At 35.9% G+C, this 111,986-nt stretch overlaps 14 protein-coding genes and 1 long non-coding RNA gene across 23 annotated transcripts; 9 read left to right on the top strand and 6 right to left on the bottom strand.

Annotated features, from left to right (window-relative positions):
• Nucleotides 1–13,442: 13,442 nt before the first annotated feature.
• Nucleotides 13,443–15,551, top strand: LOC125185120. Its single transcript, XM_048081610.1, has 3 exons — nucleotides 13,443–14,185; nucleotides 14,273–14,443; nucleotides 14,864–15,551. Exons 1-3 carry the CDS (start codon nucleotides 13,443–13,445, stop codon nucleotides 15,549–15,551), a joined length of 1,602 nt encoding a protein of 533 aa, XP_047937567.1.
• A 5,311-nt stretch (nucleotides 15,552–20,862) lies between these two features.
• Nucleotides 20,863–23,050, top strand: LOC125223644. The gene is made up of 2 exons (XM_048126885.1): nucleotides 20,863–21,670; nucleotides 21,757–23,050. Exons 1-2 carry the CDS (start codon nucleotides 20,931–20,933, stop codon nucleotides 23,018–23,020), a joined length of 2,004 nt encoding a protein of 667 aa, XP_047982842.1. The 5' UTR covers nucleotides 20,863–20,930; the 3' UTR covers nucleotides 23,021–23,050.
• A 1,883-nt stretch (nucleotides 23,051–24,933) lies between these two features.
• Nucleotides 24,934–27,193, top strand: LOC125185112. Its single transcript, XM_048081596.1, has 3 exons — nucleotides 24,934–25,740; nucleotides 25,831–26,052; nucleotides 26,134–27,193. The coding sequence occupies exons 1-3, from the start codon at nucleotides 25,004–25,006 to the stop codon at nucleotides 27,185–27,187; spliced, it is 2,013 nt and encodes a 670-aa protein (XP_047937553.1). The 5' UTR covers nucleotides 24,934–25,003; the 3' UTR covers nucleotides 27,188–27,193.
• A 7,633-nt stretch (nucleotides 27,194–34,826) lies between these two features.
• LOC125223065 (protein RETICULATA-RELATED 1, chloroplastic-like) lies at nucleotides 34,827–38,629 on the top strand. The gene is made up of 8 exons (XM_048126026.1): nucleotides 34,827–35,349; nucleotides 36,186–36,350; nucleotides 36,463–36,555; nucleotides 36,622–36,737; nucleotides 37,169–37,267; nucleotides 37,342–37,647; nucleotides 37,753–37,917; nucleotides 38,038–38,629. The coding sequence occupies exons 1-8, from the start codon at nucleotides 34,990–34,992 to the stop codon at nucleotides 38,318–38,320; spliced, it is 1,587 nt and encodes a 528-aa protein (XP_047981983.1). The 5' UTR covers nucleotides 34,827–34,989; the 3' UTR covers nucleotides 38,321–38,629.
• Nucleotides 38,630–40,145: 1,516 nt separating this feature from the next.
• Nucleotides 40,146–41,421, top strand: LOC125224549 (cytochrome c oxidase subunit 6b-1-like; the record flags this gene model as incomplete). Its single annotated transcript, XM_048127966.1, has 4 exons — nucleotides 40,146–40,445; nucleotides 40,546–40,628; nucleotides 40,727–40,808; nucleotides 40,965–41,421. Coding segments are annotated over 4 exons (519 nt in total), but the record flags the coding sequence as incomplete, so codon positions are not given.
• A 3,058-nt stretch (nucleotides 41,422–44,479) lies between these two features.
• Nucleotides 44,480–45,165, top strand: LOC125223741 (classical arabinogalactan protein 5-like). The gene has a single exon (XM_048127024.1). It carries the CDS (start codon nucleotides 44,563–44,565, stop codon nucleotides 44,920–44,922), a length of 360 nt encoding a protein of 119 aa, XP_047982981.1. The 5' UTR covers nucleotides 44,480–44,562; the 3' UTR covers nucleotides 44,923–45,165.
• A 1,992-nt stretch (nucleotides 45,166–47,157) lies between these two features.
• On the bottom strand, nucleotides 47,158–48,953 carry LOC125219732 (blue copper protein-like). The gene is made up of 2 exons (XM_048121783.1): nucleotides 48,633–48,953; nucleotides 47,158–47,729 (listed from the first exon to the last, which is right to left on the bottom strand). Exons 1-2 carry the CDS (start codon nucleotides 48,793–48,795, stop codon nucleotides 47,317–47,319), a joined length of 576 nt encoding a protein of 191 aa, XP_047977740.1. The 5' UTR covers nucleotides 48,796–48,953; the 3' UTR covers nucleotides 47,158–47,316.
• Nucleotides 48,954–51,303: 2,350 nt separating this feature from the next.
• LOC125217904 (RNA-binding protein CP33, chloroplastic) lies at nucleotides 51,304–54,047 on the bottom strand. Its single transcript, XM_048119475.1, has 5 exons — nucleotides 53,625–54,047; nucleotides 53,429–53,527; nucleotides 52,509–52,793; nucleotides 52,297–52,431; nucleotides 51,304–51,471 (listed from the first exon to the last, which is right to left on the bottom strand). Exons 1-5 carry the CDS (start codon nucleotides 53,931–53,933, stop codon nucleotides 51,463–51,465), a joined length of 837 nt encoding a protein of 278 aa, XP_047975432.1. The 5' UTR covers nucleotides 53,934–54,047; the 3' UTR covers nucleotides 51,304–51,462.
• A 903-nt stretch (nucleotides 54,048–54,950) lies between these two features.
• Nucleotides 54,951–57,979, bottom strand: LOC125224135 (centlein-like). 2 transcript variants are annotated; one of them, XM_048127491.1, is made up of 6 exons: nucleotides 57,685–57,979; nucleotides 57,316–57,585; nucleotides 55,880–56,037; nucleotides 55,692–55,797; nucleotides 55,515–55,607; nucleotides 54,951–55,406 (listed from the first exon to the last, which is right to left on the bottom strand). In XM_048127491.1, the coding sequence occupies exons 1-6, from the start codon at nucleotides 57,874–57,876 to the stop codon at nucleotides 55,272–55,274; spliced, it is 954 nt and encodes a 317-aa protein (XP_047983448.1). In that variant the 5' UTR covers nucleotides 57,877–57,979; the 3' UTR covers nucleotides 54,951–55,271. The 2 variants fall into 2 exon arrangements, with proteins under 2 accessions (XP_047983448.1, XP_047983449.1); XM_048127492.1 differs by having other exon boundaries at nucleotides 54,951–55,403; nucleotides 57,685–57,974.
• Nucleotides 57,980–58,697: 718 nt separating this feature from the next.
• On the bottom strand, nucleotides 58,698–62,866 carry LOC125219146 (protein CLT2, chloroplastic-like). Its single transcript, XM_048121032.1, has 10 exons — nucleotides 62,457–62,866; nucleotides 62,032–62,177; nucleotides 61,585–61,622; nucleotides 60,812–60,927; nucleotides 60,333–60,432; nucleotides 60,190–60,225; nucleotides 59,894–59,944; nucleotides 59,652–59,775; nucleotides 59,071–59,196; nucleotides 58,698–58,904 (listed from the first exon to the last, which is right to left on the bottom strand). The coding sequence occupies exons 1-10, from the start codon at nucleotides 62,852–62,854 to the stop codon at nucleotides 58,762–58,764; spliced, it is 1,278 nt and encodes a 425-aa protein (XP_047976989.1). The 5' UTR covers nucleotides 62,855–62,866; the 3' UTR covers nucleotides 58,698–58,761.
• A 191-nt stretch (nucleotides 62,867–63,057) lies between these two features.
• LOC125219145 (rhamnogalacturonate lyase-like) lies at nucleotides 63,058–68,954 on the bottom strand. Its single transcript, XM_048121031.1, has 15 exons — nucleotides 68,884–68,954; nucleotides 68,500–68,621; nucleotides 68,347–68,406; nucleotides 68,108–68,227; nucleotides 67,894–68,013; nucleotides 67,662–67,803; nucleotides 66,810–66,980; nucleotides 66,518–66,688; nucleotides 65,436–65,542; nucleotides 65,074–65,164; nucleotides 64,520–64,661; nucleotides 64,184–64,340; nucleotides 63,897–64,013; nucleotides 63,449–63,572; nucleotides 63,058–63,359 (listed from the first exon to the last, which is right to left on the bottom strand). The coding sequence occupies exons 1-15, from the start codon at nucleotides 68,923–68,925 to the stop codon at nucleotides 63,126–63,128; spliced, it is 1,920 nt and encodes a 639-aa protein (XP_047976988.1). The 5' UTR covers nucleotides 68,926–68,954; the 3' UTR covers nucleotides 63,058–63,125.
• A 2,820-nt stretch (nucleotides 68,955–71,774) lies between these two features.
• Nucleotides 71,775–84,577, top strand: LOC125222291 (MADS-box transcription factor 23-like). 3 transcript variants are annotated; one of them, XR_007176516.1, is made up of 10 exons: nucleotides 71,775–71,910; nucleotides 72,051–72,253; nucleotides 78,871–78,949; nucleotides 81,175–81,236; nucleotides 81,852–81,951; nucleotides 82,040–82,081; nucleotides 82,170–82,253; nucleotides 82,335–82,477; nucleotides 83,629–83,747; nucleotides 84,055–84,577. XR_007176516.1 is itself a non-coding variant. In XM_048124812.1 (9 exons), the coding sequence occupies exons 2-9, from the start codon at nucleotides 72,069–72,071 to the stop codon at nucleotides 83,630–83,632; spliced, it is 699 nt and encodes a 232-aa protein (XP_047980769.1). In that variant the 5' UTR covers nucleotides 71,775–71,910; nucleotides 72,051–72,068; the 3' UTR covers nucleotides 83,633–84,001. The 3 variants fall into 3 exon arrangements, 2 of the variants coding, with proteins under 2 accessions (XP_047980769.1, XP_047980768.1); XM_048124812.1 differs by lacking the exon at nucleotides 84,055–84,577 and having other exon boundaries at nucleotides 83,629–84,001; XM_048124811.1 differs by lacking the exons at nucleotides 83,629–83,747; nucleotides 84,055–84,577 and adding an exon at nucleotides 83,200–83,443.
• LOC125222292 lies at nucleotides 74,125–86,872 on the bottom strand. 6 transcript variants are annotated; one of them, XR_007176519.1, is made up of 6 exons: nucleotides 86,584–86,867; nucleotides 86,342–86,391; nucleotides 83,627–83,713; nucleotides 78,920–79,086; nucleotides 75,585–75,745; nucleotides 74,125–74,478 (listed from the first exon to the last, which is right to left on the bottom strand). It is a non-coding gene; the product is annotated as an uncharacterized LOC125222292 (long non-coding RNA). The 6 variants fall into 6 exon arrangements; XR_007176521.1 differs by lacking the exon at nucleotides 75,585–75,745 and having other exon boundaries at nucleotides 86,584–86,857; XR_007176522.1 differs by lacking the exons at nucleotides 74,125–74,478; nucleotides 75,585–75,745 and adding an exon at nucleotides 78,235–78,361 and having other exon boundaries at nucleotides 86,584–86,857.
• Nucleotides 86,873–91,435: 4,563 nt separating this feature from the next.
• LOC125217979 lies at nucleotides 91,436–95,500 on the top strand. Its single transcript, XM_048119564.1, has 8 exons — nucleotides 91,436–91,730; nucleotides 92,776–93,207; nucleotides 93,302–93,476; nucleotides 93,730–94,027; nucleotides 94,233–94,305; nucleotides 94,495–94,585; nucleotides 94,803–94,882; nucleotides 94,972–95,500. The coding sequence occupies exons 1-8, from the start codon at nucleotides 91,659–91,661 to the stop codon at nucleotides 95,242–95,244; spliced, it is 1,494 nt and encodes a 497-aa protein (XP_047975521.1). The 5' UTR covers nucleotides 91,436–91,658; the 3' UTR covers nucleotides 95,245–95,500.
• Nucleotides 95,501–102,056: 6,556 nt separating this feature from the next.
• LOC125219354 (wall-associated receptor kinase-like 1) lies at nucleotides 102,057–106,621 on the top strand. The gene is made up of 6 exons (XM_048121316.1): nucleotides 102,057–102,581; nucleotides 102,863–103,249; nucleotides 103,858–104,361; nucleotides 104,549–104,899; nucleotides 105,010–105,186; nucleotides 105,295–106,621. The coding sequence occupies exons 1-6, from the start codon at nucleotides 102,077–102,079 to the stop codon at nucleotides 106,494–106,496; spliced, it is 3,126 nt and encodes a 1,041-aa protein (XP_047977273.1). The 5' UTR covers nucleotides 102,057–102,076; the 3' UTR covers nucleotides 106,497–106,621.
• Nucleotides 106,622–111,986: the final 5,365 nt, after the last annotated feature.

Raw genomic sequence — 111,986 nt, 5'->3', positions numbered from 1 at the left:
CTCTGCCCCTTGGACCCCGCCAGGGGCTGCCGCCCCTTGGACCCCGCTACCCGGGGGCGCTGCCCCCGGATCCTCGTTCATCTATTAAGGAGCTTCGCTCCTAACATCATAATGAATTCAAATAAGCGTGCACTCCGCACCTCCATACTTAAATGATGTATCATTATAACAATAACCGATCAATCAAGTTAATCCAATTACACTAAAATATCCAACAATCCTCCCCTATTTTAGTGCAATCCTTGATTAACTAAAACAAGTCATCTCAAACATTCAAACTTTTGCATAAATGAAATATCGTAACGATTGAATTCCATATTAGTACATTACACATTCCAAATATTCGAATACCCCGGGTGTCTCTAAGGATTGAACCCTGGGAACTCACATTGAATACACGAAGATAATGTACACAAAAGTTTACATACGAATATGTTCTATCTTGACACTATATTTTACTAGCCTATGTCCTTATCCTTCATAAACATGTCGAAACCAAGTCCCAGCTTCTTGAAGCGGCTAAACTTCATGCTTATATAGGTAGCTCCTTTATTCTTGCACCTACATTTGCAATTTTTCAAAAGAACTATTAAGAATATATATATTCAACCTCCTTAACTTGTAGGTCCGAACACATACCTTGGGACGATTTTCAAATGTGTTCCAATCTCCAAAGATTAAGTTTTCCACATTGAATTCTGCATCTAGTGTCATACTAAATGGGAATTGGGTATCTTAATATCAGAGATTTGTAGTGGACTTTAATCCCATCCCTATAGCCGATTTGTGCACAAGATCTCTACTTAACCCTTTGGTTAAATGATCGGCTAAGTTATCATGAGTTCTTACAAACTCCACAGATATCACACCATCCATAATAAGTTCACGAATCATGCTATGTCTAACACCTAAGTGTCTTGACTTTCCATTATACACTTGACTATATGCCTTAGCCAAGGTAGCTGCACTATCACATCTGATAGATATAGGTGATATCGGTTTAGGCCACAATGGAATTTCATATATTAGATTTCTTAGCCATTCAGCCTCTTTACCAGCTGCTGCTAATGCCACAAACTCCGATTCCATTGTTGAATTCGTGATACAAGTTTGTTTCTTTGATGCCCAACATATAGCACCACCTCCAAGACGGAATACCCAACCACTTGTGGAAGAATGATCTTCCATATTGGTGATCCAACTTGCATCCGAATATCCTTCAAGAACAGAAGGAAATCCAGAATAAGTCAACCTATAATCCATGGTTCCTTTTAAGTATTTAAATACTCGATTCATTGCTTGCCAATGGATTAAACTTGGATTATGAGTATATCGACTCAATTTTCCAACTGCAAAGGCTATATCGGGTCTAGTACTAATCATAGCATACATTAGTGATCCAATAGCCTTTGAATATTCAAGCTGATTCACAACAACTCCTTTATTAGGCACGAGTTTTGCACTAGGATCAAAAGGAGTCTTAACTGAAGAACAATCTTTGAAGTTGAACTTTTCCAACACTTTCTCAATATAATGTGATTGAGAAATGGAAATTCCTTGTTCTCCATGTGTGATCTTAATTCCAAGAATCACATCAGCCTTCCCCATGTCTTTCATTTCAAACTTAGATGACAAAAATTCCTTTGTTTTATCAACTTGATCTTGGTCAGTACCAAAGATCAACATGTCATCCACATATAGGCAAATGATAACCCCTTTACCGGTAGCATCAAATTTGCTATATACACACTTGTCTGCTTGGTTTAATACAAAACCATTCGACAACACCACGTCATCAAACTTTTGATGCCATTGCTTGGGGGCTTGCTTTAGTCCATAAAGAGATTTTACCAACTTACAAACCTTATGTTCATTACCAGGCATGACAAAGCCTTCTGGTTGTTTGATATAAATCTCTTCATTTAATTCACCATTCAAGAAGGCAGTCTTAACATCCATTTGGTGAATTACAAGATTATGTATAGCAGCAAGTGCTAACAATAATCTAATTGTGGAAATCCTAGCAACAGGAGCATAGGTATCAAAGTAGTCAATGCCTTCCTTTTGTCTAAAGCCTTGGATAACCAATCTGGCTTTATATTTGTCTATGCTTCCATCCACCTTCATCTTCGTTTTGAAGATCCATTTGCTATTTAAAGCTTCACAACCAGGTGGTAAATCAGTCAGTATCCAAGTACCATTTTGGATTATAGAATCCATCTCCTCTTGGATTGCCTCTTTCCAAAATGCAGAATCTCTTGAAGCCATAGCTTCTTTGTAGGTCCTTGGATCATCACCAATAGTAAAGCAATATTGATATTGAAAATTAATTTCATTTCTTGATCCTTCAAGTAAGTACAATTGGAAATCATTTCCAAAAGACTTAGCTTTTCTTGCTCTACTACTTCTCCTAGCCTCAGGAGGTGTATCCATCACTTTTCCAGTTACATCATCAGAGTTACTAGACCTTGCAATCATGCCTCCAGGTTTAGGTATAGACGTGAATCTATCCTCATTGCCAAATTCAGCATCCCTTGACTCAATAATAGAGTGCACAGATACATAGTCATTGGGTTCTAAGACATAGAACCTATAACAAACAGAATTTTCTGAATACCCCAGAAACACACAATCTATACCTCTTTGACCTATGGTTTTCATTTTAGGGTCAGTTAGTCTTACCACTGCTCGACAACCCCAAACTCTGAGATAACTCAATTTTGGTGGTTTCTTATGCCAAAGTTCATAAGGGGTTATCTTGTTCCTTTTATTAGGAACTCTATTCAACAAATAACAGGCTGTTAACATAGCCTCACCCCAAAATCCTTCACTTAGGCCAGAATAACACAACATTGAATTAATCATTTCTTTCAACGTTCTATTCTTTCTTTCAGCTACACCATTTTGTTGTGGTGTATATGGAGCAGTCGTTTGATGTACTATACCAGTCGATTCAAAATACGCTGGATCATAATACTCACCTCCCCTATCAGTGCGAAGAGTTTTAATCTTCACACCATGATAAAGCTCTACACTTTCTTTAAAGATTTTAAATTTATCAAGAGCTTCATCTTTTGAATGACAGAGATAGACATGGCAAAATCTAGTAGCATCATCAATAAAAGTAACTACATACTTTTTATTACCAAGTGATGGAGTCGAATGAAAATCACACAAATCACTATGTATAAGTTCTAAAACCTTAGTAACTTTATTGACATTCTTATTGAAAGGTTGTCTAGTTATTTTAGTTAACATGCAAGTTTTACACTTTTCATTGTTCAACTCAAATGCTGGTATTAAACTCATTTTCGACATATCTTTCAATCTCTTATAATGTACATGTCCAAGTCTAGCATGCCACAATTCTGATTTACTAACATGATTACTAATACTTGTAGAAGTCATGCAAACAGAATTATTAACAAAAGAGACATCTAGATTCAACCTAAACATGCCACATAGATAACCGAAACCAATAAAATTACCATGCCTTGACAGAATGTATTTGTCACTTTCTAACACTTGTTTATAACCACAATTATTCAATACAATGCCAGAAACTAGATTCTTACGAATACCAGGTACATATACAACATTTTCTAATACTAAGGAATTTCCAGAAGTAAATACTAGGCTAACAGTTCCTATTCCCTTGATTGGTTCAGTTGCAACGTTGCCCATCTTCAACGAAGATCCATCTTCAATTGGTTTAAAATCCTTGAACCATTGACGATCCTTGCATACATGACATGTTGCACCCGAATCAATCCACCATGACAGATCATCATCCTGCACATAAAATGCTTCAGAGATTATTGATGCATAATAATTCTCAACAGAATGATTATTAGGTAAAGAAAACGAACCTGATTGCTTTTCAGGATCCTTGGATCCACTTGAACCAGCCTCGTTTTTCCCTTTTCCTCCACCCTTTCCAGACTTACAATCCTTCTTGAAGTGCCCGGATTTGCCACACTTCCAGCAAGTCAGTTTAGGCTTCTTATTTCCATCCTTACTGTTATACCCTTGAAACTTCCGTTTCCCTTGAAACTTACGTTTCTCTTTACCAGCCTTTGAGGATTCACCCTCTTGGGGTTTGTATACTAAAAGATGCTTCGAGCGTACATGCCTTTGTACAGTCAGCTTGTGCATGTATACGAGAAACGCCACGTCCACTTGTTTACCTAATTATGAGAATAAATAATATAATATAATGGTTTATTATTGAAATATGATAAACAAGTCTAAGGCTTTTTACTAAGAAGGTCAAGTAGGGAAATTCGATGAATCTCCTCATGAGTTTTCCAGTAGGGGACTTGGCCAGATCTAGTAAGAAGAAAAACGTATTCACAACCTAGATAGGCTTTGGCTACCTATTGGTACGGTTGCGGTGTTTGTGATAATTCTCTCTTACCTAAGAAGAGATTAGTAACACCGGTGTGGTAAAGCACTGAAAGGATCTAATCCGAAATGTATTCTTTATTGCTATCTACTGAAAGAATATATTTCAGAAAGTTTAGTATTTTCTAGTCTATGATATTAATATCAATATTGTTTATTCAATCAAATGCCACTTTGACTTATCAATATGTGAGAGTTTGTACGTAACTCAAGTTCATAATATCTTGGGTGGTAGTAATTGAATAACATGAAGGTATTGGAATATTATTTCATAGAATTCGCGTGCCCAGTGTGGTATGATTAAATCCCTAAGGGGCGATCCCCAAGAGGTGTTTGAAAAAGGAATTTATTATTCAGAAAACTGCGCAGTTGGAATTTATTCCACGAATAATAAATAAAGTTTCAAACTAGAAAAACTCTTTGGAGAATTAATTTAATTCTAGTCACATAGCAGACAAAAGAATTAAATTGACGGATCAAGATAATCTTAAACGCGGGAAATATTATAAAATAAAATGGACCCAAGTTATTTGTAATTTGGTGATTTAAGTGGGAGTGCAATATTATTCTTTAGTGGAATAAAATAATATTCCATTGATAATATATTTAATTAGTAATTTATCTAATGGGTGAGCCCAACACTTAAGTCATTCCATGGATCCCCAACCTAGCCCAACAAGTCCATTATAAATAGTGATGAGATGTGGAAACCCTAGCACACCATTCAACACAACACTCCTCCCCCTAAACCCTAGTAGCCGTCGCCGGCTCTCTCTCTCTCTCCTTGCCTCGGTTTTCATGCCTTGGCACGTGGGAGAATTAGGGTTTTGTTTCGTTCTTGTTCTATCCTAATTCATAGGATTAGATCAAGACAATATCGAGTTTGTGATTGGGTTTCTCTAGATCTCTTCAAGACTATTATTGATTATTCAAGATCCGCCCACACGGATGGATGATCAAGGACTAGGGAATAGGTTGGAAGATTCACGGTCGATAAACCAAGGATCTCCGGGTGGTGCAGCTAGCAACTACGATCCTATGATGGATCAAAATGAGGTAACAATCGAATCTACATCGAATATGCATGATTATGTGTTTATTTGATGTTATATCTATAGATCTATGTAAATTGCATGAAATTGGAGTCGAATGCATAATCACCTAAATAGATCCGGTCTAGGACCTGTTTGGTTTCCGTGTCTTCCGCTGCGGTAGTCCCAACAGATTCACCCTCTTCCACCATGTTCACAGAAGAACCAACCATGTTTTTAGTATTACCAACAGAACTCTTTTCCATATCTCGTATGGACTGTTCAATCTGGAAATCACTTCCAAGTTCGACCAAGTTCAATTCCTCCTTCTTGTGTTTCAGATTATTTTTAAAATCCTTCCAAGAAGGTGGCAGTTTATCAATAATACTAGAGACAGAAATGGATTCATCCATTTTCATATCATATTGGGAAAACTGTCCCAATATCCTCAACAATTCATTGTATTGTTCCATGACAGGCCTCGAATCAACCATTTTATAGTTAATAAAGTTACCAACAAGAAATTTCTTGCTAGAGGCATCTTCTGCCATATATTTGGCTTCGAGGGAATCCCACAATTCCTTAGCAGACTCAACATTTTGATACACATCAAATAGGGAATCAGACATACCGTTTAAGATGTGACCACGACATATGTAGTCATCGTTCTCCCACTTCATCCGCCTCCTCGTCTGTTCCAGAGTTTCATTTTCAACAGCCTCGGGCATGGGAGTACTCAGAACGTACACCACCTTGAGATTTGTCAGCATGAAATGCATCTTCTTTTGCCAGCGTCTAAAGTCCTGGCCAGCAAACTTATCCAACTTCGCGAAACCTTTCGCTCTTTCCTTCATCGTTTCTTTGTTCGACATTATTGATTTGATCTTTGTTAGGGAGTTAGAACAGAAAAACGGATATCTGAAAGTCGTGATAATCACTTTCAGATCAAATCAATTTCGGTGGTTCTACCAAACTTATTTGATCGGATAAAATTCAGAGAATTCAGAAAATTCATATGTGTATTCGAGATTATGAACCAGAAGAATTGATCAGATTTTGAAGAAGACGAACCGGTGCAGCTGCTGACGAAACAGTGCATCCGTTGGGAATATTAACCGAAAATAACTAATTTTCAAAAGGTTTCCGAAATTGCAAATTAGTCCTTTGACTTTCAGAAATTATATTTCCGGATGAAATTCTAATACAACTCGACCCCAGCCAGGGGCTCTGCCCCTTGGACCCTGCTACCCGGGGGCGCTGCCCCCGGACCCCCGTTCATCTATTAAGGAGCTTCGCTCCTAACATCATAATGAATTCAAATAAGCGTGCACTCCGCACCTCCATACTTAAATGATGTATCATTATAACAATAACCGATCAATCAAGTTAATCCAATTACACTAAAATATCCAACAAAATGCCATGAGAGATTATGCTATCTCTCCATCCTTCACACCCTCTCACGTTGCATGGCCCAGAATATAGTCGGGGATCAAGATGTGCAGTTTGTGAAGAGACTGTGTTCACGTTACTCTACCGATGTAGCCAAGGGGGCTGTGATGGATTGGTGGTACACTTTGGATGCGCGGGGGGGGCCTAAATATAACGATGAAACGCAGATACTTATGTACCACCCAAGCCACCCTCAACACCAGTTGCGGTTTTTGAAGAAAACGAGGTGGTGCCCATTCCCCTGCGATGCATGTGGTGCCACTGAGAAAGGGGAGTCCTACATCTGCACCCAATGCGACTACTGGATACATGAGAGCTGCGCACTCCTCCCTGCGTCTAAGGTCTTCCCTATTTATCATCACCACTCTCTTTCCCTCACCTCTTATCCTCCCCTTGAGTACATCCGGTATAACTTTTATTGTGCTATATGCAACACAACTTTGCCATTTGGGATCTGGGTCTATCATTGCCATCTTTGCAGCTATGTCGTCCATCTCAACTGCGCCACCTCCACGTAATACTTTTTTTACCATTTTTTTTAACTGAGGTGTCAAAACATTCATGTTTAATTTTTTTAACTGCTATGGTTGGATTTTCTTTCAGGGTTGGTGTTGAAAATGAAAGTGCAATTGACGATGAGAAAGAGGTTACCAAGTTTCCATTAGCAACCGGTGACATTTATGAGGAGATGATCAGACCCTTTGTCAAGCGGCAAAGAGGACATATTGTTGATGATCATGACGGTCACTACATCATAGGCGACAAGTACAAGTTCTCTTATCACCCTCATCTACTAACTTTTACTGCATATTCTTTGTGTTCTTCTGCTTCTTCATCATCATCATCTCATCATCACTACAAAAATGATGATGAAGAAAGAAGAAGGAGATGGCGAAGATGATTTTGTTAGTGTTCCAAGAACAGAATTAATATGTGATGGGTGCACACTGCCTATACGTGAAAAGAAGCATACAAATGATGATGAGGAGGAGTATGAGAACGGTTGCATGAGTTGTGATGGATGTAAATACTTTCTCCACTTGTCTTGCTTCAACTTACCACTTGAGATCCCCTCTCTTCCAATTCATCCTCTCAAAGATCATAGCCTAATGCTTCAAAATGTTGATGGCAAGCTAACAAATTTGATAAACTGTATTATGTGTGATGCTTTTACGAATGGGCTTTATTACGCTTGTACCGGGTGCTGGTTCAGCATAGACATCATGTGGCTTCTCTACTCAACACCATAAAACACGCAGCTCACCCACGACATAATTCTCTCAAGCTAGTCACAAAGGATTATCTCAGGTATCAAAGTTATTGTGTAAACTGTTATTTTTCTGTAATTCAAGTTGTAGAAATCGGTAGAAGGGATGTTTCTTATTCAATGTATGAACAATGTAGAGTTTACAGATTCATATAGCCTAGGATATTCTATACATGGTAAACCTAGATTACAATAATATTCTCCTATTATAAACAAAACATTCTCCCATATCAATTCTTGATTTTGTGCAATATATTCTAACACTCCCCCTCAAGCTATATAACGGGGTTGCCGATACTTAGCTTGCCAAGTACTTCCCGAAACGACTTCGAGTTCACTGCCTTTGTTAAGATGTCTTCCAGTTGATCTTCGGACTTGACATAGGGCATTTCCACCACCTTAGCTTCCAAGTTTTCCTTTATGAAATGTCGGTCTACTTCCACATGCTTGGTTCTGTCATGTTGCACTGGATTTTCAGAAATACTAATGGCTGCCTTGTTGGCACAGAATAATCTACAAGGTAAAGTAGAGTGGAGGTTCAACTCCGTCATCAACCTCCGTAGCCATAATATCTCCGTCAGTCCACTTTTAATCCCTCTGAACTCGGCTTCTGCACTTGAGAGAGCTACTACTTTCTGCTTCTTGCTCCTCCACGTCACAAGATTCCCTCCAACAAAGGCAAAGTATCCTGCGGTTGATTTCCTGTCATTCAGCATCAATGAAACCATGTATCTCCATGTGTCCGTGTTTCTCAAACATGAGCCCATGCTTGGCCGTTCCCTTCAAGTATCAGATCATTCTTAGCACTACCTCCCAGTGTTCTCCTTGTGGTGCGTGCATGAACTGACTCACCACTCCTACTGCATATGCAATGTCTGGTCTTGTATGAGAGAGGTAGATCAGCTTCCCAACAAGTCTTTGGTATCTCCCCCTGTCTATCTGTTCTCCATCTTCCTTAATCTGTAGTCCGTGATTTTCCACCATAGGGGTATTTGCGGGTTTACAATCTAGCATCCCAATCTCTGCCAATAGATCAAGTATGTGCATCCTCTGGTTTATGAAGATCCCCTTTTTCGACCTAAGTACTTCAATTCCTAAGAAATACTTGAGGAGACCTAGATCCTTCATCTCAAACTCCCGGAATAAATTCTTTCTGAGTTCTGCCATTTCTTCCTCATCATCTCCTGTAATGATCATGTCGTCTACATAGATAATCAGGCACGTAATATTGCCTCCCTTCTTCTTGAGGAATAGGGTGTGATCTGAATTACTCTGTTCATACCCATACTTCTTCATAACCTCTGTGAACCTCCCAAACCATGCCATCGGGGATTGTTTTAACCCATACAATGTCTTCTTGAGTTGACAAACTTCTCCTGCTTGAAACTCTTCGGTAAACCCAGGTGGTGTTTCCATAAACACAGGTGTTGGTAATTCCCCATGTAGGAACGCATTAGTTACATCGAACTGATGAAGCGGCCAGTCTTTGTTTGCTGCGATCGAAAACAACACTCTTACAGTGTTAATCTTGGCAACTAGGGAAAAAGTTTCGGCATAGTCTACCCCATAAGTCTGAGTGTACCCCTTTGCCACAAGTCGTGCCTTATACCTCTCAATTGTACCGTCTGGACTTCTCTTTATTGTAAACACCCATCTACACCCAATTGTCTTTACTCCATCAGGTAATTTCCCTTTCACCCATGTATTGTTCTTCACAAGTGCCTTCATCTCAGTCAGCATGGTTTCCCTCCATTTCTTATGTTTCATAGCTTCTTCGGCTGATTGTGGGATTTCTTCTTCTTCGTAGAGTGCAGCCTCAAAAGATCGTGCCATCTTGGTAAGATTTCCTTGTACGAAGTTCGCTAAGAGACTTGCTCGGTGGCAGTGACAACTGGTTCGGGTGGTTCCTCGAGTTGGGAAGTTGGCAGTGGCACAAATAACGTCAATAAAAAATGTCAACACAATGCCAACATTGTCAACCCATTGAAAATTATGATCTAGACCGTTCAAGATTTATTGTCAACGGATGACAAATAACATCAAATGAAAATGTTAATACAACGCTAACATTGTCAACCCATTGACGTTGTGTTGACATTAATTTTCCGTTGACTTATTTGTCATTTGTTGACATCAAATCTTAAAATCTTACCGTCGAGATCATAGTTTAAAGTTTGTAGGAAAAATGCAGTTTGCATTTTATCACTACTCATAAACGAAAATTCTAATTAATTCTCTCTCACATTGTTTTCTTTTGAATTGAAAGAATCTTGAAGACCAACACATCGGTTTTGATCAAAGTAATCAATATACATAATGCTATAAGCCTTTAAATATTGTTTCGATAAAAAAATTTGGAAATTTTGTCATACCTCATCAAGATTAGAATCCAATAGTTCATATAAGTATAACTTACCTTTGTCTATTCTTTGCTCGTGCTCCAAGTTTATAAGTATTTTTTTTTTCTCATCTAATTTGTGGTTTATTTACTTTATTTTCGTTTCTTTCTCTTGTCTTTTCTTTATTTCTTTTACTTTTCTTTCTTTCTTGCTGAAATGTGAGAAAAGTAAAGGTGGTGTGTCTAATACTAAAAATTGCTGCGATAACAAAGCAATATCTCATTATATTTTTTAGCTTTTTCTTTTTCTAGAAAAAAGAATTTCAATATCTTCTTTCTTCATCATTTTACACTCCAATGAAGGTAATATATAGCGATAATAATATTCGTGAAAAGAATGAAAAAGAAGAAATGGTGAATGTTGTCTTGTAGTATTGGCCTACATTGATTTAATTTGGTAATGCAATCATCAGTTAAATTATCAAAACGTTAATTTAAAACCAAAATAAGAATATATAGTGAGATATACTCATAAATCATAATTTACCTTTTAACTATACTTTACTTTCGTTGCCGTGCGTATGATTCTCTGTATTAGTATTCCTTACTCAAAGTTTTGCATCATTTAAAAACATATTCAGATGTGAGTGGTGATAAGAAAAGTGAAAAAAGAAAAAAAAAATTGTTAGAGAAGGATATAAAATGGAGGAGGAACACATATATTAAGAAAAGAATGTTTGATTCAATTTAACAGATGTATATAGATATTTTATTAATTTATATACGTTGCCCTCCAAGTTTGCATGATTCTATTGTTACTCAAATTTATGGTTTTAGTACCATTTTACATCAATTTCCCTTTTCTTTCCCTTCTATATTATGTGTTGCATTTTCTTTTTTTTCTTTGCATTCATTTTGTTCGGAATCTTTAAATGTATAACCTTTGAAAAGCTAGAAACGTAAATGTGGTGTGTCATAAAATTGATTTGATAATTTGCTTTAATTCGAGACTTGCAAAAAAATTTATATGATACAAACAATTTGTATAGTGCATTAATAATTTCTCACAATATTTTTATTTTTAAATTAAAAAGGAACCTTACGCTACATTTACGTTTATATTATACATGCTCGGATGCTCCTATCAATATGCCTGCATAGGGCTGGGTCGATACGATATACCGTATCAAAAATTTGGTTTCGTTATCATACCGAAAATATCGATATGAAAGAATTTTATATCTTTCATATCGTTATTGTTTCAAAAGTTTCGGTATACCGAAATTTCGGTATGGAAAAAAACTATACCGTTACGATTTCAAAATTTCGGTATATCGTACCGAATTTTGGTATACCGTTCTGAACGGTATATCGATATTTCGTACGATATACCGAAATTTTATACCATTTCTAATACCTTTATACCAAAAAAATAATTTCAAAACTGAAAAATAAAACCAAAATTAATATAATTTTAACATAAACATTGTCCACATCTTCATAATCAAAATATATATAATTAAGTTGTATTGATATATTTATGATTTAAACTTTTAATCTTAAAAAAAAAAAATTATTATTATTATTATTATTATCATCATCATCAGTATAAACGGTATATATGATATGTATCGATAATTCGATACGTATTGATTTTCGATATATTTCGATATACCGATAATATCGATATATTTCGATATACCGATAATATCGATATATACCATATATTCGATATAAAACGGTATATCGCGGTATAAGAAAATTCATATCGTTATCATACCGAAAACTTTCGATACGGTATTGTATCGTACCGAAAGTTTCGGTATACCGAAAATTCGATATTTTTCAATATTTTTCAATACGATACGATCGATATACCGTTTTTTGGATATATTTACCCAGCCCTATGTCTGCATTTCTTTTTCTAGTTTTGTTCCAACTAAATTATCCTTTTAGCATACTTAGTACTAATATAAATTTGTTTATTTTTTCTCCTCATCAAAAAATTCAAATACTATAGTTTTTCTCCATTTTAATACATTTAACCATTTCTTCTAAAATTGTGTGTCATTTCAAAATGTGGTTATCTTAAATTAAAATTATATGAAACATTCAAAAAGATAGGAGTACATTTTAGCATTATATGTCGTGAGTAGTGATAAAATGCAAACTCATATATTGTATAAATTCCAAACTTTTCAACACAGTGTCATCACAGTATAAAATTTCAAGATTTTGATGTCAATACAATATTCACACGATGTCAACACGGTGTCAACCATTGGCAATGTATTGATATTTTCTGTTGTTATTATTTTATAATCTATTGACATTTTTTAACGATCCAAATCATAATTTGAAATTTGTACAATATTTCAAGTTTTTATTTGATTACGTTCCTATATATCATTCGTCACTTTACAACCAAGTGATAAAAGTGCAAGAATAACACTAAATACAAACTTTCGGCCTATTTCACTTTTATACTATGAAAAATAAAATAAGGGCTATGAGTTGTAGGCCAATACAGTATGTTATAATTTAACTGAGGCCAAAAGTAAGTCCATAGTAGTATATCTTGATAGGATTATCTGTCACATATTCAGATATTCACATCTAATTTTAAGAACGGAAATTCTGATTAGTTAATTATATTGATAATTAATTACCAACATTTAATTTAATTTGATTTGATTTACCCCATTTATAGTGTATTTTCTCACATTGTTTTCTTTTGAATTGAAAGAATCTTGAAGACCAACCTTAATGTCACACGTTAGTTTTGATCAAATTAAAGTAATATCAATATATATATAAAGGTCAAACTAGTGTATAGATAAAAATATTTGGTACTTTTATAATACTACATCAAGATTAGAATCGAATAGTTCATAAAATATAAAGTACTCTCTCCGTCCCATAAAAGTTGAGTCGTATTCCTTTTTAAGAAATGGAGGATGAGAGTTTTACTCATATGTGTCATGAACACCCGCTGAGTCTGATCCCCGACTCGGACCGGAAAGAGAGTTACCGTTACCGGTCATGGTGTTATGGTTGTGGGAGATACTTTTTACCCGGAGATGCAACCTATGGATGCAGCCTCAAGTGTGGATTTGACTTGTTGTTACACAAAGAATGCATGGAAATGCCGAGAGAGATTATGCATCCTATCCATCCCGCACACTCACTTGCATTGCGTGCTACTTACGGATTCAAAGAATGTGCAATTTGTAAATGGGATGGGAAATGGCACTTAAACTACAGATGTAGCCAAGGGAGTTGTGATGGATTCCTGATCCATTTGGGATGCGCAGGTGGCCTTAACGATAAGGATTCAGCGCAGCCAGTATTGAACCACCCAAGCCATCCCCAACATGAGCTACGATTTTCCAAGAAAACGAGGTGGTGCCCATTCCCATGTGATGCCTGCGGTGCCACTGAGAAAGGGGACTCCTACACCTGCACAATTTGCGACTACTCCATACACGAGAGCTGCGCACTCCTTCCTGCGTCTACGGAGTTCCCTCGTCATCACCCTGCCCACTCTCTGTCCCTCGCCTTTGATGTTCCATCTGTGTACATCGAATATCAATTTGAGTGTGCTATATGCAACAAAACCTTGCCATTGAGACGTTGGGTCTATCATTGCAACCTCTGCAGTTATGTCGTCCATACCAACTGCGCCAACTCCATGTAACACTTCTCACTATTTACTCATGTCAATATATGCATGTTTACAGTTTGGGCTTTATTAACACTTTTTCATTGATTTTCTTCCAGGTTTGATAATGAAAATGCAAATGCAATTGATGACGAGAAAGAGATAACAACCACCATTTTTCCAATAGCAGTAGATGACATGTATGAGGAGATGATCAGACCCTTTGTTAAGCGACAAAAAGAGCAAATTCTCATCCCTAGTGATCATGACAATCACAACATTGGTGGCAAGTATAAATTCTCCAATCACCCTCATCTACTAACTTTCGTTACATTTTCGTCGTCGTCATCATCATCATCATCATCATCATCTCATCATCACTACAAAAAAGATGACGAAGAAGAAGATGATGATGTAGAGGATTTTGATAGTATACCAAGATCGGAATTAATATGTGATGGGTGCACATTGGATATACATGAAAAGAAGCAAACGGGTGACGATGGGTATGAGAGTGGTTACATGAGTTGTGATGAATGCAAATACTTTCTCCACTTGTCCTGCTTCAACTTACCACCTGATATCCCCTCTCTTCCAATTCATCCTCACAACAATCACAAACTAATGCTTCGGAATGTTGGCAAGCTCACAGATTGGATATTCTGTAGAATTTGTATTGCTCTTTCAAATGGGCTCTATTACGCTTGTAGTGATGAAGATTGCGATTTCAACATAGACATCAAATGTGCTTCTATTCCCAACACCATAAAACATGCAGCTCACCCACGGCATAATCATCTCAAGCTAGAGCTAGTCACAGAAGATAATATCTGGGCTGATGTATGCGCTGGCTGTTTTAAGCTAATAAGTCCAGTATGGAGTATTGTGGGACAATACAGATGCAGTGGCTGTAGGTTCAGTGTGTGCGCCAACTGTGTGATGTTACCAGCAAGAAATAAGCATAGATCGGAGAAGCACTTGTTGTCGTTGACATATGATGCCTATGTTAACCGTCCTGGTGACTTCTACTGCAGCAGTTGCGAAGATCAAATGATCAATCCTAGGATGTGGATGTATCATTGCCGAGACTGCGATCAATCCTTTCATCCTGGATGCTTTCCTGCTACATCGGGTCAGTACAAAAACATCAACTTTGGAACACAGCAGTATGTGATCTCCAGTTCTCATGACCCTCACCACCGTCTTAGATTTCAAATCATAACTAAGAAGAAGAGATGTGATCTATGCCATCATGATAGTTATCGGATCTCTGATTGGCGCACATATTATCATAAGTCTGGATTGTATGATGGGGCTGGATTTCAATGTGAGTCATGCTTCTTTGTCGCATGTATACCATGTGGTGTGAAACACATTGAGGATGCACATGCCATCTGATTTAAATCGAATCAAACTTCTCTTTTTTTATTGTTTGTGTGCCATTTAGATTGTTGTATTTGTATTATGGGCTAAATGTTTGTTGTTATGTATTATGTACTCCAGGTTATTATTGTATACATATAATTCTTGTGTTTTATTTTTATTCTTGCATTTATTTATACAAATGGGCTCTATTACCCTTGTACCAACATAATCCTAGCTTATCGAAATAGACATCAAGTGAGCTTCTCTGCCCAACACCGTAAAACACGCCGCTTATGCCCAACACCGTAAAACACGCCGCTTACCCACGACATAATTATCTCAAGCTAAACGAACAATCCTTATACTCCACCCAAACTCAACTTCTAATAATCCTAGCTTATCGAAAATGACTGCAAATAAATTCAATTCTATATAGGCACCGTTCGATTGACATGACTCATTATTACATGTTTATCCGTCTAGAATTAAGTTGTGGAATTATATTAGTTGGAGGGGTGACTATCACTAACTATCGAATCATTGTCTATCTAGTATTAAGTTGTGAGATTCAATTTTATAAACCAATCATAATATATATTTAATTATGGTATATAATTTTGCAAACCAAAGACCTTGACTAAAGCAAATTTATTAGAATTATATTCAAATTACCGAAAAACAACCAAAAGATAAAATCTTATCGCAAGTTGCCCTCACGTCTGCTTCAACCATAAGTCACACGTCGGTTTTAATCAAATTCATTAATATAATGGTGAAATTATTGTTACGATCCAAAATATTTGGTACTACTTTTTTTTTTAAAAATACATCAAACTTAAAATATAAATAATTTGTAATTTACTATTTATCCATTATTTGCTCGCGCTACAAGTTTGCGTAGTTCTTACTCCATAATATTTCTCAAAGTTTTGATTCGTTAGTAATACACATTCACCATTAATGGTCTTTACATGGGAAAATTTGTTAAGAGAGAAACAGAGAAATGAAGGAAGCTATTTTTCCTCATATGTGACTCGGCCACAAAAGTAAACACTAGCAAAAATTTGAATGGATTTAAACAATATGTATAGTCCATTAATTCTCTCACATTTTTTTTTTGTTTTGAATTGAAATGGAGACTTGAAGCCCAACCTTAATGTTACTCTTATTTGTTTCTTTTTTTCCTTTTTCCCTTTCCCTTTTCGGTATTCATTGTCAATAAACTTCCGAATAAAATGTACTACATATTATGCTTGTAGTTGTAAAGTTGGTTTTAATTAAAAATTTGATAAGACAAGTTGTCGTTTTATTACTATTTTGTTAAAAGTAAAGGTTAATTTTGATACTAAACATATGATCAAAATATAAATTTGGTAAAAAACATTCACTTTTTGAAAAATAGGTCCACAAATAAAATCCTTGTTGAAATGGTCTTTGTTTTTTACAGTTCCGTAAAATAACCAACAGTTAGGTCCAAACATTCACTTTATGACCAAAATTGACCTTTACTCTTTTGTCAAATATTTAATTTTGTTGAAATAACACTACTCATCTAGTCTCGGAGTAGATAATATATGTATGTATATATGTGTAATGCTTTTACAAACGGGCTTTATTACACTTGTACCGGGTGCTGGTTCAACATGACATCATGTGTGCTTCTCTACCCAACACCATAAAACACGCAGCTCACCCACGACATAATTCTCTCAAGCTAGTCAGAAAGGATGAAATCGGGTGGTATCAAAGTTATTGTGTTAACTGTTATTATTTTGTAACTTATGGAGAGAGATATTACAGATGCAATAGCTGCAGATTCCGTGTGTGTAGTAATTGTGTGATTCTACCAGCAGCAAATAAGCATAGAATGGATAAGCACTTGTTGCCGTTGACATATGATGCTTATGTTAACCGTCCTGGTGACTTCCACTGCAGCAGCTGCGAAAGCCACATGAACCGCAGGGAATGGATGTATTATTGTCGAGACTGCGATCAATCCTTTCGTCCCTACTGCTTTCCTGCTACTTCGGCCGAGTTCAGAAACATCAAATATGGGACAGAGCAATATGTCATTTCTCGTATTCATGACCACCCTCTTAGATTTCAAATCATATCCAAGAAAAAGAAATGTGATTTATGTCATCATACTGTGTATGATAAGCCTGGATTCCAATGTGTAGCATGCTTCTTTGTAGTGTGTAAATCTTGTGGTATAGAATACATGGATCATGCCTAGATGGCATTTGATTCACATCAAGTCAAATTTCTGTTTTTAATTGGGGGAGTGCAGATGATGATTCTTGTATTTATGTTATGGGTTAAATGTGTGTTCTTCATGTATCTTATGTATTTGAGTAATATTGTATACAAAAGTTTTACTTGGTTGTGTCAATATATATTTATTTTTAGAGGAGAGGAGATGGAGACAAATGGAAAATAAATTAGCTTCAGAAACCATAGGTGGAATGATTAAGTCGCTTAAACAAATTATATTCCCTCCGTCTCAAGATAAGTGAGCACAAATTTTTCGGCACAGGATTTAAGGAAGTGGGGTTTTGTTAGTAAAGTGGAAAGTGAATAAAGTAACAGAGTTAATAAAGCAGAGAGAAAAAGTAAGAGAGAAAATACAAAAAAAAAAAGAAATGAGTCACTTATCTTGGGTCGTCCCAAAAAGGAATATGAGTCACTTAACTTGGGACGGAGGGAGTAAATAAGTTGAATAATATAAGAATGATCCCAAATCTTTCATATCATATAGTATAAGTGAAATCAAAAGAAAGAAAAGTAATATATGGGGGGCGTCATCATTGATCAAACAAACAATGTTGTGTATGGATGCGTTAAAATGACAACACCTCTTAAAGTAAAACCATACCACAATTCCTAGCCAATCATTTGTACACATGGACGAACAATCAGCTGCCATGTGACAATCATAAAAAATGCTCAAGGGTAAAATTATCGACCAGCAATATCCACCATGCTATACATCAATTTTTTCTCGGCCAGCAATATCCATTCATAAAGAAAATGACACCATTTGGTAGATATATTAAACATATATTACGCATATGCGAATATAATTTTAACTATTGATAACAAATTTAAACTTTATAGTTTCTCTAGCTGATTTTCAAAGACACGAGATATACCAAAATTACACAAAACTTCATGATTTTTTGCAATTTGCCCTTGACATTATCAACACTTTACCAACTTACAGTTTTTCTTGATTGAATTTAATTGATTAAAAATTTTCTATGTCAATCAAATTTAGTTGACATTTTTATGATACTGGGTTAACATCACGAAAATTGCCATATTAAGAAATGATTAAAAGACCTTTTTTGAGTTAATTAATATAAAATGAATTCCCATGTACCATTAGATTACTTAGATCTAATGACTGAAAATTGATACTCCCTCTGTCCCACAGATTTCCACAGTTTCTTTTAATCTATCTCATTCAAAAATTTTACTTTCTGTATTCGCAAAATAAATCATTTTCTCATCTCCTAATTAAAATATTCAACTATATTTTTCTTTGACTTATTCCACCTAACAACTTAGTCTAAAATTCAATGCCACTCAAGAATATGGATATTTTAAATAGAACGGAGAAAACAGTAGTTAGCAATTAGCAAATAATTAACAATTTGTTACCTCCCATAGTCTATATATATCGTTCATCACTTTACAACCAGGTAAAAAAGTGACGAATAACACCAAATAGTACATACTTTTGGCTTTAAATCATTTTTATATCAAACAAAAATAAGGGCCATAAGTTGTAGCCCAATATATTAGGAGTATCTGTCACATATTCACATCTAAATATATGAACGGAAATTCTAATTAGTTAATTATATTGATAATTCGTTACCAACATTTAATTAATTTGATTTAATTTACACCTTTTTTAGTGTATTAATTCTTTCTCATTTTCTTTTGAATTGAAAGAATCTTGAAGACCAACCTTAATGTCACATGTCGGTTTTGATCAAAGTAATATCAGTATATATAAAGGTCAAACTAGTGTTTCGATAAAAAAATATTTGGTACTTTTATAATACTAATAGTTCATAATATCTAAAGTACAATTTACCTTTTATTTATTCTTTGCTCCAACTCCAAGTTTGCTAGATTCTGTGACTGTGAGTACTATTTACATAATTTATTTTTTTCCCTTCTAATTTCGTGATGGATTTACATTATTTTCATTTCCTTCTCTTTTCTTTTCTTTTCTTTATTTTGTTTTACTTTTCTTTATTTCCCTTTACTTTTCTTTTCTTGATGAAATATGAGAAAAGTAAACGTGGTGTGTGTAATACTACTAGTTTTAAGATTGCGATAACAAAACAATATCTCATTATATTTTTTTTATTTCTTTTTCATTTTTCTAGGATCAATAAATGAACGTGCATGTGACTTAATTTGACGGAATTGATACTACTACTCCCTCCGTCCCATATTTATAGTTACATTTAGTTATGACACGGATTTTAAGGAATTGATAGAGTGTGTAATTAATGAAGTGAGAAGTGGAGTATGTAATAAATGAAGTGAGATGGTGAAGTAAGATGGTGGAGTGTGTAATAAATAAAGTGAGATAATGGAGTGTGTAATAAATGAAGTGAGTTGGTTGAAGGTGAGCCCCTTTTGACTTTTAAATTTTTTTTATTTTTGTTTTGGTTTATTTTAATGTAAATAATGGTATTTGAGTGTAATTTTATTGAATAATGGGTTAAAATTTTATGTCCAAATATGGAAAATTCTAAATGTAACTCTAAATGTGGGACGGACTTTTATGGCAAAATGTGACTATAAAACTGGGACGGAGGGAGTATTATTTAGTCCCTCCGTCTCACAGTAGTGGAGTTATTTTGTTATTTTGATATGTTCTATAGACCATAACAGTAATGAAGTCATTTCTCTTTTTAGTAAAAGTCAACACATTTTTTCTCACTTATTTACTCTTCTTGCTTTATTCTCTCTTCATCTCTCTACATTTTTTCTTTTCTACTTTATTTTTCCTTTACTTAACCCACTTAACACAATTTTTTTTAATTTTCGTACCAAAAATAAATGCCTCCGCTACTATGGAACGGAGGGATTACTAAGTACTACATACATTTTATATATTCTTTGTTCGTGCTCCAATTTTTTACTTTTTACCTTTGTTTGTGAAGACATAAAAAAAAGAATACGTGTTACCTTTTGTTTATTCTTAGCTTGCGTTGCCGCGTGATTCTTTGTATTAATAGTTACTCAAACTTTTGCATCATTTTAATACACATTAAATGCTCTATATATAGGAATAAATGTTATCTTTTCCAATGTGAGTACTGAGTAGTGATAAGAAGAGGGAAAAAGGAAAAAAATAATTGTTAAGAGAAAAAAGAAAGAAAAGAAATGGAGGGTGAGAGTTTTACTCATATGATTCATGAACACCCGCTGAGTCTGATCCCCGACTCGGCCCGGAAAAGGGGTTACGATTCATGGTGTTGTGGCTGTGGGAGATACATTTTACCCGGAGATGCAACTTATGGATGCGGCCGGAGGTGTGGATACAGGAGGTTGCTCCACAAAGAATGCATGGAAATGCCGAGAGAGATTATGCATCCTATCCATCCTTCACACTCGCTCGCATTGTATGAATCTCATAATGGATACAAAGAATGTGCAATTTGTAAAAGGGTGGTGATATGGTGGTTAAGCTACATATGTAGCCAAGGGGGTTGTGATGGATTTGTGATCCATTTAGGATGTGCGGTGGGCCTTAACGAAAAGGATTCAGCGCAGCCGGTAATGAACCACCCAAGCCATCCTCAACATGAGCTACGATTTTCAAAGAAAACAAGGTGGTGCCCATTCCCCTGCGATGCCTGTGGTGCCATTGAGAAAGGGGACTCCTACACCTGCAACATATGCGACTACTGGATACACGAGAGCTGCGCACTCCTTCCACTGTCAGCGGACTTCCCTCATCATCACCCCACCCACTATCTGTCCCTCGCCTTTGGTGTTCCATCTGTGTACATCGAATATCAATTTGAGTGTGCTATATGCAACAAAACCTTGCCATTGAGACGTTGGGTCTATCATTGCAACCTCTGCAGTTATGTCGTCCATACCAACTGCGCCAACTCCACGTAACACTTCTCACTATTTACTCATGTCAATATATGCACGTTTACATTTTGGGTTTTATTAACACTTTTCATTGATTTTCTTTCAGGTTTGATGATGAAAATGCAAATGCAATTGATGATGAGAAAGAGGGTACCAAATTTCCAATGGCAGTAGATGACATGTATGAGGAGATGATCGTACCTTTCGTTAAGCGAGAAAGTGGACAAATTCTTGTCCCTCATGATCATGACAATCACAACATCGGTGGCAAGTATAACTTCTCCAATCACCCTCATCTACTAACTTTTATTACATTTTCGTCATCATCATCACCTCGTCATCTTTACAAAAAAGATGACGATGAAGAAGAAGATGATGAAGATGATTGTGACAGTATTCCAATATTAGAATTAACATGTGATGGGTGCACACTGCCTATACGTGAAAAGAAGCATACAGGTGATGGGTATGAGAGTGGTTACATGAGTTGTGATGAATGCAAATACTTTCTCCACTTGTCCTGCTTCAACTTACCACGTGAGATCCCCAATCATCCACGTCATCCTAACAACCACAAACTAATGCTTCGAAATGTTGGCAAGCTCACAGATTGGATATTATGTAGAGTTTGTTATGCTTTTACAAATGGGCTCTATTACGCTTGTACTAGCGCTAACTGCTCCTTCAACATAGATATCAAGTGTGCTTCTATGCCCAACACCATAAAACATACAGCTCACCCACGGCATAATCATCTCATGCTAGAGCTAGTCACAGAAGATAATATCTGGCCTGATTTTTGCGCTGGCTGTTTTGATCTAATAACTACAGGATGGCATGCGGGAAAATACAAATGCAGTAGCTGTAGGTTCAGTGTGTGTGGCAAGTGTGTGATGTTACCAGCAAGAAATAAGCATAGAGCGGAGAAGCACTTGTTGTCGTTGACATATGATGCCTATGTTAACCGTCCCGGTGAGTTCTACTGCAGCAGTTGCGAAAAACACATGAATCCTAGGATCTGGATGTATCATTGCCGAGACTGTGATCAATCCTTTCATCCCAAATGCTTTCCTGCTACGTCGGGTGATTACAGAAACATCAACTTTGGAACAGAGCATTATGTGATCTCCAGTATTCATGACCCTCACCACCGTCTTAGATTTCAAATCACAACTAAGAAGAAGAGATGTGATCTATGCCATAATGATAGCTATGGTGTCTCTGAATTTTTTTATTGGTTCTCATATTATTATGAGTATTATTATGAGCAAAGATTGTATGATGGGGTTGGGTTTCAATGTGAGTCATGCTTCTTTGTCGCATGTAAACCATGTGGTGTGAAACACATTGAGGATGCCCATGCCATCTGATTCAAATTGAATCAAACTTCTCTTTTTTAATTGTGTGTGCCATTTAGATTGTTGTATTTGTGTTATGGGCTAAATGTTTGTTTTTATGCACCTTATTCTAATGTACTCCTGGTTATTATTGTATACAAAAGTTTTATAATTCTTGTGTGTTATTTTTATTCTTGCATTTATTCATACAAATGGGCTCTATTACACTTGTACCAAAATAAACTGTCGGTTCAACATAGATACAAGTGTGCTTCTCTGCCCAACACCGTAAAACACGCAGCTCACCCACAACATAATTATCTCAAGCTAGTCACACTCGGTCATGTTGCCGCATGTGCAAAGGGAAGAAAACTTTGCTACTAATTACTTATCATATTATGTTTATATGGGGTCCAAAACAGTGTTCATATGCTAGTGAATCCACCCGCAGAGTTTAGTATTTGGCTTGTATATAATAGACATTTAGTTCTTTTCTCGTGCTATGCCCGCATTTTCTACCAAACAAATTAATCTAATAGTAGTTCTTTATATCGATATCGAAAGGATTATCTATCACATATTCTGATATTCACATCTAATTTTGTGAAAGGAAATTCTAATTAGTTAATTATATTAATAATTCATTACCAACATTTAATTTAATTTGATTTGATTTACACAATTTATAGTAGTATATTAATTCTGTCTCATGTTGTTTTCTTTTGAATTGAAAGAATCTTGAAGACCAACCTTAATGTCACACGTCAGTTTTAATTGATCAAAGTAATATCAATATATATAAAGGTCAAACTAGTGTTTTGATAATACTACATGAAGATTAGAATCTAATATTTCATAATACAGTTTACCTTTTATCTATTCTTGCTCCCACTCCAAGTTTGCTTGATTCTTTGACTGTGAGTACTATTTACATAATTTTTCTTTTTTTCCCTTCTAATTTCGTGATGGATTTACTTTATTTTCATTTCCTTCTCTTTCCTTTTCTTTATTTCTTTTACTTTTGTTTATTTCCCTTTACTTTTCTTTCTTATCTTGATGAAATTTGAGAAAAGTAAACGTGGTGTGTGTAATACTCCATCCGTCCATGAAAAATAGATAAGTTTTGTCATTTTGGTCCGTCCATAAAAAATAGACTAAGTTCAAAAAGAAAAGTTTTCAACCATTACTAATCATATACATCATTCTAAATGTGTACCCCACAATCCACTAACACTCATTTCACTATATTTTTCCTCCCTCTTTTTCTTACTTTTCCTATCTCTCTCTTACTTTACCAATTATACATTAAAACCCGTGTCATTCACAATTTTGTCTGTTTTTCGTGGACAGAGGGAGTACTATTTTTAAGGTTGCAATAACAAAACAATATCTCATTATAATTTTTATTTGTTTTTCACTTTTCTAGGATCAATAAATGAATGCGTGACTTAATTCGACGGAATTGATATCACCACTCCCGTCCATGAAAAATAGACCACATTACCCATTTTTGGTTGTCCACGAAAAATAGACCAAGTTTGAAAAAGGACCTCACATTTTCTATCTAACATAATTAAACACTAATAATAATATGAACCTCACATTTCACTAACACTACTCTTTTTTTTTCCTTCTCTTTTATTTTACCAATTCCACATTAAAACACATGTCATTCACAATGTGGTCTATTTTGCGTGGACGGAGGGAGTATTATTTACTAAGTAATACTTACAGTACATTTTATATATTCTTTGTTCGTGCTCCAAATTTAATTTTTACTTTTACTTTTCTTTGTTTGTGAAGACATAAAAAAAAGAATACGTGTTACCTTTTGCATATTCTTAACTTGCGTTGCCGCATGATTCTTTGTATTAATAGTTACTCAAAGTTTTGCATCATTTTAATACACATTAAATGGTCTACATATAGGAATTAATGTTATCTTTTCCAATTTGAGTAGTGATAAGGAGAGGGAAAAAGAAAAAAAAGAGTTGTTCAGAGAAAAAAAAGAAAGAAATGGAGGGTGAGAGTTTTACTCATGTGATTCATGAACATCCGCTGAGTCTGATCCCCGACTCGGCCCGGAAAAGCGATTACGATTCATGGTGTTATGGTTGTCAGAGATACATTTTACCTGGAGATGCAACTTACGGATGCAGCCTCAGGTGTGGATTCCGTTGGTGGTTACACAAAGAATGCATGGAAATGCCTCAAGAGATTATGCATCCTATCCATCCCTCACACTCACTTGCATTGCGTGCTTCTTACGGATTCAAAGAATGTGCAATTTGTAGAAAGGGTGGGTATACGGGGTTAAGCTACAAATGTAGACAAGGGAGTTGTGATGGATTCGAGATCCATTTGCGATGTGCGGGTGGCGTTAACGATAAGGATTCAGCGCAGCCGGTAATGATGCATCTAAGCCACCCTCAGCATGAGCTACGATTTTCCAAGAAAACAAGGTGGTGTCCATTTCCCTGCGATGCATGTGGTGCCACTGAGAAAGGGGACTCCTACACCTGCACAATTTGCGACTACTCCATACACGAGAGCTGCGCACTCCTCCCTGCGTCTAAGGAGTTCCCTCGTCATCACCCTGCCCACTCTCTGTCCCTCGCCTTTGATGTTCCATCTGTGTACATCGAATATGAATTTGAGTGTGCTGTATGCAACAAAACCTTGCCATGCAGACGTTGGGTCTATCATTGCAACCTCTGCAGTTATGTCGTCCATATCAACTGCGCCAACTCCATGTAACACTTCTCACTATATATTTACTCATGTCAATACATGCATGTTTACATTTTGGGCTTTATTAACACTTTTCATTGATTATCTTCCAGGTTTGATGATGAAAATGCAAATGCAATTGATGATAAGAAAGAGGTAACAACCATTTTTCCAATAACAGTAGAGGACATGTATGAGGAGCTGATCGTACCTTTCGTTAAGCGAGAAAGTGGACAAATTCTTGTCCCTCATGCTCATGACAATCACAACATCAGTGGCAAGTATAACTTCTCGTGTCACCCGCATGTACTAACTTTTATTACATTTTCGTCGTCGTCATCATCATCATCATCATCTCATCATCACTACAAAAAAGATGACGAAGAAGAAGATGATGATGAAGATGATTTTGATAGTATTCCAAGATCGGAATTAATATGTGATGGGTGCACACTGGCTATACATGAAAAGAAGCAAACAAGTGACGATGGGTATGAGAGTGGTTACATGAGTTGTGATGAATGCAAATACTTTCTCCACTTGTCCTGCTTCAACTTACCACCTGAGATTCCCAATCATCCACTTCATCCTAAAAACAATCACAAACTAATGCTTCGAAATGTTGGCAAGCTCACAGATTGCATATTCTGTAACATTTGTCTTGCTTTATCAAATGGGCTCTATTACGCTTGTACAAGCGCTAGCTGCTCCTTCAAGATAGATATCAAGTGTGCTTCTATGCCCAACACCATAAAACATGCAGCTCACCCACGGCATAATCATCTCAAGCTAGAGGTACTCACAGAAGATAATATCTGGCCTGATTTTTGCGCTGGCTGTTTTAAGATAATACATCCACGATTGAATGCGGGAAAATACAGATGCAGTAGCTGTAGGTTCAGTGTGTGTGACAGGTGTGTGATGTTACCAGCAAGAAATAAGCATAGATCGGAGAAGCACTTGTTGTCGTTGACATATGATGCCTATGTTAACCGTCCTGGTGACTTCTACTGCAGCAGTTGCGAAGATCAAATGAATCCTAGGATCTGGATGTATCATTGCCGAGACTGCGATCAATCCTTTCATCCCAAATGCTTTTCTGCTACGTCGGGTTATTACAGAAACATCAACTTTGGAACAGAGCGGTATGTGATCTCCAATTTTCATGATCCTCACCACCGTCTTAGATTTCAAATCATAACTAAGAAGAAGAGATGTGATCTATGCCATGTTGATAGCTATGTGGTCTCTGATTGGCGCACATATTATCATAATCCTGGATTGTATGATGGGGCTGGATTTCAATGTGAGTCATGCTTCTTTGTCGCATGTAAACCTTGTGGTGTGAAACACATTGAAGATGCTGATATGGGCACGAGGACTACACCACCTGAGGAGACGGTTATGGTGCACTATGAGGAACAGCTAGAGTCGGAAGAGACCGAGGAGGAGGCAACCGCAGATGAGTAGGAAGAGGTGATAGCAATACAAGAGCGCCCAAACCTATGTTTATTGTTTATTTCATGTATAATGTTTATTTTATGTTTAATGTTTATTTTATTTTATTGTTTAAGATATTATCGTTATTTTTGTGAAACTATTTTAATATTTATCTTTTAGAGTCGAGCGTAATTATAAGCTCCGTTTCGGGTTTTCTTGTTGGTTCTTTCCCGGAATTGATCGAGTCGAACCAAACTTAGGGTCCTTAGTCATATATAAAGGGATTCCGTACTGCTGTACATTGAGAATGATTATCAATATACCGGAATTTACCCTAATTTTTATCGCTTATTTTCTTTCCTCGCAAGTTACCTTCTTCCTCACGGAAAAACCCTAGTAGACGGTGGTTGCTCGATGGAGAAATCCTCCGCGAACGAACCTCCCCTTGGTCCCCTTATCGACGATCAGTCAGATACGATATCTCATCGTATTAGATGCCCATGCCATCCGATTCAAATTGAATCAAACTACTCTTTTTTAATTGTTTGTGTGCCATTTTAGATTGTTGTATTTATGTTATTGGCTAAATGTTTGTTTTTATGCATGTTGAATATATTTGTGGTGGAATTTCATTTGGGTTGTATATTTGTGTAGCCCATGTGATATTAGTTTGGGCTGAGTCCAATCTACTTACCTCTACGTCCAGATGATGCCATGTGTACACCCACTCGGATCAAGGCTCTGAGCCGTTGGATTGTGATGCGTGTTAGTTATGTGAGAGGAGACTCTTCGAGTCTCATTCATTCGATTCTTTCTCCTTTCAACTCTCTCTCTCTCTAGTCTGAGAAACTCGCTCTTCTCTCTGTTTACTCTTCTTCTCCGATGGCTTTTCCGGTGGTTTCCTTGGGGTTATTCGCGGTGGTTCTGTGCGATTGACAGAGGTATTGACCGGTGGAGGCAACTACTTCGGTTGCCGGCTGTGTTGTGAGACCTAGGGTTTTGGTTTGTGAGAGACTTCGTGTGAGGTTGTGTTCTTGAGTTCTAGGTCCGATGTGAAGGAGTTCTTGGTGTTGATCTCTGCGGTGTGAGGTGAATCACTTGTGGATTCAACGGTTGCTCCCTTGGATTTAGGGTTCTGGAGAATAGACTTGTACTATTGGCGGGTGGCTGAGCCACTACCTTGATCTGCTCTGTATTTTTTCTTTATCTGTGGTTCACTTGATTAACTGGTTTAGATCCGAGAGGGTCTAGTTTTGTCTTACTGACAAGTTTATTAAGTATGCAGGTGGTGGAGATTCAAGATTTAGCTAGAGTTCGATATTGATTGTAATAGCTAGACTTTGCATTCTTACTTTCGAACTTTGTAAATCTTGATACTATCAGTCTCGTGGTTAGAGTTTGAATGAGCTCTCCTAATGAAGAACAAAGAGGTCTTGGTAATTAGTGAATCCGTCCCTAGTCTGATCCCTACAGTGGTATCAGAGCCACGGGGGGACTAGGACGGCACGCCAAGTCGCTTAAGGAGGTGGGCAAGTGGAATCTTCCTTCGAGTGAGGGTTTGCTCTGGTAAATTGGCTTAATCTCCTGTTCTTTTGTTTTCTTTTCTGTTTAGTGCCATCTATAGGCTTGGGATCTTGTTTCTAGTAGACAGCCTCCGGCAAAGGCTTAGGACTTCTTCTGTGCTTTCTCTATGTTTTGCTTCCGTTGGTGCTTGTCCTCTGTGATCTTGTGATCTCATTTTACTTGACCACCAAGCATTCTACACTGCCCAAGTGACGCCCTGCGCCCTCCAAAAGTGAGTGATTGCGAGCTGGGATAGCCTTGGCCAGTCTTGCTCGTGACAGTCAAGGATTTGAGATCTTTAACTGTTCTGAGAAACTTGTGTTGATGTTTCTTGTGCTGTTGTGTATGTCTCTGTGTTCTCAGGTTTGTAAGGCCTTGTGTTTCTGTCTTGCTTCCTGGGTTCTTGCTAAAATTCTTGCTAAGATGGCTCAACTTGTTGGTTTGGTTCCTTATAATGGTAAAAATGATTTTGCTATTTGGAAACAGAAAATGAAATGTGTTTTAATTCAACAAAAAGTTTTCAAAGTTGTTGATGGTACTTTGCCTGAGGATACTACTCATGATAAGATTGATGAAATGAATGATCTGGCTAGGGTTACTATTGTGTTAAATCTGTCTGATTTTGTGATTAGGAAAGTTGATCATGAGGAATCTGCTGCTGAAATGTGGAAATTGCTTGATACTCTGTATACTGAAACCTCTATGTCTTCTAGGATGTACTTGCTTGAAAAGCAGTTCAAGTTTATGCTTGACCTTGCTAAGGATATTGATGACAATGTGGATAGGTTTCAGATTCAGGACATTAAGAGATCAGGTGATAAAACCATAGATGAATACACTAGTATAACCCTTATGAATGTCATACCTGATTCCTATAGTGATGTTAAGGCTGCCATAAAGTGGTAGGGATTCTGCTCCTCTAGACCTCACTATTAGCTCCCTGAAATCTAAGGAACTTGAACTTAAGGAGAGAGCTGCTGATAAGAATGCCTATAATAAGGTTTTGAATGTCAGAGGAAGATCTAAATCTAGAGGGGGCAATGAGCCCAGTAGTGGTTCTAGTAATACCTCAAACTCAAGGAAAAAGTTTAGGTCTAGGAATAGAAGTAAGGATCCTAAAACCTATAGGAAGTGTTTCAACTGTGGAGATATTGGGCACTACAAGAGAGATTGTACTAAGCCTAAGAAGAATAAGTTCCCCAACAACAACTCCCAGGTTGAAACTCTTGTCAATGTTGCTACTTATGACAATGTTAATGATTTTGTGTTTATGGTGCATGATCTGCAATTTGTTAATGCTGCTCCTGCTTGCCCCTTTACATCTAATAACTGGCTATGTGATTCTAGATGTACTTATCACGTGAGTCCTTTTAAGGAAGTGTTTTCTGAGCTGAAACCTATAACAAAAACTTTTGTGTCAATGGCTGATGACAAGAAGTGTGAAATTCTTGGTATTGGCACTGTGTGTTTGAAGTTTGAAAATGGTTATATGCTCAACTTGAAGGATGTGAGATATGTTCCTGATCTGTGCTATAATTTGATGTCTTGTACTGCTCTTGAAAATGAGGGTATGGGGGGGAAGTGGGGGAAGGCTGTATGAAAATTTGCAAATGATCTATGTGCCTGTTTAAGGCTAAAAAGAAATGTGGTTTATATGTCCGTACTGTTGTGCCTCTTACATGTGAAAAAGCCTTTGCCAATGTTGTTAAATCTGATAGAACCATGTTGTGGCATAATAGGCTAGGTCACATGAGTGCTAAAGGCCTGAGTATTCTAAAAAAGCATGTCATCCTGTCTGATAATGATGTTCACAGTGAGTTGCCTTTCTGTGATTCTTGTGTGCTGGGTAAACAGCATAGGGTCTCCTTCCCTTCTACCCCTGCACCTGAAAATGTGAGTACATGTATCCTTGAATATTTGCATATGGATGTTTGGGGGCCTGCTTCTGTGTCTTCTTACTCTGGATGTGTTTACTTCTTGTCTGTGATTGATGATTTTTTCAGAAAAGTGTGGTGTTTTTTGATGAGACATAAGTCTGAGGTGTTTGAAAAACTGAAAACTTGGAAAATTTTGATTGAAACTCAGACTGGCAAGAATCAAGGCTATTAGAACTGATAATGGCCTGGAGTTTTATAACAATCAGATGAATGACTTGTGTGATGGTTTTGGAATAAAAAGACATAAAACTGTGCCTTATATCCCACAAAAAAAATGGGGTTGCTGAGAGAATGAACAGAACTTTACTTGAAAAAGTGAGATGCATGCTTTCTAAGTCTGGATTGTCAAAAAAGTTTTGGGGTGAGGCTTTATTAACTGCTACTTATTTGGTAAATAGGTCTCCTTCTGTGCCTCTGGTTGGTCAGTGTCCTGAATATGTATTCTATGGAAAGCCTCTTAACTTTTCTCACCTAAGGGTTTTTGGTTGTACTGTGTGCATACTAAGTCTGATAAACTTGAGCCTAGATCTAGGAAATGTGTTTTTCTAGGTTATCCTGAGGGTGTCAAAGGGTATAGGGTCTGACTTAGGGATGAACCTGGGTTCAAGGTCATAATAAGTAGGGATGTTGTCTTCAATGAAGATGAATTCTCCTGCTTAGGTTGACAAGTAGCCCAGATCCTATAGATGTGGACAATGAACCCCTCAATGGGGTGGAGTCCACAGATACACTCACTGGAGTGGAGCATCCCAGTGATGCTCCAAGTGAGGTGGAGCAGCCATTTTGGAACACATATTCAGTCTATACACCTAATGAGACTCCTGATGAAGGAAATCCAAATATTGTTCATGATGTGTCTGGCCAAAATGTGAATGACAATGAGCATGATAGTCATGTTAGGAATCCCTCCCCTATTCCTGCCCAGAATGTGATACATAGCCCTAGTGGAATTCAAAATGTTGTTGATAATACTAATTTGCAGGATTATGTGTTTTCTGATTCTCAATCTGCTATTCAGTTATGTAAAAACCCTGTGTTCCATGATAGGACAAAGCATATAGATGTAAGGTTTCATTACATTAGGGATATTGTAGAAAAAGGTGAAGTGTTTCTTCAAAAAGTGCATACAGATAAAAACTCAGCTGACATGGGAACTAAGCCCTTACCATTAGAAAAACTTCTTTTCTGCATTAAATATTTGCACTTTGATCTAGGATAGGTTGCATGTCCCGGGGGAAAGACCTCAGCCTTCTTATTAGTTGTGGTAAGGGTGATAAGTGGCTTGAGGCACGAAGTTCTTTTAGACTAATGGGTGTCAGCCCCTTTGGTGTCCAAGAAGACAAGGTGGTGCCCATTCCCTTGCGATGCCTGTGGTGCCACTGAGAAAGGGGACTCCTACACCTGCAACATATGCGACTACTGGATACACGAGAGTTGTGCACTCCTCCCCGAGTCTAAGGACTTCCCTCATCATCACCACTCTCTCTCCCTCGCCTTTTATCCTCCCCTTGAGTACATCCGCTATGAATTTGATTGTGCTATATGCAACACAACTTTGTCATTGCGACGTTGGGTCTATCATTGCCACCTATGCAGATATGTCGTCCATCTCAACTGCACCACCTCCACGTAATACTCCTTTTTACTAGTACTATTTATTCATGTCAAACACATGTATGTTTACATTTTGGGTTTATGATTTAATTAATTGTTTTGGTTGATTTTCTTTCAGATTCACTAAGGATGAAAATGAAATTGCAACTGATGATGAGAAAGAGGTTACCAAATTTCCAATGGCAGTAGATGACATGTATGAGAAGATGATCGTATCTTTCGTTAAGCGAGAAAGTGGACGAATTCTTGTCCCTCGTGATCATGACAATCACAACATTGGTGGCAAGTATAACTTCTCCAATCACCCTCATTTACTAACTTTTATTACATTTTCGTCGTCTTAATCATCATCTTCTCATAATCACTGGAAAAAATATGATGAAGAAGGAGATGATGAAGATTATTGTGATAGTATTCCAAGATCGGAATTAATATGTGACGGGTGCATATTGGCTATACATGAAAAGGAAACAAACAGATGATGATGGTGAGTATGAGAATGGTTATATGAGTTGTGATGAATGTAAATACTCTCTTCACTTGTCTTGCTTCAAGTTACCACTAAACATCCCCTCACTTCCTATTCATCCTCTCAAAGATCACAACTTAATGCTTGGAAATGTTGACAAGCTAACAAGTTGGATACTATGTCGTGTTTGCGATGCTTATAAGAATGGGCTCTATTACACTTGTACTAGCGAAGAATGCGAATTCAATATAGACATCAAGTGTGCTTCTTTGCCCAACACCATAAAGCACGCAGCTCACCCACGACATAATTATCTCAAGCTAGTCGCAGGCGAATATATGTCTGGATTTTGTGGTAACTGTTATGGGTTTATAACTCCACAAAAGGGACAATACAAATGTAATAGCTGCAGATTCCGTGTGTGTGGTGCATGTGTGATGCTACCAACAACAAATAAGCATAGATTGGAAAAACACTTATTGTGGTTGACATATGATGCATATGTTAACCGTCCCGGTGAGTTCTATTGCAGCAACTGCGAACACTATATTCACCCCAAGAACTGGATGTATCACTGCCGGGACTGCGATCAATCCTTTCATACCAAATGCTTTCCCGCTACGTCCGGTGAGTATAGAAACGTCAAATATGGGGCAGAGCCGTATGTGATTTCCGGTATTCATGATCATCCTCTTAGATTTGAAATCATAACCAAGAAAAAGAGATGCGACCTATGTCATGAAGATAGGTATGATGAGCCTGGATTTCAATGTGTGTCATGCTTCTTTGTCGTGTGTATAACATGCGTCGTGAAAGAGATGGATGGTGCCTGGAAGGTCTTCTGATTCTTGTATATATGCTTCATGTATCTTATGTATTTTGAGTAAAAAAAGTTGTATGTTTCTTATGCATAATTTTGGTTGATTTTGGCACTTTTTTACTTGTAAATTGTTGAAAACAAAGGATTAGAGCGAGCTGAATGATGTTTATGGATATATTGAGAAAGGAGGAGAGTGGACACAAGGAAAATAAAATAGCTTCAAAAACCATTGGTGGGAAAGTAGCTTAACAATATAAATAAGTTAAGTTGGTATATAAATAAAAATCAAAAAGCCTATACAATATCGGTGAAATAAACAATGTTGTCTTTTTTTTAAAGAAAATATCATTAATTGGTCAAAATATAGGAATAATATCTTAAACTTAGGCAATTATATACTCTTTCGTTACGAGATAATTGAGAATAAATCTAAAATTTTATGGTTTTTCTAATCCACTTTTAGAAGCTACGAGACAACGAAATTTGATAAAATTTCATGATTTTTTGCAGTGTGCACTTGATATTATCACTAACAAACTGACAATTTTTCTTAACTGAATTGAATTGATTAAAAGTAAATTAATTTTTCAAAGTTTGGATTAATTTGAAAGTAAATTGATTTTTCAAACACTGTGGCTATTTCATTTTTATCAGAAACATGACCAAGGGCCCTAAGGTATAAGCCCAATCAATTTTAATTCAATTAACAAGTAAGCAGAGGTTTCACTATTGGAATTTCAATTTTCTCCTTAAGGATTTATAAATCCAATTCTAGAGAACGAATTTTATAGAGATGAATTAAGAGAAATAATTTAATATGTGCGTGAGTTGATCTAGCAGTATTTGAGGAAACAATATAGTGAAAATGTTTGAGGATAAAGATCGCGGATTAATTCGACAAAATTTAATATGTGCGTGAGTTGATCAATGAGTAGTATTCAAGGAAACAATAGGGTGAAAATGTTTGGGGACAAAGATCGCTGATGAATTCGACACATATGCAACCCACATCCGGCCTCACATTATAATTTGGCACCATGAAACCTCTCCCGCTATGTAGATGAACCGGACGCGAACCTTAGCCACCCGTGCAGCCTCGAACTAGACTGTGTTGCGGCTGCTCTTAGCATTGGATCCCGAATCCCACCTAACTCCACCGTGGAATTTGTGCAAATATTTAAAAAAATGATAAATAAAAATGAAATAGGATACGGTACCGAGTCGACTCACCTTCGAGTTACAGTGAGTCAATCAAAACCTTAACTTCACCCTCAACCCCTAATCTCTTTCTCTCTCTTCTTCTTCTCTCTCAGGGAGGAAACAGCTCAAGCGGAAAATCCAATCCTCCGCTGCAAATTGAAGCTCCAATCTTCAATTCCACTATCCAGCTTGCTTAGACCCGATTCGAATCGGAAAATCAACGCGAAACATGTCTCATTCAGTGTTCCAAACGGCGCAGATTATGCCCCTCGCGCCAACGACCAAATCCCTATCGTCCAAGCCGCTGCAGCCGATTTCAACCGTCTCCCTGCGTTTATCGCCGCCGCCGCTCGCCGGGAGGCGGCGGAGGCGTTATTTTGCGATTGTCGCTTCGTCTTCTTCGCTGGTGGACGGCGACACGAATGCGCACCTTGAGCGATGCTTTCAGGCGTCTCCGGATGCTCCGTCGTCGAGCTCCGTGGAATTTGGCCCCACTATGAAGGGCGGGCAGTACGGGGCGTTTGGAGCTGTTACCTTGGAGAAATCGAAGCTCGATATGACGAAGAAGGAAACTAAGTCTAGTCCTCAGGTAGTTTTGAATTTCTTAAGTTATGCACAGTTGATTCTAGTAAGAAATTAGTTGAGAGATTTATGGTGGATTTATGCGGTTAAGGAATGGATAGGGAAGGATATCTGTTGGAAATGATGTTTGTGTTAATTCTATTTTATCCATTTTCTCGAGTAACTGAGTAGTCCTTCACCTTTCAAGGTATCTGGTAATGTTTGATTGAGGAGCCTTTATGCTCATCTTCTGTTGATTAATCGTTGGTGACTGAATTCCATCCTCCATTGTTAATTTACGAGTTTCTGGTCCATGGACAACTCATTCTGTAAGAAATTATTTGAGAGGTTTGAGGTGGATTTATGCAGTTTTAAGGGAGTATTGAGTTCTTCTCTGAGGACTTATAATGGATAGAGGAGGTTATCTGTGGCTAATTATGTTTGCATAGTTCTATTTTATCCATTTCTCTCGATCAATCGAATAATCCTTCAGCTTACAAGGTATCTGCTATTCTGCTATTTTTTTATTGGTGAACTCGAGCCTTTAAGTTCATCTTTAGTGGCTGAATTCCGACGTCCATTGCTATAAATTAATTAATTTTTGGTCCACGGAAACCTCATTCTGTAATCTGTACCATTGGCGCAGTTGGATTCATCATTTTACGCTTCATAGCTCTAATTTATAGGGTTTCTGATCTTTAGTGATGCTGATAGTAATTTGAGCCTTCTTGGTTAGATGTTTCAGAGCTGGAACTCTCCATTGCTAAACTATTTGCATGCCCACTCTCTCTTCTTTAGATTGTCTTCTTAAACCTACTTTCATGGTTTTAAATGTAATATGGGTGATTCTCTTTGTAATGTCAGATTGACACTGGGGGTGGAGGTGGCAATCAGGGGAAGGGTCTTAGTCACGGAGGTGGTGATGGAGGCGATGATGGTGGCGATGATGATGATTACTTTGATGATTTTGATGAGGGTGATGAGGGAGACGAGGGTGGGCCATTTAGGAGAAGGATCATTCTTGGGGAGGTAATGAACAAATCTGTCTAGTGACAAACAAAAGTGGTCACAAAGACTAATCTATTTAATACTCCAGTAATTGTCTAGCACTTTCTGGCTAACACTCAAATGTTATCTGCAGTTGTTTGACAGGAAATTTGTTGATGCTGTATTAAATGAGTGGCAAAAGACGATTATGGATTTGCCTGCTGGGTTACGTCAAGCTTATGAAATGGTAATGATATGCCCATAATGTCCCCCTCGTTTTTGAGGACTATGTCTGATGTTCGCTTGTTTACAGGGTATGGTTAGTTCTGCTCAATTGGTTAAGTTTCTTGCAATCAATGCCAGGCCAACCACGGCAAGGTTCATATCACGGTCTCTTCCCCAAGGACTGTCTAGAGCATTTATTGGCAGGTTGGTTGTAGGAGTTTTTATTTTCCAAATAAATTGAACATAAAAATATATTGAAAGATATGTTCTTAAAATTGCATTCTTGATATCATCTGGAATATAAACCATGTGATTTGTTGTTGGTTTTTCATTGTACTCTGAGCTTATGAGTCTGAGTACTGTGTAGCCACACGCCTCAATTCCATCTTTTAAAACCTTGACTGCAACTTTGTAATAAAAGTTTTTGATATGCCTTTGAAACAACTATCTATATTATTAAAATTAAGGCGAACAAAAAGTCTCTGTTTGTATGAATCTCTGTTAGTAATAATCATCTTGAACATCTGTTATGTTATGTTATGGTAAATATCACTTTAAGCCTCAAAATATTTCCGCATTACCAATTATATTTGGAACCATTTTTTATTTATTTTTATCTGAACTTCCTCTGACAGGATGATTGCCGATCCAGCATTTATGCTGAGGATGCTTCTTGAGCAGGGAAGTACAATTGGTTGCTCTGTTTTGTGGGAGATCCAGAATCGAAAAGAGAGGTACATTTTAAAGTAGCAAAACACTTACACTGAGCCTCTGGACTCACTAAACACTTAAAATTTCCATGTTTCAGAATAAAGCAAGAATGGGATCTTGCCCTCATCAACGTGCTCACAGTGACAGCTTGCAATGCAATTGTTGTTTGGTCCCTTGCCCCTTGTCGTTCATATGGAACTACCTTCCAAACTGATTTGCAGAATACTCTGCAAAAGCTCCCAAACAATATTTTTGAAAGTAGCTATAGATATAGAGAGTTTGACATCCAAAAGAGACTTCTATCATTCCTTTACAGAGCTGCAGAGCTAAGTATGGTAGGATTTACGGCTGGAGCTGCACAGGGTGCTCTATCAAATTTTGTTGCCAGGAAAAAGGAGGGAAGGTAGAAATATATAATCACAACGATGATGTCCTAGTTCTTATTCTGGTAACATTCTGAGCTTCTTCTTGACACTTTACATTTTTGTTTGGCGATGGATTTTATTAGGTTATCAGTGAGCGTTCCATCTGTTAGCACCAATGCACTCGGTTATGGAGCCTTCCTTGGTCTTTATGCTAATCTGCGGTATCAACTCTTATGCGGTTTTGAGAGAGCTACAACCAGTTACTTTGATGTCATTGGAGTAGCTCTGTTCTTCAGCACTGCTTTGAGGTTTGCCTTTTTAATAATCTCACCCTATCATTTTATAAGCTGATAATGAATTTGATGCATTATTTAGTACTTTTCTGCTCATGGCTTCTTGATGTTAATGTGGGATGCAAATCCATGCAGGGTCCTGAATGTTCAAGTGGGAGAGTCGTCTAGATTGGCATGGCTGGGTGTCGAAGCGGATCCATTGGTTCACTCGGAGGATCTCCTGAAAGCTTACAACAGACCTTCAGAAGGTGCCAACCAGTCTTCTTCCAAATGGTTCATATCCAAGAATGCCATTGTCTCTGGACTCGGGCTTCTTGGGATCAGACAAGGGCAACCCGACTCTAAAGTGGAGGGCGATGCACCTGCGCCCAAGGCCAGAAGGAAGAGAATTGTCAAAAGGAAGGTGGCAACAAGTTGAACCGTGGGCTTCAATATCCGGCTACTATATCAATGAAAATGCTCAGTACGGCATGTGGTTAAAGAGCTAGTAAGGTTGAGGCGTGCCGGACAAAGCATTGAACAGTTTTGATGGTTCTCGGGAAAGGCTCTAGCGCCATTTTTATCGATTCTTTTCCTAATTTTGGCCTCTCTAGCAAATTTAGCATAATAATTGGGAATATTGCAGATTCAACTTGTGTAAGGAAGTTTGATGCTTGTTTCACTTGTACTATCTTAAAAATGTTCAAATATGATTCTAATAATTGCGAATTAGCTTCATCTTTTTGTTTCTTCGTTGTATGAGTTTTTGCTTATTTTCTGTTTGGATTTTCATTTCCCCACAATTTTCGCCAAGAGTTCTGTTTTGATTTTTCGTTTTCGTGGTTTTCGAATTTGGTCGCATAATGTGTATGCTTTGTGGAAAAGGACAGCTATTCGTCTGAAATTTTAGTCGAATATTACGAAAATCTGGAAAATAAGTAACAAAAACCAGATTTTTTTTCGTTTTATATTGAAAATTGTTAGATTGAAGGATTGGTGTTTTTCGTATGAAGTTTGATGGCTATCAATTGGTGGTCAAGCTCAATCTTTTGCCTCATCTGCTTCGCTGTGATGTCTGATTGTGATTGCTTTTGGGATTTTGTGAAGTCTGTATATTGTTGCTTTAAATTTTGGAGATTTTTATTATCTCTTGTTTTTGGTTGATTTTAAAAAAGGTTAGGATTTAAGAAAACATCATTATGTATAAAAGTATAGAACTGATTGGGGATAGTCCATTTGTTATAAGTACTCATATCCTGCAAATTTCAGCTAGTTTTTATTAAGATGATCTAAACTTAGTTATAAAGGTGGTATATTTAATTTGTAACTCAGGTATATACTTTAATGATTTAAACTAAGCCTCGAAACAACAATCATCAGCTCTACTGAACAAAAAATTTGATCAAAGAGCATTATGGGTAAACCATTTATCATGAATATAATATACATATAGCAAAAGATCACTAATCTGTTGGCATCTAATTTGTATTAGATAGAATGGTTCCAAATGTTTGGAGAATTACTCAAGAGGATCTTTGCTAACCATTATCCAATACTAATGGTTGAGTGGCCAACAAATTTATCTACTTATGTAAAAAGTTCCATTGCTAGAATTAGGAAAATATTATTGATGAGGTCAATTAGAACATAATTTTGTCACCACCATCACCAATCACCATTGTCACAATCACCAAAGCCACTCGCTGCTTTCGGGGTCAATTGTTACTATATTCACCTTGTAAAAAGTAATACGTATGGTGTAAACAGCAGAATATTTATTTGCAACTGTCATTACATTTAATTGGAGTTTTTTTAGTTAATACTTTACCTATATTTTGTCCTCAAAATCTAACACAACTCTTCTCCAATTAACCTGAGCACGTCTATATTAATATGTTGTTATTGACTCGGAAACACAATCTATGATCTGTATCGGTTAGTTTAATTTACTGAAGTAGAATTCCAAAGAAGTCATTTATGCCTGTGGTAGATGCATCTTCTGCTGTTCATTTTGTGCTCTATTCTGAAATGATGATGCTCATGGCTTAGACATTGTAGGTTGATTACACAAGGAAAGACTTTAAAGGGCTGGAATAGAGAAACTATTTTTATTTTTTTCTAATTTTATTCAATCTTTTTTTAATGGGTAAATGAATTTAAATTTAAAGGTCGTGCCACGGAGGACTCGAGCATTAACCTCTCTACCGCTTGGCCAACTCTCATTAAGGCACGTGGTGGGGCTTTAATTTATAATAACATTCTGATTCTACTTGATTCTTGGTGCACAGGACTATTTACTGGTTGAGAAAAACCTAAAGGAAGTTGTGGCTGAAAAATCAGTGAATTCATCTGACGACAAACCCGCTGAAGATACGACTGCTGTTGAAAGCGAAGCTGCTCCTGTTGCTGGAGAGGGTGCTGAAGCCGCAAATGTTGCTAGTGAAGAAAGTAAGGAATCCAATTCTGTTGATGACACCAACTCTCCTCCCAGCGAAGAAAGCAGCGACAGTGCTGAATCTGGAGACGCAGCTGACCAAGAAGCTGAAGAAACACCCGAGATAAAGGTTTATCTCTAACCAATTAGAATCTCTCCTTTAGCTTTAATGCTTTTGCTTAATATATTAAGCTAACCAATTTATCCTTTTCCAAATGCACACATTGTAGCTTGAGACTGCACCAGCAGACTTTCGTTTCCCTACTACCAACCAAACTCGACACTGCTTCACCAGATATATTGAGTATCATCGGTAGGTGAACTAATATAATTGAACTTTCCAGCTAAATATGTTCTTCTCCCATGCACTAAATCAGGCCAATGGTCCCTCAAATTGGTACATCTTTTCAGGTGCGTTGCTGCGAAGGGTGAAGAAGCACCTGAGTGTGACAAATTTGCTAAATACTATCGCTCTCTTTGCCCCGGTGAATGGGTATGTCTCTGTATGGTTGTATAAATACTATATGTATACATATCAGTGTTATAAGTACAACCAGATGAAACACGAGTCAATCTCATATTAAACAATCTCATTGTTGAGCTGTAATGTAGCTTGCATTCATTCTTGCTCCTCCATTCGTGGCTGCAGGTCGATAGATGGAACGAGCAGAGGGAAAATGGCACTTTTCCAGGCCCTCTGTAATTGATGCCCCCACAAAGTATCACACATTCTCAAATCTGTTTGATGCAATGAGAGTTTCTTCTTCTGAAAGGATCCGAGTAAGTAATAAGAGAATTTGGCTTGTTCTTATGAGCACGCGAAGCTCCAACTATAACGAGGTGTGGCCTCTTTGAACCACATTTTTGTCTAATGTTGTATTTGCCCCGATTACAATGGTAAAGTATACCCCATTTTCATACTCATTTGTCGAATAGCTGTGGCATGCCGTTACACGTTAATCGCTGTGCGAGACCGGGCTTGCCATTCGATCAACATTTTATAACTTCATTCACCAGAACTTGGGTTAAGTTGGTTACAAATTGCCATCACTGTTTGAGTTTTGGTTTTGAATGCAAGAGTGAGAAATTTGTAGTTTGGTCACTAATGTAGACTGCTAGTGTTGAATTACTATACAAATCAGAGTTAGCGTATACATACGAAAGAAACAATACGAATTTTAAAAATATCAAATTTTCGACATATATGAAATTCGAACATGTGAACTCAAACAATTTTAAATTTTTTTTTTTTTTGTAATTCAGAAAAATGCTTTATTTGAATTTTATTGCACTCTACTCGGTTCTTCTAAATAAATGTAGTTAGTAAGGAAAATCGACAGCTAATATATGTCCATCCTTCTTTAGCATTTTTTCCTAAAAATTGTCAAAATTCTACATTTGGAATAAAATAATTTTTAATTTATAACTATTATTTTACACACATTAATGATTGGAATCTTAGCCTAGTTGAAAGAGGAAGCATATTATTAATACCCTGCTGTACTCAAATAATTTTTTCTTTTCCATACAAATGCAAGGTAAATTGTCAATAAAATTACTCTCTTTGTCCAAAATTAGTTGAATATTTTTTGGGACTAGATTTAATGATATTAGTGATTAAAGTGAAGTGAGAATAAAATAAAATGGAAAAAAATGTAAAGTATGAAAGAGAATAAAGTTTTTGCTAAAAAAAATAGGAAACGACGATAAAGGAGTATAAAATTTAGATTTGTTAGCAATCATAATCTCAGTCATATGCAAAAAATATCATTTTTAACGAGTTCAAACAACATCGTCTATTTAATTATAAAAATGAAGTCGTTGGTTGAAAATAACAATAATATACTTTGTCCCAAGTTAATTGATTCGTATTATTTTCAGCACTCAAGTTAAACTGAGTCATTTTATCCGTTGTCAATTTTTATTTTTTTTTAATAATTTTTGAGAATTTTTTAAAGTTAAGGAGATGACCATAAAACTGAACTAGATAAATTTTCGATACCCTCCATCATATAAATTTTGCCACATTTCGACAGAGTACGGGTTTAAGAAATAAATGGAAAGCGAGAAAAATTTAGTGGAGTGTAAGTCCTAATTTTATGGAGTAATTAGTTTTATAATAAAATGTGAATGAGAATTAGTTAGTAGAATATGAGGTTCATTACCAAAAATACTCCCTCCGTCCCACAATAAAAGTCATGTTTTGTCATTTTGGTCAGTTTCACAATAAGATTCGTATTTCACTTTTACCATAAATGATAAGTAGGCCTACGTTCCACCAACTTATTCCACTCATATTTTATTATAAAATTAATGTATACAAGTGAAACTCATATTCCACTAACTTATTCAACACACTTTTTTCTTACATTTCTTAAAATTCATACCGTAACCAAATATGACTCCTATTATAAGACGGAGAAAGTAGTAAACTTTGAAATCTATCAAATTTTATAAAACGGATGAAAATAAAAATATGTAAGAAACTTTAAGGGAGGATGGAATAATAATTACTCCCCCCGTCCCGCCTAAGATGATACGTTTTCCTTTTTAGTTTATCCCAACTAAGATGACACATTTCATTTTTTGGTAACTTTCTCTCTCCAATTAATACACTCAACCACTTTTTCTCACTCCTATTAAAATATTCATCTTTCTTTATCTCTCTACTTTAATACTTACACCCACCTTCTCTTTCCAATTAAACACTTTAACGAATAACTATTAAATTTCCGTGTCGGCTAAGCAATGTGTCATCTTAGCCGGGACGGAGGGAGTATAAACTTGTTGAAACAAAGACATGACATATGTATGTAACATCTTAATTTAATTTTAACATGACAACATGGTATAACGGTAAACATGAAATTCATAATAATTAAGTATTGCTGTAACGTTCACAGAATCTCACTGCTGTTTCAATCTCCACCGTCCGATCAATAACCGGCAAAACTTGCGGCCCTTATCTCTTGCCACCTGAAAACCTAAATTCTGCTGCTGCCCATTTAATTATTTCAAATGCACATGTATTTGTTTTGCTTTTTCCTAACTAAGCCTCTTTTTTTAAATTTTCAAATTATAACTTTTATCATATACTACTACTTTATGTATCCCAAAAAATACATCTAGTAGTACAATATAACATGGATTTTAATAAAAACAACTGGCATATTGTAAATGGAAAAATGTAGCAAGCTGTCATATGATAAAAATGATTAATTATAGTAACTTTTAATTATCATATAGTACTACTTTATTTATCCCAAAAATACATCTAGTATAACTTTAAATTTCATGCAAAATATTCTATTTTCATACTTAAAATAAAATTCATTTTTCTCTCATTGTTTCTATTTGTTTTACTACACTAAACAAATTCATCGAAAATATTGTGCATTTAAGAAAATGATGATTTTGAGGTACTCTTTTCATTTTTGACTTTTAAAAAAATGCTAATAAGAAGAAAATTAATTAGTAAAATATGAAAATAATGATATAATTTAAGTGGATATAGTATAATCTTAATCTTATCTAAAATAGAAAATTACTAGTAAGAAGAAAATTAATAAAAAAATTTAGTAAAATAGGAAAATAATGATATAATTTTAGTGGATATAGTATAATCTTATCTAAAATAGAAAAAGGACTTATTTATATCCTGGATATACAAATTGCAAAAGGGATGTGATCAAATGAAAACTCTAAATATTGTATAAACTCAAAACTATGATCTTGACCATTGAAAAATGTCAACAGATCACAATAAAGCATCAATAGGAAAATGTCAACATAATTTCAACGGTAGTCAACGATTGATGTTGTGTTGAAGCTTGTTGATACTGTGTTGACATTAAAATCTTGAAATTTTACACTGTGTTGATATTATATTGAAACTGTATTGAGATGTTTTGAATTTATACAATATATAAGTTTGCATTTTATCACTGTCCAATTGCAAAAAGAATAGATTTGTTATGCATATTCCCTTTATTACTTTTACAATCAGCACCAAAAATTTTGAATTCAAAATTGTGGTGAATCATAATCACATCAAATTTGAAATCAAAGTTTCCAAATTAGCTCTAATTCAAAAACTCCAAATAAAAAAAAACAGCAAAAAAAAATCCCTCAAATAAGTATAAATACACACACTGATTAACACTTCCTTCATTCAATTTTCAGCCCTTCTCTCTCTCTCTCTAGATTTTGCACTTTTCCTCCAAAATCACTGAATTAAACCCCCAAAAATGGCCAAATTCTCCGCGATAGTGTTGGTTCTGATCTCGGCATTGGTCGCCGGATCCGCTCTCGCTCAGTCCCCATCCGCCGCGCCTAAGGCTTCTCCGACCGCCGCGCCGCTGGCTGCTCCGCCGAAGCAAGCTGCGGCTCCTTCGCCGCACGCGTCTGCTCCGTCGCCGGCGCCTACGACCTCTTCTCCTCCCGCTCCTCCGAGCGATGTTCCGGCTGGATCTCCCGTTTCTCCTCCGTCCATCGCCAGCGCCCCGGGCGGTGCTGCTCCGGCGCCTCACGCAGCCGCCGCGGTGAATCGCGCCGCCGTCGCCGGATCCGCCGCTCTCGTGGTGCTATCGGCTGCTTTATTGATTTAGGGTGATTTATGTGTTTTTTTTTTATTTTAAATTTTGTGTTCGGGGATTTGATTTAATTTGAATTTATTTTATTTATGATGTAATCATTTGATTATTTATGTTTCAGGCATTTTAGTTTAATTTGTTAGCATTTATAAGTGTTTTATATTTCTATTTCTCCAATCAAAAACGAAAAAATTTAATGTATTTTCTGTTAATATTGATAAGGAAAAGAGGTGAAGAAGAATTGATTTGTAAATTGCATATTTAATTATCGTTATACTCTCTCTGTCCGCCATTAGAAGTCTCATTCATGGGCGGCACGGGTTTTAAAAAATGTTAAGAAAAGTAAGTGGAAAAAAGTTAGTGGAATAGGTTTCACTTGTATATATTAGTTTTAAATGATATTTGAGTGTAATGAGTTAGTGGAAGGTGGGACCCTATTACCATTTATGGTAAAAATGAACCGGGACTCTTATTTGCGGACGGACTAAAATGGAAAAATGGGACTCTTATTCGCGGCGGAGTGGGTAATAACTAATGGTATTATTTTTATGCTAACATTTATTTTTATAGTGAATATTTGAATTATTCCACTATAAAGAAAAAGGCACATCCACCACCATCAGTGATGAACAAAGTTGGAGAATTGGGTGGGAATAAAGTGGCATGTGCATAGGGTACTCTTTATCTGTTATACAATATCAAATGAATCAAATCAAAAGAAATTTACAATACAGAAAGAACAAATTGAGTCGATGAAATAATAGAGGATTTCCTTGACTCAATCTTTCTTCTAGATATAGCAAATTTTCTTCAAGCGTGTATATGCACCTCAAACTCAGTAGCATCGGCTTGGCAAATATGTGTATAAGATGTACGAAACGTGCGTCTCTTTCGCCTATTAAAGGGGATTTGTACATGTTCAATTTTATTAAGTCCTTCGAGGTTATAAGAAGATAAAATGCCAAGAACTCGACATGGCTGGTGAAGAAACTCAGTCCAAGTCCCGTGATTTTGGTTGTTGGGCCTTCTTGCACATGTTGCGGATATTAGGCCCAACAACCAAATTCATTTTAACTCGCCAAATATTAATTTTTGAAAAAAATGCTAGTACATGTTAGAATTATATGCTCACAATGTGGAATAATGTGCAACTACTTATTGAATTATTTCATGTAAAGTTAAATAAATAGCCACCAAATTAGTTAAGGATCCTACAAACTCAAAACCAATCCCAAATCAATATGCAACCCTACAAAGCTCAAAAAATCAATTTTCCAACAAGCAATTCATTCTATTAATATATTTGAAATTGAATATCGACATAAATTCATGAACATGATGTGTAGACACCTATAATGGAATTGAAGCATCACATGTGTGGGGTTTCAAGTTTCAACATCCACAAAAATAATGTTGTTCTCCATGTGTTTCATGCTTTTGTGTGGGACTCTTTTTGCGTTCATCGCGGAGAGTGGCGAATGCAGACCTGTTTTTGAGATAATTTCAAAATTTACAAGTATATAAAACAAAACCAAAAATATATATTTGGAAGACTAGTGTTATAGATCCAATGTGCTAGCTATCTTTTCTCATAGTTGGCTAAGTCTTTTGGAAGATCGATTTTATGGTCTGTAGTATTGATGATTTCATTGAGAGTCCGACGACTCGGAGTCGTGGTCCACAGAGGTGGCTAGGAAAGTAGTTGGTCGTGAGTCGTGACTAATTTAGTCGCCACTCTTGAGGGCATTTAGGGGCGTAGCCAGAATTTTATTGAAAGTGGAGCAAAAATATAATACATAGGAAAATTTATGTATTTGAGAAGAGACATTTAGTATGATTGAAGTATATAATCAGAAATGTATGTATAAATATATAAGGAAATGAATGGATGAGGAGGGGCATTTGGCCCATGTCCCCATAAGCTAGATCTGCCCCCGAGGGCATTTGAGAGCCGGTAATGACCCACAAAATAGTGGTCTAGTGAAGGAGCCAACCGTGATCAACATGGACTTTGATTTTTAAGGAGGAATTGTTGTACGAAGTATTGGTCCACAGAACGTGATCAACCACGTTCGAGGGCCAACTCGAAGTATTGGTCCACAGAACGTGACATGATGAAGGAGTTAGTCATAAGTCATAACCGATGATAACGTTGACCCCTGAAAGAGGACTATTGTTACGAAGTTCTCATATTTGATGCGTAACAACGAGAATGAAAAGTGTATTAAAATCAAATACTAAAAAAAAACATAGAGCAACTAAATGAACATAATTTTAGAAAAAAAAACATCCACATACAATATTACATGAGCCAAATTAAATAAAAATTACAATACAAATTCATGAAAATAAATTAAAGTAGGAGCACTGCCTCTATCCTGGCTAGAGTAAAAACCCAAACCCCTCAAATCAAACCATAATCGCCACCGCAGAGACAAAGGCCAAAACCGACGCCGCAGCCGGAGCAAATGCGGCGGCGGATGAAGGATGCTCCGTGGCGGCGCCTCCGGTGGGGCTCGTGACTACGGTTGGAGTCGTGGCGGCAGGGGTGGTGGTGGTAGGGGTGGGGGAAGTGGTGGTGCCCGAAGGCGCCGCTTTGCTGCCGCCTTCGGTTGGCGCGGCTGCGGCCGCGGTGATGGCGAGCTTCATCCCGCCGCTGCAGTGGCCGGGGATGCCGCAAATGTAGTAGTGGGTGCCGGCGGTCTTTAGGGTTATGGAGGTGGCGCCGCTGCTGTCGGAGGTGATGGAGTTGCCGGTGGTGCACGATTCGTAGTCGTTTTTCGAGACTTCGTCAAGAGTGTGGCCGGATGCGTAGTTGAATACTGCAAGGATCGTGAAGTTTGGATTTATTTGCAATTATCTAGTGACGACTTTTTGTAATATAGTAAAAAGTTATATGTGAACGTCACTGTCTCTATGAAAGTAAATTCTTATAAAAGAATGTCTTTTAATTAAAAAATATTAACAATATACTCCCTCTGTCCAGCTTTAGCAGTCCCATTGACTTTTCTGCACTCGTTTTGTAAAAATGATAATAAATAGTTAAAGTGGTAAAATAATAAAGTAAAAAAGAGAATAATGTAGATAAGACTCTTCTCTATATTATTCTTTTTTTTTTACTTTATTATTTCTCCACTTTAACTATTTATTATCATTTTTACAAAACGAGTGCAGAAAAGTCAATGGGACTGCTAAAGCGGGACGGAGGGAGTATTACACATATGTGTATATATGTTTCCAATAATTATGGACAAATCTAAACTTAGTAGTTTTGGGGGTTTAGTTTTTAAGTATCATTATATCAAATTTAATTAAATTTGAAGGCAATACATCAATAGAGGTCGGTAAAACTTTTCATAGACTCATATTCATACTTTATCCTATCCTATGTATTGTTTGCTTTTGTTTTAAAAATGTCAAACGCATTATAATTGTTGACAAAAATATAAAATATTACTATAATATTATGTACACTTTTTAGTAATCTTGATGTTATTTACTACTCCATATAGATTAAATTATTTTCTAACATATAGTCATATAGTTAGTGTCAACTCAACTATATATTCGATGAAAACGGTGAAGCGCAACTTGGTTGGTAAGAGACGCTAAAAGTTGAAATTTAAAGGATTCAACTTATAAAACTTTGGGACAAATAGAAAATTACGAAACGTTAATCATTTCTGAATACGATACAGAATGAAGAGAGTAATAAATAATCGTACCGAGAGTGTCGCCAACTTTGAAGGTCTTGTCGGCAGCCCAGGTGGTGTAGTCAGAACCCACAGACCAACCGGAGGTATCCCCAACTGTGTAAACCGTGGCTGATATTCCTCCAATTCCACAACACATAGCCATCATCAACACCATCAACCCTAAATTTGCCATCTTTTTTTTTGGGTTAATTCTAGTAAATAGAAGGATAATTCTTGGCTTCTTGGGTTTTTGTGGGTTTGATTAGCTTGTTTGTTCAAGATTCATGCAAAATCTACTTATATATATGATGATGAGAGAGAGTGGGAGAGAGAGTTGTGTTGGAGTTGTTAAATTGCTATGTAGCTTTATATGATTATTATTGGCTGTAAATTAAGGAGTTGTTTAGAAAATGGATGTAAAGTTGGTGAGCACTTTATTAACTTTTCTTGGCCTTTTGGCTGAGATAAAGTGTTTGTAGTGTTTGTTTCTATTAGTTTCATAGTATGTTATGTTTGAGTCATCGACTCATATGATAATAAATTTATTTTTTGAGGGAGAAGGGCTCATCCAAAAAAAAATTTCATTAACGTGTTATAATGCGCAATTTGTATGAGATAAAAAGAGAAAAAAACAAGTAAATATGAGTGAGAGGTAGAGAGAATAGTGAGAAAGTTTTCACAAATCAAAATTACACTAATTTGGGTGGACAGACTAAAATGAAAAATGACTGAAATGTTGGAATTTGGATGATAAAGAGGCTAAACTTGTAGAGGAAAAAGAAAAAGAATAGCTGCAAAAATAGTTTGGGAGGAAAGAAGAAGAAATAGTTTACAAAGAAGAAGACTACATAAGTCATAAAGTTATTCCATTGTAGTTTGTAATATTGTTTTTTAGTGTATGTAAGAAAAATATAAACTAGCTAGTAGAGTCTATCAATATTTTTTCTGCGTTCACAAGTTACTGTCAAAGCTCTCGAGCATTGCCTTGGTGTCGCAATACTACCACGGCCCGGTGCACCCCAAAAAGAAAGTTGGTGAGCACTTTATCTTCACCAACTCAATTATTAGAAGATTATAATACTATTAACACTACATATTTATAAAGTTGGGAAAGTTGATCAACAAACAACTACTATGTTTAAGTTAATCGAGTAGGAAATAAGATGGAATCTTGATAAATATATTTGGTCATGATATGACATGTATATACTAGGTAATTACTTTATCTAGACTCTATTCCTAAAGCACTACAAACAATTAAAATTTGACAACCAATTTTCTAGGGTAGTTGAAATAACCCAATCTCTCTCTTTTTCATATAAAGAAAGCTGTTTTTTTTTTGTTTTTTTTTTTCCAGTACAAATTATTATAATTAGATTTTTGTGGTGACTGACAACATGCTTATTAATAATTGCGACTCCTTACATTATATTTAAACAATCAAAATTAGTTCAAATAATAAAAATGATGGAGAATATTGGGGTTGTTCCAACGTTTAAATTCATATTACTAAATAATTTTATTTTTATTTATTGGACTGATTATACTAAATAAATACAAATATAACAACGAAAAAAATTCAAATATCATTACAAAAGCATGCGTAGAGACACTTCTTGAGCATGTATCATCACGCTCTACCACCAAAACACGATGATGCAGGTCATTGTGCACGCCACACTCTCATGCTGCAACATGTGAGAGCACGCAACTTCGTTGCCCAATCAAGGATTATGAATAGTTCTCTAAATAGTTCAATTTCGCAGTGCTTAAGGATTATGAATAGTTCTCGAAAGCACGTGAATAATTTAGTGCTCGACATTTTAGATGGCCTAATCAAAGTAAAGAAAACAAAACAATTTTGTGGTAGATTATAATGGTTGGCCAACTTTATAGCCCATGTTCCATCAATTGAAATATAAGGTGAGAAGTTCGATGTGATTAAAAGGTAGATAATGTTGAGTTGTTATAGTATGTAATAATGAAATAGTAGGTGAAAAGAGCTTTTCATATTTTTGTAAGTTATGATAGAGCATTCTAGCCTCCAACACAATCATGATAAAGGGACAGAGAGGCTATATAAATGTTGATTACTTGCAAAAAATAATTGCAGCTTTTATCAGAAAATTATCTTCGTTAAGCTTAAAATCATAGGAGCACTACACGGATACATTTGCTAGGAAAAATTAATATTGAAGGACATTAATAAATAAGTAGTAACTACTTTAAAAATGTCTTTCCAACTAAATTGTGCTTCGTTGTCTATTCAGAAGGAGTAGGAGTTATCACTCCCTAAATCCGTACATATTATATTAGTTACCAATTAAATTTTATAAACCTCTTTAATTAAAATTAGTCACAATTAAAATTTATTATGGTAGGTGATTTACCGTCTAACAATGCAATAATATCCAACCTCCGTGGATACGCATGGTTAAACCAAAACTACCTGTTTGGCTCGGAATCGGAACCTTCAATTCCAATTTCAAAAGCGACATAAACGGGCTGAACGGACCAGCTTCTTAAAACTTCGTAGTGCAGGCAATTCGTTTAAAAATAGTCAAACTTTGACTGACTATTTCGAAAGCGAAACCGGGAAAAACAGTAACACACTGCCGTGCAAAACCGGGAAAACAGTAAGATACGGGACTGGCAGTTTCTAACCCGGCGGTACTTCTATCCCTCACTAGAGGGCATGAAATATTCAAAACTCATTTTTACTTCTTGAAATGATGGATCATTACACACCTCAAAGTCATCCTTGTTGGAAATACAGTTAATACAGTTGGCCCTCATACCTTCCTGCTCAAAACTCCAATGCCGTTGTAATTACATGTACATCATCCTAATCAGCCTCACTTTATTCCACCTGGCAAGTCATGTAGCCACATCAGCAACAACATATTTGTTTTTTATATACAAATGACTTATTTTCTTGTATATATATTTCGGTTTCTTTGTGAAAGCATTTATAAGGAAAATGAAGTACATTCAAACATTTGAGCTGCAGAGACATTAAGTTCTTCAATTAAAATGTTTACTGCTTCTGTTCGATTTCATTCAATCCTCAATCCCGCTTCGCTTTCGTTATCATTCGCACTAAACATGTAGCATTTGAATGTGACTAATCACTTTATGGATCTTGACAAAAAGCAGCTTGCTTGCTTGTAACATTTCCTCCGTGCAGTTTTAATGTCGAAAAACAATTTCACGTAGAGAATTTCACGATAAAATCTCCCAACAAGAGAATACACATAGAAAAGGAAGTCATGGCTACATCTTCTACATTCTAATGGCAAGAATGAACATTTTCATCTAGTGTGTAACAGCATGAAATAACCCCACAAATGCATCCAAACACATTTAAAGGAAAAATCGGCCGAGCTAAATGAAAAAAACCTAGAGATGAGCAGCTTGAATTCTCACTTATGGATGAGATATTGCTATGGGTTCAGCAAAGACCACAAACAATGCTTTTGAGTGATAAAAAGATTTACGAATCTTTGTGCAGGTTTAATGTCGAAAAATAATCTCCCATAGTGAATAGCACGATAAAATCGCACACCAAATGAGTATTCTAATGGCAAGAATGAACATTTTCACCATGGAATCACCCCACAGATGCATTCAAACACATTTATAAAAAAAATATACCAAGCTAAGTGAATAACACAGAGTGCTAAAGAAATTAAACCTCAGTAGATGACGTCTCCTCATGTTTCTCAGAAGAGTTCGATTCACTTTCATTTCCTGACTCGATAGCTGCCTTTGTTTCCGGCCTCAAGAATCTCTTGCTTGGTGCTATGCGTAAGTTTCTTCCCATGAACTCCTGAAACACAACAAGCATCAAGATTCACGAACAACTCGACATTCCTCATTCCAATAAGCCACATTAGCTATTTATACCTTTCCTTGCAATGCAACAAGCGCTGCATCAGCCTCTGCCTTAGTGTTGAAGGATACAAAGCCATAACCAGCTGATCGTTTAGGATTATCTCGGAATATCACATCAGCAGAAACTGCATTAGCATTGTGAGAATTGAAGAACTCCTTGAGGTCCTTGGCCCTCGCCTGAAACGGCAGAAACGTGACAAACAAATTGTGCACTGGCTTAGGCCGCGGCGTGGAAGAGGGCTGCTTCGGTTTCTTCGGCTTAGCCCAATTAAGCTTCAACACTCTACCCCCATACTCCTACACCCCAAACACAATGAACTCGTTCACAAAACAATGTTTATAATAACAAATCTATCATCACTGACCATTTAGTGATTTTATCATTTTTATCACAATCTTTCAAATTTATCAATGCTATCCCAACCTTTTTAAACTCACCATTTCTTTCATCAGAATTTCACACTAACAATTTGAGTCGTGACATGACGTACTAGACTGATTTCGTTGATTCCATCTCAAGATTTGAAATTTACCAATTTTATCCCATTTTTTTCTTACTTATCTATACTATCTCAAAGTTTCGTTGGAATTTCAATCCAAGAGTCGCGACGTAAAGTGCCCGAGTGATTTATCAGTTCTACCCCAATCTTTGATACTTATCAACTCTACACCAACTCTTTCAACTTATCATTTCTATCCCAATTTTTCCTCGAATCCAATTATAAGAGTCATGATATGATGTGCACGAGGATGACCTATTATTTTGCTCCGGAAACCAAGTTGAATAAAAGGATAAATTGAAATAGTTATGGCTATAATTCTCACCATTGCTAAATATTGGGATAGAATTGATAAAGGAACTAAAATTCGAGTAAATTCAATCACTAAATCAGCATAATATTGGTGAAGGAATGAAATTCTTCTAGGCTTACCGAAGCTTCAAGACCGTTGAAAGCTGCAAGCGCTTCATCTGGTGAACCCATAGTCACAAACGCGAGACCTCTATTCCTCTCTTTATTATACATTGAAAACTGAATCAAAACACACACACACAAAAGCAAAATTGAGCGAAAATCAGAGGCACAAAATGGATAAACAATTAAATGTGAAATAGAAACGGAAACGCACCTCAATTTCAACAACGGTTCCGTATTTCTCGAAGAGCGGGCGGAGATCGTCGGCGGTGGACGTCCACGGAACGTTCTGGACGAGCAGCCGCGTTGTGGAAAATTCCTCTTCTGATTCCGCGGCGATTTCCTTGGGCGATTCGGATTGGATGGAAGGTAGGGCACGGAGCGGAGCGCTGAGGAAGAGATGGAGATTGGATTTTTTGCGAGGGCTGGCGGCGAGGGAGAGAAGGAGGCGGTGGTTGGGTAGCGGGAGATGAGTGCGGGAGGTGGCCGGAGGGGAGTATAGAGATCGAAATGCGGCGGCCATTGTTGGAGGATTGATTCAATTTGGTGATGGTGGGATTGATTGGAGTTCAGTGGAGTGCTGGAGATGAGTGAGAGAGGGGAAGGATAAGGGAGGGAAGATGAGATGATGAGATATTTGTTTTGGCGGCGAATTTATGAATATAGATAATTAAATGAGTAAATTATCTACCAAATAATTTTGATTCATCTTATACTCCCTCCGTCCCGAATAAGAATCACACTTTTCCATTTCGGTCCGTTCTCAAGAGTAAAGTCAACATATTTTTCCACACCTACTAGACTCTTTATTTCTTTTTACTCTCTTCATCTCTCTACTTTTTTTCATTTTTCACTTTGTTCTCCATTTACTTAACTCACCCAACACAATTTTTCTTAATTTTCGAGCGAAAAGAAACGCTTCCATTACTGTGGAACAAAGGGAATACTACCTCATTCTCACAAAAGATGTCACACGAATGATGCACGTAATTTTAGAAAGTTTTATTTTGTATATTAAGTGGTAAGATAAAATACGATATTTATATTTATATTTTAGTGGGAAAAACTAGAAAAGAAAATGAAACATCTTTTGTTTAACGCAATTTATTCCTCCTCCATGTATAAACATTGAATAAGATTACATTCGTTCAAAAACATTCGAAGATTAAAAAATGTGAACTATTTCTTCCAATAAGTTAATAAAATAATATTTACTTACTTTTTATAATGAAAGTGAAATAAAAATTAAAATACTTAATAGCATGACGTTACATTTATACAAAACTTCTACCCCGAGCACACGCCATAGAACAGTAGACAGTCAAGTGAAATCCAATCCACGAAATAATTTAATATGAGTATATTGTATTGACGGATAACTATAATGAGAAAATGGAATGGAAATGGTATAATTTATGATATTTCAAAAAGCAATGTGATAAAACATAAATCACTCCTATAATCACTATGAGAATTATAGTGTAAAACATGACAATCCACGAGTTAACACAAAAATGGAATTATGAGTTAATTGAAAACATAAGAAACACAGCAAATCTTTTTTCATTTACAAATCCACCATCAACATCTCGATTTAGTCTACACAGAACACAGAAAGCAAAAATGAAGACGAAAAATGGCTCGAATTCTCCGGCAGTTCTCATGAGCTTTTTCGCGACCCACTTAGGTGGTTCAAACAGCCGGACTCGACCAACTCAGGCCAGTTTTTTTGCCAAAGCTAATCACAAATGTACATCACATGTACAACCATCAAACATCATTGCTTCCTCCCCACCAAAACAGTTAGGAATTAGACAAATTCACAATCAAAAAGAGAAATTTCAAGATGAAATCTCTGGATTTACTTCATGTGCATTCTACATTCAGGGGAGTTAGATTGGAGTGGTGACAGTGGCTGTCTCAGCATATTCACTTCACTTGAATCAATCTTCTTCTCCATTGGGCTACTCATCTTTGGGCTGCATTTTTTCTTCTGCTTTACACCACAAGAAATTACATGCCATTAGTATACATATGTATATGAACATAATAATGACATAAATATATAGTCACACACACCAAAACATTACATATATCTTTATACCTTTGCAGAAGCAGTGCCTCCACTATAGCATTTCCTCATCAGCCTTTTGTTAACCTCGTTCAGGGCGTTGTTTTCTTCAAACAGAGCATTCACCTGAAAGTACAGCCATGCCTGATTATCGCGGGAGGACTTATGAAACCGCAATCAACCAACATCAAGTTGTACTGGTTTGCATACCTCATCTTCTGCTTTACGAAGGTTGATCGTTATATGGTCCTTGTCTTCCTCTAGATTTTTTGCCTTTGCTGCTAATGCTATGACTTTCTGGGTTAAAGGACTCAAGCTGGATGGAATTTGAACTCCAGTCAGAGTCTGAAACAACATTAATATTCTAACTGAAATCACATTTTCAAAATGAATCCCACCTTGACCACAATGTCAATAACTTGTTGCAAGCTTCAACTCCAGTATATGCCTCCAAAAAGTTATGTGCGATTGGCAGAATGTCGTCCTTGCCAAACATAGTAGTGAACAGTGAATTTAGTAAATGATGTTCTTCTGTATCATTGGTAGACTCGCCAACCTTTAGCCAACAAATTAGAGTCAATAGACAATATGTGTCAGTTTCAGGAGAATTTCAAGCTTAAACCAATGTAAAGATGTTTTAATAGTTCAATAGGAAACTCCCTCACAGAGCTCCATAACATAATGTTTATGTCTCACCGAATCACACATAGAGAAAATGATAATACACAAGAGTTAATGATATTTTTTTAACAAAAAGAGTGCCATATCCAGCTAAATTTTACAGCAGTAGCCACACTTGCAAAAAAAAAATATAGTGGAATGCCACCGGAAATCATCCTTTACAAGCGGCTGAGAAGCAGCGCAATTAATAAGAGCATGGAACTGTACTGTGTATTCCATAGAAATTCAGACCAAACAAGTCCCTTACGACCAACGAAACATAAAGATCTTTAAAATAAATATGAAGCTGTCTAACAAAACACCTTTGGGACTACAAGTTTGATGCAACTACGGACATAAGAGTAGAAAGTAAATTATGTATTAGGATGAACTGCTACCTAAAAAGATGAAATTTCAATTTTGAGGGAGAGAAATAGAGTTTGAAACTTCAGTACCATTGAACTGGCCTCCTAAAACGATGAATGAAATGTGCCCAAGAAAGAAAGAAAAACATCTACCACTTCTGTCAAGTCTAATTGGAGAGAGCAGCTAAAGGACTTTCAAGGGACTCCAAGTAATTTTCTAATAGGTCCTGAGCACAATATGTCAAAGTTATCTGCACTTGAGAGTTTATCAACATGAATTTAGTGTAAATGGGCAGATGAAACAACAAAAAATCCCTCAAAACATCACACTCTAAATTGCACCTTTCAACTAATAAAATAAGCCTATTCTTGACTGTTCATTAAAACCATTACTTTGCCGCGAACATTTTTAGTAGGGATCCAATAGGCAATAAGTGAAGTAGGCAAGAAAGCAGTACAAAATGAGGAAACTTGGGGAGTATAACCAGGAAGAGGTATAGAGGAAGTGGCAGATAAACAAAGGTGAGACGTTCCCAGGCTCGTAAAGAGGAGATCGACTTGGAAGGCAACAAAAATGGACTTATTAATGCTTATATCTCAATTGGATGGATTATGAATTCTATAAGACTGTAAAACTAGGAAAATCTATCTGCAGTAACTCAGAAAAGCTTTTGAAGGAATCCAGCTGAATTATTTTTCATGAAACCAACACAAATCTATTATCAAGTAATTCGAATTTTAGAACGAATCCACATATCAAAAAAGAAGAATTAAATCAGACGAAAATCAAGAAATTACTAGAATTTTACCAGCTGTGGGGATCGGCACTTGAAGGAATGCAACTCTTCCTCCAATATCTTTTTCTCCTCCTCTAAATCACGATTCCGCACCTCAGCTTCCTTGGCTCTCTCGTCTGCCTCGTTCGCAAAATCCATCAAAACTTCACGATCGTGATCGTAGAGCGAGCACTCCTTCTCCCACTTATTGCGCGCCGCCAACAGATTAGAGCATTCCACCGCCAATTTCTGGTTTTCCTCCACAAATTTCTTCAACGCCACCGCGTTCATGCTCGCCTCAGCCTGAAGAACAGGAAGCAGAAAATTAATTAAATTCCCCCAAAAAATGAAAATTCGAAGCTGAAATTCGAGGAGCGGGGGTTGAAGCAGCAAAAAACAAACCCTGGATCGTTCGATTGTGTCATCTTTCTCTTTTAGCTTGGATTGCAGAGAGAGATACTGGCGACGGAGATGAAACTGCGACGCTTCGACCGCGCGAAGTTTAGAAAGAAGTGCGTCGGTGGAAATCGTCAGACCGACGCTGTGATCGATGGATTCTCGTATGTAATCATCAGCTTCTTGGGGGATTTCCATGGCGATAACAGAAGCTAGGGTTTCGAAATTGGATCTTCAACTACGCGATTTTGGAATTCAGAGAGAATTTGAAATGGGAGGGACTTTTGTTTCCCAAAATAGCCGTTAGAAAAACTACTGTTTTGGAAATGATCATAATATTAAAAATACTAATTATTAATAATTATTATTAAAGTAGTTTTGATGTTAAAATTGGTTATTTCGCTCTTAATTCATCATATTGGATTTGAAATACACAGTGCTAATTATTGAACTATAGATTTGAATCATTTGACCATATTAATTGTTGGATCAATCATAATGCTCAGGTGGTTCCAGTTTGATGGATTAGATAAGATTGAGTCTGTTGTTTGGTGGTTATAACTTATACGGTATCCGATCTTATTAATTGTTGTATCAATCATAACACTCTGTATATGGTAGTTAAGGCTCGTACCTAAATCTTGGGGAAAAATTAATTGAGGGACAAGTTAATCTTGAGCAACCGAACACTCCCTAAAGTGAAAGTTGTTCATGAAAATCTTTAGTTCGTTACCCTAGACATTTTTGTCACAACCTCAATGGTTATGATATTAACTCTCTTAATCTCGGGATACTTAGTCTCTCCTGTGGTAAAATTAATTGATGGACAAGTTAATCTTGAGCAATTGAACACTCCCTTGGGTGATAGTTGTTGATGGAAATTGTCACCCTACACATTTTTGTTACAACCTTAGTAGTTTGAGCATTCGATTGACAGAAATCGTCACCCTAGACACTCACGACTCCACGAGCATTTGCTTTCATACCTTAAAATTGCTATTGGCATTACACGTTATTATTACAACATAAAAAGTTAGTGTAGTAACTGAGATTCAGCCATAAATAAGAGCATAATATCTCAAACTAGGAAAACTTGGGTTTGGGCAAATTGTACATGATGAGTCCCATTACAAGAATTGCCGATCCCATGTGGAAAAATGGGCTCAAACTCACTCCGTTTGGAAGGTATGGCAATGGCTGTGAAAGAATGTAGATTGCAAATGGCACTACAAAAATTATTCAAAAACTCTCATCAGTACTTTACTTTTTTATTAGAGAAATAAATAGAAATTTAACGGCCGTGTTGTGTTATAGTAGATTCAAATCCAAAACCTTTAGTCTCAAGCATTAACCATTCTATCACTAGGTCAACACATGCATACGCATCAGTACCTGCTGCTCTCGATGCCAAAGAAGCCACTATTGCATTGGAAACTTTGAGAAGATTGAGAATGGATATACTGAAAAAGATGTTGGAAGCTATGTAGAGTAATGGTAGCAAAGGTGCTCCTTCACATCCTGAGGAAGTTGTCATTGATCAATGTTATGTTTCTATTATAGTAAAACATAAATACAATCAGAAGATGTGAAAGCGTGTTTATCTCTATACAAACGCTAGGTTTGGAGGTGAATTATAAGAGAGAAGGGATGTCACAGTTGCGGTTTTGAATAGTCACGACTTCCGGGGAGGGTAGAAGAATGAGACCTATTATGGGGCATACATTACAATATATGCATTATAGACGTATGATCTTATTGTTCAACTAGGTCGCTATTCGGTTCCACCACTTAAAAAGGTCTCGGGTTCAAATCTCACTGACCTCTGTACCCAGTTAAAAAAAAAAAAAAAAAACCCGTATACTTTTCTAACGAGAGGTTTAATATGTCAATTTTCTCGTTCTAAATCATGACAAACCAAATTATATACAATAATACAAAAGCCTTTTTAGTATAGATTAAAAAAGAAATCATACCTATTGTGTTTGTTCCAATGTTGAAGAAGCAAGCTGCACCACTTGAGAAGTATGAGGGCAATTGAGATAGAGGTAAGCCTTTCATGCTCGACAAAATAGGCAAGAAGGCAATTGTGAAGAGGGCCTACCAATCAAACAACATAATACACATGCACAATATGTTAGGTCATTATCACTAATTACTAAATAAGATTTTTATTTTTTTTCATATGAATAAGTTTAAAGATCAACATATTGCTTACCTGAAATCCAGAAGAAAATGAATTTATAACAAAAATGTCCAGTGATTTTCCCTGCATGCATGATGAAAAATGTTCACCAAAAAACTCGATAAATTATGTCGGCCTGTCCAACGAAATAGCGCACATTCAGGTGCCACACGAGTTTTAATAAATTTGGGAAAATGTATTAGGAGTAGAGAATGAGGTTTACTTTATTAGATAGATTGCATTTATTATAACTTGAGAAATACTGTATCTTTGAAACATGAATAAAAAATTATTTCCAATTATAAAATAAAAATTATTTTTTTGTTTACCTTAAGACGTTTTGCAGCATCAATGAACACTGATTCCTGTACATTCCCAACAACTTTAGTTATTACTATTATTATTACATTTATTATTATTAATCTATCTGTGAATTTGGATGCTAATATAAAAAAATTATGGGGTGCATTACCTTAAAAATTGATGCAGCTGCTTGAAAAAAACTCGAGGCGATCATGAGCCCCGGCCATAGAGGGCTGATTCCGGTAAGCATTCCGCTATTTGTTCCGCCTCTGCAACCGAGAGACCGGAAAATAAGGTTATCAAAATCTAACGAAATGAATTTTGGGTGTCTTACGATATTACGCATAAACTTTCAAGTTGTGATCACAAACTTAATTTTTTTATTTTTCCAAATTTTTAATTTTGGTCCAAGTTGAATCTATCGTAGCAAATTGAAACAACGTTATTTCATTAATTAAATGAAAATAATAATTTATAATATAAAGTTTCAAAGGTGCATACTGTTAATATTTTCATCTCAATATGTATATCTACATTGGTTGAATGAAAATTTGATGATTGAAGACCAGGCATGAGTTCAAGAACAGTGTAGGATTCAAGAAACATTTAATAATTTCCACATATTTAAGTTTGAAGATGATTAAATACCTTGAAACGGCAACTACAACACCACCTGCCACAAGAAAGCATCCAATAATTTGGTTGAAATTGTATCTTTTGCCCAAGAAGAGGATGGAAAAGAGCAATTGCCAAACCAAGAATGTCTTGCCCAAGAAGAGGATGGAAAAGAGCAATTACCACAAATACACACTTCAAATTAATTGAGGGTAGTTTATAATAATGATCCAGTTTATCGTAATCGATTAATTAACATGTTGGTTAAAACTGTATTTATGAAACACGAAAAAATTCAACAAAAGACAGAAATAAATTCACTATATTCTTTATGCCAAACAATACGAAGAGTAAATTAATACTCCACGTTCTTTAAGAAAATGAGGAACAAAAACAGCTAGAATTTTCTATCACATTTTAGTGGCCCTACTTCATTTTATGTCATATTCTATAATAACTGATAAAATCACTCGAAATGAAATCAATCATTAATGTCAAAGAATAGTACTTTTAATGCACTCTAAATTAATTTCCTTGTCACCGCATTTAGTTTGCTATGCAACCTAACTCAAATACATATGCATAAGTCATAACAAAGAATATAATAAAATTATAACAAACAAAAAAAATCAAAGTTTAACAACAGATTTATCAACGGACAATGAACTATGGTTAATTACTATCCTATTAAATATGGCTACGCCAACTTGTACTATATAATTGGGTGAATAGCAATCACATAGCAAAAAAAAAAAAAAAATTCTAAAATCAATATTTCAGATTATAACTTAATAAAATCAACTTACTTGAAATAATAAGGGTATGGCTGGCCCCGGTAGCATGGCTGCAATAAATAGATGGTTCTCAATATAAATAAAAATGAAAACACAAAATTCATTTTTATCATGTGTACTTTAATTTCATTTTTACTATAAAGTGACTTGCATATAAATTTTCTGAATAATACATTAAATCCAAAATAAATGAAGCAAACAACTACGCCACTTGAATGTGGAGGGTGTATTCGACGCACAATTTAAGTCGATTTTTTATTTGGGATATTAATTTGACATGTTTACCTTAAACAATCTTTAGAGCTTGATTATATATGTGACATTTCATTAAACATGTAGGCTTTTAATTTTGAAAGATGATTAAATAATCATTCTCCATTTATCTTCGAGGTGTCTGAAACCCCAACCTATTGAGTAGAGTAGAAATATCTTATCAGCTAGTAAAAATGTAAATATTACCTCCGGCATACATCTGGCAAATAGAAGAAAGGAATTCAAGAGACCCAATCGCAACAAAGGGCAATTTCGGAACAGCCAGCATCTCATTCGTAGTTATGCCAGCGCGGTATCTCACATGGAGCACCAAGAAGAAAACAAGCACATATCTACATATAGGCCGAAGGTTCGAGTCAAAAAATAAACAACAAATTATTGATCCCCAAAAAATAAAGATAGATCAAAACTTTAGGATATCCCAGTACTGCCCTCGATAAATTTCCATATATAATTCGAGCTAATTTTCCTCGATTCGTATCCCAATAATAGAGTAAGATTAAAGAAATTCTAGTAAACTGAGTAAAAATACTCAATCACACTCCTTTCGTCTGACTATAAGCGAGACGTTTCTTTTCATCACTCATTTTAGAAAAAAGTGTATATCTTACGCGAAAATATTGAGTTGGGCGAGAAAGAAGGGGTAATCTTTCATGGGGACAAGAGCAAGTTTCTGAAGGACCCGATTCGCCACCGCCACCACCAGAGTCACCACGGACCACGCCACCACCGCTAACTTTCTCTCACTACTCGAACCCGGCAGCGCCTCTCCGCCACCGCCGCCGCGCTCTAAACCTTTTGAAAAGGCCGATGGAACATGAGCGGCCTTACTCTCGTGAAAAGTGGAGAGGAGGCGGAGATTATTGGGCGGCGATTTTGAGGGATGGAACGGCAGATGGAGAGGAGGCGGAGATGGAGACAGAGAGACGTTGCGGAAGGTATTGGTGGTGGTGGAGGCGGGGCAGCGGGGGAAGGATTTGGCGCTGGCGCCAGCGATAAAGAGTCTCATGATAGGAGTGTTTGGTTCATGAGATTAATTACAAAATTAATTGATTGGTTAAAATGAGAGTCAAAAGAGAAATAGTCATTAAAATTGCTGTGAGTCATGCCGCTTTGATAAATTTAAACCAACATTAAATATTAATAGAGTTGAAAAGTAGTTGGGTTGGGTAGAATGAGTTATAAATTTAATGCTCCCTCAGGCTATTACAATTTTTAACAAATAAATCATCTAAGAATTTCCAAACTAAGAGCAGAGACTATTACCATGATTTATTTCACTATTTGAGACTTTCAAGACGTAGGTAATCATACATTATACCTTGAAATGGACCAGTCGCATTTGCTTGTGTCAAATAAATAGTATTAATTCCTTGAATAAATAAATTGGCTGATATTTCCACATTAAATAGCCAATAAATGCCATGGATTCCATGTCTTGCAATTGCGTTGTCCTTCCCTATTAATCCAGTCGTAAATAATGCTGGATTTTGGTCGGGATTATTTATTCGTACCTTAAGAAATTACATTTAAAGGCACAAATTAATTAAAAATATATAAATAAAACAAACTTAATAATAAAATTTTCTAATTAAAATGGTACCTGTAATTCAGCTTGAGCTGCAGATGCAAGTGACAATCTCAAGTAGTATTTTCCATTTGGTTCAACGGCTTCGAGTTTGAACTTGATTTGCCATGTCGTTGCTTTATATGAATTCTGGTATTTTCTATAAATTTCGAAAAATGAAAAGAAAAATAGTTATTTTTTAAATAAAATGGATAATAAGATATTTATATTTTGAAAAGGTAGTTTTTAATTAAAAAATAAATTCTGAGGCCAAATTTGTCGAGCGAAATTATTTAACTAACCATAATCTTTTATAATTATGCATTATCAAAGTTCATATTTAATTAAACCCTGCAAATTTAATTTGCTTATTAATTATCATAATTTTCTTGTTTTTTTCGCTTATTTTTTACGATAAATTTGCAAACAAAGAGCATGCACGCTATTTATATGTATGTTTGCACGTGCATGCACGCGTTCGTACCTGGTGACGTGGGCGAAGAACCAATCTGTTGTGCAGTTATTCTCACCAATTGTATAGACTAAATCGCTATTGGGATATAATTCCCCATACCTCTCCCATAATCCATATTGTCTGAACCTACAAAATATTAATCATAGTTTAATCATCCTAGTTTATTAGGAATGCGAAGATTTTTTTATGTATTACGCAACGCTCAACAAAAAATATGGTGTGCAAACACACAATAGAAGTTAATAAAAAAGAGAGCAAAAAAACCTTTCAAAAATAAATGAAAATAATATAAATACCTATCAGGATGATTAACATAAAGTTTGTTGATGTATTTGGGATTAGGGTCGGGAACGTAAAACTGTTGAGCAGTTCGATCCGGGATGCCAATTTCCCATAGGGTCGGTCCATTCCTCGTTGGTTCGTACACTATTTTTCCCATATCAATGTTGCATCCTACATCATTCTCGAGAAAAATCAGATGTGACAGATTTAGACCCATAAGAGCGTTGTATTTGAACCTGAAACCTTTGTCTCGAGCATTTACCACTCAACCACTATGCTAACACACGCTTATATTCCTTTTTATTTGTCAAAATGATTAGTGAGAAGAAATAATAGGTCAATTTATGGACCTGAGGTTATGATAATGTTGTGATCATGCTTAAAATCTCCAATGAATCCTGGCATCCAAGCATACAGACTGTACTCTCCAATTCTGATGTTGTTGATGCTAAAATAACCTTCTTCATCTACTCTACTCCAAAATTGATAACCCTGAAAATTCATACCAAAATTTTAACTTGTGTCGCTTTTTTTTATAAGTATAGACTCATACACACGCACGTCTACATGCTGGGGTGATTCGAATCCCTGACTTATTAGTGGAGGGGAGAAATGTCTTTACTAACTCTTAGCGAACTTTAGTACAAGGAAACATGTTTGACATCAATAACGTATGTCAAGAGAAGTAAAGTTTATAATATTGGTGCTTTTATTGAGAGACCAACGACTTAGAGTGGTGGCCTAGCTTGTCCTATATTGATTATGTAAGGTAAGTGGGGTTTGGTTCGGTGTATAAGGCAACATATGTGAGGCTTATATAATCTTGATATTCTAGTATATTATAATTCATTAGACAAACTAAATATAATGGTTCCAATTAATGAGAATTATGAGTAAATCACACCTTGCCTTCTGTTTGCCATGACCCAACTTCTCCTGGTGGAGCCAACCCAATGTAAGCACCATTTCCCACCACATAACCATCACTCATGTACCTATACATGAAATTTAATTTCGAACTCAATTTGAAACCATATTTTATATGTATATTAGTGCATGTTGTGAAATTACTTCACAATTCAATTTACCAAAAACTCACAAGTACAGTGGCAAATCCGGAATTTGATGTGATGTAATGTAAACAATGCGATCGTACCATTAAATTTAACACATAATTAAATATTTTCACCCGCGTCACACATTTCATAGATACAATACAGAAGCGAAAAAGAAATTTTCGAAAAATCGATTATTGCATAGTGGTACCTGTCTTTAATTAGCAATGTGCCGCTAACATTACCCCTTTGCGCTGATTTTGGGAAGTCCTCCGACGCTGGGAAATTGTAAGGCCAACTCTCAATTTGTTCCAATGCCTGTTCCATTTTCCATTATATTAAATTATTCGATTTTGTCCAATCATTTTAAGTAAAATGTCACAACTCTAGATTTTTGTGGGACATTTTGAAATCAAAATTGAAACATTGTGTACTTCGAGGTCGTTTACAAAGACCACACACAGCCCGATCGAACAGGTCGAAGAGAAGACCAAAGACAATAGAAATAAATGCCAATGAAACAAAACATTTCTCAACACCGACACAAGCAACATAAGGCAACCTGAATAAAAACATGTTAGGGAGATTTAGAATATTGAACAAAACGGATAATCTGAAAGTCGTGATGATATCACTTTCAGATCAAATCAATTTCGGTGGTTCTACCAAAATATTTTATCGGATACAATTCAGAGAAATCAGAACTTTTATATGTTGATGTTAGAGAAAGAATAATTGAACCTAAAAGAATCGATCAGATTTAACAAGATGAACCAGGGCATCTGTAGATGAACCAGTGCATATGTTGAGGGAAAAACCGAAAATAACTAATTTTCAAAAGGTTTCCGAAATTGCAAACTAGTCCTTTGACTTTCAGAAATTACATTTTCGGATGAATTTCTTACACAGCACACTTCGTTGGACCCCGCTACCCGCGCTGCCCCCGGACCCCCGTCCATCATAATGAATTCAAATAAGCGTGCACTCCGCACTTCCATACTTATATGATGTATCATTATGATAATACTGATCAATCAAGTTAACTCAATTACACTAAAATATCCAACAAAACATGCAGCTAGGAAACTCAAATCTAACTAGAAACAAATAGACAATCACATCACACCAACAAGAGCCAACAACGACGATGAAAAGGGTGCGAAAGAATACGGGACAAAGGACCAAATAGCAATCACCCTTAGGTTGAGACATTTTTAAATAAAACGCTAAAAAAATCGAAAATTCATCCTAAAACTTATAACTAGAAAAAATATAATAACTGATTTTTCAAACCTGTTGTTTGGCATCTTTCCAAAGAGAAAGAGGGTCTTCTTCTTCTCCTTCACCTTGTGGTTTTATAGAATTAAGATAAATGAAAACTGGACCAAACACTTTCTTCCATGCCTCTCCTTCTCCAAATTTCACCACTAAATCCTCACCCCCATAATGTGCACTAACAAACATCTGATCATCAAAATATCACACACACAAACATAAAAACACATCATTTTAATTGAATTAAATATATAGTTATTGCAATATTTATAAATCAATAGAGTGTTAGTTAAATAAGGTCATTACTTACAGCAAGAGTGGTGGGACCCACATGAGAGGTGAGGTCTTGCTTTGTAGAGCCTCCTGTTCTGAATTCATTGCTAGGCATTATTTGCCAAAAACCCACACCATCATCCATGCTAATCCACCCATGGACCTTCACTTCTTCGTTGTCACCCGAGTACTGATACTTGTCGTCCACCTTCATAAACGTCGTCCCCGTTGATCAGTTTCAAGTTTTACTGATTTTGAGGAATGATATGCTACATACCTTATATGGGCTCCTTATGTGAGCACCACTCTCGTTTGACCCATTTTTAACGTTTTTCGTTTTGATTATCTATTTAGTTTGATTCTAATACATTAAAAAATATTATTGCAATTTTAAATTTACAAAATTCATAAAAATCAAAGCTTGATTTATTATTTTATTCATTTATTTGAAATTATAGAGAAAACGAGCAAATCGAGCTTTGATTTTATGAATTTTATGAAATTAAAAATTGCAATAACATTTTTTAATGTATTAGAATTAAACTAAATAGATAAATCGAAACGAACAACGCTACAAAACGTGAGCTCACATAAGAGTATGTAGCATCATCATTCATTTACTGATTTTATCAATTTATCCTATATTTGAATTTGTGAAATTTATGATAATATTTAGTGATTATATTGCTTATATCTCAATTTTTTTTAATTTATCATGGTTTTATTCCCATCTTTCTAGTTTGTACAATTTGTAGTTAAATTAACATTTAGACTAAAAATAAAGTGAAATATTAATTTCAAACTATACAATATATTTTTCAAATAAAAATAGTAGGTAGAGATAAAAATTATGCATATAATAATGTCATAAAGTAGTAACTAGTTTAACCTCTCCTTTGAACTGAGGCTCGATCGGGTCGACAAGTAGTACCGCTTCGGGATAGTCCAACGGCTGTCCTCGTCCCGGTAGCCTGTCGTCCGGCAACGGCATGTACCTCTGTCGATTGTCTGCCATTGCCATATACCTAAACCTGTCCATTTCATTCGATGCGACCACGAGGTAAATGAAAAACCATTATTTAAAATTAAAACGAACAAATAAATTAACTCGATTTCTTAACTTGTCTTTCCTCAGCTTGAACGCGATCCTTGTCTCGTCAAGGTTGAAACCGGGCCACCCCTCCAACCGTTCGTACACCGCGTACGAATACAGCCCTGATGAGCCACGAAGCAGTGCAAACCTGCAGGTTTATTTCCAAAGTTACAAATGATAAATTTTCACTTGATTATAATAATACATGAGTTTTGAATTTATATTGAATTAAATTAATGTACCTTTTGTCTATGTTTAATGGGGGTAGCTTTCCCTGAAGGGATGTATCCCATTTTCTTGAGAATGATAACTCTATTTGCTCCTCTGATTCCACAACAACTTCAAATTTTTTTGCTTGAATTCTGTTTTTTTTTTTCAAAAGTTAATTTTATTTGAATCATGTATTATATAATTAGATGAAATTTTTAATTTTCTATTAAATTTTTTTGGACACAGAAAAAAAATCCAAAAATATGCATGCCTATCAAATGTCCCTGTTGTTCCAGTGCTTCCTGGTTGACTCCAAACAAAGTCCCAATACCTGAAATAAGAAATTTACTATGATGAAAATTTCTAAAATAAAAAATAGTACTACTAAAATTAGAGAAAAATAAGATAAATAAATTGAAAATACCCTCTGTTGGATTCATCATTGGATGTTTCTAGCACATTGTCAATGTGATTGTATTTGATTGCAGTCACAATGCCATCTGGTTTTGATAGTGTGACTCTAATGATGCCATTATCCATCACCACCTTCATTCAAAAATCAAATATTGTCTATGAATTAATTTAGTAGTCCATAACTCATCTTAATTATATTGGACCAAATATGACTTGATTTCCCAACTCAAATAAAAAAATATGACATGATTTTGTAAGTGCATATATATGTATATATACAATGGCGGATCCAGGTGGAGTCGGGGTCGACCGACACATTGTTGGTTGTGTTTGACCCACGAGTTCCATTTTCTGAATCCGCTGTTGTAAATATATATATGTGTGCGAAACTTACATGGCGTTCTCGAATATGCAACCGGAGTTTTGCATTTGACATTGTTGTGTACGAAAATCACGAAAGAAATGTTGTGAGTTTTTTTAATTCTAGTCATCTTATATACTAGCCAAGATGTTGAATTTGGGCCGAATTCTAACTTTTAAGCTAAAGTAAAGCAAATAAAAAGAAATCAAGATTTTTGCTTTTTTAAATAATAGTCTTTGTTAGATTGAATGTATGATGCTTAAATTCTTAACGACCCTGAAAGGTTTGAAATTAGGTATTAATTTAGTAAATTGATACATATTTGGGTATTGAATAATTTTTACTCTTGGAAGGGAGAAATATGTGTCAAAGAAGTATTTAAGGCAAAGAGAATATTGGTGCAAAAGCAATGGCTAATGTTGGACATTACTTGAACTAAAAAATAAGAAATCGTGCTTTTTTGGTTGGTGTGAAGTATGCGTAACAAATTGAGCATTATGTGATTCGTAAAGTTAATAATGATTTTATAAGTATTTGAATCAAAATAAGTATTACCTCCGTACACCAAAATTTGTCCCACTTTAATCCAACACAAGTTTTAAAAAATGTAATGGAAAGTGAGTTGAAAAAAATTAGTGGATTGTGGGTCCTATTTTTATATATTAGTTTTATAGTAATAAAATGTGAGTGGGAATGAGTTAGTGTAATATGAGGCCCACTACCAAAAATGCTAAAAGTGAAATGGGACAAATTTTGGGGGACGGACGGAAATTAAAAAATTGGACAAATTTTGAGGAACGGACGAAAATAGAAAAATGGGACAAATTTTGGTGGACGGAGTTAGTATATAAATATTAAAAAATTAAAATGCTAACGTTAAGAAGGCAGAACAATGGGAACAAACTGATTTTCGAATGAGTGATCCAATGAAAGAAAATAAGGGTGATGCTCACATAGTCACATATACATATTTAGATAATATGTTCGTATAAATCCCGGTGACAAATTATAAATTTGCTAGGAAAAAATCATTGATTTTGGCCATATGCGTGATTCAAAGAGTGGACCATAAATTTATCTAGCAAAAGTAACAAATCAACTTGTATTTGACGATAAAAATTAGGGATTAAAATGGTGATTTTCATGCTTGATTAGATCCCTTGTTACCGTTACATTAACTAAATTTGATTATTTTGGCACAACTTTTAGTCCCCACCGCATCCTCATCCCGTCGACGTCTCGGTTTGGCACGTCCGCTAGCGGGTGCGTCCTGAAACCACCCCACCATGACGAGGTTATGGAACGATATATGGGCTCTCTGGTGGCCTTTCGGCAATAGAACTGAATTCCGGTCAACACCACCATCGCGGCCACCCCTTACGCTACGTCACTACGGATCCATATTGGAAGAAGAGGGAGTTGTCGTTGAGAAAATATTGTGATAATTGAAAATATAAATGCATAAATTTGAAATTAAATTCAATATTTAAATAACACATTCAATCACTTAATCTAATTTATTACCACACATTTCCAAAGTTGAACATCATTGCTTAAATTCCAGTGGCCAAAAGAACTTCTCAAAAACTCTTTAAGTAATTTGGGAAGGAAGGAGTAATTTACTGAAAAAATTGTCATGGGATAGTCTTCACCAAATTTTAAACTTCATTATTTTTTCTATTGATTCCCAAATTTGTGGATATACCAAAGATTAACCAAATTTTATACTCCCTTTGTTATTCTGTAACTGAGTCATATTCCTTTTTGGATTGTCTCACTGTAGCCGAGTCACTTTCTATTTTGGCAAAAAACTATACTCCCTCTGTCCGCAAATAGGAGTCCCGTTTCTCCATTTTAGTCCGTCCGCGAATAGGAGTCTTGGCTCATTTTTTCCATAAATGGTAATAAGGTCTCGCCTTCCACTAAGTCATTCCACTCACATTTCATTTAAAACTTATATATACAAGTGAGACTTTATTCCACTAACTTTTTTTCACCCACTTTCCTTAACATTTCTTAAAACCCACGCCGTCATGAAATGAGACTCCTAATGGCAGACAGAGGGAGTATATCTCTTGATCTCTACTTTACTTACCCCTACCTTATTCTCTCTTGATCTCTTTCTACTTTATTCTCCATTATTTAAATCACTTAAAACAAATTTTCTTAAATTTCATCCAAAAAAAAATGTCTCTACTACAGAGAGACGAATGGAGCACTACATGTACTCTCTCCATCCCTCTGTAGCTGAGTCATATTCCTTTTTTGGTCGTCCCACTATAGCTGGGTCATTTCATATTTTGGTAAAAAGCACAAACTAGTTTCTCTCTTACTCCTTCCGTCCCATTAAATATGCGTTTGCTTTTCGGCACAGGATTTTATGTAGTGTTGTTTTGTGAGTTAATGAAGAGAGAGTAAAGTAAGAGAGAAGAAAAAGTAGAAAGAGTATTATTTCCATTTTTAGAAACGTTTCATTTTTAATGGAACAGACCAAATAGAAAAACGTTTCATTTCTAATAGGACAGAGGGAGTACTTTATTCTCTATTCATCTCTCTACCTATTTCATTTCCTACTTTATTCGTCATTCACTTAACTTACTTTTAACACAATTTCTTAAATCTAATGCCGAAAATAAATATTTCTATAAAATTAGTGGGACCTACCTGAATTTAGCTAAATTTCATGATGTTTTCGTGAATTAGCATATGATTTAAACACCTGATTAGACTGGTGTACCCAAGGTCAAATATGTCAAATCACTTTCCATTTCCCAAAAAAGGGAACTTTCCCAATATGGAACACGCGTCACTGATCCATATGTCTATACCGTCTCCGCATTCCCATTGGTCCACGTGTCCATTTACCAAAACCACCACCGGTTTGGTTAAAAGGGAAGCGGTTTTTTCCATTTCAAACCAAAAACCTCTTATTCCAAATCCACGAATTTCCATAAATAGCGATATGTGACAAAAATTGAAATTTCTCACTCCTCTTTTTCGTTTCTCTCTCTCCTCATTTCCGAGTAGATCACTGCTCAGCTCCAGTCGTCGCTTTTCCAAGTAAGTCTGCCTTTTCGAATCTTCAATTTTCGAGAGGCGGAAACGCAATCGATTGCAAACCGCGAGCAATCTGCGCGTTGACGTTTCGAGTTCTTCCGGTGCATTTTTCCCCGATTTGACGGAGAAATTGATGTTATCAGCTGCGGATCGGCGGAGAAATGGGGAGGGGGAAGATAGTGATAAGGAGGATCGACGATATGACGAGCAGGCAGGTGACGTTTTCGAAGCGGAGGAATGGATTGCTGAAGAAGGCGAAGGAGCTCGCGATTCTGTGCGATGCGGAGGTCGCGCTCATCATCTTCTCCAGCACCGGGAAATTGTACGATTTCGGAAGCACAGCCAGGTAATTGCTTCGTTAATCTCTCTCTCTTCGTATTTTTCCAGAATAATTGTGAATTTTGGTGTGATTTGTTTGGTTTCCGTTGCTGTGAATTTTGGTGTGGTTTTTGAGATGTGTTTGATTTGATTTGAGATGAATCGATTGAGCTGAGAAGTCTATGATTTTGTGCGTTTTGATCTGCTGAGATTGTTTAGGTGATTCACGTGTATTGCGTTTTGTTATTTTATGATAGCATAAAGTGTCTAATACTACTAATTTAACAGCTTAATTAAAGCTCATGTATATTAGTGTGTGTTATTGATTTTACATAACTCACATAAACATATAGATATGCACATATTTTTGTGAATATTACCGACGACAACAATTTCGTTGGTAAACTAGCGTTGCTCTCGTTTAGTTGTCCCTCCGCACATAAGTTGTATGTTAAAAGTCCGCCGTATAGATGAATGTTATGCTATAAACCAAACGAACACCGCTCTTGTTAAATCCATATGAACATGTTCTTATTCTATACACGTTTATTTGATTATATTACCCAAGACATAATTTTAGACTCATGTAAACAACACATAAAAAGCGATCAAATGTACAAAAAAAGTTGGGGAACGGTTATGGATGTTTCACTAAGTTGAGTACTTGAGTATTAATACACAAATAATAACACAATTCTTAGCATTCTTGCTAATATTATCATAATACTTAGATAACGTGTAGTTTAGTTACTAAGACTCTTCGACTCACCACTACCGTGAGGGTAAATGAGAAACTATTATTGATCCTTTCTAATTTTATTATATTTCTAGTATAGCATTTGACATTTGCATATATTTGATGACGTCTAGAAGAATCTCAACATCTCAATATATTTTTTCCTCAACTCTCAAAAGCTAGGATTTTGTTTGAAGAAATAGAATAATGAAATAGTATACCCAATTTATTTGTGAGTATACATATATGACTAGTGTTTATAATCTTTTATTCAATAATAATAAATCTATAGTATTGCACAATATTCAAATATGGAGTACTGATCGATATAATTATAGGGCCACGCGATCCAAATTCAGAGTTCGTAAAATAGTATTGCAATTAGTTAACTCGAACTTACTACTCCTTCTGTCCCAAGTTAATCGATTCGTATTCTTGTTGGAGACATCCGAAGTTAATTGACTCTTACCTCTTTTGGCAAAATTTTACCCTTATTTTCTCTTATATTGTCTTTCTATTTTCTTATACTAGTACTTTATTCTCTCCACTCATTTGACTCACTAAATATTCTTTTTTTCTTAATTCTTATGCCAAATGCAATGTCAAATAAAACGTCTTATTTAAGCTAGGAAGGAAGGAGTACATCTAGCTCAAAATTCAATTATGATCTAGTATAACATAACCCAATCATCCCTAAATTAATGGGTTAAATAGGCTTCTGAGTATGTGAAAATCCAGTGAGAATCTCGAAAGCATCAAAGCTTGGAGGATAAATTATATCATGTGATTATCTTCATCGTTAATTGCTAATGTCGGTATCTCAATTTTAGCAAGTACGGCTACCTTTAAATCTTCTCAATTTCTACAATATATTTATTGAAGTAATCAACTTGCATGCTCAAAATATTCTTACGAATGAAGATAATTAGATAACGATATTGGAAACAGCTTCTTTCTTTAATGTTATAGAAAGCAATCAATCAATATTTTAACCTCATAGAAGTTTCTAGTTATTTTTATAAAAAATAAAGAACTTGTACGGTTTAATCTTTTAGAAGTTTCTAGTCCACATCGTTTAATCTACAGGATGGTGGTGGATCACTTTCTCCTTTTCTTCTCTTCCTTTCCTAGACTTCTCTTATTTTTTCTCATCAATAGAATGATGTGTAAAACTGACTTCTCTCGCTTTAACTCACTAATTTGCTGATAATCGACAAGTCTAAGGCACGAGTTGTGTGTTGAACAACCATACATGCAAGGTCCGTGCATCACTCTCGCAGGCCGAGAGTCGGCTATTCCAAATATTGAAGGGTCATACATGGTCTTTTCTCAAAGGTGTGTTTCGTGACAATGTTACGAACAAGTGCTCATGGACTCCCCTTGACTTGCACGGGCCGTGTTACAACATCAGTTTAAGCACAGGACGTGCTTCCCTCTTGGCAATTTCAATGGTAATGCATAGAAGACTTCCACGGACCATGCAATAACCATTCTACGGTTATGGCCCATGCGTTGAGCTAAGATAGAAAGTAACGGAAAGTAGTTAGTAACACATTTATGAGTCTAAAATACAATAAAAACCATGAAACCAAAAGTAAAAGATTGAATATTTAGTTCACATCAATACTCTAATACATGAGTATATCATGCTTTAACTTCTAAATATCACTCCGTTATATTATTTTATATTTAGTGTAAAATGATTTCTAGCTATTAATTACAAAATCATGGTGGAGTGAAATAAAATAGGGCCCGTGCACAAGCAAACTCGGATACATGTACCACATTTAAACCGATACATTACTAATTTTTTCTTATAAATCTATATTTTTAAGTGTATATTATTATATTACTAATACTACTAACTATACAACGGTTATAAGCACAACATTCTTTGAAAAAAATTTGGAAATTGAAATTTCAAATTTGTTTGATCAATAAATTAGAATGGTAATAAGTTCGTTTCCAAAATTGAAATGTACTACAATGTCTTGGCAAATTTACTAACAGTTTTTAATGCTGTCATTGTCAACTTGTTCCATGGTTTTGCCATTTTTTTTTTCAATTTTCAGTTTTTAATGTTTGTCAACTTGTTCCTTGGTTCTGACATTTTTTTCAGTTTTCCAATTTCCGGCCAAAACTAATGGTGCAATGTTTTTGGCAGATTTATTTACGGTTTTTAACTGTTTTTCAACTTGGTGTTCCTCAATTTTTGCCAATTTTTTAAAATTTCCACTTTCAGGCCAAAACTAAGTGAGATGGTTATGGTTCTGAAACTGAAACCATGCATCCATATCTATGTGGATTAATTTATAGTATGATTCTCTTAAAGAACATATTCTATATTGTGATTGTCCTAAAAAATGGACATGGCACCTACTTAAATGTACACCGATTCCAGCTCAACCCGTGAGATGGTTATGGTTCTGAAACTGAAACCATGCATCCATATCTATGTGGATTAATTTATAGTATGATTCTCTTAAAGAACATATTCTATATTGTGATTGTCCTAGCACATTTGTACCAATTAAGTTATTGATGTATGTTCGTGGGGTGGAAGGTGCATATACAAAAAAAAAATCAAAAAAGTAGAGAAACGAGAAGAATTGACGACACAAACCTACAAGTCCATGTGACATGAAACATCAATCCATTTCTTCAAAGTATAAGTCTTCCACTCTGCCCTTTTCTTCCTTAACAACCTCTTTGTTACGAGTACATCAACATATGCAAGAACCACCAACAAATGGTCGAGTCTACCTCGTAAGAGTACCTGCCCACCTACTCATGTTGCGGATTATGTTAGATTTCTTCTTAGTCAAGTAATTGTTGTTTTTGTCATATACTCCCTTCGTCCCGTTGAGCATATCTATAAACTCTGTTTTGAGTATTCTTTAGGTGGTTCTTTCCCATATCGTAGGTTGAACCAGGTATAGGTAAATGGTCATTACAAATAGGTGATGTTTCACGGTCATTAAATATAACGGTTAGAACTTATCCATACTTCTCGTTGTCTTACCTTAGACCCCTATATGTAGGGCTTTCTGTCCTCTAATTATCGAGTCTTTGGCAAGAGACCCTGGGTGATAACTCTCTTTCGTAGATTGGACATATTGCCTCTAACAATCGAGATACACCTTTGCAACGTATCCCTCATCCTCATAGTGCAATATATACACACGAATTACACCAACGTTGGAGAATTGTAGTAGTAATGTAGTAATGTGTCGGTCACAAGTAGTAGGCGTCAATTACAAATAGTGGAACTAGAATATAAAGTTCAAGTTATTATTTTCCAACACATGTTATATTTCTTCTTTCTACAGATATAAATAGATGTCCTTGATGTCGAAAGGGTTTTATCTTCGAGTATTATAGTGTGGACAACTTTGTTGAGGTTTCCCATGAAAGAAAGAAGACCTTTCAAACGAGAGGCTTTCTATGAAGGAAATAAGAACTTCTGAACGAGTTATCTTTTATTTCAATAATTATATTTCAATTTCATTTACTAAGTGTCTAACAAATTTCCATTAGCTTCTTTTCTCTGACAATTTGGTGCGGCGAGCAGGATAGTAATGGTGGGTCACACGAAACTTGATTAATTGCGTCGATGCCTTAGAAAAAGTGATGAAAGAGCTAAACTCATATATGGATATTATGGAGGCCTACAATAGGACTCAATTTGAAAACTTCATCTAGGTCTTGACCTTTATGCGTGGTAATGGCTTGTAAGTTGTAACTAGGCAATCAAGAAAATAAATCCATGATTCTAGTTGCATTGGTTGTGTGCTTCCTTCCTAGCCCTCAGTGTTCTTCCAACTTCGTGGTTACATCTAGACCCTTGACCTATGTTCCACGTCGCCCTGCCATGGTTGTCGTTCCAATGTGCAACACACCAACCCATGTTGTTCTAGTGCTTGCAACCTACCAACTCGTATCGAAAGTTTCTTGTCAAAATCCCACACATACTCTGAATACTATTTGTTTCTAAATCTCAAAGAGTGGACATGGTCACCAAGAATTTTTAGGGTTGCCGACAGTTACGGGTTACGTTATTTTCTTGGCTTAATGTGCAACATTCATTCCTTCCTATTCTTGGGCTTCTCTATAAACTTGAGTATGAGCCTTCACTAATCCATGCAAAATGTTTGAGTTTCATACCCAACCTTGAGGATAAGGCTATTTCGACGACGATGCAATTGATACGTTTTAATACTTGCGGCTCACTTGGAAAGTGGAGCATTTGTGGGTGTTGATTACATAGTCGATGCCTGTTATGGATAGTAGAACTTGAATAAAGTTATAGCTAGTTACTCCCACCATCTGCCATTTGTAGTCTTATTTTAACTCGGCACGGATTTTAAAAAATTATTTGACTTTGTAAAGACAGATGGGAAAATAAGTTAGTAAAATGGGAACCTCACTTTAAACATAGGATCAAGCACTTATTTTCAAACGTCCAAAGGAGGCAGGTCCATCCATGAAATTAATTCATGAGAGAGGGATGAGTTATTCTCCAACCACAATAGAGTCTATATTTATTAAAACTCATTCCTTGGGCCATTTATTAAAACTCATTCCTTGGGCAGCACAGAAGTTTATGAAGTTTATGTTGTTTTAGTTTCTTTGTTAGGTGGAGAAAATAAAGTAAGAGAGAGAGCTTTCTAGTTTTAATACTGAGTCATCTTGAGTGGAAAAAACTAAAATAAACTAAAAAAATTGGGTCATCGGATGGAGAGAGTACTATTTTGGAGGGAAGATGCATCCTCATATTATTTAAATTTATATAGTTTAGAAACATTCACATACAATTTTGGAAAGTCAGAATGATCATGGAATGATATATTGGGCACATTATATAGTGTAAAATCAAACAACCTCGAAAGATTGAATGGTCAATGGATTTCCACTTCTTGCTTTGTAGGACGGGGTTTGAGGCTAAACTAAGGGAGCCCACTTCCATGAAATACATCAGGGGAAACTGAAGGCATCAATAAGGAACAAATCCATCTTATATAGTATCATAATTGAAAGCTAAAGAATTCCATGCCACCAACCTAGTATTCTTTGATATAGTGTGACTTAGTGTTTTTATAATGAAGTTAAGGTGACGTATCATTTGGAGAAGGATGAAAAGGGTCAGTTCAACATCTCACCTAGTTGAATATCATCTATTACTATAACAAAAGGCTCGTGATTGCTTAAGTTCATAAGAGCTTCAAAACTACACCGGCTATCGAGGAAAATAAAATCATAGACGAAGCTAAAAGTTGTTAAAAGATAGAATCAAATTATACTAAGTATGACATGTATAGCCGGAAACAGAATGATCTGAGTATTTCAAAATCTGTACAAGATTTAAAGCTATTCAGCCAACGGATATATCTAAGATTTTATCTGTCCAAAACTCCAAACCTCAAATACATATACAAGTTGCTACATACTTGAGAATAGACGTACCAAACAGAACGAGAGGAGAGCATACTACTGATTATAAATAGATGTTCTAGAACAAAACTATTTGTATAAACTTGGACTCTTTCATTCTGGGAACACAGAAATAGGAGACGTCTAATCGAAGAAACAAGCTTATTTCTTCACTACCATACTCATGTACCGAAAAAATTATTCTTGGTGCACTCATGCAGACAAAATGACACTTCAACCTAGGTTCCTTTATATGGTTTCTTTTCAGCAACTAATCAAAAGAGTATTTATATATGTGGATCAAAGAATTTAACAGGAATCGAGCAATAATCATCAATCTTAGAATATGTAAGGGATATTCATAGTAGTAAGTCATGCATTTATCATTGTGCATGACTTACTACAATGAATATCCCTTACATATTCAAGGAACACCATTATAACTTACAAGATCTGATATTTATGCTGATTTTATGCAGTATGAAGTCGGTGATTGAAAGGTACAACAAAGCAAAAGAGGAACCTCACCAGTTGGTGAATTCAATTTCTGAAGTCAAGGTAAACTTCCTGGCCAAATGTCAGTCTTGTACCATTATACACAAAACCTGGATGATTTTCCCATGCCCAACTCATTTGCTCGTGTGTACCTCTCTCTATTAAGAGCATTGATCTTATGAACCAGAGAGTGTAATATCCTATGAATTTCACACAAAAAAGTTAAGGGAAGAAAAAATTATGTCATAAGAGAGAGAAAAAAAGAAAGTAATATTAACTTTTACAATAATCAATGGTAGATTAAGAAGTTGAGATTTTTGCATAAATCATGAACAATTTTCAATTACAATGGCATACAGAGATTAATAAGATAATATCTACTAAAAATATAATACACATCAAAAGGCTAATATATTTTGTCCCCGGCAGCCAACCTCGAGCTTTTGGATAAGCTTTTAAGCATAGTTACTTCCAGCACTTCTAAAATTCCAGCTAGGAAGTTTAAAGTGGTTTACCACTACGAAATATGAATGACGGACTCCTAGACCCTAGTACATTCCTCACAGTTTCGTAAGCCTATTATACGTAAACTTCAACTAAATAACTTTCTCATGACCAGAGAGACATCAATCCCTACAGCACGCAAGTGTACGTCTTCAATAACTGTTTTTGCTTGGACTATAATGGTGAAATTGTTGGTTTGGTTGACACCACCCAGATGCTTGATTGTTCCCATTTCTTTGACCATTCCAGTGATTAGTGATTTACCTGTGATCTTGACAAATTTGGGCTGATGGAATTCCGGGAACTTAATGAAGATGAAAGTGGGATTGTTCATTTCGGACCTACTGCCAAACTTGTTGATGTCATTTGTCAGGCATTTTCCTTTTAATTATATATATTTGATAATATTGATATTGATTTAGACACATAGCTCGAGACCAGAAAATTAAGCTACCATTTTGAGCTCAAATTGAAAATTTTCTGATAGCCTACAGCCCATTCTGAACAGAATGTGTGAGGACAAAAGTCTAGACTTAAGCACGAGGCCACCTCATTGAGAGGGTGTGGATTGAGTTTTAGTTGTTATCCATTGTTTTTCCAGGTGTGGACATTTTTCAATTTTGGGGGGCTTAAACACCCGGTTAGAGTGAAAATGGGGCCCTCTTTTCTATTTACTTGTTGAAGGGTCCATAAGAACAGATTGACACAGAAACATACAGAGTTATGGAATTGGTGTCTAGAGACAAATCTTTGGTGTTTTTTGTGTCCCAAAAGGCCTAAAGGGTGGAGTATGTGGCTGTTGTGAGGGAGAGTAGGTGCTACTGAATTTGTTTTGGGACATGGATGACGTTACAGACCATCTAAAATTCCAATTAGAAGGGTGCAACAACAAATAATAGAGAGAAGACAACAAGCACCAACGCATGTCAAGTTCTCAACACGGGATTAGGTATATATAATATTCCTCCTTAACAGCAGAGGAAACTGTTTGCAGCAGCCAATGGTAGGCTAGTTCCCCATTTCTTTAGGCTGTTTGAGGTGAAACCTAGGATAGGTGTGGTGAGATGTCGTTGGAAGCTGACACCAGCTTCAAGGGTGCATCTGATCTTCCATTTTTCCTTGCGAAGCCAGCAGCCAGTACAGCAGCTAATTACCAGATGATTTGTTGGCGGTTGGCCCTTCACTTCTTTCAGCTGAAGTGTTGCAAAGGGGGGAGCTGGAAAGGGATGGTGGAAAGGTGGCGCAGGGGATGAGCAATGAGGAGAGTGTAATTAGATGGATGAAGGTGTTTGAGGACAGTTCCGAACTTCAGCCTTGAGAACAAGACTGTCTGTGGGCAGGGCTGATAGAGTACCATTTTTAAGGTCTGCACGAGAGGGCTTAAGTAGAAGATATATTTTTCATTGAGTTATTCCATTATTAATTAAGTGTAATTTTGTTGGCAGTTATAGTTATTTCTAGGTTGGAATTTGGCCAGTTTGCATAGGTGTAAATCAGGTTTATTAGTTGAGCTTATGTGGGATTTGGTATCTTTTGATAGTAGAGTTGCGGAAAATGTGGTGTATCAGTGGACCTCATTTTTAGGGTATTTATCTTCTGTGTTTATTTTCTTTAACCATCTTCATTCTATCATTTCCATCTGGAAGACAAGAAAGCCAATGCCAGTCAGCAGGTTATTTGTATCTTTGTATGCAAAGCATATATTTTGCCTTAATCAAAAAATGCTAGAGAGTTTGCTGCTTCAAATTCGGCAGCATAACAAATGATGATTCTGAACTTCACAGTATTGGCAAAGTGAAGTTAATATGCTGAGGCAACAATTACAGAAGTTGCAAGATAACCACCGGTATATTTCTCTCATCAATCGGCTTTGGAAATGATATTTAACACAGTTGAATTCATGGGATGACATTCATTGCATATTGAATATATTTCATTGTTGAGTCGAATGGTTTCTACTGATAGCATTTAAGTATTAGGTATGCAATTCAAGCTCAAACAAACATAAAAGCTTTTATTTTTTTAGTAGCATTAGGAAGAAATAAATAAGAATACAAGGACAGAATAAGAAGCCAAAACGCATAAGCAATATAACTGAACAAAGAGACTCAGTGCCTAAAATAAACTTCCTAGGATGCCATTAACCTCATTTCTGACAGCTATGGAACCTAAAAGACGCAATACACTTTTTCAAGACTTCTATATAATACTGTGCCCCTTCCCAGATCATAGTGCATCAGGCATCAAGCAATCCAATGATCGAACCAATGATTTTAAACTTGAACATTTGCCAATTTGGTTATACTTGTTGGACTTGTAAATCTTATGCTTGATGCAGAAAGGTACATATGACACACTAACAAGGACATATATATGTAAGGATGCAGTACCAATAATGAAAAAATATAACAAAATGGCAGTCTTTGTTATTATTATCCAATAATATCTACCATTCTTGCAGGCTGTTACTTGGCGAGGGGCTTAATGATTTAAATGTCAAGGACCTACAGAACTTAGAAAACCAGCTGGAGATGAGTCTACGGGCTGTCCGAATGAGGAAGGTACATTACTTTTCTGAGTTCTGACACAGCATGATTGGTCAAATATGATCTTTAACAACCAATTTATATATATTTTTACTCCTTGTAGGACCATATCTTAATAGATCAGATTGAAGAGCTTAATCAGAAGGTCGACCCAGGATACTGCACACACTCAAGAATGCTATTTCACTAATGCAGAAAGATGTAAAGCACTAATCTTCCTGAGTTTGTTGCAGGCGAACCTGGTCCACCAAGAAAATACAGACTTGCAGAAGAAGGTAACAGTAATTCGCCAAGAAAACATGGATTTGTATAAGAAGGTAGTGTCGCGGGCTTAAAACTAAAAGTTATATATCAATATCCTCTGGGTGATAAAATTCCTAATGGCGCTTATATTTCAGGTGTATGGAACAAGAGATGCAACTGGAGCAGACACTAATTCATTCATGACTGAAGGATTATGCATCAGAGACGACCCAGATGCAAGTATATGCCTCCAGCTTTGCCAGCCACAACAAACAATTCATGAAGCTACAAAGTCAGAGTAAGTTTTGTTTATATAAACCTAAAAGTCACCAAACTAGTTTCTGCCTTCCAATACTGGATTGGTAGATAAGGTGTAGCAGACTGCAAACGAATTATCAAAAGGACAATTACTTTTCAAGAATGTTCACTTGACCATTGATGACGAGAAGACAGCAGTTAGAATCTTATGTAACAATAGTTAAAAGGCAAAGATACTGAGTGCTACTATTTGGAATTTGGATTAAAAACATGAGTACTGGAATTGCATCTCTCAAACATCAGAAATCTGGCTGTAAAGAAAGAAGCCTCAAGTCTTCACAATAAAAGAAATGATTGTGTTGGAGTCAACTTCTTTCTTATTTTGATATTTCAAAAGTTCAAAAATAACTCTCTTGCTGAAAAAACCCAACAGTAGTTGAAAAAGGACATATATATTGATTAACAAGTTATCAGATTGAATGTAGTTGAAGTGGAACATTGAAACTATAAAAATCACAAGACAAATATAGGTAGTAATCCAGTATGTTGGGAATTGCAAAAGACTAGAAGAGTGGTGGTCTCATGGTTTACGTGCATCTATGAGGTAGAGCAATCATAAATTAATTTCTCTACTAGCTTAAGAGATATAAAGTGAAATTAGTATTTCCATATTTCTTGATGAATGTGCACTTCACAAGGTCCTAAATATGTCCTCTGTAATCAATGAATCAACTGCATTCGTGAATATTTTGCACATAACAGGAGAATCTCAAGACCAAAGTTTGAGTTTATATGCCAAGGTTCATATATGCAGATTTCAACATGAAGACCTAATTGAGCCAACACCTACTAGGCTTCAGCATATCGTTTTATCTAATATCATGTATCAGTAATGCACATTTGACCGTTCAAGGATAGTTTTCATTATTTTTGTGTCCTTAGAAACTAGAAGTCACATGCTCTACAAGAAAATAATACATTGGAAGATGAAATGTCTTACTACCCACTTTGACTGATACTTGATTTTCACGCTAAACGGCCCAAAAAAGGATGATACAAAAATCTCACTAAAAACAAGAAAGGCCACACAGTTGGAAAGTCATATTGATGGAGCAAGCAATCAGTGAAGCATCAAATATATTTTGGTGAATACAGTATATGTATGAACTAAACGTAAGATGTTACTTACAGGTGAAGGGAATGCTGAAGGTTCCATGAAAGGCGGGGAGAAGTTTCGTGGGAGACATATTAGACAATACTTACATCATTGGAATTCCTGAAATGGAAAAGCCAGACGATTACATCTGGAGGTAATGAAGACAAAAAAAGGCATGACCAGATTCAGCATATTCATTTAACGGGCTAAAGTTACACAGAATTATAATATCACAAGACCACTAAGTCCTCCATTGGACAAAAATAAAGTACACAGAGAAAACCTAAAGGCCATTTGCAAAGAGAAATTTACCACTTGAACCACCTTTCGTTTAATGTTAATCATAAGAAAACGTAGATATTATTTTAATCATCAAAACTACAAAAAATATTTCAATGTGCTATTAAATATTACTAGAAGTATGGTAACACCATTCAGGCATTCACAATTCTGAAGTCCAGGTGGAGGATAGTCGGCCAGTCGGAAAGGAACAAAACAATTTTCTCAATAACAATATCCCATACCCACAAATTTCATGATCAGAAGCAAGGTAGGAGGAAAAGGACAGAGAAATAAAGGTAATTTAATAGTCTTTGTAACTCTAAATGTTTCAAGCTACGATGTGGGTTTTGACTAATATGCTTCAGCTCTCTTCTTTATGAACATGATGAAGAAGGTAATTCAATATGTTTCAAACAATATTCATTTATGATACATTTCTCAAAGAATGACGAGGAATCAATTCTATCGCAAGATATTTCTCACTCCCAAACTATAGTAAGTATTCAGACAAGCACAGCCACTTCACAATGTTTCCTATGGGCTTGACATAATACGCATTAGAAATAACCTGAATTTCTGTATATAAACCACTTCATGGCCAGAGGACACATGTATGTTCTAGAACAAAGTGTACAAGCACCGTAGATTCTACAACAGAATCTACAGACACCTATCTCGATTTCTCTAGAACTCTACAAAACTTGAATAATCTGATTCGCTTAGCACTCAAAATTGTTTACCAAGTCTTAGAGTGTTACATGAGATTGAGTTTTACAAGTTTAATTGTAAGTCGAACCACTGCACGGGAGATAAGGCGACTCTCAAGAAGGCATTTATGTAGATCAAGAGGGGTGGCATTCATGGAATACTGATGTTGGGATAATTCAGTGGAGAAGTTCCTCAAGTTTGATTTAAATAATTATCAGTAATAATAGTAAGTTAAGCTACCACATGGAGTATGGTATTAGACCAACTATAAAAGAGAAAAACCTTTGTATTACTCTTTAATAACAATATTTGTCGAAATAAACGAGCACAGACTTTCCTTATTTCACAAGATATGATTTAAATTCATTCTAAATTTCTTTCCGGAGCCATTATAAATTTGAAATCGTGTATGCATCACCAATTTACACCTTATAATAATTATATGCAGTGGTTTAGCAAAGCGCGCAATGTTAGCACTCTTATCTAAAATAAAATTGTTGGTAGAGAGATATTTAGAACTTTGCAAAGCAATCATAGGTTCTCTATTTCTTACATACAAAAACATATCAAAGAAAGTAGCAACACTCAGAGAGAATTCTTTGAAAGATGTGGAAATTTTAGACTTACTTATACACACTTTACCAAATAGAGCGGAGTGGGATGATAACATGTTGAATCAACATGCACAGATATTTAGGACCCTATAACCAAAATAAGAAAAGTGCATCCAAGTCCGATACAAATGAACACATTAAAGGATTCAATAGTGGGGAGAAAAGTAAAAGGCAAAAGAGAAACAAAAATAAGATTGTCCAATATTCATATGCAATCAACAAAACATCTTATAATCAAGCTATCAATACTCTTAGGGGTGATTACTTTCATGCTTGATAAAATTCATGATTGAGTATGTTTATCACCATTATTGGGATTCCTCTAATACTACCAAACCTTTCAAAGGGGATATGAATCAAACAAAATTAGTTCAAATGATAAAATTATCAAGGGCCTTGTGATATTCCAACGCCACCTTAGTATACAAGGGACTAGCCTCTATACTATTTTTATCTTGTAACCTAATCCTCAAATGTAAATGACCCCTTAAAAAACACCATATACATTCACTAGTCCTAGCATTTATGAAGATGATGCCCTTACCCAACCATAATATTGAGGATCGCATAGCATGCTTAATGTGCCTAAAATGTTAATCCGAACACGTAATTAAAATTTACAGCATTCACAAACAAGAAAATCGGCCCAATAACCTCAGTCTTTTGTTTTAGGACATTAAATGTTCAAATAAAATTTTTTGCTGTTTTCCTTATGTCTATTATATATACATCACAATTTTATTTTGGGAGTTAGAAGTCATAAAATGCATAGACAAGGTTCTAATTGTTTAGTTATTAAATAAGTATGATATAACCTAAAGTAAAATGTAACACACATTAACAATTTCATTTCTTATTGTGTTCATCAGAGGCTGCCGATAACAACACAAACCTTAACGAGTCACATCTCATCACTCCAATCACATGAACCCAACCGCAATGAGTTTGTGCAATTTTTGTGTGGTAATTGTGTGTCATCTCAAATTTCGAACCCCCTATCTTATTTAATCTCAGCTATTATTGCTAAATATTTTACCAAAGCAATCTAAACATATTTAGTGCTCAGTGTAAATGATAACAAAAACGATTAAACAGAAGAATTTATAGCAAATTTTAGCAATTCAAATAGTAATAGGTATAGTACCTTTGAGCTTAACGAATCCATAGCTTATTGAAAGGGAAAAGGATTTATCACTGCAGACGAGATAGAAAACGGAATCAGATCCTTAAGAGTGTGAGCATTTGCATGTGCGTATTTGCATATCGTACGAATGCAAGCACTCTGCGCATAATTCCGCAATCGAAACAGCAAGCGGTTTGATGCATTTCAAATCGTATAAAATTGGAGGTACAAACGAGAAAGTAGCAATTTAATTTGTAACATACCTTCATCTCGTATTCTGAGGTCAAAATCACCGATCCGCGGCGCAGAAGGAGAAAATTGAACCGATGAGCGAGGAGAAGTGGAATCGGGGAAAAGGAGAGTGAAGACGGAGATGCACGATCTGAAATTGTGCTTCGATTTCCATAGAGAGAAGCATTCATGGTTTTGTATAATAAAAAAAACAATTACGTATGGAGGGAGAGAGAGAGAGAGAGGAGGAGAGAGAATGCTGCTTTGTGGGGAACAGAAAGTTTGTAGAGGTGAATCGTGGCAGCAGATTCAGATGAATGTAGGTTGCTAACGGTGGGTGGAGCCTTGAAAATATCTCAATAAATTTAAACGAAATATCTCAATAAATTTAAACGAAATATCTCAATAATGAAAATTGAGGTTTACATGTTAAGTATTTTATTTTATTGTATTATTAGCACTCTACATTTTGAGCAAGTAGTTTTGTTTAATTATTGTTTTGTTTTTTTTTTGAAAAAATATCTGATAAATTATAAATAATTGAATTAAAAAAAACAAGTAAAAATAAGAGAAATGGGTAAGAATTGTTCTGTCTGATATACTATACTACTGTATTTCCCACTATTAAAAATCTCATATTTTATTTTTCAATGCTTATACATTTATTTGTTTTATTATATTTTTATAAGTAACAATCACATTTTACGCATTATTCCACTGTAAACTATAATAAAAATAAAATTCATATTTGCTAATTTTTTAAGTCGTTAAATGTAACTCATCAATGCAATATATTAAAAATGTCTATGTTGACATTTCAATATACCATGTTAATATTTTAATATCAACATATTAGCATTTTTAATACACCGTATTGACGAATTAGTAAAATTAATAATTAAACAATAAAATGCACTTATAACTAATTATTAAAACAAATGTAAAAGGGGAATAAGACTATTTAATCTTAAACTAACTAAAGGGATATTCACTATATTAAAAGTATCAATATCCTATCATAGGAATATGACATTGGCCCATTCGATTCACTTTTCTCGTGCAATGTGTTCTTGATTAGTCATCTTTAGTTCTAGAAAATATACTATCGGCCAACCCCCCTAACTAATTAATTAATTTTCTAATTGTGTTTGATGTCACACTAGAGTGGATATAAATAGAACACGTAGCCTCTTTTTCATCCTTAAACTTCGAATTAATAACTAAATCAAAACCTGTCCCACTTTTAATTGTCAGAATTAATTAACTCGCTTTATGCTACCTAATAGTAGTAATATCCTTTTCCACAGTTTGGGCTCTCATTATAAATCTATGTTGATTGAATATTGAAAGCCTTGTGTTGTAATGGGATTGTATACAACCCATGGCCCATATGTCGCTTGCACAAGTTATTTGTTCTAGGAGTAGAGCTATGGGAAGCCCATCTTATCTTTTTTAACAATTACTCCCTTTGTCTCCGATTAAGAATCACATTTTTTCATTTCGATTCGTTCCTAATTAAGAGTCACACTTCATTTTACCATAAATAGTAAGTAGGTCTTACATTCCACTAATTCAATTCACTCACATTTTATTATAAAACCAATATAAAAAAATGGGTCACACATTCCACTAACTTTTTCAACCAATTTTTCTTTATATTTCTTAAAACTCGTGCCCGATCAACGTGTGACTCTTAATCAGACGGAGGGAGTACTATTTTATTTTAGTTTTTATATTTTAGTATTTTTTATTTATCAAAGATAAATCTACATTTACTTAATTTAAAGAAAAAGTTACAAACATAGGGAAAAAAGGGGGGAAAAAGAAATGCACTACAAATAAGGAGGAAGAGTTGGAAATTGGGTTCATTTTTACTTTTTCATTTAGTAATAGGAATTTTTTACTATGTATAAACTTAATTGTTAGTTTGAATTATAGCTTTTAAACAACTTAATAAACAAGAGTTGAGAAATTAGAGTTTGTGTAACTATTGATTTTACTTCTCTATTATGTTTGGTCATTTTTTAGAACCATTTGATTGATTTCGTAGTAGCTTAGCAATGCAACATCCTCCACGTAGTTCAATAGAATCAAGCACTTATGTATTATTTGGATTAAGCAATATCCATAAGTATTGTAAATATCTCATTTACTATCTACTACAAACACTTATGTTATCTAACTAGTTCTTATTTAGATTTAAAGCTATATCCATAAGTATTGTGAACCCATCTCATCCACTTTCTAAACTAATTACCAAATAAAACACTTAATCAAACCACCTTAATCAAACCACCAGAACCATAGATATGTCCAAATTAATAACTATAGTAGTACTCCCTCTATATTCCAATTAAGTTGAGTCACGTCTTTTTATACACTCAATTTGAAAAAATTATAATAAATAGTTAAAATAGATATATAGAAAAGTAAAAGTAAGAATAATATAGAGAAAGTCATATCTTTATTATTCTTGCTTTTATTTTATTATATATATCTATTTTAATTATTTTTTATGATTTTTCAAAATGAGTGAAAAAAGAAGTGATTTAATTTAGTTGATATATAATAGAGGAAGGAATAAAAAATTAATTAGTTCTACCAAATTGATATTATTATTCTCGCTTTTATTTTATTATATCCATTTTAGTTATTGTTTACGATTTTTTAAAATGAGTGAAAAAAGAAGGGATTCAATTTAGTTGATACTCCATATGTTTAGAGCATCTCCGGTGGCGCCCTTCCCACTAGGACTTCCCACAAAAACCTCATGCTACGTCACTAGGACTTCCCATCCCACTGCACAATGTAGGACTTCCACTAGGACTTCCCGCAATAAAATAAAATCACAATTATTCAATTTATACGTTTCAAATTTACGAAATTTAACGAGCCGTATATATAGAGCCGTATTTATAGAGTTTTTTTTTTAAAAAATTAAATTTTAACTCGGACATCCGACCGGAACGTCCGACCCCCTCCACAATGGCGGACGTCAGGTAGGACGTCGCGAGGATATCCGATGGGCTAATGGGACGGGCGTGTCCGACCTTTTACTCCACAATGGCGGACGTCGGGTAGGAGTTCCACAACGTCCTACCGCGACGTCCGCCGCGGGAGATGCTCTTAACATAGGAAGGAATAAAAAACAAATTAGTTCTATCAAATTAAAAGCAATCAAGCATGCCCAATACAGTCGATATTTGCCACCGTCAATCCGAATTCCGACAAAACTTCATCATCATGTAATAAACCAAGATAAAGAATGAATATAAGTCCAGTTTGGTTACATATGAATATTTGTTTTTATGCAGCTCAATATTTTAAAATAAAATATTAATAAAAGATAGTGTATTTAATGTATTTTCGTTGAAATCAATACTTCTAAAAAGTATCAATTTTATTTGTACAATTGTACCCTTAGTTATGAAATATAAATATGAAGAGACTATAATTTATTCAATTGGTTCATTTTTTATTGCATGAAATTTATATAAACAAAAATCAACATTTATTAAGGTTAATGATAATTAATTTAATTCTTTCTTATATTTATAATACCAACGCATAGTGATAATACTTTTATTTTTCATATTTACATAAAATACTCGAAATGTCTGTATACGTACTTTTATTTATATTAATAATCATGGGTTAATATTATAAATGATCGTTAAACTACAGAGCATGTATCAAATTAGTTCCTAAATCAATTTATTTCATAAGGAGTACTAAACTTTATATTTCATTTCATTTAATGTTTTTATTTAAATTTCTTAATTATTATTTTAAATGGAAATTAAATTTGGCATAATCTCTTCTATTTAAATTAAATTACTGAACTTTTTATCAATTGAATCTAGTATAATATTCATTTGCAATTGCAATTTATTGAAAACTATACAATTACAACAACTTCATGATAAAAAAAATGCACTAATGGCAAGTAACAACTACCCTCATCCATGTATGCCAAGAACAAAGTAGTAATTCAAAATACGGTAAAAAGTTTCTTAAAAAGAAATTTCATGTTGATATTATGCGTTTTACATTATTTTGAATAAAGAATGGTGTGGTAGTTAAATATAGTTTTCAATTTCATTTAAATTGAAAAAATTCTAACATATTCTAATCTATATTAACATAATAATATTAATTACTATTATTATTAGATTATATCACAATTTATAATTGGAAAGTATATTAATATAATAAACTATTATGTATAATGTTTCATTTAGTATATTATAGGCTGATAGATTAATATACTAATGCAATAATGTGGGAAGGATTAGTTTTTGTAAGAGAGTAGACTCAAGGGAAACGGGAAATTTCATGTGATTTTAAAAAAAAAATATTCTATTTTAAGATTTTATTATTTTAAAAATAAAATTCAAGTCGCAACCTGATATAATGTGTTTAATGGAGTATAAAAAACAAAAAAGAAAATTATATAAACACAACTATAAAACAATTATTAGTATATTGATATATGAAATTATATTATAATACACTATATTTTTAGTATAATTAATAGTTTCGTGTCACAACTTAGTTAATATTGATTCCAACTTGGTATAATAGGAAAACATTTCTAAAAGGACAAAAACTTAATCTTAAATTAAAAAAACAGTGTAAAAATAAATTCTTGAAAACAAAAAATTAAAGAATGAATGAATCTAATAAAAGAAATACGTATGAAAATGTAAAATTTGGATTAGAGAAATGAAACAACAAAAAAAACAACTAGAATTAAATAGAAGGGTAATAATGTAAAATTGTTTGAGCAATAAATGACTTATTTGAAACATTAATAGTCATACCATCTAAATTTACTAAAATGCCATTTTATGGCTAAGTCCAGTTTGGTTACATATGAATATTTGTTTTTATGCAGCTCAATATTTTAAAATTCACGAAAGAAGCATTTCATGCTTTCCATCATACCTTCCAAAGCTTAAAGTCATCATCTTTTTTATTCAATTTTACTCTTCAACAGAATTTGGTTGACCCCTTTCCTTTTCACAGTCCATGACAGCTACCAATGTCCAAACCAGATTTATTTATAGCTTAAAATGCTTCCTTGTTTTGCTTGAATCGACCTGCCATGGCTGATGCTAGTGGCTCTGGAACATCGCATCAAACTGCTCAAGAAGATGAGCTGAATCTCCATGATCAGGTGAATTTTTGTTTTTCTTTGTGAAGATTTGAATTTGGGGGTTTTTGAGGTGTTGGAATTTCTGTATGAATGGATTTTGTTTTGCTAGATTTTATGAATTTTTAGTTTGGTAACTCTGAAAAGTTGAGAATTTGGTTTGAATTTTGTTAGGTGGTTGAGTTTTTATCTGAAGTGAGGTTTGGATTTGGAAGTGAAGTGAGTGATTCTAGAGTTTTATTTAGGTTGCCATATTTGTGAACTTACTCTATTGACTTAGAGAGGGAGCTGATTGGAATTTGGATGACATCTCATTGTTTAGAAATTATGAGATGTTTTATTGAACAAATTGTTATCCTCACACACTTCTGATGTAAGCAGAAGTGAACTTGATTCGGTTGCTTATTGCGTTTTGCTGTTCTTGAGTATAAATGAAAACGAGGGAGAGGGTATCGGGAATGTGCGGGAAGTAAGTGGGGATAGAACGTTGTCTCGGATTATATAATGAGGTCTAAGTTGCTTGATTTTGGCTGTAAGCGTGTTCGGTCATTGCTATTGTTTAAGCTAGACCTGGTGATGGTTGAACCAACTAACTCTGCAATCTACAGTGTTACTATCTGCTTTTCATTTGGTTTTGGAAAAACTCGAGGGTTTGAGATTCTGTGCGACAACCATTCGTTTTATGTACCGAGAATCATGATTCATGAATTAGGCTTTCAGACTTTTATTCTTGGCTGTAATAAGGCTTATTGTGTTATGATGTGTTATTGAGGTATGAAATGAAAATGAGGGAGACGGCTTAACCGGCTGTCCAGTGGGAAAGTCAGTGAGGATGAAACCATATCTTGGATTATATAAGTTGCTTGATCTTGGCTCTATGTGTATTCGGTCATTGCTATCGTGTATGAGAGAGCTTCAATGTTAGACCGGTGTTAGTTGATCCATATCTGCACTCTGAAATGTTACTATTTCTCTCTATAGAATGTTAATGCAAATGCAATTTCTTTTATTCCGGGTTGTAAGGTTATTAGTGTGATGAAAATAATAATTTTGAAATGAATGATATCAGAGATGTGAAAGAGAAGAAGCCGCGTTAACGCCACCTAGACGCCCAAATCTCTCGTCTTTGGAAATACCCGAAAGGTCTTTGGAGGCAGCATTGTACGATTTCACAAGGATAGACATCCCCAGTCCCAGTTCTACCAGAGCGGGATTGCCTCCGAGACCCAGTTCGGCGAAACTTAAATCATCCGTTATGAACATGCTTTCTCAGAAGAGCTTCAGGGGTAAAATCCCGTTGCAGGATACTGAAAAAACAGTTCTTATTATGCCGGACGTGCCCCTTTCTGACAAGCCTTCAACTTCTAGATCATTTTCGTTAAACAAACTTTTGTTTTCCCCATCAACAAAATCAGTACATTCATTGCCCGTGACACCAATGGCAGTGGCCGATCCTAAGCCCTCAGTCGAAAGTCACGCGCATCTTCAGTCGAAAACGCTAGTAAGTTCATCTCCTCCTAATGCGCACCTAACATACCAAAGGAAAATATCTGTTTCTGTTTCGATCCCTCTAACTGAACTTTGTTTGCATACAGCAACCTGAAGCTAAGAAATTCATGAAACGCTCTTTTTCAGTTCCAGTTAATGTTAAAACCAGAAGCTTGAGGCGAACAGAATCATCTGGAGTTTTGATACGTGTAATATCAAAGCACCATAACCCTACAACAGTGGAAAATGCCTCCCCGGATATATCTCCCGAAACGGAAGCTGGTATAACATGTGCATCTCTGTATTTTATGCTCGTGAGATTTCAAATAGTTCTTGTGATGGCTGATCCTAACTTCTATACGATAGGCAATCCAGTAGTGTTAATAGCTTGTATATATGACGTAAGGTAATTTGAGCTTTTTGTTTATTCAGAATAGGGTGATGGACAAGGCAGACGTGTTACGTGTATAACTTACTAGTCATGTCATATTACTATAATTCATTGTATTGGTAAACTCATTCTGACTATCGACAGACATAGAAGATGCTGGGGAAGACATTCCCGAAGAAGAGGCTGTTTGTAGAATTTGTTTCATAGAGCTCGGAGAAGGGGGTGAAACGCTGAAGATGGAGTGCAGTTGCAAAGGAGAGCTTGCGCTTGCCCACCAAGAGTGTGCTGTGAAGTGGTTTAGCATCAAAGGTAATAAGACCTGTGATGTTTGTAAGCAGGATGTCCGTAACCTTCCAGTAACGTTGCTGAAATTACAAAATCCGCCTAATGTTGTACGAAGAGTACCTGTTGCACCACAACAAAATGAAGCGACTCAATACAGGCAAGCTAATCCTTAATGTTTTACCAATGATCGACCAATCTTTATATTTCATAACTAACTACATCATATCCGGATCATTTGGGAGTGTTGTTTACATGTGGTCTTAACATGAACCTATTTAACCAATAAGTTCATAATATTTGTAAAACTATTTGATTTTGATTGCGAATAAAGCACCGCTTGATTTGTAATCAATTTTGAACAGGTTTTGGCAGGATGTGCCCGTTCTCATCATGGTCAGCACACTTGCATATTTCTGCTTTCTGGAGCAGCTTCTGGTAGTCCTCTTTTATATGTTATATTTTCATTCCTGCGTATCCTGTGTGAATCTTCGTCAAGTGATGCAAAACGTTTGTTTTCTTGTTCAAGTACATTTCAGTGTAGACTTCCCTCCCAGGCCTTACGTCGTTGATTTGATACTCCTTTTAGACTTCATCACTTGTTATTTAACGACTCTTCCGTCACAGGTAGCTGACCTGGGACCTCGAGCACTGGCCGTTTCATTACCTTTCTCTTGCGTGTTAGGTCTCCTTTCATCCATGATAGCATCTACAATGGGTAAATTCATAAGCTTCTTTCCATCCACGCTATTCTGCTACTTGACTAGTGCGTTCTCACGCTATTCCGTTGGTTTAAATAATCCGGGATCAAGTTCTTATGTGGATTAATCTTTCATAAGCTCTTCATCAATCTACACCAGCTAATCATGTTTATATGTGGATTAATCACTTAAATGTTTCTGTTAATTAGAATGCTTTTATTTGATGATTTGCAGTGAGCAAGAGTTACATATGGGCTTATGCCTCTTTCCAGTTTGCAATAGTGATTCTGTTTGCTCATATTTTTTATGCCGTGGTGAGTCTCTTTCTTCGAATCCATCTCGTTCTTCTAATCCGTAAAGTTTACATCATAACTGCATCTTGCTCGGTTGAAATCACATGCAGCTCGATGTCAATCCTATCCTTTCCGTATTGCTCTCCTCCTTCACTGGGTTTGGGATCGCGATCAGCACCAATTCACTTCTCGTGGAATACTTAAGATGGAGAGCAAGCCGTCATCCCCAGTCCTTACCGCAACAAACAAGCAGTGGCGTGCAGTCTCATCCACATGAACAAAGACACCGCCAACATCAGCCCCAGTATGGCGATAATGGTAATCGAGCACTGCAAACTCCAGTAGCACTCTCAATACCCGCGGGGTCATCAGGAAACGTATGAGAAGCAGGAAGTGCAGCTGAACATTTTATCCAGAGATTGGAGGCATTTTGAACCGGAAGAACGTGAAGGGTTCGGATACTCGGTCGGGCAGCTATTTAGCAATGCTGGTCATGGATCTTAGAAGAGATATTACACATATTGCCTGCAATCAGGATATTGTAATATTGTTAACAGCCAAGTATAAAATTTTGTGAGGTTGGAAGTTTGTTCTTTAGTACATGTGAAAGAAAGTTATACAGAATATGGAGCTTCTACATCCCGGGTGTGTGGGTCCTGCCTCGATGCCACCGTCTTTACTGGCGTGCGAGGATCATCGGGTGTTACGGAAGGTCTCGGCAACTTTCAAAACTGCAATTTCTATAGATAATAAAATAGTTGTTGCAGAAGTTGCTTTCCTTAGCTTGCAAATTGCAACTCTATCTACAAAGATGACTGTAAAGAATTGTTGCAAAAATGGCAAAAGAAACCATGGAATTAGGAGGACTGATGATGAGAAGATTCTTGTTGCAAAAATGGTAGAAGAAACCAAGCTAGTGATGGAAGAAATGTGAATGATGATGAGAAGCTTCTTTCCCGCAAAGGTCCAATCTCGAGGTCTGAAGTGAAGATCAAGGATGATGGCACCGTGGTTCCTGACTAGCAAGGCTAGTAATGAAGCATAAATCAAAACTCGGGAAAGAGATCGTAGAAGTAGGGAGTTATGGTAGATCAACAAGACGAGCACCATGTGCCAAAACACGATGGCAATGAACCTAATGCGCTTAACAAGGCTTGAAATGGAGGTTCAAGAAGCTCGAAAGACGAGCAATCATCCATCACAGATTGCAGCCAATGCGAAAGACGAGCAATCATCCATCAAATGCTAAAAGCTCATAAGATTACCTAAGTTGTACTAAAGAGGATTCCGATGGCAAAGAGAGAATACAATTCAGTGATGCGGCCTTTAACTTATTTTATTTATCCATAAAAAGAAAAAGAGAGAGAGAGAATACATACCTAACAAGATTGGACACCAAAATATTGACATGAACTTCTCCCATGAATACACATCAAGATTGAGAACACATAAATACATATCAAGATTGAGTACTAATAAATACATATCAAAATAGAGTAGATTCACAAAATAGTAGCAAATGAATGGAATACTAATCCATATAGTTTTCATCCACAAAGACTAGAATATATGCACAGATTTGTACCAGATGATTGAGGTTTGTCATCTCTAAGCCAAATGCAGTTAACAAAACTCTCTAGTCACAAAATCTCTTAACCTCATGACAAGAAAAGCAAAGGAGGCAAGGAATGCACCAAACACCGCAAAACAGGAAAAAAAAAATAGCTGGTGGTGAAGGAGGATTGAAATTGCATTTTCTATTAATAATCAAGTCCGGATTATGCACCAAACCACTACAAAATAGAAAAACAATACTTTAATAATGAGATTGCAATGACTTATGGATATTAATTCATGGTATCAGGGGTAATAGCATCTCGTTTGCCGGAACGTCATTGAAAAATGGATGACCTAGTGCCTCTGCTAGAGTTATCCTTTGAAGTGCCACCAACTGAAGCATACGCTGCAAAATAGTTCAAATTTAGGGGATTTCAAAGACATAATGCTAAATGAACAAATAAATGAAACTTACATTCAACAAGTCATGTCCTGCCCATCAATGTTCACAAAGAGCACTTCTTGCTGATTTAGCAACTCCTCGTGTGCATATGGAAAGTGTCTTCCGGTGAACACTTGGGCAAATATGGCGCCAAGAGACCATACATCGCTGGCAGGCGTGAACTCAGCTCTTCCCCAAATCTCGGGTGGATCATATGACCCTTGGAGTCTCTACAAACAAATTGAACAAAATTTCAATATAGACTATAAATAATGGCTAAATATAGAAATAAAGTTATCATTTGGAAACTTAATGCGAAATTTGGACTATGCGCGTGACTAAGACCACCAATAGTAATGTTGATATTCTCCACGAATAGATGCTCTGTCGCAAATTGCCATGCACCAAGTCACATCCATAGATGTATGACAAGGCTTGAATGGCTTGTGCCAGAAGCACATGCAAAATAAAAGAAATATCAATTTGAGAAAACACATATGTATATGTTATATATCTTCTAGATAGAGTACTTACTTTGATCAAACTTTTACTCATTGCATTACCAAGCTCTCTTATGCATTTTTCCAAATCATATGCCATGTATGACATTATAATTGAGGAATAATGAGGGTGAAGATTAAGTGCAATCGTCCTAAAAAAAATATTTGTATCAAAAAATGGAGAGACATATATGTACATATATACGGAATAAACATTAGCTTATGATCCTAGGATGGTTCAATGATCGGAGGGTTGTGTACTCCCTTTGCGTTTTGACAATCATTTCAAATCTACCACCAAGGGAGCATGGATTTTCTGACGACTTTTATGATCCCTGTGTGTTTCAGTATATTGTGTAGGAGGAATCATTATGGTGTGCTAGTTAGTAGTGGTATCGTAAATGTCATATTTTACAAGTGATTGATAAATATGGTCCCGTCGCATACATGCGAGGGTAAAATAATTATTAAGTAAAATAATCAAAACATGCAGACGTCCATTTCCCATGCAAACTCTAGCTGGGCTTTAGAATTTAGAACTAGACTACTCTCTCATGGGCTTTAACAAATCTGCACGGTATCGGGCCCTGAAGTCCCTGGCCCATATGTTATTCAGTAGTAAGTATTATTAAAAAAATTAAAATAGGAGACGGTTTAGCTTATTCTAGATATATGATTTCTAACAAGTGTTCAACTGCAGGGAGCGTAAAACTAAGAGCATCCACAATAGATGTCCGATCGCGCGCCCGATCGGCCGAGATCGGGCTCGGGCGTGGTCGGGCATCCATTGCAGCCCTCGGTCACGCCCGAACGCGACCGATAGTTTGGTCGCGACCGATCCCGAGCACGATCGATCGGGCATGAGCTCGGGTGCCCATTGCAGAGGCGCGCCCGAACCCGAGCCTTTTTTTTTTTTATTTATTATTTAACCCTAATTTAAACCACTATAAATACTCCATTTTCTTCACTTTTCACACACCAAACCTTTCACTTTCTCTTCTATATTCTCTCAATATCCACACTTTCAACAATGGATCCGAGTCAATACCCGAGCCCGAATAATGTCGACGACGATATGCCGATGTTTGGAGGAGGAGGCGGCGGCGGCGCCCGGTGGCCCGGCCACGAAGACTACCGGGTTGAGACGCCTGGATCTGTGGGATCCACTTTCGTCTCCGACTCTGAGTTCGATCCGTTCTTTGGCACCGAGGAGTATCGATCCGAAAGCCTCTTTGGCAATCTCCTTCCCCTGTGCGGCCGCTGCCGAAGAAAAGGCGCCATCGGTCCCAGTCCCACTCCCACACGACGAGCCGAACGAGGAGTACGCAATAGGGCGTACTGACTACGAGTTGGATGAGTACTGAAGGTGGCTCAGTGTTGGGTCGATGTATCGGAGGATTCGATAGCCTCCAACAACCAGACTTCGGCCAGGATGTGGGATCGCATTGAGGAACGCTACAACGAGGTGAAACCGAAGTGGGCGTTCAAGCGGACCAAGGTTCAGCTGCGCAAGTGTTGGGATCGGATCAAGGTCCACGTCAACAACTTCTGCTATATCTACAACAGGAACAGGGACGGAAGAGCTAGCGGTGAGAGCATGGAGGATGTCCTCAACAAGTCGTTGTCCGAGTACCAACAGCAGTTCGGGCAGTTCAAGCTGTACATGTTTGGCTGATCTTGAAGGACAAGGGGAAGTTCAACGGAGGGATACCGGTTGGATCCTCGGCTCCGAAGCGGACGAAGAACACCGCCTGCTGGCGATTACACGAGCAGCGGCCCATCTCTCCTGTGGATCTGAACGCTGAGCCGGAAGGGAGTTCCGGCACGCCTACGTCTACTTTTAGACGTCCCATTGGTACCAAGGCTGCCAAAGCCCAGGCCAAAGGGAAGGCGAAGGCGGACGCGTCTGGATCAGCGGCCCCCCGCAGGCTGCGCCTCCTCCATCTGTTCAGCTCATGGACAGGGCGATCGAGGAGTTCGGAGGTTACCGCGAGGTGGTTGAGTATAGGTTTATACTTGACGCCCAAAACAGCCTTGTCAAGAAACCGATCCGGAGGCCCGACAGAGGACTAAGAATATGATCAAGAATTTGGCCCAAAGGTAAAATTTAGATGATTAGTTTGGTTTTTTCTTTTTTTTAGTATTTTAGTTTTAATGTAGTTTTTTTTAGCTAAGTATGATGTAGTTCCACTTTTAAATTAAGTAATGTAGTTTTTTTTTTTTTTTTTTTTTTTTGCATTTGTGGTGTTTAAAATAATATATTTTGGTATTTTATAGTAATTAAAAATAAAATTAAAAAACAATGATTTAAAATTGAAATGAAAAGTGGATAAGAGATAGGGCATGCACTAGGGCTCCACCATTGCAGAAAGATAGGGCATGATGATGTGGCAACCACTAGGGCTCTCACTAGGACTTCCACTAGGGCATCCATTATGGATGCTCTAAACACAACCCTCATTTGACTGGAATGTAAAATGACTTGTAGAAGTTCTAAATGAAGTAAGGGTCCATTAGTTTGATGTTAATAGCGAAAATAATATGTTTAAAACAACAATGAGGCCCTAAACATAATAAAAATGTAAGAGGTAAATACAAATTCTCTCTCAACTACTAAGCAATGGTCTACAAATAAATACACCATTATGGTGAATGAGAGTCTTCCATCATCAATCTTCCACCAGGACCACCACTATGAAGACCAAACAGCTTTTAGTCCTCATATATGGTCTTTGTCGTTTGTAAAAGGGAGTGGGGAACTTTTATATCCCAAAATTCATCAATTTAATTCCCCTTCACTCAATCTAAATGCATGTGGACTCAAGAATACCGATTAATCGGTAGAAGAAGAGGAGATCAATAATTAAAGTACCTTTTCCAAAAGAACGAACGGTAGAAACAAGGAATTAGTCTTGATTCTTCAATAATCTCTTGAATTTCACTTGAATTCTTCTCAATTGATGAAGAAATCTTGAAGAAAACTTGGAGAGAGTGGGGGAGTAATTTTCGAAAATTATAGAGGAGTGGGGCGCCGGTTTTGTGAGTGCTAGGGTTTAGAATCTCTCATGTATTTATAGAGTGCCAATAATAATATCCCAATAATTAAATAAATCAAGATTTGGGATAGATATGGAGAGATTTGAGGAGTAGTTGGCGTTGAAGCCGTTGAGACTTAGGAGAATTCGAAAATTTAGGCTTATTTATTTAGCCTATGATTTAATTCAAATATTTCACGGAGTAGAATAATATATCACGGAGCAAGAATAAATAATTAAATCTCCCCAATTATAGCCAAAAGTGGCGTGTATTTTCCTCTTCCAACAAGGAATAAATTCAAATCCTAATTTAATTAGGATATGCAATATCTTCTTAGATTTGGCAAGATATGGTGGGATATTTAAGCATATTTATATTTATTCATGGAGTAGAATAAATAAGAGATCAAATAATAAAATAATTCCCTCTTCTCCAATAAATGAGATTTTCGAAAATCTCATGGGAAAAATCATAGTGGTGGTTCGAAAATTCCATGTAGGAATTATAGAGTATTTGGACTTTGGATTTAATTTGGATAATTATCCCAAACAAATAATTAAATCCAAGAAAAATAGGATTTCTTCTCCAATAAACATGATGGCCGAAAATTCCACATATTTCAATAATGCTCCTATTTAATTCTCACTCATCCCTTAGGAAAATAATTCACCCACAATTATATTTCTCTGCATCAAAAATTCATACCCAATCAATCATCTCCATATTTCCTCTTCTTTTCTCATCGCATTGACCTTTCAACGGCTACGTCATATTTTCCATCTTTGACTATTCAATAGCCACGTCAACATTTCAACAAGTTGACTATTCAACTAAATCTCAAATCTCATACGCAATTAGGTCACAAAGACACTATGCAATAAATTACTCATCAAATAATCCACATATCATAGCATTTAAGGCATTTAATGCAAAAAATTTATAACCCGAAAATTAGGGTTTGAAAAAGTTGGGCGTTACAAACTTGGTTTTGGTTTTTACCTTACCTATTTTGTGGAATAATAGATACATTTGAATATTGTTGTGATAATTTCACAATTCAAATTATCGTACAAATTAAATTGATATCACAAAATTGGATTTAACATGGCACCAATCCTTTAAAAACACGACGTTGTTTAAATTAAAAATTAGTTCTCCCTCCCTCTATCTTTTATCACGTGCCCTAGTTTTCTATCTTGGGATGTTCCTTATTAATTAACTCACTTTATTTTTACTATTTTTGGTAATGAAACTCACATTCCACTACTCCACTTCCATTCACATTTTATTATAAAACTAATATATAAAGATGTGGTCCACATCCGACTAACATTTTCAACTCATTTTTCTCTGAATTTCTTAAAACCCGTGCCGGTCCAAAGTGAGATATATGATGGGGGACAGAGGGAGTATCTAATTCTGAAAAATCAAATCCATTTTCAAATTAAATAGTTTCCTCCTCTCTTAATTCCCTATCGATATCCTCTACTGATATTTCCATGTATCCTTCGAATTTTTAAGTTTAGGGTTGAAATATTCCAATGGGTGCTACTAGACTAAATCAATATACTTTAATAGTCTAAGTCGTCTCCCAAGTCAAGTAGTGAGATATTTTAAGGCAAGCGTTTTTCACTTATACACTTCCATTACCATACAATCATTCGACAAAACACATTCATTATGTCACCTCTGCAACTGATCATCTCTATCTTCCTAGTTCTCCCACCATCACTACTCTCGGGATGCCTGGACCAGTGTGGGGATATGGTGATTCCATATCCATTCGGGGTCGGGACAAATTGCAGCCACAACTCATATTTTGACATCAACTGCGATTCTTCCACTCACCCTCCAAAAGCTTACCTCTCCATTAATAATATTAAGAAAGAAGTGATTGAACTCAATCTCAATCAAACTTACATTCGGATCAAAAGCCCCTTTATGATTTCAGCTTGCTATGATCAGTCAACGGGCAAACAACATAGTATGACTATGAACTTGTCGGGAACTCCCTATATGCTTTCGGATGGAAACGTGCTCACTGCCATCGGGTGTGATGATATGGTGCTGCAATCCAACGGAACTTTCGACTACGGCGGCTGTTCGGCGTTTTGTGCTGAAAAGAGTGCTGCCGGCTTCGGAGATTGCCACTATAATGGCTGTTGCTATCAAGAACTATTCACCGGTAATTTTGAAGATCAGATAAGTTTTTTTCCTCCCCTCGAAAGATAGAAAGAAATGAATATTATATTACTAGTTCCAAGTAAAAAAGTAAATATTTCAAAAACCCTAACTCATATATTTTTAGTACTCCCTCCATTTTTATCATTTTCCTATTTCTGAATTTTGTTTCTCTACAAAATGTTAGAAGTTCCACTGTTCACTAACACTATATATGATTATTTTTCTTTTTCATTCAATATTTTCGCATTAAAACTATTTCTTAAATTTAAATTTGAGTCACAGGAGCAACTTTCTTGGAAGCAAAACTTATTGACGTGAGCAGAAAATCACTACGTGAAAAGCTTTTCCCATGCAGCTATGCCTTCATCCAGGAGGCAAAATGGAATGAAACCATATTTTCATATCCTTTGTACTACCTCAATAGCTCAACGGCATTGGTAAATGATGACTGGGTATCTGCAATAAGGCCACCGGTAGTGCGCTTGGACTGGCTCGTTGGGGCTGAGAACTGCAGCCGATCTAAGAATTCCAACACTTACGCATGCATAGACGAAAAGAGTGTTTGTGTTGATTACAAAAAACCCTATTATGGTGATGTTACAGCTGGATACACATGTAGCTGCGTGCAAGGGTACGAGGGAAATCCTTACTTACCGGGAGGATGCCAGAGTTAGTTTCCCTTCTCCCCATTTCTATTCATTTATAAATCATAGATACACACTTACAAGTTACAATAGGGTTTGATCAACACTATGTTTTGTAAAAACTGATCATGATTTATACAGAACTATTGGAAATTTATGTGGAGATATTTAAAAAGAAGAACAACAAGAGATGAAGAGAATTTTAAATAAATAAGAGTGATGATTACTTTTTGTCAAAAATAGAAATGACTCAATTAACTTGGAACTTCTCAAAATAGAGAAATGACTCAATTGACATGGAACGGAAGGAGTACTTGACTGAATACTACTGCATAAAAGAGTACAACTACAAGGGTCATTCAATTTATACTAGTGTAGGAATGAACTAGTTGGATGAACCTACATGTACAAATATTAATACATCTATATTAAAGTAATACTCCCTCCGTTTTGGATCTAAATTTATGTAGAGGAAGCTCATTTTGTTTCGAATGAACTATAAGTTTGAAAGTTTTACGTAAGTAAGTACATTTCAAGTTTTCTCAATAGACTGAACTTCAACACATCAAGTTTAGTTCTCTAACACCTCAATGCTTGTGGTAACTTGCCTCACCTCATTTGCTTCTTTGCCAGAAATTTCCTCTTCAAGTTTAATTGCCAAACGTGGATGCATGGATCAATGTGGGAAAGTATCGATTCCATTTCCATTTGGTGTGGGTCCCAATTGCTACTTGGAGCCATATTTTGAAGTTGTTTGCAACAAGGACACCAACCCCGAGAAACCCTACCTCCGTCTTTTGAACACTGAAATTGCCGAGCTGAACTCATCGAAAATCATTGTCAACTACATGAACCTATCTTCAAATTGCAACAATTGGTCAGACTATCAAGTTGTGCCAAGATTAACAATTGACTTGTTAAAAACGCAATATAGATTTTCAGATGACAACTGGATCACCGCCATTGGCTGCAATGTTATGGCTGTCGGGGTTATTAGAGAAGACAAACAAAGTTCTATTCGCAGCAGCTGCGCAGCCATTTGCTCCGACTTCTATGATGGCCGTTATTACAGAGTGTGCGATTATGGACCAACATCTTTTGCAGGAGATGGTTGTTGCAGAGCTCCAATTCCAAGAGGTAATAATCAGTTGATGTATTGTTTCTACACAGAATTCAACAGACACCATCAGTTATACATTTGACTATGCATTCTCTAGTACAACAAAATTTAAAAAACAGAAAATCACTTTTGAACTAAAATATATTAGTATATTACAGAGATTTACATAAGTAGACAGTGAAGTATGTGTTGGATCATTTGCAGGTACAACTTACCTTGAATCAAATTTGACTGATCTCAGTGAACGGACAAGTGCCAATATTTCTTGCAGCTACGCCTTCATTCAATACACTGAAAAATTAAATGCAAATGATCGTAATGGTAGGATATTCAACTTAATGAATTACTCAAACCCGATCCGACTTAATGTTTGGCCAAGCATGGCATTGGATTGGAGGATTGGAGCACTGAATTGCAAAGAAGCACGGCATCTCACTAATTTTGTATGCCAAGATAATAGTGATTGTGTTGATTTTAATGCTACGCTTGGAGGATACCTTTGCAACTGCTCCAAAGGATACACAGGAAATCCCTACCTCAATCCAGGCTGCCAAGGTTAAATCATTTGCCTCGTTATGCTATATATAATGATTTATTTGGAAATTGGCCTACAAATATAGTACTATGCTTTATCAAATTACAACTAGTGATTATGTATCCAGCAGATATTGATGAATGCGCTGATAATTCAACTAATACATGCGTCCCAAATTCAATTTGCAAAAACGGCCAGGGGACGTTTCACTGCTTGTGTCCGAAAGGGTATATTGGTGATGGGAAAAGATATGGCACAGGTTGCATTCCGCAGCCGCCATCCAAAGCCAAGATGATTATCTTGACAGGTAACAATATAATGTTCAAACTCTCATATCAATCATATATGCTGCTCATTGAGTTTTACTTATCTGTAAATATTTTGTTAATTTTCTCACTCTTATGTTTGCATGTAGGTATAGGCTCTGGCATGGGGTTTCTGCTTCTAGTCTCAGTGTTCTTCTGGTTGTATAAATTGTTGCGAAAGAGAAAGGAAAAAATTATGAAAGATAAATTTTTCAAACGAAATGGTGGCCTTCTCTTGCAACAGCAAACGAATGAAGGTGCACTTGGAAAAACAAAACTTTTCCCTGCAAAAGAGTTGGAAGTGGCTACGGATAACTTTAATGAGAGCAGAATTATTGGACAAGGAGGGCATGGCACGGTCTATAAAGGAATGTTATATGATGGTAAGATTGTTGCGATTAAAAAATCAAAGTTGGTTGAGGTGAATCAGTTGGAACAGTTTATAAATGAAGTGGTGATACTATCGCAAATAAATCATAGGAATGTGGTCAAACTATTGGGGTGTTGTTTGGAGACTGAGGTTCCTCTGCTTGTTTATGAATTCATGCCAAACGGGACACTTTTTGATCTAATTCATGATCCAATTAGTGAATTTCCATTTACATGGAACATGCGTTTGAAAATTGCAGCAGATATAGCAGGGGCGGTAGCGTACTTACACTCTGCATCTTCTGTGCCTATTTATCACAGGGATATCAAGTCTAGTAATATTCTCCTAGATGAAAAATATGTTGTCAAAGTATCCGATTTTGGAACATCGAGGTCCATTGCTACAGATCAGACTCACTTAACTACTCTGGTTAAAGGCACGTTTGGATATTTAGATCCAGAATATTTTCGGTCTAGTCAATTCACAGAGAAGAGTGATGTTTATAGTTTTGGGGTAGTTCTTGTCGAGCTTCTTACTGGGCAAAGGCCAATATCTCTTGATAAAACAGAAGAGGAAAGAGGCCTAGCGACTCGGTTCCTTGTATGCATGGAAGAAGAATGTATGGACACGATTTTAGATCCGCAAGTACGGGAGCATGGAAGAAAGGAAGAGGTGACCCTAGTTGCAAATCTTGCACAAAGATGTTTACACTCGAAAGGGAGAATGAGACCAACTATGAAAGAAGTTGTTACTGAATTGGAAAGTTTTAGGATGTCTGAAATGTCGAGTGGTGTTAACGTTGAATCAGAAGATGTGAGATCTTTTGAAGATATGTCCGCAATGATTTCAGACACTGAGTACACATGGACGAACAGTTACAAAAATGCTTCGGCATCATCGTCAGACACACATCCGTTAGTGTTATTTGATAGTGCATCATAATATAGACGCATTTATAGTAGACTCAAATAAGATGATCAAGACTTGGTTCTATACAATCTCTGAGATTGAAGATTGGAATATTGTTCTAAGTTTTTTTCTATCAAATGTTGTGGATCTTTTAGATTTTTGTGGTTTGCTCTTTGGGTTTAGTTACTTGGTTTTTGTTATTGTGTTAAATATCGAAGTTTAGAGTCTAATGAATGAATTGAAAGAGAATTATAACTAAATGTTTTTTATCTCGATTTAATTTCTATATTTGTTTAATGTTATTAGTCTAATTCACACACAAATTTGATCCATCTTATGATGTGAATAAACATGAAAATATACATCATATGATTCCATTCTCATCCACAAATAACGCTCTGTAATTTTTTTTATTTGGGGGGAGGGATGGTATTCAATACCAAGGCTATTGTCTTAGTATATGTATTTTCATACCTTTCATTAGGTAAAGTCCATTTAGTAAGAATGCGAAGTCAAATTGTGTGAAAAATTAAATAGTCACTTACCTCAATGAAAAATTATTTAAATAAATTCGACTATTGATATAATTTAATTAATTAGTTTAGTTCAATGAATTAGTATGTCATTTAATTAAATAGTTTCATTTATAAATTTTGACAAAGTACTATGGATATATGGGCTGCTTTTTTTCATCTTTCTGTAACAGCTCATCCACCTCGTTGCAGATGTTCTTAGGACTTTAGTAGCTCACCTTCAAGTAGAATAACATACTCCCTCCATCCACAAAATTTGTTCCAGTTTTCCATTTCTGTCCATCCGTCCCCTAAAATTTGTCCCATTTCACTTTTACCATTTTTAGTAGTGGACCCCATATTCCACTAACTCATTCATACTCACATTTTATTATAAAATTAATATATAAAAGTAGGACCCACAATCCACTAACTTTTTCAACTCATTTTCCATTACATTTCTTAAAACCCGTGCCCGGTCAAATCGGGACGAATTTTCGTGGACGGAAGGAGTATTTACTAAAATCCACTTTGCTCCTCCCAATAAAACATGTCCTTTATTCTTGCCGAAACATAAGAAAATTGCAGACATCCATTTCCAATTTAGAAGCTAGAACTAGACTATTCTTAATTGGGCTTTAACAAATCGGCCCATGAACTATCACGTATTGGGCCCTTAACATAAAATTAGAAGACTATTCTTGTAAAATGCCTTCGTTGATCGATCCCTTAATAAGCCACAAATATTTACTAATTTGCTCAAAAATAAGATTGGCATGCAGAAGAAAACTGCTTACAGCTAGTAATCTAGATGCAATTAATGCATCAGTATCCTATAATGACTTGAGAATTTACTACATTTTTAAGGTGGAATTGTCAATAACTAATACGCTGAATTTTCAGCCATATATAGTTACATCGGTGTAGATATAAGTTAATTCTCAGGGACCACGTTTATTAACGCGGCAAAGACTTTAAACTCTTTTGATTGATATTCGACATTTCAAAGTTGGATTTTTTTTTTTTTAATTCCACTTTTAATTCAAAGTGGGTGCAGATTTCCGTGGGAGGATATGGAAATGATTGGATGGCTGCCTAATCTTCAAGTGCTCAAACTGAAACGACACGCCGGTCATGGACCCGAGTGGGAACCAATTGAAGGGGAATTCTGCCAACCGAAAGTCTGCTAATTGATAGCACGGATCTCGTTCAGTGGACCACAAAGATGCTACTAAGGTTTGTTGTCTCAAAAAGGCAATTTATGGCCTTAAACAAAGTCCCAAGGCGTGGTTTGATAAGTTCAGTGGTGTTCTTGGAACTATTGGTTTCAAGCAATGTAAGTCTGATCATTCGGTCTTTGTGCGACATCAAGCATCGGGCATTGTCATTCTCATTGTGTATGTTGATGATATACTCATGTCTGGAAGTGATGTTCGTGGAATTGAGGAAACTAAGAAATATTTGCAGCAACATTTTGTTATCAAGGATTTGGGGCGTCCTAAGTATTTCTTGGGAATTGAAATTGCACACGGAAGTTCTGGAGTGTCTCTATCTCAGCAAAAGTATGCTACAGATTTACTGAAAGAAACTGGATTACTTGGAACAAAGCCTGTTGATACTCCTATGGAAGTTGATCCAAGTGTTTGGGATGATAGTGGAGAATTCTTGGAGGATAAAGCTAAGTATAGACGTCTTGTGGGAAAGCTTATCTACTTGACAGTAACAAGGCCAGATATTTCCTTTGCTATTGGTGTAACAGCCCGTCATTCTAAGGTATAATAAATGCGGCGACTGCTACCTAGGCAGACTAAAAAACAACACAACATAGGCTAGGGTTCCACTTAAAGGGGTTTGACCAACGTATTAAATGCACTATTAAAGCAATAGGTCAACGGCTTAATCAAGAAAATAATCATGGATAGATATCATGGAATATGCTCAAAAGGCAAGGGTTTAATATAAATCCAACAAAACGCATTATGTCTCAATATTCTAAGCAATAACGAAATAGTTCAAAAACGATGATACTGAGTTTCATGTTTAGCGGAAGCAACCAAGAGAAAAGTGAAGAACATGTATGAAGACACAACTCCACTTGATGTTTCAAACGATCATATCATATTTAATTTATTAGCTCAACCAAAGTAGTAGCCTTGATTCTTCAAAGATTCTTGAATTTCAACTTCAATTCTTCTCCAAAAGATGAAGAAATATTGGAGAAAGTAGAAGAAAATTTTGAGAGAGTGGGGAGAAAGAGAGAGACGTGATTTTGGGAGTGGGGGCGTGATTTTGGTGTGCTAGGGTTAGGTTCTCACTCTTATATTTATAGAGTGCAAGATTTAATCCAACAATTAAATAAATAAAAGATTTGAGGAGATATGGTAGTTGTAGTTGGCGAAAATTTGAAGAGGAAAATAGGGAATTCGAATTTTTAGGCTATTTATTTAGCCTATGGTTTAATTTGAATATTTCACGGAGTAGGATAAAATATCACGGAGCAGAATAAAATAATAAACTCCCCAATCCATATGAAATAGGCGTGACTTTTTGAATCTCTACACAAGGATTCAAATTAAAATCCTAATTTAAATAGGATATGACAAGATCTTCTTAGATATGGCAAGATATGCTAGGATATTTGAATTTATTTATGGAAGAGAATAAACAAGGGATCAAATAATATAATAAAAATAATCCCTTCTCCCATAATAAGAGATTTTCGAAAATCTCCTTAGATAAATATAGGGATCGAAATTTTCATGGAGAAATAAGGAATAATCGGACTTTGGATTTAATTTGGATAATTATCCCAAGCAATAATTAAATCCAAGAAAATAGAATTCCTCCTCCAATAAATAGGAGGGGTCGAAAACTCCAATAAAATAAATAATGCTCCTATTTAATTCTCACTCATCCCTTAGGAAAATAATTCACCACAATATTATTTCCCCCGCATAAAAAATATTCACATATTCACATCACAAATCCACCATTCTAGTTTCACCGCCACGTCACATTTTCAACGACTTTGACCATTCCACGGCCACGTCATATTTTCCAAAATCTTGACTATTCAATAGCCACGTCATATATTCAACAAGTTTGACTATTCAACTCCATCTCAACTCCAAATCGCAATTAGGTCACAAGGAATCATGAAATAAATTACTCATAATTTCATCCACATATTTCATAGCATTAAAAGCATTAAATGCAAAATTTTCACATCTCAAAAATTAGGGTTAAAAAAAGTGGGATGTTACAATTGGCTTGGTCAGTCGGTTTCTAGATAAGCCTAAGCAAGTTCACTGGGATGCAGCTATTCGAATTCTTCAATATATCAAGAAATCTCCCGGTAAAGGATTGTTATTTAAAAAGAATGGTCATCTAAACATCGAAGGATATTCTGATGCTGATTATGCCGGTTCTAAGTCTGATAGAAAGTCTACTTCTGGATATTGCACCTACTTGGGAGGAAACCTAATAACTTGGCGAAGTAAGAAACAACATACTGTTGCGAGATCGTCTGCTGAGGCTGAGTATAGAGCTATAGCTCATACTGCTACTGAGATTATTGGAGTCAAGAATCTACTTGGAGAACCGGGGTTCACTTTCAAAGAACCTTTACCTATGCATTGTGATAACCAAGCTGCAATCTACATTGCTAATAATCCAGTTTTTCATAATAAGACTATACATATAGAAGTCGATTGTCATTTCATTCGAGAGTGTGTTTTGAATCAGACAATTACTACTCCTTTCACTTCATCGGCCAACCAGATTGCTGATATCTTCACAAAACCGTTGCCTGTGAAACGTTTTTCTAAACTTTGTACCAAGCTGGACATGATCAATATATATGATCCAGCTTGAGGGGGAGTGCTAATATCTCATATGTATTATGTCCCACATCGGTTATATAACATAGTCTAGCTTAGTCTCTTGTACTATATATATATTACCTAAATAATATACACTACTACTTCCTCCACTATGTCTCTTAACTTTACTGTTCTACAAGAGAGTTCTCATTTCCCCAAGCTTGAGCGCCTAACTCTGTTTGAATGCGATAAGTTGAGGAATATCCCGTGTGAAATTGGAGAGATAGCAACGCTTCAGCTGATCGAAGTTGATATCAGGAACTCATCTGTGGTGGAATCTGCAACGCGATAACTAGTCGGCGATAGAATACTCCGGTGTCCAATCGGGATCGGCGGAGGGAATCCAAATTAGGATTGGAAAACATTAGTTATCTTTGGGGAGAAATAATAATTCATTAATTGATTGAATGAATGAATACAATATCTCCTATTTATAATACTAGAATACTACTACCCTAACTTATTGAATAAGAAAAACAAAGATATGGAAAAGATATGGTGAAATAAAAGATAACTAAATAATTGAGATTTCCTAAGATATAGAGGATCATATCAGATGACTGTAAAGAATTGTAGCAAAAATGGCAAAAGAAACAATGGAGTTAAAAGGACTTATGATGAGAAGCTTTTTGTTGCAAAAATGGCAGAAGCAACCAAGCTAGTGGTGGAAGAAATGTGAATGATGATGAGAAGCTTTTTTCCCCAAAGGTTTAACCTCGAGGTCTGAAGTGAAGATCAAGGATGATGGCACCGTGGTTCCTGACATAGCTAGCAAGGCTAGTAATGCATAAATCAAAACTCGAGAAAGAGATCAAAGAAGTAGGGAGTTATGGTAGATCAACAAGACGAGCACCTTGTGCAAAAACACGATGGCTATGAACCTAATGCGTTTAACAGGGCTTGAAATGGAGGTTCAGGAAGCTCGAAACAGAAACAGAAACAGATTGAAGGCAATGCGAAAGACGAGCAATCATCCATCAGATGCTAAAAGCTCATAAGATATCCTAAGCTGTATTAAAGAGGATTCTGAAGGCAAAGAGAGAATGCAGACTTCAGTGGCGCGGCCTTTAAATTTATTTCATTTATCCATAAAAAGAAAAAGAGAGAGAGCGAATAATACAGACCTAAAC

The sequence above is a fragment of the Salvia hispanica genome, chromosome 4 (genome assembly GCF_023119035.1).
Source record: "Salvia hispanica cultivar TCC Black 2014 chromosome 4, UniMelb_Shisp_WGS_1.0, whole genome shotgun sequence".
Taxonomy (NCBI): Eukaryota; Viridiplantae; Streptophyta; class Magnoliopsida; order Lamiales; family Lamiaceae; genus Salvia; species Salvia hispanica.
Note: the sequence above shows the minus strand (reverse complement) of the source record. Positions and strands in the feature narration are given on the sequence as shown.

Bases quoted from the DNA above. Each gene is read 5' to 3' on its own strand.
- LOC125185112 (XM_048081596.1), top strand. From the start codon at position 25,004: ATGGAGGGTGAGAGTTTTACTCATGTGATTCATGAACATCCGCTGAGT. The intron at 25,741-25,830 runs GTAACACTTCTC...ATTATCTTCCAG, and splicing joins ATCAACTGCGCCAACTCCAT to GTTTGATGATGAAAATGCAA. The intron at 26,053-26,133 runs GTCATCATCATC...TGATTTTGATAG, and splicing joins TTTATTACATTTTCGTCGTC to TATTCCAAGATCGGAATTAA.
- LOC125185120 (XM_048081610.1), top strand. From the start codon at position 13,443: ATGGAGGATGAGAGTTTTACTCATATGTGTCATGAACACCCGCTGAGT. The intron at 14,186-14,272 runs GTAACACTTCTC...ATTTTCTTCCAG, and splicing joins ACCAACTGCGCCAACTCCAT to GTTTGATAATGAAAATGCAA. The intron at 14,444-14,863 runs GTATAAATTCTC...TTACGCTTGTAG, and splicing joins AATCACAACATTGGTGGCAA to TGATGAAGATTGCGATTTCA.
- LOC125223644 (XM_048126885.1), top strand. From the start codon at position 20,931: ATGGAGGGTGAGAGTTTTACTCATATGATTCATGAACACCCGCTGAGT. The intron at 21,671-21,756 runs GTAACACTTCTC...ATTTTCTTTCAG, and splicing joins ACCAACTGCGCCAACTCCAC to GTTTGATGATGAAAATGCAA.
- LOC125219145 (XM_048121031.1), bottom strand. From the start codon at position 68,925: ATGTCAAATGCAAAACTCCGGTTGCATATTCGAGAACGCCAT. The intron at 65,543-66,517 runs GTTTGAAAAATC...AAAATGGAACAG, and splicing joins GGAAAGATGCCAAACAACAG to GCATTGGAACAAATTGAGAG. The intron at 64,662-65,073 runs GTGTGATTTACT...ATGAATTTTCAG, and splicing joins CATGGCAAACAGAAGGCAAG to GGTTATCAATTTTGGAGTAG.
- LOC125223741 (XM_048127024.1), top strand. From the start codon at position 44,563: ATGGCCAAATTCTCCGCGATAGTGTTGGTTCTGATCTCGGCATTGGTC.
- LOC125224135 (XM_048127491.1), bottom strand. From the start codon at position 57,876: ATGGAAATCCCCCAAGAAGCTGATGATTACATACGAGAATCCATCGAT. The intron at 57,586-57,684 runs GTTTGTTTTTTG...CCTGTTCTTCAG, and splicing joins ACACAATCGAACGATCCAGG to GCTGAGGCGAGCATGAACGC. The intron at 55,608-55,691 runs GTATGCAAACCA...CTGTACTTTCAG, and splicing joins TTCGTAAAGCAGAAGATGAG to GTGAATGCTCTGTTTGAAGA.
- LOC125217979 (XM_048119564.1), top strand. From the start codon at position 91,659: ATGGCTGATGCTAGTGGCTCTGGAACATCGCATCAAACTGCTCAAGAA. The intron at 91,731-92,775 runs GTGAATTTTTGT...GAATGATATCAG, and splicing joins AGCTGAATCTCCATGATCAG to AGATGTGAAAGAGAAGAAGC. The intron at 94,028-94,232 runs GCAAGCTAATCC...AATTTTGAACAG, and splicing joins AATGAAGCGACTCAATACAG to GTTTTGGCAGGATGTGCCCG.
- LOC125223065 (XM_048126026.1), top strand. From the start codon at position 34,990: ATGTCTCATTCAGTGTTCCAAACGGCGCAGATTATGCCCCTCGCGCCA. The intron at 36,556-36,621 runs GTAATGATATGC...GCTTGTTTACAG, and splicing joins TACGTCAAGCTTATGAAATG to GGTATGGTTAGTTCTGCTCA. The intron at 37,268-37,341 runs GTACATTTTAAA...TCCATGTTTCAG, and splicing joins ATCCAGAATCGAAAAGAGAG to AATAAAGCAAGAATGGGATC.
- LOC125222291 (XM_048124811.1), top strand. From the start codon at position 72,069: ATGGGGAGGGGGAAGATAGTGATAAGGAGGATCGACGATATGACGAGC. The intron at 81,237-81,851 runs GTATATTTCTCT...CCATTCTTGCAG, and splicing joins AAGTTGCAAGATAACCACCG to GCTGTTACTTGGCGAGGGGC. The intron at 82,082-82,169 runs GTCGACCCAGGA...AGTTTGTTGCAG, and splicing joins TTGAAGAGCTTAATCAGAAG to GCGAACCTGGTCCACCAAGA.
- LOC125219354 (XM_048121316.1), top strand. From the start codon at position 102,077: ATGTCACCTCTGCAACTGATCATCTCTATCTTCCTAGTTCTCCCACCA. The intron at 102,582-102,862 runs GTAATTTTGAAG...TTTGAGTCACAG, and splicing joins CTATCAAGAACTATTCACCG to GAGCAACTTTCTTGGAAGCA. The intron at 104,362-104,548 runs GTAATAATCAGT...GATCATTTGCAG, and splicing joins CAGAGCTCCAATTCCAAGAG to GTACAACTTACCTTGAATCA.
- LOC125217904 (XM_048119475.1), bottom strand. From the start codon at position 53,933: ATGGCCGCCGCATTTCGATCTCTATACTCCCCTCCGGCCACCTCCCGC. The intron at 53,528-53,624 runs GTGCGTTTCCGT...GTTTTGATTCAG, and splicing joins GAACCGTTGTTGAAATTGAG to TTTTCAATGTATAATAAAGA. The intron at 52,794-53,428 runs GTAAGCCTAGAA...TTTGGGGTGTAG, and splicing joins TCAACGGTCTTGAAGCTTCG to GAGTATGGGGGTAGAGTGTT.
- LOC125219146 (XM_048121032.1), bottom strand. From the start codon at position 62,854: ATGAGACTCTTTATCGCTGGCGCCAGCGCCAAATCCTTCCCCCGCTGC. The intron at 62,178-62,456 runs GTAAGATATACA...GCCTATATGTAG, and splicing joins GCCCAACTCAATATTTTCGC to ATATGTGCTTGTTTTCTTCT. The intron at 59,197-59,651 runs GTATGATTTCTT...CAACTTCCTCAG, and splicing joins CATTGGAACAAACACAATAG to GATGTGAAGGAGCACCTTTG.
- LOC125219732 (XM_048121783.1), bottom strand. From the start codon at position 48,795: ATGGCAAATTTAGGGTTGATGGTGTTGATGATGGCTATGTGTTGTGGA. The intron at 47,730-48,632 runs GTACGATTATTT...CGATCCTTGCAG, and splicing joins CAAAGTTGGCGACACTCTCG to TATTCAACTACGCATCCGGC.